Source organism: Poeciliopsis prolifica, unplaced genomic scaffold, assembly GCF_027474105.1.
Source record: "Poeciliopsis prolifica strain line A6 unplaced genomic scaffold, Auburn_PproV2 SCAFFOLD029, whole genome shotgun sequence".
Lineage (NCBI taxonomy): Eukaryota > Metazoa > Chordata > Actinopteri > Cyprinodontiformes > Poeciliidae > Poeciliopsis > Poeciliopsis prolifica.
The window spans coordinates 5,146,193-5,266,036 of NW_026562404.1; the positions used below are offsets into that span (position 1 = coordinate 5,146,193).

The 119,844-nt window shown below is 41.0% G+C and overlaps 5 protein-coding genes across 9 annotated transcripts; 4 read left to right on the forward strand and 1 right to left on the reverse strand.

The window, feature by feature from the left end:
• Positions 1-11,739: 11,739 nt before the first annotated feature.
• Positions 11,740-14,102, forward strand: sp5l (Sp5 transcription factor-like). The gene is made up of 2 exons (XM_055049850.1): positions 11,740-11,905; positions 12,340-14,102. The coding sequence occupies exons 1-2, from the start codon at positions 11,852-11,854 to the stop codon at positions 13,384-13,386; spliced, it is 1,101 nt and encodes a 366-aa protein (XP_054905825.1). The 5' UTR covers positions 11,740-11,851; the 3' UTR covers positions 13,387-14,102.
• A 1,121-nt stretch (positions 14,103-15,223) lies between these two features.
• arhgef25a (Rho guanine nucleotide exchange factor (GEF) 25a) lies at positions 15,224-69,139 on the reverse strand. Of its 4 annotated transcripts, none has more exons than XM_055049826.1 (17): positions 68,991-69,136; positions 67,378-67,516; positions 33,647-33,954; positions 33,029-33,145; positions 26,939-27,063; positions 24,885-24,951; positions 24,406-24,509; positions 24,088-24,157; positions 22,347-22,436; positions 22,011-22,103; positions 21,557-21,607; positions 21,386-21,463; positions 21,080-21,271; positions 20,645-20,825; positions 19,574-19,803; positions 19,221-19,355; positions 15,224-17,649 (listed from the first exon to the last, which is right to left on the reverse strand). In XM_055049826.1, exons 1-17 carry the CDS (start codon positions 69,084-69,086, stop codon positions 17,524-17,526), a joined length of 2,202 nt encoding a protein of 733 aa, XP_054905801.1. In that variant the 5' UTR covers positions 69,087-69,136; the 3' UTR covers positions 15,224-17,523. The 4 variants fall into 4 exon arrangements, with proteins under 4 accessions (XP_054905801.1, XP_054905802.1, XP_054905803.1 ...); XM_055049827.1 differs by having other exon boundaries at positions 15,224-17,646; positions 68,991-69,135; XM_055049828.1 differs by lacking the exons at positions 67,378-67,516; positions 68,991-69,136 and adding an exon at positions 55,899-56,687.
• Positions 69,140-74,079: 4,940 nt separating this feature from the next.
• On the forward strand, positions 74,080-80,280 carry ankrd33aa (ankyrin repeat domain 33Aa). Of its 2 annotated transcripts, none has more exons than XM_055049842.1 (5): positions 74,080-74,356; positions 76,216-76,533; positions 76,620-76,749; positions 76,844-76,984; positions 78,143-80,280. In XM_055049842.1, exons 2-5 carry the CDS (start codon positions 76,276-76,278, stop codon positions 78,964-78,966), a joined length of 1,353 nt encoding a protein of 450 aa, XP_054905817.1. In that variant the 5' UTR covers positions 74,080-74,356; positions 76,216-76,275; the 3' UTR covers positions 78,967-80,280. The 2 variants fall into 2 exon arrangements, with proteins under 2 accessions (XP_054905817.1, XP_054905818.1); XM_055049843.1 differs by having other exon boundaries at positions 76,222-76,533.
• A 3,609-nt stretch (positions 80,281-83,889) lies between these two features.
• acvrl1 (activin A receptor like type 1) lies at positions 83,890-97,305 on the forward strand. Its single transcript, XM_055049841.1, has 10 exons — positions 83,890-84,601; positions 90,299-90,370; positions 91,191-91,469; positions 92,049-92,254; positions 92,345-92,444; positions 92,531-92,677; positions 92,846-93,121; positions 93,225-93,422; positions 94,834-94,964; positions 95,841-97,305. The coding sequence occupies exons 2-10, from the start codon at positions 90,301-90,303 to the stop codon at positions 95,985-95,987; spliced, it is 1,554 nt and encodes a 517-aa protein (XP_054905816.1). The 5' UTR covers positions 83,890-84,601; positions 90,299-90,300; the 3' UTR covers positions 95,988-97,305.
• A 2,860-nt stretch (positions 97,306-100,165) lies between these two features.
• Positions 100,166-119,549, forward strand: acvr1ba (activin A receptor type 1Ba). The gene is made up of 9 exons (XM_055049891.1): positions 100,166-100,393; positions 113,510-113,731; positions 113,832-114,092; positions 114,169-114,399; positions 114,544-114,711; positions 114,811-114,967; positions 115,095-115,219; positions 115,302-115,432; positions 116,247-119,549. The coding sequence occupies exons 1-9, from the start codon at positions 100,330-100,332 to the stop codon at positions 116,370-116,372; spliced, it is 1,485 nt and encodes a 494-aa protein (XP_054905866.1). The 5' UTR covers positions 100,166-100,329; the 3' UTR covers positions 116,373-119,549.
• Positions 119,550-119,844: the final 295 nt, after the last annotated feature.

Genomic DNA, 119,844 nt, shown 5'->3' on the forward strand with positions numbered 1-119,844 from the left:
TCAGTAGCTGTCGCCACTTCCTCAACAGCTCTTTCTTGTTGGATAAAATTTTTATTTTTTCTTAACTAAGTCTGCTCTGCTGTTCCTCATTGTTACATGAAATAAAATTCTGCCATTATTTAGAGCACATTCCGAAATAAGTTAAGTTTCTCTGTAGTGGAAGTAGCTAAGGAAACATATTTCTTTCTTCGTGAAATTAATCAAGTTGATATTTTAAGTACTTTGCATGAATGTTTGCTATTATTATCATATGGACCGAAGCGACACAACATCAACTATAATATTTTGATGGGAATTTTTAATTATTCAAAACAAAAAAACAGGTTCATATTAATATTAAAGAACACAATACTAATGTTTAGAGGAATAACATTGATTTCAGTCACATCAAGACAGAGAGGGGGATTTAGTTTTTTAAGCATGCCTTGGAGAAGTCTTTGTAACATTTTCCTGCAAAGTGAAGAAAAAAAAACCCTGCTCTGAGACATTAAAGTCGAGTAAAACACGCTGGATGAGGAATTTAACACTCCTAAAACAACTGAAGAAACACTCCAACTAAAACTCCTTCATCCTTCTAAGATTTCCCCTACTTTCCCCACGCTTCTTTTCTGAAGATCAAGCCATGGCAAAAAGTTGAAAAATTCTACCTCTTTGATCTGCACACACAAGTGAGAGTTCATTTCCATTTTTGATTTTCTCGCTCTCTCTCTCTTCTCTCTTCCTTTCTGTAAGAGTGCCAGCATCAAGATTTACCTTGGTGTGCAAATGTGCTGGAATAGGTTAAAAGGAAATCTCGCAGCTCTCTCAAAGCACAAGTGCAGATGTTATGAAGTTAATTAAAAATTTAGCAATTCGTTTCTCCCCGTCCCAATTTAGGCTGCATCAAATGGAAGAAAACAGACGGGTGGAAAAAAAAAATACTTATGAGAGGAGTCCGCGCAAGTCTGTAGATTTTACATGTGTGGCATCGTTGACAACAAGGACTAGTTCAGAGATGTAAAATTTCCCTCATCCACCTTTTTTCAGTTCTTCTTGTATCATTAGGGCATATGTAAATAATTTCTGCATTATGCTAAAAGTTATCCGGAACTCTGAATGCAAGCGTGTTAGGTTCGTAGACTCAGCCTGACTTTGCTCAAACGAGCCGATATCGCTCCACACATTTCCCTCCGTCTGCTTCGTTTAGAAGACAACGGAGATAAACATGTTCGTGGGCCTCCCTCTTCCATCAGTCTTCCCAACAGCCAACCCAGCTTTACCCGTGTTTACTCAAATTGCATCAGTATGTTGACACCGGCCCCGTACCTTCTCCCAGCTCTTCCTTCTCCTCCCAGATAATAGTGCCAACCTCAGAAAGGGTGTCAAGTCTCAAGATGCTTGCCCACCCTTCTCCACTCCCCTGTCTTCCTCCCCCCCCCCTCCACCTCCCTGTTGCGGGTGGAGTGGGTGATGCTCTGGGAGCGTGAGCAGAGGGAGGGCTTGCAGAGGGTGGTGTCTTGCAGGTGCTTGCAGTTGCATTCGTCCCTTAATTCCTTTCGGTGCTCTGTGTTATAGCCTCTTTGTGCTGCCCCCTCTCCACCACCACACCCCAGCCCACCCCAATGGGACCCCCAACACCGCCAGCTCCCCCCTCACTCTTCCTCCACTGAGTGATATTACAAGCGGCAGCCGCGCGCCTCTGATCTACATGCGCCGGGCTCCCTCCTGGTCCTGGGTGAATAGCGCTTGACTTGTTCAATTTGTTTAGAAGCCGCGTTGGATGCTTTGAAGCCACACATTTTAGCATAAATCATAACCTGTCTCCTTGCTCACAACAGCTTTGAAATGCAACATCTGCTTTTGAATCTCCGCTTTACAATTAGTCAGGCAACATCAATAGAATGACTCCCTGTAATTCTTCTTTATAATGAACTGCTTTGTGCACATGCAAGGGCATCGGTGGGCCCCATTTTTCAGGCTTTTTTTTTTTTTTTGGGTGCATTTTTCCCAAGGCCAACATCTTGAGACGGGTCAGTCGGTATCAGCAGGTCTGTTTTGTTGGGGGGGAGGGCTGTGAACTCCCTAAACTTTTGAGCGTAATTAGACTCGCGTGTTAAATTGGGTTACCCTCTGCAATAACCTACTTAGGAAGTGTCATGGTTGTGGGGCATGTTACCGGGCCGTGTTGTTTACTCTTTCATCATCACTCTTCAGGATTCCTGTTTGTTGGTTTGTTTTGCAAAGCACCAGCCTTCTGTTCAGCTGTGGGAAAAGTGCGGAATCAAAGTCCCAGAGAGCAGGCTGACGGTGACGTTGATAAGCTTGGCCTGTCACTATCCGTTTGTCTGAATGACACTGACGTTCAGGTTGGATCTCTGGAGGAAGCGGCGCAGCGCAGAGAAACCAGGTGCACAAGCTGCAGCTGTGCTGTGAGGAGGAAAAACTCGGCTTCCTTCAAGTTCGCATGATGAATTTTGTACAAATTTCAAGGCGATGCACGGGATAAACGTACAACACTTTGGCATAAGTTTCTGTTATTTTCTGAACTGTGCCGAAGTTCAATACTCTCCGAAAGGGATCCATCACTGATGGAGGCCCCTCTCACCGGCTGCATTAAGAATTCCTTTTGCAGGTTGAAGGGGAAAATAACAATCCCAAAGATTTTTTTTTTAATTATTATTATTTTCAAAGGCAAGCATTTGATCAGTAGTCATCAATTAAACTTACTGAGGTGCAAATTACACCGCAAGGATTAGATGAAAGAGTCTCGTGTCATTTCCTCCCCTCCTCCTCAAAGCTTGGCTTGATTCGCGGCACACAAACAGCGGGCTGATCCCTGGCATGGCGGTGACAGGGTGACACTTCCCTTCACATTACGCAGGCTGAGCTGACTGAGGGGCTTAACATATAGTGGCATCGCAGGCGCACATTTACAAATAAACCCACCGCTCTAGCTGTGTGGCACTCCCCTGCACATGTAGCCCTTGTATCTGCAATTCTGCTTTGCATTTATGATTTTAGCTGGAGTCCCACCATGAGAACAGGTAACCACCTATATATATATATATAGGCCTATATATATTTATTATTATTATTATTATTATTATTATTGTTTTTTTCCCACATGGTATTTTAAGACTTCTAGACTAAAATTAATATAAGAGTTATTTTAGTTTTATTTCGTTACTTTTTTTTTCTCAGAAACAACAGTGGTGTTTTTCTGTTCTTCTCATCTGAAATGAATTGTGAGGATGGAAGTAATTGGAAACTGTTGCAGCAGTGATTGGCTGATGTTACTCAACCTAAATCAACTCCATATTTGTTTGACAAATATGGAGTTGCTTCCTATTACGCGGCTGTAATCACAAATTATTTTATTTTACATTTAAATCTCACTTGGCGTCAATCAAAAACAGTCACAGTACAGGAAACAGTTTTGAGAAAACCCATCCCCCCCTGTAATTGTTTATCAGTTTTCAGTCGTCTTTGTTATTCTTGAAAACAGCCCAGGCCAGTCATGAGGGCTGAGGCCAAAGGCTCCTTCAAAAGAGAGAGCTGAGAAGCAAGTTGGCTGTCTGAGCTGACTACTGAGAGCCTGAGATCAAGAAAGCAAGAAGCTAATATTTCCAATGAGGTGGGAAAATTCTGTCTTAGTTGATAAAAATTGATGTGGAAGAGAAAACTTCAAACCCTGCTTTCCCTTTCTCTTAGATCAGATAAGGTGTTATCAGCCCGACTGCAGATGTGCAATCTCATCTATTTATTTATACAATCTCATGTATTTGTATTAAAAGAAATCTCAGTTCAAACTGAGCTTACCTTAAAGGTCAGAAAAAGTGATATCACTTTGAACTGAGATCTTTTCATAAAAGGTTTCTTTAGTATCCCTCCTAGCTACATGTACAGTAGATAGAGAACCAATAATTTCACACTTTGATCCTATTCGTACGCCATGGTGATAGCTTTTGAATGAATGGTACGTATAAATAAATTAAACTCCTCGTCTTTTTTCATGGCCTTTTATTGAAAGATGCATTGGTTCGCAAACCAATACATCATCCATTGATTTGTCTCAGTGCAAAATGATTGATTAATTCTGTTCAGTTAAGATGGATCTTTTACTCAAGACATGCTTTATGCATTTTACAATGATTAATATTCCATTTTTGGCAGATGTCGACGATAAATTTCAATTTAAATATTAGAAACGTGTAAATATCTTATCTTTTCTTATCTTATCTTATCTTATCTTATCTTATCTTTTCAGAAACTAATATTTATGATTTCATTATTCAGTCGCTCTCTCCCACATAGAAAATGTCCCTGCAAGCTACAATACCCAGATGAACTTGATGGCTGTAAATTATAATGTCGAGTGTTACAGCTAATTATTTACCGATGTTCCTATAGGCTTCACAGCTGATAAGCCCATTGTCTTCTTTTGTCTCTGCTTTTTTATTATTCATTTCATGTGCCAATTACACCGACAGGCAATTGTAGGGAATTCGTCTTTTTGGGGAATTTACACAGCAAACCCTATGAATAAACAATTCACACTTTCCGGATAAATTAGTTATCATTAATTTTAAATGCTGTGTTGGGGAAATGAATTACCATAAACTTTGCACGCTTGAAGAAAGGGCGCCAGTGTGGATACTTTAGACACCAACAGGAAATTCACAGAGGAAGTCGCTGAACTGGCAGCAGCAGAGACGTCTCAATCCAGTTTTCACTGGTTATGAATGCTGGATGGAGGAAGATCAATCACCTTAGGTTGAAGTTGTGGGATGTAAGAAATTTTAGAACCACTATATTTTTGTTTTTAACTTGGTAAAATAATGATGCATATAACACTCAACTTAAATTTTTATCTGTGCTTGGCCATATTTATTAATTTTTTTGCTTCATTTTCAGCACTAAATATACCAAAAAATATTCACACAGTAATCAGCAGTTCCTGTTCAGAAGAATTTTACATTTTAATTCTAAAATGGCAGATTTTTCTCTTCTCCTTGGTCTTACAGGAATAAATTCAGGTTCTCAGAGTACAACATTGTTTCTCAATCTTCTTCATTTGTATTTACATGAATATTTATCTTATTTTTTCCGTTAATTCCTTTTTCTGCATGTGAATTATTTGTTGATCATCAATGTTTTCTTGATTTTTGTTTCTTTTTAAATCATTTACATATTAGCCCAAATAATCTTTCCCAGTATTGAATCCCTCCCCATTTTGACTTTTGACAGATTTTGCAGTATGTTGTGTGAATACCAAAATCTGCTAATAACTTCTTAAGCTTCAAAACCAGAGCATTTAAAAATCTGCAAGGAAGCATCTCTTCTTTTTTTTTTGCCATCTATGCGCTGCTTTAGTTTTAAAACAGGACCTTTATTTTACTTTACTTTCTTCTGATTTACAATCAACATGACTCAATTTATTTCGGTCTGAAAGTCTGCTCCTATACAATAGACTCCTATTTAAATATTTCTTGAATCAGGTGTTTACTTTTTTGACAATATGACATACAATTTGGCAACATGCCATGATTATGATGAAATGATTATGAAGAGCCATGAAAGTGACACTCGGCAGGTGGACTGAATTCATCCTTAGCCTGAAGATAAAATAGAGTTTCTGAACCATTTTCCTTTGATAAAACATGAAACACTCGCTCTGCTCCAGCTCTAAGCCTGTGACGAGTGTTTTAGTGCTTTAATATGAGTGATATTTTTTGTAACTCCTGTGAGTTTATGTTTTAAAGGTGACTGTGTTTAGTTTGATTTTCTGACAGATTATGATGTATAACGAAACCATCAGCCCCTCTGGCTGTACAGATTGTGGTGCTTTGGATTTTTATCAAACAGGTAATCTCTGTTCGGTTTATATAACATTTCTCCAAAGGTGAGTAAGGCAGAGATTTCTTCAATCCGTTTCTTTTACTGTACTGCTCAAAGCCCGTCAGCCTCTGCTGGATCTCTCTTTGCACTCTCCCCTTTCGTCTTCGTCTCTGGGAGTATGGGTGCATGTCAAGTGATTGTTGAATTGAAATATTGATGTGGAGTATCAAAGCGTGGCGTAGCACTCCTGTGTTTCCAGAACTAACCACGAAGCGCTTTGATCAGATACTCCTGTGATCTGACTTCTGAAGTTGTTAAGAGTGCTGGAAAACAAAATGCAAACAAACTTCAAGTGCTCTTGGTATTGATAAAAGTTTTCTTTGACAAGTGGAGATGCATGCTGTCTGCATGCGTCTGCCCAAGACTAGAGATTTTGGGGGGCAGGAGGGGTTTGTACATGCTAATGGACATGAGATGAGGGAATTATTGTAGTTTTCTGTTTCTCGCACACCTTGCAGTGTAAACTGCAGTGGAGGGCTGGGAACCCGCACAGAATCGAGCAACACTGCAAAAATCGATTCTAATTATATGATTTCTGTGTCATTTAACTGTAATTATGCATCTTCGAACGCAACGTTTTATTTTTGCACCAGATAAAGACCTAATGTAAGAAATCCGAGAGTGGCAACGTCAAAGGATGCAAAATTAAAATCCTTATGGGCCAAAATCTGATTTCTACATTCTTTGGGAGCTATATTTTTTATTCAGTGGTTCTATTGTATAATAATAAATAATGTAAGTGGATGACAAATCAGGTCAAAATGTGAGCCTGAATATTAACAGAGGAAGAGGTTTTAAACGGTGAAAACAGAGGCAAAGACCACTTTGTGCTTTAACTGGCTGAACTGGGAAAAATGTTGCAGTAGAATTTGTACCTCATCCACCATTTGGTACATATTTTATTAGATTTGTTCGTAACACACATATATTTTGAAATCAGGTCAAAATATAGAAGTACATATTGGCTTGTATTTCTAAAATCGGGTACAACATCCATATTTCTATACTTGTATACATATTTTGAATACAGGTGTTTGAAAGCATTTTTTTTCTATTTGGCTCCTTTTACTTTTATTGTCAACCCATTTCCAGAGAAGTAGTCCAGTGGCATGTCCTCCAAGCCCAATTTTACATCTGTTTATCATATTACCATATACTTTTGCAGTCATTGAGTATGTTTGTATTTGTCAAAGGATCAGCTTAATTGTGCAGCTTAATTTTTACAAGACAGAAGTCATTGTTTTGGTCCCAAAATACAAAGACAGAAATCAGCACTTGTCTTGAATTAAAGCTTATGCCAGAAATCTAGAGGCAGTAATGAGCACAGACAGAAACATGAGCCAGAGGTCAATTATTTGGTCTATTTATGTCTTAAAAAAAACTTTGCAATCATTAAAGAGCCTGTGTCAAAACAGCTCACCGGAAATCACAAAGAAAACCCAAGTTCAGCCACTTCTGAACCACTATAGTGGCTTTCCTTTGGTAATAATGATGGCCTTTGGTCATGATATATTTCAAATAATATTACTCTCTACTGCAACCTTTTTTTGTAAAGGCAAAAGATGGTTTATAATTATTCAGTTTGCTATAAAGGAGCCAGAGGACATTATTATGTATTTTCCAGGAACATAGTGGCATTTCATGGCTCAATCAGGTAAGTATGTTACTTTCAGTTATTAAAATACTCAATATATCAAAACTAACCCAAAAACAAAGGTGACTTTGCATCAAAGCTGTGTCTCTGTCTTTTTAAAATCTCCTACTATTTCCGACGCTTCAGCATCGGAAGCATCGGTTTAGCATGCTCTAAAGTGTTATTTTTCTTTGCAAAGGAACAAGAAAATAAAGGCTAACGTACCACCTTGCCAGCATCAGCTTTGAGAACGGTCACTCATTGAGTCCTACAGTTAGCAGAAGGCTTTTACATGCTGTCTGTCTGTCTGATCCATTAGGCCGCATTTGTCACACAAGGGCCATTCAGTTAGCGCAGCGCTGTAAAACCGGCTTTTTGACATGGCCACCAGCACAAAGGCTGCTCTCCACTGAGGCGGCCCGTTTTCAAGTGCAGATGGTCAAGACAGCTGGGACAATTTAGTGATGTGAGGCTTTTAAACTGCCCCCCGGGCATGATAAAAAAAAGAAAAGAAAAAACTGCTTGAGTACCCTCTTGCATATTCTACACCACAAGCTTAAGATTGCATCTGGAACACAAACACCATTTGTTCTCCGTATTTAGAAAAAAAGGAAACCCGCTTCAAGACTCCGGGAACATTAATCGCAGACCGTCTTCCAAAGTTTTAGAATCACTTGTCTTGTTTTCCTGAATGCATTTTGCTGTCTAGAAATAGGTGCACAAGAACATCTGCATCATCTTGTTGGGATTTGGGTTTTTGAAGTTGCTGGTAGCCGCTCAGTCAGAGAGGAACGCGCGGCACATGACGGAGCGGCTCTGATTACCAGCAGTCTAACCAGCTGTTTAATGAACACAGGGACCTCTTTCTCTGGAAATTAGTTTTCCCTTGAATACTGTGGAAGCCTTATCCAGGTCTATTTAAATGAGGTAACATGGGGAAGGTAAGCACCACCACATGAGCATTGTTTTCACAGTTCAAAGTGAGGAGAGAGTACTTTGCACTTCAAAGACACTCTTCTGGGAGGCAGTACAGTGGGGGTGGAGTGGGGTGGTGGGGAGAGGGGACAGGAAATAAGAATCGGGGTAATTAACAACTTCTGCTCAGTAATAAACCGCAGACACGGTACTCTTCTGCCTCCAAAATGCACTCCTTTAACGCTGTTCAATTGCATCAAAGATGTTTCCCCTCAATTTGGAATTACACCGTTCATTTTGAGCTTATTTCGGACTAATAAATCAGAATTCACTTTATTGGCCCAAACAGGGAATTTAACCTCAATTTCAAGTATTAAGGCAACTTGGTAAAAATAAAATGTATTTGTATGGGGAAAAAGGATTTTGCAGCACTTGAATTACAGTAAAACATGTAAAAGTGGGTGCAGCTAAAGTTGGGTGTTGTCTGTTGATACGAGCCTAAAACTGTCAGTCGAAGTGACCTAGGATTAATGGTTTCGAATTCGTTTTAATGCATACGTCTTTTTATAGTTCAAATCCTAACTTCAGGTGGCTTCTCCTTCTCCTGAGGCCGTGTTTATTTAAGGATCACACAGTGGAAAACAGTGAGGAGCAGATCAGGGAGAAGCGGGGTGATGGGAGTTAAGGAGGGAATGGTGGGGGGGATTTACATGAGAACAGGTTCCCAGCCTGGATTTAAACTCTTAACATTGTAATGGTGAGCAGACTTACAGAATGAGATTAAGCCTCCCGATCTGCATTTAATGGAGCAGATCTGAAGTGGCCTCTACTTGAACTCTGAAATGTGAGAATGTCACACGGGGCGGCCTATTTGACATGTCGCCTACTGGTGAGAACTTGGAAAGGCTTTGATTGAGTTTTATCAATTAACTCTGTGAGGGGGGCAAGAGGGGGAGACACTGTGACTTTACTGGGAGTGTTTGAGCCCCATGCCGGCCAATCGTGACCACTGTTTGACTCCTAGAGGCACAAAAATACTTATCTGGATAATCTAATTAGACATAATTCACAACAAAAGTGTCTGCATATATTCGTTTATTTAATTCATGCTGTAACTTGCCTTAACAAGATTAAGTTTCAGTTTTTAAAATATTCCTTTTTGAATAAATGGCTTAAAATGAGAGAAATGTAGCTGCTGTGACCCAATAAGATCATAGTTGGTGATTTTGCAAGCATCACTGATATTTGATGAAAATACTTTTCTTGTATTTCCTATGTTTTTCACATATCCCACCAAGGGCTTGATGTCGTATGCAAATGTTTTGTTCCCAGTGTGAGCAAATTATTTCACTGAGGTGGCTCTAGAAATCTTAGAACTTTTACCAGAGTAAGCATTTTGTTCATCCACAGCACACTATATGTAGACATGAACAAAAATGCAGACATGCAAACTGTTGAGATCACTAGAGATTCTACCCTGATGAAGCAAACTGCTGAAATTTAACCAATAAAATCAGTTTGACAATCAGCATGCATTTTTATTTTCATGAATTAATAAGACTGGAGTAGAAGTCACGAAGCTCGACACAGACCTGTGCAAAAAGATTAGAGAAAAATATCAAATGCATTCCTGTTTACGTTTAGATTCACACATTTACAAGAAGCACGGCTTTGTTTTTAATTTGCTCCACACACATGCAGAAGTGAGATTTAGTGTTTGTGTCTAAGTCACAAGCTTCAAGACTCTTTCAGCAGCTACAAATTTTCATTTATTCACTTTTTGAACCACATTTTGATTTTGAGTTAAAATAAGATATCAAATAATTTAGGCTCATTTATGACCCCGAGGAAGCCCACAAGAGAAAATCCGCCATCATACTAAAAAAGTTGATTTCATTTCTAAAATGACTTCACAAAGAAGTCGCATTTGCAAAAATACTGTGGACGGTGACATTGCATCTCCTTATTCTTTAATATTTTCTGTCATAAAAGTTCATAATGTTTTAAAATTCATCCTTGTGTTGCCATAACAGACTTGTTGAATGTATTCCAGGGCTCAGTAAAATGAGTCTAGCATCTCTGGTAAAAAAAAAAAAAAAAAGATTAAAATATTTACATTTAACGTTGTAAAGAAACTTAACACATTAGGAAAACTGAAACCTGTAAACTAACAGATAGTGACTAATTATGATTATTTTGTCTTCCTATGTTACAAAGATAAAAAAATATATATATTAATAGCAAAGGCATGAGATGTAATATAAATATTAGTGATAAAATGGTCTAAATGTAATGAACATGCTGGCATGTCTGACGTTAGCTTGCTAATAAGTGTGATGTTGACGTTGGTGCTGTGATGAAACCAGTCGAAGTTGGCTATTTTTTAAACATAAAGGAATGAAATGTTAAGAACATTTAGACAAACACAGCTAAGACGTGTCATGCATTACAAATAGCTGCTTGAAAGGTTCAAAAGCTCAATTTACATGCAGATTTAGCTTTAGCATTGTTGCTTAAGCTAGCTAAAACTGGATTAAAAACCTCAAATTCTTTCTCCAAAACAGGAATTTTATCAAGCGTGTCATTTTTTTTTTTTTTTTTTTTTTTTGCTTCACGTTAGAACTAAGGACATCTTTATCTGATTCGTAATACAAATATCAATAAACCTTGCATTACTTTCTAAAATTCATTCAGTGTGTGTGGGGCCTACATGTGTGGGCTACTTCCTCTTTTCTTCTTCTTGAGATGAGAGCAGCCACAACGTGTCCAGTGAAGAAAAACACCGTGGAGGAGAAGATATTCACTAAGATGTTTTTTTTGTTGTTGTTGTTTTTTGTCAAAGTCTTTTTGTCAGAACAATTGGAGGAGGAGTCAGTTCTCGGGGTCAGCATTTGGTTGAAATTGAGTGAAATTATGAGTAGCCCACCCCTTCACCTAACAAGACCCCCCCCCCACGCCTCCCTCCCCTCAGCCCCTCCGCCTCCTGCTTCCTCCGTCTCATCCCCACTCTATTGATGGGCTCGTCCGCATCATACCGGAGACCCCGTTGAGAGGATCTCTTTTCTCTCTATAAAGAGAAGATGCGGCTCGCGCGTCTTTGAGTTGCTCGCACTGGATTTTTGCAGCGCGCGCGCCTCTTTGGGCAACTTCGACTGGTTCAACCGACTGCGAACAGAAAACACTTTTTTTAAAATTATTTTTAATTTTTATTATTTATTTATTTTAACCCGGAACATTTGAATGAAACGGGATTTCCCAGAGTCGGAGTGTTTTTTTTTTTTTTTTTTTTTTTCTTTTTAAATAAATAAATAAAATATATAAAAATCTTGATGCGCGCGTTCTGCCGCATCTCCGGCGACAGTTTCGTATTCTGTGCGTTCTCGGAGCAGTTTGCGCTGCGTGTGGGGAACAGGAGCGCGAGGACAGATGGCTGCGCTCACGATACAGAGGACTGACAACTTTTTACACACCTTCCTGCAGGTTTGCTTCTTTTGTCTTTAACTCTGCATTGTTCCCCTAGCCTTTCCATACATATACACATATATATATACACTGCTCAAAAAATAAAGGGAACACTCAAATAACACATCCTAGATCTGAATGAATGAAATAAATATGAAAATAATTTCCACCTGGTATCTATTCCATTTGCACAACAGCAGGTGATATTGATTGCCAATCAGTGTTGCTTTCTAAGTTTGATTTCACAGAAGTTTGAGTTATATTGTGTTGTTTGAGTGTTCCCTTTATTTTTTGAGCAGTATATATAGTGAAAATGTCGATTTTTACTTTTGAATTGAATTGTTCCAACTTTTTGGAAGTATTTATATAGAAAAAGAAAATGAAAATAAATAAAATAAGGTGAAACAACATAACTTTTCCTAATGGTGATGCGTTTGTGTGTCGCCGCACAGGACCGGACGCCCAGCTCCTCTCCGGAGGGCGCGCCCAACGCCCTCTCCTTCCTGGCCACCACCTGCAGCCAGGCCTGGCAGGTGGGCAGCGCCATGGGCTCGGATGGCTCCCAGTTCCCTTACGAAGGCACGGTCAGCTCCACATCTGGAATGTTTCAGCTATGGAGCAACGACATGCCCCCCAGCACTGCCCTCAGCACGCACCAGATGACTTTCACGGTGCCCAAGGTGCAGTTTCCCGGGCACATGCAGTCCGGCCTGGGTCACCACCACCATCATCACCACCATCATCCTCATCACCACCACCACGAGCTGCCTCTGACCCCACCGGCCGAGCCTGCGTCCTCCTACTCCTTCGAACTGTCCCCTGTTAAGGTGCTGTCTTCGCAGGCGCAGTCCAGCAGCCCCTATTACCCCCAACACAACGGCGTGGGGCAAAACTTCCCCAGCTTTCTGCAGAATTCCTCCGCCAGGCATCACCTTTCGGGCGGCCACGTGGAGGACGGCCAGCAGTGGTGGAGCCTCCCACAGACCAACAGCGCTCCAGCCAGCCACCCCTTCTCCCTGGGCAGGCAGCTGGTTCTGGGTCACCAGCCGCAGATAGCCGCTCTGCTCCAGGGCACCTCCAAGGGTCTGCTGAGCTCCACGCGCCGCTGCCGGCGGTGCAAATGTCCGAACTGCCAGACGAACAGCGGGGGGCTGGAGTTCGGCAAGAAGAGGCTGCACATCTGCCACATCCCGGAGTGCGGCAAAGTGTACAAGAAGACTTCCCACCTGAAGGCGCACCTGCGCTGGCACGCCGGGGAGAGGCCCTTCATCTGCAACTGGCTCTTCTGCGGCAAGAGCTTCACGCGCTCCGACGAGCTGCAGCGGCACCTCCGCACGCACACCGGGGAGAAGAGGTTCGGGTGCCAGCAGTGCGGCAAGAGGTTCATGAGGAGCGACCACCTGTCCAAGCACGTGAAAACCCACCAGAGCAGGAAGGGTCGGTCCGGGCAGCCCCCTCAGGGCACAGACCCAATGCTCGCTAGTATTAAAAGAGAGTGAGCTGCTTCATGCAGATTCAAATAAAGCAAGACAAAAAAATATATATATATATATAAATATATATATAACTGTGGGAATCACATTTACTGCCATAGATTTGCACTACAGGGTAAGCGTTCCCTGAATGTCATTCTTCCTTGTCAGAATCCTGCTTTTAAACCAACCTGGACTCTTGTGCAAAGACTTTGGGTGAAATCCTTATTGTTTTGTTTTTATTTTACCCCAAGATGAAGCTTTTGCAGTGATCTTGTGAAAGTTCAGCGTGAATGATTAAAGAGCCTTTGATATTCATTATGTAAATCTTATTTAAATTTCAACTGGTGTGAAAGTCTATTTTTTCAGACTTTATTGTGTAAATATTTGACTATGTTAAACAGCTGATCATAGGGTTCTACCTTAGTATGTGCTCTGGAGAATTAAGTTGAACATAAATGTATGCCTTAGCTGGAAAACTGCAATGATCTCTGAAATTATTAGGAGTTGTGGGGGGGAAATTGCAAAATCGTAACTCGGTTTTCATTCCGGATTTGCTCAGAAATTGTTTGGAAAGTTCAACTCTTTGATTTGTCTGTTTTTTTAAGAGGCAAAGTGATAAAATACGCTGCTGGTCAATCTGTTTAAACTTCAAATTGTTTGTAAGTTATGTAAAACTATTCTGACCGGTTTTATTTGGGTTTTGGCAGCATGTAAATTTGAATAAACACTGTCATGGGGAAAAAAAAAAACAAGAAAAATAGTTTCTTATTGCATCATTCCTGTGTTTTGTAGAGTTTAACTTTCTCGCCAGTTTGTCCATTCGGAGAGCATTTTGTTCCTATGGTAATTTGATTTCTTTCAGAATACAAATGCTGTCCATTGTGATGCCAGTTGTGAAGGAAGAAGCTCCTAAAAAACATCCAACATGCTGGGGCTGTTCAAAGATTTCCACACCTCAAAGTAAATACCCATGCTATTGATGGGGGGCTGTTTGTGCCGCCTGCTGCAATCAAGTTCACAGTCATGTGGCTTTTTAATGAGTGTTTTTTTTTTCCCAATAGAGGTTTGAGTCAACAGCTGCATCACAGGGGCAGTGAAGAGGAATTCCCTGTGAATGGGACCCCTGTTGCCTGAGATCCCTCTGTGGTGACAGGAACTCCCTTTGATTTTGCACCCTTGTGAAAGTTAATACTCCCCTGCTCCCCCCGTCCCTTCTCCCACCCGAGACCTCCATATATCACTGCCGTGTTATGACGGGCTCTGCTTTTACGGCCTAGAATGAGGCTTTATTCAGATGGCCAGCCAACCAGATGTCTGATCATCCAGGGGTTTCTTCTCTTTGTTTCAACTTCCTCTGGCGGAACGCAAAAATAAGTGAAATATGTCGTCTTTGTTGGGGGTCCCACAGAGGAGGCCGAGTGACTCCACAGCGGCGTTTGTACTTTGTTGCTGCCATCGGGTTATTTTCATCCAATCCAAGAGAGAATCACCTGTGCAGATAAGCTGAAATTTATCCCAGATAAAAAACCATAGCATGTAGTTAAATCAATTCTGTGAGTGCGAAACATTTCTTTTTTTTTAGCTTTAGTCATCCCTCAGGTTAGGCTCCTTGAAAATGTTCTCCTGAAAGAGAAACTGATTTACCTCCCCGGTTGTTTCTCATGTTTGTTTTTTGCCAGAGGATCCAAAGCCAGACCGTTTATGTACATTATGTCCACGGGTTCTGAGCCGCTTCTCCTCCCATAGGGTTGCTGGTAAAATATACCAGCAACCCTGCAACAGCAGAGTCCACAATGTGACTGAGAGCAGAGCGGTCAGACTGGTGCTGCACAGATATCAAAAGTCAAGTACTGTCAATCCAAACTTTGTGGAAATTAGCTTTATTTCTTCTAATAAAAGCAGTAATTTCCAGCAATGGCAACATAACTGATGTCACGGTGACGAGTCGACATGTTAAAAGTTATTTAGAGTCATTCCAGTCACTGGAAGAGAGACTCACAGCCATTGTAGACATTTAGAGTTCTTGCAACATTCAGACTTGTTGCTGATGCAAATCTGACCGTCTGACTTGATTAACATCGTTGAAAGGTAAAACTATGAACAGACGAGTTCAAACATTAAGGTGGAGATAGCAGAACACAGAAAAGCCATTTTAAGGGATAGCATTGATTAGTAAATATCTGTGAATGTTACACAGATATATATATTAAAAAAAGTTTTTTATACACCGATGTGTATGAAAAACACATTTGAGTTTACAAATAAATTTAGAGTTCACAAGTAAACAAACAAGCAAAAAAAAAGTTAACTCGTTGCATGACAAATTTCTTGTATTATTTTTGGAAGAAACTGAAGACACATAAAGCCAGACATTTTGCTGAGTTTCAAAAAGACACTTTTATTTTATACGACGCGACTCTTTCTAGTCGCTCAAATGTGACATCAGCCAGCCTTCTCTTTGAGTTACACCTGTTACTTTTGGTTCTCTGTAGAGGTATTTCTTTGTGTGTTTCATGCAAAACTGATTGATCAGTCATTCCAATGAGAGCTTTGTGAAATAAACTGAAGTTAAAACAAGCCAATGTCCTATCTTCCTGGATTGCTTTGTTTTCAAAGTGAATGATAATGGTAGTTTGTTTTGTAGTTTCTGTGAAGAGATTTCCAAGTGTCTCTCTGAAATGTGAGGCCTTTTGATCTTTGGTGCAGCTGTATGATCTAACTGAACTGGAGGCGAAAGTCTTTAGGGTCCCCTAGTGGCCACAAATAGGTGAGGCCTTCTCCTGTTTTTTTTTTTTTTTTATGCCAACAGTAATTAATATCTTTGATTCCTTTTTTTGAAAGAGGAATGACAAGCCGAACCCTATAGTAAGGACACAAAACATCCTAATTGCTGAGCTGCTGTTTTTGGCACTTTTTAGGTAGAACAATCATGCAAACAACCAGCTGGTTGATGAGAGTTCTTGGCATACCAGGGTCATAGTTCATCCTTCAAGTGGCCGTGTTAAAGTACGCTTTCTTTATGGTATGTACAGTATATAATCCAAGAGGGCAAAGGTTATAGAACGAGGCTCTTGACATGACATGAATTGGCTTATAGTAACTTACAATTTGTTTTTAAATCAATTCTTACTTAAGGATCACAAAAGATGGGTGTAATGTGGCATTGCTCCTGTCAGTGGCCGAGGAGATGTTGCATGCAACACTTTTGCGTTTTCCAACTCTTGAGGAGTTGCCCAAAGAGGGGAAAAAGAAATATGGGGTGACGTCATACCCACAGAGAACCTCCAGAGGGCTCCCTTAAGCATTCTTGTCCAGATCAAAGGGAGGCCGGTCAAACAGAATATCAGAGCGCACAGGGCGCCCCTCAACACTGTTGCAACAAAGAAAGTTCCTCATATTTCAATGAAATTTGAGAAAACAAAGTTCTTGCGATGACCACGTCAAATGTCCCGGCTTCCCCGTTCTTGTCAACATCAACAGCAAACTCGGGTGTCAACAGGGAAATTTCAAAAAACAACAAAAACAAAACATATGAAAATAATTGGGGTTGTCTCCATTGCAGGGTATCCGAATGAAACTTAAAGAAATTTGCCAGAGGAAACAAGAAGAGGCGCTCCTTGCCCGCTCTCATGTACGCCGACGTATCCACAAGTCATTTTCACAAACACACATTCAGGCACACACTTAGCTCCAGTGATTGCCCCAATTAGGAATGGAATCATCCAAGATTTCGCTCCATCCCTTTCAAAGAGAGGAATACAGACTCTTCAAAAGAAAACAAACAAACAACAACAACAAAAAAGAGAAAGTAGAAAGCAGAAATTGTCAAATCACGGAGTGTTTTATAATTCTGAGCCGAGCAGCATCGCGCCGGATGCTCTTGCTGTTCACTGTAGGTGATCAAGGCCACATCACCTCCCTTTTAAGTGGCTCTCTAAAAAGGGAGTCAAGCAGTTTATATATATAGCTATATATAGATATACAGATATCTATATATAGCTATATATATATAGATATATATATATATATAGCCCATGTCTCCTTCATACTTCTTCTTCCTAGGAAGTCCCAAAACAAGCATACACCTCAGGTGTGCGAACAAGTACACAAGTGGTGTCTTCACAGCATTAGTTAGCTGTTGTCCTCCTGACTCAGAAGAGTTCACAGGTCGTCTTCGGCCAGCTGGGCTAGGTTGCTGGGACGTCGTCCGGCTGAGGGGCCTGACAGAGGAGCCTGGGTCACCACATCAGAAGCAGAGCCTCTGCGGAAACTCTCTACTGCTCTCTGCTGGGGGAAAAGGGAACACTGATCAAAGCACTGAGAGACCCCAATGGAGCCAGGATGTAAGACAAATCACTTTTTCTGTCTTTGTAACACATTTTTTGAAATCCTTCCTCATTCGCACCTCTAACGGAAACTCATGTGCATTGAAATCATGTGCATGTGAGAGGCTTAGCATGTAAGGCATTTTGTAAAAGTTTCCATGCCTCTTAAAACTTTTTTAACGTTGTCACGTAACAGCCAGATACTTCAGTAGATCATAACAGGATTTTACCTAGTAGAACAGCAGTGCATAATTTTAATGTGAGCAGGATAATTTTTCTTTAAATAAAACACTTGAGAATTGCAGCATGAGCAATACTTCACCTCTTTTTCACCATGATATCCCACACCAAACTAGTGATAACAGAGCCCACCCACAGATAATTTAATCTCAGCATAAATAAGTTTCTTTAAACTTATTAGAGAACCAACAGCATCACAAAGACCCAGGGATACAACTATAACGTCAGTGAATAGGGCACAGTTACAGTATCACCAGGAAATAACCATTGACAGGCTAGGAATGAAGAGTATAATGGGAAAAGCAGCCAAGAGTCATCTGATGACTCATGCACTCTGCAGCTCCAAAGTCTAATTTATAAATAATTTTAACACAATACTTTAAAATCAATAAATGAACCATAAGTTTGGTCTGCAGGTTGCACTGAACACATATAAGAAGGTGCTCTGGGCAAATGAAATCAGAATTGAGCTCTTTGGCTTACAGACAAATCTCTATCTGTGTGGCAGTGAAGAAATGCGCTGCATCAGCTCTCGGAGTGAGCTTTGCAAAACGAATTGACGGAGAATTCTGTTTCTCAACGTATAAAGCATGAAAGCTAAATTTTCAGATTCACTCTTCATCCTTTTTCTTCGTCTCTACAGTTATTCACATTTTGTTGGCAGTATACATAAGATACAATAAGGTCTGTGATTGTATTGTGACAAAACGTAGAAAAGTTCAAGGATTATGAATACTTTCCAGAGCGCTGTCGATGGATCAGACACCCCATCAGACTGCAATTATGCATATTTGATGGGCTCAGGCCTACCTCCTGTTTGCTTAACATAATTTGTCAGCCCTCTTAGAACAAAAGTCCAATGATGGCAGACGCACATCTTCTTGATGATAACAAAAAACAACTTTGCAGAATGCTGCTGTTAACAGGACTTCTTCAAACTCATTAACTTATTATTTGCATTTTTTTTAATGATCTTCTGGTTTAGTCCATCAGTTTTCTTAATAATCTGCAGCAGATTTGGTCAATGCAATTGTTTTCCAACAGGGGGAGATGTAACTCTTTTTGTCAAACACATGTCTTCACTCAGTCTCTCTGCAGAAGGAGTTGCAGTTACAGTTTAATTAGCGTTAAACAGAAAATTGGATTTGTTGTTAGATGTGCCATCATGGTCAGTAAACAGATCCCCGCAGGCTTGTTTTCTGCGGTGTGTAATTCTGCAGCTTGTTCGGTCATCCTGCTTGTTGCACAGATCAGTGGTCATAAAAACGTCCTAATCAATTGCATATACACTACCTGTGCACCCTCAGCGGCCGGGGTGTACAGCCCATTTGATACGGCTGGACAGTTTGACTGATCAGAGAGACACAGTCGGACGTGTGATGGTGAAGCACTGTGGGAGTCAGCAGGGCACGGCTGGACCGGAGTGGCCTGCAGATGTAGGTAAGGAAAAGGTGAATCACTCACTACCGAAGGTCATGCGCAAAGCAGTTTGCTGTTTTTTTGTTTTATTCTCCTTTCTATATTTCAGATATACAGCCACAAAAGCTTGAAAAGCAGAGTTTCTGGCGCAGCATGCACTGAAACAGTATGCAACGGGTAACGGCAGTGGCGTTTCCCACAGAGCGATACAAGCTTAAGATACCTACACCCCTCGACAAGGACGTCTCACTCGGCCCCGGGTTCTGGCTTTGGCTCGGCATGTAGATCGCTGGCAGAGAGGTGTTGTGAGAGTGGAGGGAGGGAAGCTTGTCGCGGTCGATGGAGGCAGATGAGTGGGGCCTCAGGGGGCTCGCGGCAGACAGAGGGGGCCTCATGCTGCGGCCCAGGCTATTGGACTTGCTCTCTCGTCGCTGATACTCAATTGGTGATTGTAAGGCTGGGAGAAAAATAGAGCGCAGTCAGTTTCTGGCAAATTTCCGCAAGCGTGCTAAAGAGCGTTGCATGAAGCAGACGCGCGCTTTTATTTTGTGAGAGGATAAAAGCCCAATCATGTTAATTATCTGGCATCGTTGTTCTTGCTCTGTTTGATGTTACAGTGTTATGACACACAGTAATCCATTATTTATTGGTCCAGATTCACACACAGAAGCTCATTGATGTTAACATCACCTACAAAATAAACAAATCTAGGGTGTTTATGAGAACTTATTAAATATTTGGTAACCCTGTCCATGAGGTGGCAATGACTAAAAACATGTTCTCAATTCATGTTATCCGCATCCACAAATCACTAAGACTCTAAACATTTGTTTCATTTTGCAAAAATCTGTCAAAAAGTCTTTGATAGCTCACTTCATCAAAACAAAATGCATCTAAAACACTTAATGCAAGATGTTTGTGGGTTCATAAAGCTTTACACCTCCATGGCAATGTGTGAAGAGTGTTTAATGAGTGTTATGTTTGGATAGAATCTGTCCTGTGAAAAGCTTTGCATTAAAATGTGTTATGACTGTGAAGTCGATATTAAACCCCAGGCAGCTCTAAAATTTTCAGTCAGGGAAATGTTTGTCGATGTATTTGCGCCACAGGAAACTCTCCCTTTTTCAAAAATAATCAACGTAAAAAGTCTTTGTGAGTGATCAATGAAGGAACCGCTTGAATCACAACGATCAAATCTATTTATCGACATAATGACATGCTCAGGAATCGATAAATAAATCAATGATTTATCACTTTCAGAGATAAATAACTGTCATTCAAACATAGGCAACTCATACCATTAAGAAAGTTGCGCTGACTTTCCAGGATCTGAACCACGTCGTTGATCCAAGCTTTGCAGATCTCGGCAGAGGAGCCCTGCAGCTGGTACCTCACCGTGCTCCCATCTTGGTTTCGTGAGGTCAGTTCAAAACGCGTATCGTCGCCATCAGCATTGGGCTCCACCCCCAGGCAGCTAACCTGCAAAACAACACATCTGACTAACACTTGGGAGGATAACATCCTGCTGAATCGCTTGTTAAATAACTCGCACGATTCTCTGGAGACTTCATAATGAGGAGTTACACAACATGCTAATTTGGGGGGGAAGAATTAGTGTGATACAAATCTGTTGTGTAACTCACAACCTGGGTGGGTGTTGCAATTTCTTACTTCTAGGTATATATATATATATATATACATCTTGTATGGCTTCATGGAGGACAGAAAAGCACCTTGATGCTGTTTTTAAAGATGTATCCAGGGGTGGAGAAGTCTTTCTTCTTGTCAATGGGCTCGCTGAAGATTACCAGCTGCTCAAACAGGAAGACCCGTCTCTCCTTGGCTCGAGATAGAAAGCCGCTGTCCTGCTCTGTGACAGTGAAAGTTCCCTGCTGAAGCAGCTTGCCCTGGGCTGTGATCTTTCCCTGGTACACAAACATAAAAAGAAACAAACAAAGAAACAAAACAAAAAAAAAACAGATGAAAAATGTTGCTTTTCTTGCACCGTGCGCAGGGAAAAAGCTGCTGTAAAGACAAACCTCAAAGCCTTGTAATCTGCCCACATTCATCATGTCATCGCAACGCTTTGGCACCAAGCACATCACCTCCACCGCTTTCTGTGTGCGAGACAAGAATGAGAGTTGTTGTCTTGGGACACTCGCGTTGGCAAAATATCTCCAAATCATGAATGTTTCCATCAGGACTCTCACCTGTAACTCTTCAGTGTCCTTCCCAGCTTTGGTAGAATACGTCAGAAAGTCCTGCAGAAATAAACACAGCACGGTCACCGGAGCGTTCCGGGTTTACTACCCAGGGAAAAGCGAAGACATCTGGTGGTCTGTTTATGGGTGTTTAATTCATTCACTCATTAGAGTAAAGTTTTAAAGAAGCAAGAGCTTTATACAACTGACCAGAAAAGACATTTACATGTTATTGTTTGAATCATCTGGCAGGGAGGGAGTCTCATTCTGCAATTTGCCTCTTCCTCTGTTAGTGGAAAGCAGCCTGACAGACAATATGCTCAGTGTGTGTCTTGATGCTTTAGGCACACGATGTTTACATAAGCCCCCATGCCATGGCTGTGTGTGTTCCGACAGCTGCTCTGTGCATGTGTTTGGGCTGCTGGTGCGTTGGTCAGCGGCGAAGCAATGACCCGTTTGTCACCTTTAGCAGAAGCTGGTACTTCATTATCCTCTGGACAGGTTTGATGAGCAGGTCGTTGAGCTGCAGTCTATGTCCCAACTGCTGTCGGAGCTCCTAGAGAGAAAAAGCAGCAATTCACACCTCAAAACACGACCTGCGTAATCGACCTCAAACTGATTAAGGTTAGACCAAAAATGAAGTGGCAGCTCTAAAGGGATTCACGCGAACACGTGTCAAACATGGCAGAGACATCGGTGCATGCTAAAATTTAGGATGTGACAGTGAACTGCTGCTGAGACAAAACAAACAGATTAAATTGTTGTTCATTTTTCAGGAGAAAAAGACGATTTTTCTCACCTCAAAGTAGGTCTCAATGTACTCTGAGACAATATGTTCTGACTTGGGCTTGTTCTGGCAGTAGACAACGTACATATGGAGTCGTCGCTCCTGAAAACCAAGACAAAAAAATAAAAGACTCTCAAAATCAATCTTGGTATATGTTGTCTTTCAAAATACAATAAAATTATTGTTTCTCTTATTTTATCACAGCACTTTGAGTATTTCGTGAATCAAGTCGTCATATGCATATGAAATATTGGTATTGCTCATTATGCATCTCTGTTTTGTGGCTTGAACTTATTTATATTTACTTTAATATGTTACTGCCAAAAGAAATGAAGGTCTATGCAATGGTGATGATAAGCAGAGATCAGCTTGTTGGTGTGAAATGTCAACACGTCATTATGAAATGTGGTGAGACTTAGCAAAACGGGAAATTTACTCTAAGCTTTTCTGAATTTTTGTGTTTTTTTTCAGACTAATTCCTTTTATCTTAAGCTTTAGCAATGAATTGTATGTTACCCTTTCAAATATTTTGTAAATGGAAATATTTTTACCACTGCTTTGTTCTCAAAATTAATTAAAAGTCATGTATGTCGTTTTGTTGCTGTGTTTTTGTAATTATCTATTCCTAATATTTGAGTCCCAGTGGGGGAACAGTGCGTCTTTGATAGCAGCACAACCGTATGAAATGCCTCCGAAAGTGAAGAGAAAAGGAAGCCGTTTTTTCAATGTGTGGTTAGTCTGGCTGCTGTTTGGGATGAAAGGCAGGCAGAACAACAATGATTTGTCTGCAAGTGCAGCGCCTTTGAAGCTGACTCTGTCTGGTAGCGCCTACTCTTCTGTAACTAATTGGCCTGGGAGAGCAGATATGGCAGCGCTGAGAGAACTAATGGCTTTACATGTAAATGAGCACCAGGTTATGTATAATTTACCCAAGCCACCCTTCAGTGTAACCAGAGCCATCACAGCCTTTCGCTGTATGACAGCACCTAGCAACCAGCCCGCCCAGATCTGCAGACTATGGGCCGCATGTAAACAGCCGCCGTCCACATATGGACAACTGTTCTGTTTGTCTGGCTTCCAGTACACAGCATAAATCTGTTTTCACACGTGTTGCAGGCTGCTTGTGTGTGAGTGAGTACACATGGCGCATATCGGTGACACGGATCTTGTTAAAAGCGGCTCGAGCTTTCTGCTTTTCATTAGGGCCTTGTTTTCACAGTTTGACACAGTGCTTAGATTTAGTTGGAGCTTTTTTTTTTTTAATCCCCCACCGGCCTTTTAAGTTGATTTTTCGGTGGGCTAAGTCTCTCTGTATTCCAAAAGGAGCTTCAATAAGAGAACGAGTGAACAAAGCGGGAAAGAGGAAGAGATCTTTGACTTAATTATGTTTGAAGCAGAAGCAAAGCCGAGCTGGTTGAATTGGCCGTTCGTGTCTGCCTAGTCTGCATGTGCCACTGCTTAACCAATACACATTAATCTCATTTTACTCCCCGTGTGACCACATTGTGACTGAAGATCATCTCTTCAGCTTCCCAATGGTTCTTGCTGAAAGCCCAACCTGACGGAGAAGTATCAGTGAGAGGGAAGTGGAAGGAGCCAGGCTGGGAGTGGAGCGAGGAAAGGAAAGAGCCATGTCTGTGTTCTTTCCTTTCTTTTCCATCACACCCAACGCAACAGGGAAGCAGACACAGACCCACCTACTCCTCTGATGTGCGTGTATGTATATGCCTACATGATGTTCAAATGTACTCACATGTCTAATAAAGAGCTGAGCCAGCCTTTCTGGCTCCTCCAAGCACTTCTCCAGCTCTTCCAGGAAGAAGCTGCACAAAAAAGAAACACACACATTCAGGCACACACACACACACACACAGACAAACACAATCATCCTCCCAAAACGGAAGTTCGGATTTGCTTCATGAACTTTTGTTCCTTCGTTTTCCACTGAGACACAAACACATTGCGCTCCGCAGATCTCCGTTTTCCTTTCACTTTGTCTGCTTTGAAACACGGAAATTTCAACATTCTTTAAAAGGAAAAAAAAAAAAATCCTTAAATGCTTGCAACTCACTCTTTGTGCCAGTCATATATTTGGTGAATGTTTCCAAAAATAATCTTGTCCTTTCCTTTCATAGCCTCTGGAACACCTTTGGAACTCATTGTATTCATGTAGCCCTGCAAAAGAAAGAACAAGCAAACCAAACAAACAAAAGAAAATAAGCTGATCATACCAGCAGTGCATAGCTAAGTCATTACAGCAAAGAGCAGCAATCCCACACCAGATAATACTAAGCTTTTATTAACTTTCAGTTGGCAAGAATTCCTCTCTAAACCGAAATATCTGCTGCTATTTAAGGCAACGGGAGATGGATTGCACTGCAATATAATACTCCTTAGGCTTATAATTCATAAAATCTGCTTAGGACTGGAGACGGTGGGATGGAAGCAGACCAAAGCGTGGAGTGAAGTGAAGGGATTGCGATGATTAGGATTTGGACCTCTCTTTGATAGACTGGGTGGATGAATGTCAGTGCAGACTGTGAGGTTTACCTCCACTATGAGCCCCAGGTCTGCCACATAGTCCTTCTCTGTCTCTATAAGCTCATTCAGTACATACCTGGAGGAGCAGACAGAGGAGGGCGATTAGTGTTTCTGAAGTTGTTTCACATCTTAAAGCACATGACGGCACTTTAACAATTTAAAGAATTTTCTTTTTGCCTTTCAAAAAAAAAAAAAAAAAAAACACCCAGTTGCCAGCTTTCTGGATGTCGCAAAGAAAAACACAGATGCTTTTCGGCTGGTGCACTTTTACTGGAATGAATCTAATTTAGCAGAACATCCTGCAAAGGTTTTGAAGTCAGCAAACAGGAAATCAGCTGTGCACACACCAAAAAAAACGTGGACACTCGCAGGTTTTTGATCCCTTTTCAGTGTCTCCTAAAGAACAGCGACAAGCCTCAAATGTCACTTGAAAGAGTTCAGCATAAAACATTTAACATATGATAGTAGCTAAAGAGAATTAGTCGGGTTAGAAGCTCAGAGGGATTTCAGGTGTATAGACATAAATGCATTTGCAAGTCAGACGCATTTTATTTTATTTTATTTTATTTTATTTCTTTATTTTTTGCATGCCTGTCAGTTTATGTAAAGTAAACTATGCTTGCATTAAGTGTTTGAAAATGTCAACAGCAGCCGTTCTTTACCAGAAAAGAAACATTACCAGAAGTTATGGGGACTACCATCACCTAATGGCCAGAGAATCCACTGGATACCATGGAGACTGACCCACAGTATTTCCTTAAGTGATGCTTGGGTACCAAAACAAAACAAAATATTACTTCATTGATATTTTCTGGACAAGAGAATTGGACTTTTTTTTTACCTCGTGTTTCCTGAAATGATGCCATTTGCTTGCTGCTTGTGAGGACAATAGCGACTAACACCGAAAAACGTAGACAATAATGTCCTTATTGCATCTTCATGCAATGCGAACAAGCAGCTTAGTCATGCTAAATGTTGTAGTCAGATTGTGTGCAGACAACATGATCTGAATCCACAAGTAGGTGGTGCTCACTTCTCTCCTGAAAACAGCTTGAATTTTGCTATCATCGTCTTTCCAGCTAATCAATATATATTCACTCCTTTAGAACAGTTTATCTCAGATTATTCTTCCTCTGCCACATCCACCCATTAATCATTAATTACCTCATCGGGCCAGGATATTTGTATTTGTGTATTTTTGGTAGCGCCGCAAAAAACGACGTACAAGAAACATCTTGTACGTCGAGGAGTAGTGTCATAGTTTATAAAGACGTAACATGAACGGTAATAGCACCTTGCACCAATCTGGTGGCTGACAAACAGATAAAAAAACAATAAACATCTTTGCTGCTGAGCTCATCTGTCTAGTTGCTCTATAATTTAGCAATTACTTACGAGCAATTAATTACAGACCCTGCAATAAACTTGATTAAAGATATTTAAGAGACCCACCACTAACTGACATAAATTAAAGTTTGCTATTTTAACATCACAAAATGTTAAAGCGTTCAGGGGAAAAAAAAAAAAAAAATCAAATTTACTTGTGTTTTGGTAAAACGGGACTCCAGCTACTATCTCTCCACAGGGGCTAAAACATAATAAAATAAAGTTTATCTGGATTAAGTAATTCTGCAGTGTTGTAATTCCAATAGTTATCTTCTTATTCATGAGAATCACATGTGGGAAAAACCCAGTTAACTGAGTGCAAAATGTGTATTCCATTATTGTAGAATTGAAAGAAGAGCATTTCATGATATTTTCCACCCTACCTATACATTATCCAACATTACTAAGCAAAGGGAAAACTATGGGTTATTGGTTTTGTAGCCTGACTCAGATAATGTGCCTGTCAAGCGCAACTGTCATCATTTGATTATTTCTTGGCGTCTTGTTTTGGTCCCTCATTAATTCCAATAAAAAAAGCCTCCGGGGTTAAATCTTGGCCTAAGTGACGTTCAGCAGCTGTCTGTGCCGGGCCACGTTTAACGTACGACTGCAATATTCCCACAGCAACAGCCGTGCCATGCATAATGCGTGGACATTCATCCTGATAAAACACGTACGTGCTTTTCTCGATGGCACTTCTCCTCTCCTCTTCGGTGTCAGCCACAGCGGACCACTGGCTGGAGGTATCGTCCGTCAAGACGGACTCGCCGTCCTCGGGCGGAAGACCAGCAGACTGAGTGTCCTGAGGAGGCAGAGACAGACAGACAGACGGATTGTTTATCAGCAGCCTTGTGCCAGTAATGCGGATCATGCCAGGAATAAAACAAACAGAGGGAGATAAAGAGCAGAAGAGCAATGGTAATGATGCAGGTTGCCAAGGGGACCGGGGGTGGGAAGGGAGCAGGCGGGTATGAGGAGCAGAGATTGAGAGATAAAGAGATTGGAATCAGATTGCTGCTGTTAATGATCGGCGCCGTGCCACACATTACAGGGGATAAATCAAGAGTCAGAACTCGACGGGTGAAACAGCTGTGGGATCTAATAAAACTGTAAAGACTCTTGATAAAGTTGTTGCTCCAGGGGAAGTGGAATCACAGCCACAGCAGACTGGGCTCAGCGTTTTCCAACATGTGAAAAAGAAACAAACAGAATACGCTAAGAAATATTTCGATGTTTTTTTTGTTTTTTTTTTTAGAGGGGGTCTTTCTTCTCACTTTCTTTGTGTGCCGTCTCTCCGCCTGTATCTATGTCAGCATCTCTAAGTGTGGTCTGTGTGGCTGCAAAGCAAACAGGATAAACACAAGGTTACCTCAACCTAATCAATTGTGCTCATGCGTTGTATACATGACCTCATTTTTTTCTTGTTTTTTCCTGGAATTGATGTCATTTCCTTGCGTGGGGCTCTCATGGAAAAAATATAGACGCCGTACACAAGGTTTCGCCTAAACAAGCTGGAACCTTCTCTAGCTCCGTGAATTCACATTTACCCACTAACTGTTTATTTATTTGGCGCAAAGCCTCTCCTAAAACAAACTGACAGAGCGGATACAATGCCTTGCAAAAATATTCTCACCCGTTGAACCTTTTTCACATTTTTATCACATTACAACCACAAACTCCATGTGTTTCGACGGCACTTTGGGTAATGCATGGAGATGAACGTAATTGTGAAGTGGAAGGAGAAAAGGATAGGTCAAATGTTTTAACATTGAACTTCTACAAATGAAAATTTTATTTTTGATTCTTTTTAAGTTGATGAAAATCCTGAGGTGTGGCTTTCATATAAATTCATTCAGAGAAGCCGTTTGGAGTATCTCTCTGCCATCTTTGCAACGCAGAGAGGTGACATTTGTGTCCATTTGCCAGTAAGTTGGCTGAATGTGCATAATATTGCAATCTTTAAATTTCTATTTCCAAACAATGTCAAAAACATTCTTTAGAATAAAATCATAAAATCACAGTGTGCTACATATGTGCTAATAAAATGACTCACAGTAATATGTTCTGGAAATGAGTTAATTTTAGCCCTTTTTTTCCCTGGAGCCACATGCTTCCTTTTCACTCTCTCCTGACAAAGAGAGCGACCATCCGTCTCCACGTAAAATTCTCAGCGTCTCCTTGGCGTACACAGGCTTTGCTTTCGCACCTTAGACGCACACACCGCAGTCATTTCTCTAAGTGCCCGCGCAGACGGGACCCTCCCAGGGAATGAAACAGATGTGCGGACACTTGCACACAATCCAGCTGAAGGCAGCAGAGCCCATAGTTTGTTCTTTTCATCCCTGGTCTAGTTCGACTTGTTCACCTGTCGTCTCTTTGATGAACTCATTTGCGAAGTGTTGAACTTTCTGTGGTGTCAGCGGGGGGATGAGACAGAGCAAAGTGAAGGAGGGAACGACAGAGAGGCTCTGTTTGGACCCCCCGCTCCCATTGGTTCCCATCTCTCCTGCTTTTTAGAGCCCAGGCCTGGCTGACAGGTCTCCCTGGCTCCCTGATCATTTCCAGATGTGCCGTGGCAAAGACCCACAGGAAAAATTCCCATCTGCCTCTCTTCTAAATTTTGTTTTTAATATTCAGAAAGCACAGAAGTGGGGCTATGGGGGGCTGAACAACAATTTTAGAATAATCAGAATTAATGATTTTATGGAGTATTTTTCTAATAGCTATCCTAACAGGTCAGTTAGTTTGGAGTTGTATGATAAACATTGGGGTCAAAAAAGGTTTACACTGTACATTTATTGCAAAAGTGATCACAGAGCTATACTGGACGTACTTTTGTCTGATTCAAGCTAAGACATTAAAAATAACTCAAATCTCTCTCTCTCTTTTTCTCTATTTAAATTAGATGTACAAAATCTAAACAACACATTGCGCATGGTTTGGTAAAATAACTGATCATCCAACATATCTAATATGCTTAGTTTGGCTTTGAGACCATTCAAATATTTATTTGCAAAAGGTTAACATAAGAACAAAAAAATACGTATATCAAAGCAAAGTTTGATATCACATAACCTAAAGATGTATTAAAAATGTCTCTAGATGTAGAGGAGAGAGCTGAAAAGCAAACGTGAATGCCTGTGAGCTGAGACAGCGCTGCATTAAAACCAGACAGAAGCCTTTTGTGGAAATTACAGCTTGTGCTCGAGACCATTTCCGACGGGTAAAACTATAAACACAGCAGATTCCACCGTGTCATTATTAATTACACAAGTAATTATGAAGAAAAAGTTTGCGCATCCCAAAACACACACACACACGAACACGCACACACACACACTGACATAGCTAAAGAAAATATCTAAAAAGAAAAAAAAAAAGAAGTTTTTGAGTCTTCATATGATTTCACCCCAATCTCCTCAGAGATGATTTTACTTAGTTCAGCAAAAATAATCCAGTATTATTCTGATTAACTAAGCAGCACTCAACTCACTTGTTTTGTTTTTCAGTTAGCGGCTCAATATGACAAAAGTAATATAAATGCATATCAAATGTGTAGGTGGTTTACATCACAGTTTCAGTCATTTTGAAAAAAAAAAAGTATATTCCCCTTCAGTCATAGTATTCTTCATAAGAACATTAAGAGATGAACTAATTTTGCCTTTCCCGAGTGCCACCCTTTTTTTAAAAATCGAACCTTGAATCTAAAAAAAAAAACACAACAAATTCCTGGACTTTCACTATTTGTAAAGTAAAGATGAATCCAGTATTTCGCATCCTGTCTTATGTGTGTCAGTGATTTGGAAAACCACCACCAGTACCTTAAAGTGCCCATAGTTTCTGTTCACCTTTCACAGTTTTTTATAGAGGAATTTCAATCCACACTTTTATGAAAACCTGCTTGACTTCCTTGGATCTGTGGACAGCTTTCAGGTCTTAACGCAACAACTCATGGTGGGACACCAACTAATTTATTTCCAGTCGTTCTGTTGGGTCGTTTTGCTGTCTGATTGCAGTGCAGGAAAGCTCTTGCAGTTCAAGAGATGGCCTCACATTTGACTCCAGAACACAGCTAACCACTGAACATCCAAACATCAACATGTTTGGATGTCTGCAAGAGGTGTTTTCTCCTCTTGCCACAGCAATCACTTATTGATGATCGCAAAAATAAACATTAAGCCTGAAACCATACCATTGCAACAGATTGAATGCTCTGCTCTTTGTGGGGGAAATATTTGATTTTTTTTTTTTAGGGTCGTTGTTGTCAGTTGCTATGGCTACGAGTCTGCGCGGTTTTGAGTTTTACTCCGACGGGTTTTTTCCCCCCCTTTGCTTGTGCAGCACGGCACGAAATTAACAACGCCTACATTCCCCAGGTTTCATTGAGTTAACTAGATTAATCCACGGCTACGCATGGGGGGTGAATGGGGGGGAAAAAAGAAACAAAAAACAAAAACAATCGTCTTTTTTGCCCTCCAGCGTTGTCCGCATGCGCGAAATGTCCTCATGTAAACAGTAACATGCAGGCGGTCGACATTTGTATGTCCGGTCATGATTGAGTCAGAGCCTCACCAGCTTTGCGCCTCACCGCACGTCACTGGCGTAGAGGCCGAGCGGCCGCCCCATTTCAGGAGGATGCGGGTCTTCCGCCTTTCCGGGTTCTACTGACGTCACAGTTCCCAACCAGTGATGTCAGTAGCGCGTTACTTAGTAACTTAGTAAGTGATATTTGCTATTTTATAAATAACTAATGTATTTTTTCCTCAAATTTCTTTTATTTAAGTTAAAGTATACAAAAAATAAATAAATTAAAAAAAATGTTTATGATGGTACAAATAACTTGTAGTTACTGGCAAATTTTTTTATTTTTTAATTTGATTTATAGTCATTGAAAAAATAACACTGGTCAGTGTGTGTGTATGTGTGGAGGGGGGTGGGGGGGGTGTGCATGCTCATTTGGATGATCTCTGTGATCTCTATCTCTACAACCCATCAATTTATTTATTTTTTTCAAAACATGATTTTTAAATACATTGGCATGTTACATCAACCAAGACGCACGGATGTTTCCATTTCTTGATTTTCTCCAAAAACGTGCTTTGCATTATATGGAAATCTTTGAGATAAACCCGTGGGACACAAAATGCACCCAATTCAGAGAATGACCCAACTACCATCATAAGACCGGGTTATTTTACTTTTTTTTTTTTTTTTTTTGTCCTAACCCATTAAATAGACGCGAGAATACTTTTTCCCCCCCAATATTTGACAAATGTCTAGCATTTAGAAATCAGTTTGGTTGATCGCGTGTGTGAGACAACGGCGTTTGATGAATGAACGGTGAGCTACGTAAGTCCATAAAACAAATGTGCAAGAAAGCAAGTTAACATGATTTTACAGCCCGCTCTCTGTCTCTCTTCCCTTGTTTAGTTTTAACTCTGTCTTCAAAGCCCAGCAATAAAAACACCAAAGAACTGACCTCATCCTACTGATGTAATCCCCTTTTGATGTGCTTTGGGGGGCTTTGGGGGTACATTTTGATTCAGGTGTTGATTCCTAAACAGGAGATGCTCCATACCATTCAGACATCCGTGTTGTTGTTTCCTTCTGACACGCCTCGGGCACGGCTGATTAATGCAACGTTTTCGCTTTGCAAGCAGCTTCGCCGTCTGGCAAGCTTTTATTTGCAGCCGAGAGGCAACATATGAACACCCAACCTGGGATGCTCCTTTCCCTCCAGCGGATGACTCCAAGAGCTTAATGGAGAAGCGGAAACTCGTGTGTTTTATGTGCCGTTCTTTCATCTCACGTGTCATGCAGCGCTGTTTCCTGTTTGTCTCCCAGGCTGGTCCTTTTGTAATGTTTTAAACGTGAGTCACGAATCACACAGGTTGCTGTCAGACGCTTCACCTCTAATCCTTCTTACATCATTCTTGCACCCATTTGCACAGTCCTGAGATGTAGACAGCAGTGGCCCACAGCCATGTGCATGTATAGGAATGGGGCTTTCATATTTTTCCATTGCTTGCTCACTGAGCTACTTCAGCAGCAGCAGGATTAGCCATTTCCAGACAGTAATGGAGGACAGTGGATGCACACCAGGGTAGGAAATGATTTCTGCTTGTTCTCAGAGGAGCTATGTGCGTATAGATGTTTCAGTCTGCAGTATAGTTACACAATTTCGATGAGGGTATCAGCTCCTTGGCTCCATCAATAATTGCTAGCCCGGTTGAACATCAATATCTTCTGACTTCCTCTCAACAAGAGTCTTCTTCTTCTTCTTCTTCTTCTTCTTCTTCTTCTTCTTGTGTAGGCTTGTTCAGTGAATGACTAGTTGTTCACCTGTTGACAGTTTTCCCCCACTTCAGGTTTACAGTAAGCGCAACAGTAGTTTTGGTATGTTTATTATTTTCTAGCGATGCTTTGGACAATACCCGGTGAGATTATCTAAGCTTTTTGTACTGCTTTAGACCTCAACTCTGCTTTAAAAGTCTCCAAGTCTTCATCTCTGACCTGTCTACTTTGCCAATTGGTCTTCATAATCCACTTAGTCTTCAATAAATCAGACAAATCAGAAGGTAATGAGCTGATCTGCATAAGTGTCAGCGTAAAGGACTGATTCCATTACAGGAAAGCCACTGTAGTTCATTTTAACTCAACCTTAAAATTGCCCAATTTTAAAAACCAAAAGATGTAGGCCAAGAGTACTTTTGGGAAAATGTGCAAAAGTTCAAGGTCGATGGATTAAAATTGAGTGTTTGACAGACCTGTGTGTTTGGCAGTGCTGTGAAATCCACTGGCAAGGCGGTCATGAAACCAGATGGTTGCAAGGATTGTGGCGACAGGTCCTCAGGGCTGGCCAGGCCATCTTTCCACTCCTTAAACTGAAACACACACACACACACACACATATATATATATATATATATATATACAAATAAATTATGGAAATCACCATGTGGAACTGAAACACAGTCAATCTAATGCAGAAAACAAAAAAGGGGAGCATGAGTCAGAAATTGTTGCATTAAGAAGAGCTGAGTCAGCTGCTGTCCAGTTGAAGACTGAAAATGTCAATCTTTTATCTCTGCTTACATTCTTTAGCTACCTAAAGTCAACAAGAAGCAGCTTACCATGAACATGGCCAGGATTTCTGTTTATTCAAGGGAAAAACTTTGCATATTTACTTCAGAACCAGTTTTAATAGCACCGTTTCATGAGAAGATCTGAGACTAATTTGGATCTCTTGAGTTTACTTATGAGGAGGATCAAACCACCTGCATAAGGTAAAACCCAGACTGCAAACTCAAGACTTGCCTGACTGGCTCATGTGACCACAAATGAAAGAAAACATCCTGGTGGTAAGTGATACTGCTTGTTCTCACTTGTTCCCTGTGGGTGACAGGTAGAATGGTAAACGCTTCATCGGGCCTCACGGGGCTGAAAAGGTCCTGGCTCTGGTTCTGGGATGAAAGAGGCGGAGTTTTTCCCTCAAGTTTCCGGACCTGGCGGTCCACCTTGGCGGTGGATCCTGCGCTGAGTTTACGCACAGGGTTGGTGAGCCACTTCGTCAGGGCGCTAACAGAGCGTCTGGAGCTCGGTGAGCTGGGGGCCGAGCTGCCTGAGGGCTGCGGCGGCAGCGACGCCACGGAGGTGGAAATGCTGCCCTCGCTGCCCGCTGCCGAGTACGAGTCTGCAGAGAGAAATCAATGTGATAACTGCAAGATAAGGAGTAACTGCATCACGCTCTCTGTTAATCGATAAAATTGTCAAAAGTGCAAAGAGATTTTTGTCTAGGAAAGATAACGTTTGATAATTGAACTGCAGATCTGGTGATGAGTGAGGTGAGTGGACACTGTAAAAACTGCTCAGCAAAAAAACAACAGTTTTTTTTAAAGCACACTCTTCTTTGTTTAGCCTTTTTTTTATAATTCACATAATATTTGGCCAGTCTATGTGTATATCATGGTATTCTGCCTGCCTGTAATAAAGTAGCTTTATCACAAAAAAAGAACTCCTACAACTCTGAAGACCTATTTATGTGTTTTGTCAAATAAAGTAAGAGTTAATAAATCTTTTGAGGAATCTCTGTTTTACAGTAGAATAATCAATTCCAAATTATCCTATCAGATGTTGTCCAGATTCCCCGAAGACAGTGGAAATGCAGAAGGCTCCATTCTCACACCTCTTTCATCATCCTTTGTACGCCGTAGTGCATCGTCAGCTTCCGATTTACTGGACATACAAACATCATGAAGTATTCCTGAGGACAGCTGATTGATAAAGTTTATGGTTTCACACCCCGCGCCATTGCTGGCCTTGAACTTGATGATACTCTGGGCAGTGAACCATTTCGCGTTCATCAAAAGACTGCACTCAGGAAAAGGCAACTCATAAAGAAACCCAGAGCTTAGGGCAATTTGTAGAAACCAAAATACCTCATTGTGGGAAGAGTACTTACGGAGAACGTGCAACTTCATTCCAAAAGACTCCAGCTTGGACAAAAAACTAGAATCTTCTTGCTACGAAGCAGCAATAATAACGAATTGTACTTCTGTGCAGCCTGAGCAGCTTTTATATTTGTAATCCGACAAGATTAAAGAGAATCAGTTTTTAAAGAAATAAAGACAACCTCATAAGTTTTATAACTGATACTTATTTCGTAACAGTTTTAATCTTAAGGTCAACTTGTAAATGCTGATCACTATAATTAGCATTTGCTGACTACTTCACAGCGAAGAGACTGAAGTTATCCTACATAAACAGGCACATTTTCTAGTCACTGTAAAGTCAATAACACAACCTGCTAGCATTAGCGTCATGATAGAGCACATATTTGTGGTGAATCTTTGTTATTTTATCTCATCAGGTCTTTGCGTAGGTGAAGATGGGCCATTTGTGAGGAACGATACATATGGCATCTTCTCTACCTCAACAAATTGGATCAGACAATTTTTTTGTTGTTGTTGTTTTTAATCCAGTTTAGATTAGTTAGCACCGCCTCACCTGGCTTGACAACATAATTTGAGTATTTGAGTGAATAACGCAATCCCAGCAGTTTTTAGGGTAAACAGAAGTGGAAAAAATTTAAAAATAAAACTGCTTTGACTTCAAAACCAGCCTCACATAAAAAGGAAACAAAAGGGTACATTTCTCACTTTTGTAAAATGTACAAAAGCGTAAATCAACATCTCCACTCCAAGGCAGGAAAGACAACCGGAGTGAGGACGGCTGACATCTGACATTAAAAAAAAAATGCACTAGAGGATTTACAGAATCTGTGCTGCAAAGCGATGTCAAACGCACATGGGAAGTGAGCAGGAGGTTTAGTTGAGACCGGACATCCACTTTAATCTTTTGTGGAGATGATGGGTTGGTAGGAGGGGGGCTGGGAGTTCTTGCCTGTGTCTGTTTGTTTTTTCTGTATTGTCTTCAGTTCCCATCCTGCCTCATCCTCTTCCCCTCTCATCCTACTGCAAATTCTCTTCGGCAGTCCTCAGTCCCGCGATTGCCTTCTAAAGTGTGTGTTCATTTCCAGTTCAGTCATGTTTGCCATCCATCTTTATGCTTTTAGACCTCTGACCCTCAATCACTCACAGTAGAGGGATTCATTTCTCATGCTGTTAGCTTGCAATCTGCTCTAATACATCATCTCCTTCACCTCAGGTTTCGACCTGCTGTGGCTGCTGAATTAACTTCTTTGTGCTTTTGAGTAAGCACTCTGCAGCAGACGTTTCTACTAGGTTTGTAAATCTGTTGCAGTTTTGTTTATAAGGAGATAACAGTGTTTATTATGAGGGCCTCAAAGTGAGATCTTATCCTGGCCCTGAGCAAAGTGGACCCAGACTGCAAACAAAGTGCAAACCATTCTGAGTAGGACTGCACTTAAAGCTCTCCTCAGTCCTATAAACACTTTTTTTTCTCTCTCTCAAACAAAAACACGCTACTAGCCGGTGTATTACAGATGCAAAATCCTTTATCTTAATGGAGGAAACCAGCTGTAGCTTTGCTAATATTTCATACCTGTCAAAACGCAAAGATTTTGGTTGAAAATGTTCTTTTTCTCCCTGTTATTGTCTGACCTGTTCCAGACACTGGGGCATCATGTGCATGTTGCTGGTATAACTAATTGGCATCTCCCCTTTCAACAAACTCCACCCTGCTTTATTAAGTTGGAGGCAGTAAGGAAATCTGAGCATACCATAACAAGTAGCTGGGCAGACGGAAGAGATAAAAAACATGACATACAGACTTGTGGGATCTGCAAAAAGACAAAACAAAGAATGAATCATCTGTGAGTTTTGCAAGATAGAGAGGTCATAACAATCTGGTTGACTCTTTTCACCCTCCTGTGTCAAGTTCTCTGATCTTCCACAAGGCGCCAAACCATAAAGCTTGCATTTCCCTGCTCGGTGTTTACAGACTGAAATCCACAAAGATGCATGGAGGCAATTTTTGCTTTGATGAGCCACGGTTGCTGGTGCGAGACAGACTGGCCTTACAAACTCCCGATCTAGACACAGCCGTCCAATGGGTTTTCATAAGCAGAAAAATTTCCATGAAACAGCAGATTTGTGGATATTGGTCAGAACAGCATGATCTGAGTGGTTTGAGATGATAAAGAAGTAACAATAACTAGTTCTTACAGCCATTTAATCAACCACATGTCCAGCTCTAAATGCAGATTGGAAATAGAAGAATTGGCCGGGTTTGAGAACAAGAAACTGAGATTACAATTCACATGGCTTATTAAATTGGAGAATAACAGATTGGAAAAATCTGCTATCTGATGAGTCTTGATTTCACATTTGCCATAAGAACAAGAAAACATCTATCCTTCTATCTGTCACTAATTTAATGCTTCTGGTTGCAACCAGCTAACTGGTAACATCACTGCTAACTGGTGGTACATGTGGTTTTCTTACGGCTGGGCAGTGAACCTCTACGATATTGTGGAACGGTAGACTATCAGCACGGATATGCAGTCAACATCTGCAACAACTGTGTCACAATAACACATCAATGTGAACCCAAATCTCCACGACTGCGCCACAAAGAATTTCTGGAGGCAAAGAGAGAGTCCAGTCGAGCAGCAGGAAAAAAAAGTGTGCCTAATAAATTCGCTCTGACGGTGATGCAGTTAAGAGTACAGTTAGGAATCAGAGATCATACATCATCCACAGGGTTTATGACAATCCTTTCGATCTGTGTCCATGGCAATGCTGCACACTGTGCTCCCACTATGGATGAGCTTCCCTGACCCTGCAAAGTTTACTCACAATAGCTTAAGTACCGTCTCAGAAGAAGCTATTAGAGAGATTTTTATAGTGAACTAGCAACAACTGATAAATAGGAAAAATGATGAGCCTTCCCACAGAAAAAGAATGTGTAACACTGATATTGTTCTACACCTACAAAAGAGGAAAAAGGAAAACATTCCTCCCACTTGCTGTGTGCTGATGGAATCTGATGATATTCATCTCCGTAATGGTCCTACTGAGCAAAGATTAGCCGGGCCGATTTTGTTAATGCAACTTGAATGTTGTTTAGCAGCTCGCAAAATTAACAGTCAAAGGCGCAGGGCGACGAGACCGCATTAAGCCGCCCCTTTGCCCCGTGGTGATTTGTTAATGCTGGGCTTTCACCGGTCGCCCACTCATCGTCTGAGAAGCTCTGCTGTGCCTCCTGGGGGGAGCAGGGCAGGCTCATCCAAAAGTGCTGCACTCTGCGACTTCAGATCCAGCACCAGGAGATGTTGTGCAGTACTTCCAGATTTTTCTCTGATGTTTTTTCACCCAACTGATATCTGATCTTCTCATTAGGCAAATAAATGCCTCGTGAGAAATTGTTCTTCGTAAGAACAATTTAAAAATGTATATATGTTACTCCCTTGCTGGCGTGTTCATTTCCATTGAATTCTCAAATTTTCTGCACATACAGATTGCTTGACTTGATGTACTTTACTCAAAATTTGCCCATTAGATTCTCAAATAAACACAAAGTGGTCGATAATTTTTACATTAAAGACTTTCAAATACACCTTTTTACAATCTATAATCTCTGAAATATCTATACCATAAAATCCTCATCAAATACATTAAATTTTGTCTTTTAAATGTGAGTGTGAAAAACGGAAGACTGCGAATACGTTACCATGCTACTTTAAGTAGCAACATTTCCTCTTACACTGAATATGACCTCATTTGTTTCTGTAAACTTTTCCAAGCTTTAAAATCACACTATCTACTCAACAGCTGTTTTTTTTTTGTTTGTTTTTTTTTCATTCAACAGAAGTTTAAGACCAATTAATTCATAAAAACTGAGTCAAGTGATGCATCCTTTCAAACTGAAACAGCATGGAGTCTTGAGTTTTCACCCAGACCGGTTTGAACTTTGAACCACCGGTGTCCATCTTTTCCATCGCGCTTCAGCGTGAGTTTGATCGCAGATGAATGGAGTGATGAATAGGGAAACCTAACGTTGCAGTACTCTCTCACGAAGATTATAAAAATATATTGAGTAGAACCTGAACTTCAAATGAGAATCCCCAACATTATTGAATCACAAAGGCGGGGGGGGGGGAAGTAGACATGTTTCAGACAGTGAAGTTGATTTATGAGCTTTCACTGATGATCCACCGGAAGTCATCTCCTCCAACTTCCCCGCATCGATCGGCTCCTGAGTGAGAGCTGCTGAGCCGGCAAATCAGCCTAAAAGCGTTGGCTGTAATGGAGCAAACTTGTTTCGCAGCCCTTGCGCGGTGGAGCTCTTTGTCGAGCCTGCGCGGTCTCTCGGGACCAAAGGCAATTTAGGCATTGCGGCACTCCTCTGATAAACACAAACACGCAGACGTGCAGATGCCCAGAAACGTGCATGTATTAAAACGAACTGATCAAGGACATTTTTATTGTATTTTAATTTATTTCATTTTTTCCCACAACCCAGCTGCTGCGTGTCTGCAGTGTGGCCACCTGTGAAGTGGAAAACGTGTCAAATGCCCTGCTGAGTATGAGATGGAGCTGCCAGTCGTTGTCAGCACCTCACAGATAATAAGCGCAAGGTATTAGAGCTGTAATTTCACAGCTCTGCCCTCACTGACTCGAGGAACTCTCAAAGCAACGTGAAGCATAGTAACTTTCTCAAGTGAATCCCTCCTTGTAAGAGAAAGAGCTTTCTTCTCCAGCAAAATTACACTTTATCCCCTCAGAGCAAATATCCCGGCAGGCCGAGGCTGCAGACAGACACTGTGTGCACTCAAGCATGCGAGAGTACTGTAAGCATTCACCTCCAGGAGCTCCGTGGCATAAAATTTATAATCTTGCTTTATACTGATCCCCAATACAGAGATTTTTCTCTCATATTTCTGTCCTTAAAAAACATTTATTTTTTCATTATCGCACATCCTGTTGGCCCGAGGCATGCCTTTTTATTTCTTCATGAAACCTTCAATATGCCTCTTTTTTGTACTTCTCACCTCCACCTGTCCCTCTTTTCTGCCCTCTAATCTTCTGTTCTAGGCATTGAAGCATTTTTTTTTTCCAAAATGGAACCGCTTTCTGCTCTTTAGAATCAGGAAGCGCAGCTCTTTGCTCTGATGCAATGTCCTCTGCAGCTGTGAGCCAAAGCTGCTGAGACCAGCATAGCCTCTGACATGCAAAACCATCCGGCAGAGAAAGCAGTGACACAGGAGGAAAGGAAAAAGTGTCTGCAATGTCTCTTAGGCATTACTTTTCCATTTCACTTTAAGACTTTGGATGAGTATGAAGTGTTCATACCTCTTTAGCTTTCTCACATTTTGTGATATCCCAGCCACTAATTGCTGAAACATTTCATTGGGATTTTGTGTGACGAACCAGCACATAGCTGGGAATCAGAAGAAAAATGAGGCGTGGTTTTAACCTTTCCAGATCTGGAAAGTGTGTTTGCATATGAATACGTTTTAAAACCACCTTTCCACTTTAATCTTAAAAAGTGTTATGCAGCCTCAAGCAGGCTTCCTTCAAGAACTACTCTGAATTTAGCTCCATCCATTTTCCCACCAACTGCCTTTGAAGGAAAACATCCTGACGGTGGTGTGTCCAGGTGTTCTAAGGTATTAGTTTTTAACCATGCATTTGTTAATTTGGGTCAAACGGTTCCGCTCTGGTGTCATGTAAACAAGAACGCCTTCTTTTACATGTGTGGAGTCCTTAGCATTGCTTGAGGAATGCTACAAAAATAAAATAAAAATAGCTTTCTTCCATAAAAATTGTGTTTATGGTCTTCTAATTGAATTGGCAGGTTTTCCAACCTGATCTATAGATCTCCCCAGATGATTTAGAGATATCTGAGTGAAGGTCCCTGAAAACACAACGACAACAAAAAAAAGAAACTAAAACCTACCACACTTTTCAAAATTGTTTGAAAACGTAGATTTATTTTTTTTTTTAAACTTCGTCTGGGTATTTTAGGGTAGACAAAGTAAGAGGGTGAATCTTGGGCAAATGGAAAAGGAAGGGATTTTTTTTTATAGCATAATTATGAAATATTACAAAGTAGACAGAGGTCAACACTTGCCAGAAGGACTAAGGAGAAAATTAAAGCGCAAAGAGAGCAAACACTGGGAGAATTGGCATCGTCTTACTGTGTTTAGCAGAAGACAGGAGGAAGGACAGCTCCACGATTGTTGCTGTTCCTGTGTGTGCCATATGTGAGTGTTTTTATGTCCATAAAGTCACACACCGCGCTCAGACAAGGGAGCAGTGGTTTCCTGTCCTCCTGTTGACCTACTTTAAGCAGACACACACACGCGCATGCACTCACTACTGTGATTCCCAGAGCACAGAAGGAAATACGTGGTAGACACATCAAGCGGCGCACAAACAAGTCGCCAGGGTCGGCTTCCTGCTGTCAGCACTCACACTTACATTCTGTGGCAGATTTTTTTTTATTTTTTTATCGGGATCAAAGCCACGCAACAAAAAAAAAAAAAAAAAACTGAGAAATCATGCTTTCGTTAATCCTGTCGTCTTCATAGAGAAGTGAAAAACAATAGATCGAGAGGCTCCTCGTTATGAGCTTTAAACTACTTTAATTATTAGACAGATATCAATTTGCCGAGTGTCACCCAGAACCAGGTCAACAGCAGAATGGTGATGCATCTGAATTTGTGAAGGGTGCGTGTTTACGTCAGAGATGTTGCTCCCTGCTGAAATAATCCTCCTGACATTTCAGATGAGCTTTCGATTGTTCTTTCAGAGCTCACTTTGCATCTGAATTGGATCTTTTCAATAGTGAAAAAAATAAAATAAAATAAAAGACAAGCGAGGCAGAAAGATGCAGGGACAGAGTGACGGAGAAAATCTAACCACAGGCCCTGGTTTTCCTCAGACCAGAGTGGGAGACGGGAATTGTGTTTGTGGCCTGAAAGCTCCACAAACTTTCAGGCTCCAGAAACTCAGCCTTCAGGATGAGTTTCTGGTTATATTGTTTGTTTTTTTTTTGTTTGTTTTGTTTTTATTATAAGCCCTTGAAAAACATATCCACTCATTCACACAGAGTCGGTGCTGATTATTTTCCTCTTGGATCACTTTCACAAAAGCTCAGGTGCTGTGATTTTAACTGAACTCTCTAATGAATCAAAACCTCCCGCTGGAGTATTAAACGTATGCTGGCCGTTCTCTAAAATACCACAAATCCTACTTTTCCCATAATGAATCTAGCATTGTTTTATGCTTTCCTCATTTAAGCTTTATCTTATGTTATGCTATGTTCATCAGAAACACACCAGACAATTCTGATTGGTAATTTTTTCTTTTAAATTTATAATCTGAATATTATGAAGTGAAATGTACACTTCTTACCAAAATAATGCTGGATATGTGTTAAGAACACCGGATGCTCAAAGAAATGTATAAATCTGTCTGGCAGACGTCCTTAGTTTTGGGCATTTTGTACGTTTAAATTCCTTGCAATAAATGCAGAGAAAATAACTATCAGAATGAGATTACAAGTAATTTTATTGTGTGTAGCAGTGTATTTATGTCTCTGTATGTGTGCCCTGGTTATTACAGCAGAGATCTTCTCTGCATCAGCCGCAAGAGTGCTCACAGAGGGTTGATTATCACAGCAACTGAAGACACACACAGAGTAAAAAACTCAGAGCAAGAACGGCAAGAACACACTAATTTCTCGGGGCAAACAGGGCTATCATTAGGGCCTGGGTGCCCGAGAACACACAGCAAATTAAAAGCGATTATAATTTCGCTTGGCAGCTGTGGCAGTGCCAGCAAGGAGGCCTGAAAGGAGAGCCGGGCACAAAAACTACAGTTTCCTGCCGGGGCTGCAAAGACGTGGAGCTTCTCCAACTGGCCCCGACCGGGATCGCACACGTCACACACACACGCTCTCCAGAAGATCACATCTGTCAACTGCAAGATTTAGATATACACACACACACACACACACACACACACACACACACACACACACACACACACCACACACACACACACACACACACACACACCCACACCCACACACACACACACACACACACACACACACACACACACACACAAAGTTGAAGTAGAGGTTTATCCCTCATTCTGCTCTGGTACACAGTTTTGGCCTCCAGACACGGTGGTATAATGATCCTCAGTTAGACTTGATGGTATTTCCAGACACATATTTTCATTCCTTTCCACAGCTCTGCATTTCTCCCCATACTCATTGCCATAGCAACTAAACCCAGTAGGAGAGGGAGAGAGGGACAGCAGCACACGAGATTAACCATCAAAAAAAAAAAGCTCAACCTACACATGTGGGCACGTACAATACATCATGTTATACATAGCTACATACGTGGCGCTCGCACACTCGTTCTCACACATTCACACGAAGTGAGTCATTAGCGTGGACTGGTGCAAACGCTTCTGCAGTAACAGAGCACAACGGAGAACTGTCAGGTTTTAGTGGATATTTGTGAAACAACACGATGCGTGCAGAGAGGATGCATCTGAAGAGCTAATTCCACATTCAGGAAAACCATCTGCACCTGTCAGCCTTTGTGTGCTTCACATCAAATCCTCTCCATATGGCCAGTCTCAGGATGTCTTATGAATAATCAAAATCTATTCAAGTGTTGCAGGGCGAGATTCAACACTCACCCCCACGTTTCTATCCCAGGCCACAGCCAAGCTCTGGATCTGTACTCGAGGCTTTCAGGTTAGTCAGACTCAATCAAAAGCCATTACAGCTTTATTAAGGCTCGATATTTTGATCACCTGGTCCCATTTGATTCTTTGGAGAGGTGGGTGAGAATGTCCCTTACCTCTCAAGTGTGGCAGCTGTGTTTTTGGTCTTGCCAATAACAATTAAGTTGGAGGAAAAAAAGGAAATCTCATTGTTTGAAACCGGCTCAAGTGTGATCATCTGGTCCTGGATCATCTGGCAGCTGTTCGGCCAAACTATTAGCTGCAGTGAGGTTTCTCAAGGCTATATTTAAAGTGAAAGCTCATGTCAATTGTAGTGATCAATAGTACGTATGGATCAGTGACAGTCGCTGCATCACCTGATGACGAACGGGAGACGAGTCAGTGTGCAGCGTTCTGATGATACATTGATCAGGCAGAATACGGAGGAAAATATTTACAGAAAGGTTATTTTGTGGCTAATACTGTAATATCAATGAATCAAGAATCACTAAAAACCAAAAATAGTAAATCAGTAGTATTTGTTTTAAGATTAAGGGCTTTATATGTACGCAATTGTGTATCAACATTTATAAAATCAAGCCAAATGAAAATAACTTAATATCTTGTATGTATTTTTTACCACCTCATCATTTTGCAGTTCATCATGTTCAAGAGTCTTGCTCTGAAAATCTATAAGCTAAAAGAAAATGTGTTAATTTAGAGCTTTGTGCCACGAAATCCCTTCAGATGAAACTGGTGCGTCTAGTTGAGATTGCACCAGAGTTCACTCTCAGTAATGTCTCTTTCCATTGTTTGCTTTGCTTCGTGAACTGTTTTGGAAAGTTTCTCAATTGAGTATTCTCTGGAGAGAGCTGCAGAGGATGCAGAGGAGAGCCACCAGGATCTGAAACCCCCCCTCTGGTCTGTCAGCCACACTGATGTGTTGTCAGACTGCAGTCTCAGAAAAAATGCACTAGTGACGCTGATAAATAAAAAGATACTTTAATAGCTGCAATACTGTAGAGTCTGATTTCAGATCCAGATTAAGTAAAAACATATAAATATGAGTCTCAATTAACCTTTAAATTGGCAGATAATGTTCTTTTATAAGATTTTTTAAAAATCCTTTTAAAACATAAATTCACTGCCATAGATGCATGACAAGTTTGTCTCTTTCTGGTCTTCACAGAAAAGATTGCCCTTATTAAAGATCTTGCCAGCCAATTATTGCTTCAACATGAAAGGGATAAAATGAGCACTTTTACAGAAATGATTCTCATTCCTCACCAGAAAAAAGGTTTCTCACTTGGAAACACATGCCTGCGAGATTATAGATCAATTATAATCATAAAATTAAGAGAAGGAGCCATCAAAGTTGAGGAATGATGACAAAACATGTTTCATGCGACACCACGAAGGCGAGGTGTTGTTGGACTTTTTGATAATGAGTCTATAGAATGCTCTTCCATTCTTCACATGTGTAGCATTTGTTTGAAATGGATTTTTAAGGCCAACCATCATGTTGAGTAAAACTAGCTAAAACAAACTTTAAAAATAAGGTTTTAACAGATTCTTTATTCACTCATGGTATTCTGGTGACCCAGTTGTTTGGACCAACTGCTTCCCACATCAGTAAAAATGTGAAAAGTTGCTGGAACTTATCAAACTATAGTTTTTCTTAAAAAAGGAAAATATGTAGTACGCCGGTTTGCTAGATTTCCATCCACTGCTCTAAGAGAACTGTTTATTTGACTTCCTCCTGGTGATTGAACAAATCCCTATTTAAATCTTTGATATATAAACTGAGAGTCAGGTTTGATCTGGAAATTTTCCCATCACTACTTTGGACTTGGGTGGCCCATTGTGTCACTGTACGCACTGATGCCTGAATTCGGTGCTCTAAAACTAATCGCATTACACTTTGGCTGCCGTGACCTCGCTTTTTCTGCCTCTTTATGCATTTTACATCTTTCTTCATTTCTGACAGGGAAACAGGGACATATTTATGAGCTAAAAAGTTGATTAAAAAGGAAAGACCTGTGAAATGACCCAAAAAAAACCGTACACCTGCTAAAGCCACCACAGCACAGCACTGATTAATAATCAGTATTTTACCAGAATGCAACGAGTAGATAAGACAACGCGACAACTGAGTATAAAAAGAACCATTTTCATACATTTCCCTGATGGCCGCATACATAAAATGAGCCATACGGGCCAAACGAGGGGATAGTGTTGCAGGGGTGAAGTGGTTGCTCTCCCCCTCTGCACTGTTGGAGAATTCTTTCTAAACAAGGTATGGAATGCACTCCTGTGTTTCATAATTTGTTCCCTCATTCTTCTCCTCCGCACGTTTACAAACAGAGTTCTGAGGAAGAAGGAAAAAACAGGGGGAGAAAGATTGTGGGAGACATGTGGAGCCGACATAGATGGAAGCCCTGGAAACATGTCAGGGCAAGGCGATTAAGTCGAGGAAAAGGGAAGGAAGAAGGAAAAGTGAAAATAATGAAGAAAAAAAAGAAGGAAAGGTGGGAGGGTTAAGATATGATTAATAACTGGATGACTGACTGTGTGCTGACCAGAATGAAAGAGAGCGAACAGCGGGGAAAACAAAGAAAAGAGAAAATGAGAGTGGCCCAGGAGGGATCCTAATGTTCAAGTTGGCAGATCGACCCAAAATTCTGACCAGCAAATTTCCTCATGCAGCAGGAGACTGGGAACAATTGGTCCACTCCCCTTCAACACCTCCCTTCTACATTTCACACGCACACGCTCAGACTGCAGTTTTATCCGTCGCTACTTTCCTCTGTGCAAAGAGCAACACTATAAGGACCATCTCAGCTGCCCGATACAGAAGAGGCAGGGGGGCCTGGGGTAGGAGGGGCGAGGTGGAGAGAGGGGTGGGGAGGGGCTCGGAGTGCAAAGTTTAAAAATATCTCAGAAACACAAGGCTAGGGCCACAGCCGGCCAGCATACCTTCAATTTCAGCTATTTTGGATGCTTTTTTCCATACCGTCTGAAAGTCTGCCTTCGAAGCTGATGACAGCAAAGACGATTCCTCCAGCCGAGACATAAAGAGACGGTCACAGAAACTTTTCCCCCAGCATTTGCCAGCAGGTGCTGTTTTCTGTCAAAAGTGGCCCCGGCTTGTTATCAACGCGTATTCATGGGTCTCCGAGGTCGCAGGTTAGAAATCAAAAACTTTGGAGTGGGAGGGGCGGGAGGGGGGACTGAAACTGAAAGCAGACATAGTAATAATGCAAGACACAGAACCTTTCCACCTCTGTGTCTGTAACACATCACCACTAATCTCCAAAGGGCCAAATGGACAAAAAGAATGTAAAAAATGTTCATGTTTTTTTTACCAATGAGTCATGTGTTCTAATCACTGTCTGTGTAGTGCATGCTCCCTGCGTGTTTGGTTGGTTTTTAGGGGATAAGGGGGATCTAATTGTGCCCTCTTATGTGCAGCAGGTTGAGGATGATTTGCCTTGAAGGCAAGTGTGTCATTCTAGATTTGGAGATTTGGCTTTTATAATCAGACCCACACACGCAGGAAAACTGTGTCATAATATAATGAAACGCCAAGCTTGATCAAACATTTGCAGCATTTTTTATTATTATTATTATTATTTAGGAGTGTCTCATAGAAGCCTTTGTTCTCTCTCGCTTCATAATTCAGCAATGTAAATGTGTGTGGTTGCGTGTGTATGCGTGTGTGTCATTGCTGTGGGGGATCCTTGTTCTCGCTGCATGCATGAGTCAACATCAGTCCCCCTTACTCACAAACAAGCTCAGATGGGAAAAGGAACATGTAGAGTGTAGATGCAAGAGGAAGACTTGAAAGAGGCCTTTTAGAGACGAACGAGAGACAATCTTCAGAAAAAATTGAGAAAGATTAAAGCCACAGAGTTCAATTTATAGATTGTAACCTGCCACCCCCCATGTAAAGTCACTTTTCTTCCAGTTGCTCAGTGATCACGGAAGCAGTTTGCTATGTTCATTAGCAGAATGAGTCAAATGTCAAGATTCTTCATCTGAAAGTGTTACTTCCTGGTTTGGGTTCATAGGATGGAGGAAAATAGAGCATTGGAAAATCTTGTTCCTGACTGTCAGTTTTATTAATCCATCCATCCATCCATCCATCCATCCATCCATCCATCCATCCATCCATCCATCCAGCCAGCCATCCAGCCATCCATCCATCCATCCAGCCAGCCATCCAGCCATCCATCCATCCATCCATCCATCCATCCATCCATCCATCCAGCCAGCCATCCATCCATCCAGCCAGCCATCCAGCCAGCCAGCCAGCCAGCCAGCCAGCCAATTATGACTGCAGCTTTTTGGGAATTTTTCCCATGTTTACAGCGCCGAAATCTTTTTGCTACGAAGGGCCTTTTGAGTTTTCTTTTACTTTCACAAAATACTACCATTTTCCTTCATTCTCTCACATAACAAAAGAAGCATTATCCAAATCTGTTTCATTATTAAATCGGCAGCTTGGATTTCCAGCCTCTGGCCCATGAGTCTAATTGACTGTGGGCATCATAAGCACACCATTTTCCAAATGGTTTGTCAACAGTCTTTGCTGGGAAGCAGGTCTCCCTAATGGCCCTCTGGTAGGTAGCCTGCTAATGTGCTGCGCAGAGTTAAAGTGGAGCGTGCTTTTGTCTCTCATTTCACCATCCCTCTACCTGTGTACAGTGTCCTCTTGGCTGTCTCCATCACATTGACTACTCAGTCAATAGTCCTCTCCATGCTGTGTTGTCATTAAGTCACGTAAAGTAGTGTGCAAAATTCTTGAGTCTTTCCCCACACATTTCTGTGTTGGATCTAAGGATTAAATATGAGTTTCACCGGCATGTGAATATTTTTTGATAAATCTCTTGTTTAGAGGCCTTGTTAGGAATTTTAACTCTAAGCGACGTGTAAGAAGACTCTGAAACTCGGGGGACAAGCTCCCGTTTGTGTTTACTCATAACAGACAGCTGGCATGCAAACATCTCTCAAAGACAGTTCACCTTCCTCTTGTATAGCTGAAGCGTTGAAACCGCCAAACATGAATATGATGCATATTTACGTCAAGCTCTTAGCAGAAAACTTGCTGAAAACAATATTAACGTCTTTGTCAACAATCCACTTGTTCACGCCGATGCTGCCACAGGATCAGTGACAAAGTCCATAGAAAACGTTGAAAGACCATCGATCAAAACAACTTCCAACTCCCCAAAACAAATTGTGTGAATAAATCAGCTGTGGTTTAAAACTTTTGCCCAGTGCCTTGTTTAGGGTAAGCATTATTCTTTCTAAATTGTCTCAGTCATGCAAGCCGTCACACACACACCGACACTGCCGTGCTTTCCAAATAAGTACTGCTTGTATTTCATGTCATATTGCTGAAAATGTGGAAACAATTTGTGGCAAGGGTGTCTGTGTATGAAGCCACAGAAAGACTCTGATTAGCCCCACAACCTTCTGAGGAAAAGCGAATGGGTTACACGCAGGAACGACGGCCATCCAGCAAGGCATTTAGTCTCAATGGCAGCAGCTAAAATCGCACAAGTTTCTCCTTTTTGCCTTTTTGTTTTCTCTCTGATAAGTGTGAAAGGAGTTGATTCCTCTCTGCATGCATGCATCAAGAAATACATTCGTGTCATCATTTAGCATATAAAGTAGTTATTTCCATGATAGGTAGGAAATGAATCATCCTGCTCTCTGACTTTTCCTCCAGAGTCTACTGAGAAGCCTCTTCAGAATAGATGACTCACAACATTTTTCATTGACAGATTTGTCCAGGACAACCAAACAAGAGCAAGATGACGATGATGGTCACATCAGAAATCTGGCTGCTCACACTTCTTTGTCACTCCTTTGAAAAGGTATTTTCCCCGTTTTGTATTTTTATCCATTTTCTTCCCCCTTTTTTTCAAAATTAAATGTTTCTGTTTATATAAGAGACAAAGAGAATCTGAGTAAATACAAAAAGCAATTTTCAAGTAAAATGCAATTAAGTTATAAGGCGTCTTTCAACATTTAAGATTAGTAAACGTGAGCAATGTACAAAAAAAATCAAGAGAAATCAATCAAAATAATATTTAAGAAATATGTTTCTACTAAAAAAGCAAGTTCAAAAGCAAAGAGTTTCAGAGTCTCGGGGTCAGTGAACAGAAAGTTCTGTCTCTCTTTGGTCATCTCAGTACCACCAGTACCACCAGTAACACCAGTAGAGCCTGAGCATGGGACTCAAAGGTGAAGAACCCCTCTGAGAAAATCTGGTGCCTCTCTGTGAAGAGCTCTCCAAGTCAGTAAAAGAATTGCAGTCTGAAATAAACTTGAAGCCAGATGATTGGAGTCACATGTGGAAACCTGGAGGATTTTAATAGAAGCCTGGCAGCAGCCTTTTGAACAACAACATAGGAGACCCATGTGTAGCAATAATCTAGTCACGGGGCAGCAAAAACATGAATAATCATGTTTAGGATGAGAGATTAAGATTGGCAATATTTCTCAGATGATAAGAACTGAAAAGACTTGACATGCATCTGAAGTAAAAACCAGAATCAAAGTGGGTTTCTTACAGAGAATTTTGGCAAAAGAACAAAGAGATCCAAAGGTCTCATTTGTCCCAAACAAATTTTCCTGGTGTAAAGATAATCATTTCAGTTTTATTTTCATTTAATTGAAGAAATAAGTTTGCCATCTACTCTTTACTAAAGTAATTTATCAAACAGTAGAGTTCAGACATTTGATCTGGGTAAACCAAATGAATATCTTCTGCATAACCGTGTAGTTACAGGTTGACAGGCACAAGGGAGACCAAATAATAGAAAAACACAACAGGTCCAAAAACCTAAGGTTCACCAAATAGAATTGAATAAATGGAAGATCTGTATTTACATTATTGTAGCTCTGCAATCCCACTCTAAAACAGCTCAGAACAAAAACAGAGTAAATATCTTTAGAACGGTCTAATCAAAGTTTGAACTTGCAACTAAGATGTCCCGGCTGTAAGCATTCCCATGCAACCCTGCAATGTTGTTCAAAATAAGGAGTGAGTCAAAATGTATCCACAATACAAAAAGACTCTTTGTCAGTAGTTCATAGTATAATTAGTTGCATGCATTTTGTGTTGACTCAGATTATGACTGCCTCATTTGAAGACTAGTGTTGTGACCTGAAACATTTAAGCGTCCAAAAACCAAAGAAAACTGCGCGTGGGTTTTTTTTACTGGGATTGTTTGTCGTTCAACCTCAACTATTCCAGTTAAGATTTCCAGACAGTGTTACAGCTAATGTTTGTTAGAGGCACTCTTCCAAAGACAAAAAGAGACATTATGTGCTCCAGTGACATGCCTGACCTATGAGAACAATGGTGAGGGCTGAGGAACTACAAGTCCAGCCTGTATTGTTCAGTGTTTCCTATATAAACAACACAACAGCGCCCAAAAGTTATTGCAGAGGTCACCGTTTCGTTCACGTTGTGTGTGCGCATTGTGTTGTATTAAGAGTTCTGACCAACGTCAGCGATAAAAAAGTTATTCCCTTTCCTCACCTCTTGGCCTTGGTTCATTGGTTACTGGTAGGCTGTATTCACGTAACCCAGCTGACAGACAAGCAGTCGGGCAAAAGAAAAGAGGCTGAAAACAGCAGAACATCCAGAACTAACCTGGGAGACGAAACAGTGAGGTCCTCTGTGTTGTGCTACCAGAGGGCATGTTCCAGTAAACAAGTTTACATTTATTATGCAATGTCAGAAGAAACAAAGCAAGTAATGAGATTTTAATGGTGGTGATTAAAAACTGTTGTAGAGCACTACCCCTGCTAATATTTTCCCTCTGAAATGATGAAATGATAAGATGTTGCAGACAATTCCTCCACGTAATAAGAAAATGTGCAAGGGAGTAGTACAATAGGACATAAGTGATTGTTATAGTTGACTTCATGTGGGAGACTAACAGAATTAAAAGATTTTCAAAATAAAATATGTTTTGTTTTTCTTCCAGCTTTGCAAATCAAAAGACTGAAATAGCTTCTCTAAAACATCTCAAAGTGACTCACATTGGACAAAGAGCATCTAATGTTCAGGTCTTGACACTGGTTATGACTTGGAGGTAGGTCTGGACTTTGACTAGGCCACTGTAGCATATAAAGTCACTCTGATCAAAGCTCTGGCTGAATGTTTAAGGTGGTTGTCCTGCTGGGAGGTGAAACTTCCCCCCCAAAATTTGTTCATCCACCTTACCATCGATGCTGATCTTTTTCCCCTGTTGTTGATGGAGAGAAGCATCCAACAGCATGATGCTGCCACCTTCGTGTTTCAGTGTGGATGTGGTGTTTTTAACAATGTGATGTGTTATATTCCACATACATAGCTTTGAATGTCCGCCAAAAAGTTCTGGAAGCACTGACCGGAGAACATTCTTCCAGGTGATCGTCCCCAAAATGAATTGTAGCAACTTATAGATTTCTTTAAACAACAGCGTTCGTCTCACCACCATAGAAACACATTTTCAGAGCTGTTAGCACAGTTATGCTCTTTGTCGCATTGTTTTATCAAATGAAATCACAAAAAAAAATGTAATTAAAGCTTGTGGAAAACTGTGTGTGAATTTAAAGTCAGCACTTGGTAAGTCCTGCCTCGCTGTTCTGGAGCCGGCGTTGACTGTGTTTAGACTGAAGTGGTTAAGCTTGGTGCTTACTGTTAAAAACTGGAAGCACGCAAATATTTTCCAACTGCCTGATTGCTGTTTTATTTTTCAGACAGACTGTCAGCACAGATAATCACCTGATCCAAGTGCTTTAAAAAAATGCAACATGTCAAGAGAGAAGCTAAGTATTTATTAATGTCAGTTCTCTAAAGCTGGAGGCGATTTGGAGTCAGACTCCAGCAGCTAATAGAGGTTTGGGTTTTGTATTCCAGCATTGTCATCATGTTCGTCTTTTAATGATAATGTAGTCCTGAAACTTCACATTTTATAGTATGAAAGAAAATCTTTCTTGAGCTGTTAATGGGCATTGATGATATTCAGCTTACCAAGGGGAGTTGTGCATGGCTGATGGTCAAAAAAGATGTGCTTGTTTGCAGAGACTGAAGTGCTTCCAAGTAATAGACCGGAGCTCAGGCCATGAACTCCAGCTCTCGTTCTGAAGGAGCACAAACTGTTCAACCGCTGTTGATATTTTTGCTCCAAACAAATAATTTTTGCGGCCAATCCCGCTGACAGCTCCCAAGGCTGAAACGTGTCAACCGGCAACACACTGTTGTCTTTGGCAGATGCCTGAGCACCTTGAGTGCCCATTGTTTTGCTTAACGTGGCTCATTGAGAGACAACAGAGTACTTAGCTCTGTTCAGAATGAGAGCAGGCTGCTGATCCTTAACATGTTGTACCTGACTGCCAATGCAGTCCTGAAACACTTTGAGTTGTTTAAAATTGGGAAATCTGTGTTTATTAAGGCGCCTTTTAATAGTCTGAAATGTTTCACACCTCCAATCCCCCACATGTTTACATATTACGCGTCAAGCGTGTGTGTATTTGCCGTAACTCATGTAGAAGGTGTAATAGGGGAGCAGCAGACGATGGAAAAGGAGAATATCCATTACATAAGAGATTAAAAACCAAAGGAATGTTAGGTATGTGACCAAAAACCCTGGCCAATAATGTGAAAGTCAACTCCAGGAAGCCCCCCCCCTGAGTACGGAGACTTGGTGGGTAGCTCTACTGTACGTGCCTTTGATGTAAAAGGGAACAAACACACAGCAGGGCACCAAGGCATAAACTCATATCATGCAATTAGACACCACTGTTGTTTTAACTTTGCTTTGGGCCACAGCAGCAGAGGTCAGACTCTGTGAGAGTGCAAAGCAACAGCCAGGGCAGTGAGGCGACTGGCACACAGTTAGCGACAACCTAGCAGAACTTTCAGTTCTGCAGCAGTCCATGCTGCTTTTCTTCACGACGAGAAAGCACGATTCGGAGACAAAGAAGGTAAGGAGGCTGAGTTGGACAAAGATAGCTCCGAGTCATTGCTTTGCAAGCTGCCGGTGAAGGTCCAGTCTTTCCACTCAACTGGAGTGAATAATCAAATCAAATCCCAAAGAAAGAAATGCTGACGTTAAAACACGGTGACAAAACCAGGAACAAGCTCCCAGAGCAGGAACAGGGGGGAAAGGCTAAAATCATAAGTTTTGAAAAAAAATGTCATTTTAGTTATTTTATTTTATTTATTTATTTGCTAAATATACTGGAGAAGTTATGAACAAACCAGGGCCTGTTTTAAATAGCAGTTTCCGAAAGTTTAAAATAGTAAATTTTGTGTTTTAATGATTGGCTATTCACACACTTTTGTCATTGGTTCCAAAATTCTGCACATTTGAAAGGATCATATGACTACTTGCCGCTACCACAACAAGATCTGTAACTTTGACGGTGAACTCGACAAGAGAAGAAAAGGGAAATAACTCTCCACTTGGCACACTGATGCTGGATTCTATAGCAGCCGAAAGAAAGTGGAAGGACATGAGAATAATTCGAAGTCAACAGTAGTAGTCCTGGCTTTGGATGTGACAACATCCTCTAAATCAGTGACAAGAAAACATGCCAGGACATAAGTATTATAGTCTGTCTTTGGTTTACCTAAAGCAGATGAAGACCTGTATCTTTTGGGGGTTTTAACTCCACTTTCTTTTCCAGTTAAGTCTTTGTCCTGACTCTCGAAGCTTCTTGTTGCTCCTGTGTTGAGTTCTGGAGTTCTTCCCTTGGTTATTACTGTAAAAATTTGAGATAACTTCCACTCCTCAACACATTTGCATAAAACACTTAAAAATGTGTCTTTTCTCCTTTTCAACACAAACACACAGAGAGTGATGCAGGGCAGCAACGTGCTCACCCTGCAGCACCCTGCGGTCTTTCGGGTGGCTGAGAGCTTAAATGTCTGAAGCGAAGTCAGTCAGTTGGCCTCAGGCAAAACAACCCCATGTTGTCTGGATCGGTGGGTGTATCTGTGGCTTCACATCAGTCTGATCCTAGCATGTGGTCAGCAGAGGCTCTGATTTAAAATTTGAAATAAGTTTGCCCAATCCCTGATGGCACTTTGCACCGTTTTAGGGCGCTTTTCCAAATCTGTAACTTGAATAATTAATAAAGAAAACCATTGACACAAAACAAAACATAAGCATTATCTGCTTTAATAAAAATGGCTGTGATGACAGGCGAACAATATTAGATTGTATAGCAGGCTAGTTATATACAGTTTTGTAATTTTATAAGAAATTATTAAATCACCTTCTGCAAGCTTTGTATAAACCTTGGATGCACTGCACAGCTGCATGATATAGCTCATATTCATCCAAGGGTTAGCAATAAATTTGAGCCAACAACACAAATACATTGCGTTTGCTGTGTATGCTAGTGGAGGTGATGCTTTGTGTTTAGTGCATCACAAAATGTATTAAGATGTCCATGCTGCATTGAGGTGTCAGTGAGTCACTAACAGAATAGTGTCTGCACAAAACCACGCTGTTGGAATGGCATTATTGTATTTACTTTTCTCCAGTGTCTGGTACTCGCCATCTGGGGTTTGTGTTTAACATGACCATAACATGAAAGCTATTATGTTTTCCTGCTATCCTGCAGCAACTAATGTACTGCTTGGGTTTCAGATGAGGTTTTGCGGATGGAGACTGAACTCCAAATGCAGCAATTAGTAGAAATTGTTCAGGTTCAGTGAAGGGGTCGCGTAATATACAACTTGATTGGATGCGGAGATTGTGTAAGATGGCCGCAAATTCATAAAGTTGAGTGAGGGTAATGCTTTGTGTAAACACTTTTTCACAATGTCATATTTTCTAATCAAAAAGTTCCAAGTGACATCATGAGTCATTCAGGCTGAAACCATTAACTTCCAAGTCTGCTGTGATGTATCAAATTCAATCCAGTCATAACATGTCTGCATTGAGTCTGATTCGAGTCCACATCTTCTAATGTCAGTGAGAATAGAAAAACCAGTTGTTTCATACCGGTTCTGCCTTTCACGTGCAACACATCATCTATTGGCACACACTCATCACAATGACGAGGTCCGCTTTCCAAATCCTACTCACAAACAAACTTGTGTTCCCGTCTCTTTCTTAAAGGGGGAGAGTGTGTGATGCACACCGTGCTTCCTGTTTCCCACTGTGCAGTCTACTGGGGGGAAGGACAGGCTTTGCCTGCTTGGATCTGGACGTGTATCACACACACTCAAGCACATGTGCACACACACACACACACACATCTATTGCTTTAGATAGAGCTGCAAACTGAAGTCCACACTTTCAAACTCTGCATATATTTGGAAAAGCGACTCGGAAAACAGCCTATCTAAACATGCAGGAGACTGCTTTAAGTTTGGTGATTGACAACAACTCAAGGAAGATTTGTTTTTTGTTTTTTTATGTGTTGGTATGAGCATAATACTGACCTCTGACTCTGGCATAGCAGCAGCCACACTTAACTAGGATTTTTCGGAACAAGTGCTGGCAGCCACAGCCTCTGTGGTGGCGATGGTGATGGTGGTGGCCCCCTTTCATGCTGTTGAACCATGAGCAGAGGTGGGCATGGGGCCCAGCAGTCAGTCTCTATCCCCCCCCACCTCTTTTCTTCAGCTTTACTCCAGGAAAAGTGTAAATCTCCAAAAAAGGTGTCAGCTGATCCTCTTCTTCTTCTTCTTCCTCCTCCTCCTTCTCCCCTTTTTTCTCCTCAGTTGACTATTAACAGTGCTGGAGCCCACATCCAAGACACTGGCAGTCCTCAAAAGAAGCAGGCAAGAGGAAATCCACACCAACAGGGGATTTGTTTTTTTTTTTTCCTTTTTAAAAGGCGGTGAAATGTTCCTGTGAGCTCATCATTACACTGAACATGTACTCTCCTCTCTCTCTGTCTCTCCGGGGTTTTTTCTCCTGCCTCTGCTTTCTCTCTGGTGCTGAGCTCTCGCCTCTGTGAACTGCCTGGTCAAATGACAGACGGGGAGACTGTTTCAGAGAGAGAGAGAGGGAGACGGAGATAGCAGGGGAGAGATAGAAAGAGAGAGAGAGTAAGGGGAGGGGTGAGAAGGGTGGAGTCTACGGATCTTGTTGTCAGCTGTTCCAGTATAAGGTTCTCACTCCCTTGCCTTTTCTTTTTTTTCTCCTGTCCTCCGTGCCTTTCTCCCACTCCCCTACTTGATTTTTCTAGCTGCCTCTGTTCCATTTCCTCTCTTTTCGGCGACCCCCACTGCCATATCTGTTATCCTCTTTCCTATATGCTTGAGTCTCATGGTGGCAATCCTGACATGGGGAGCCTTAGACAGGACTAGATTAAATGTGTTCTCCTATGTCTGCTCACCTCTGACTCTGTAAATAGTAACATCCGGGTCTGCAGTGACACCGATTGCTATTTAAAGGCCATATGCAGATTTATGTGGGGTGTCACTTATTTTTCGATAAATTAGACAGGGGTTCAGTTTCTTTAAGACATGCTTTCAGGTTCTGGGTCACACCTCTTCATAGAGAGACGTGTTCATTTATGATCCTTAAGGTAGCCATTTTATTTCTCTGTGTCTCCATGGAGAAAATAAGCAGTATCATGTTTCATAATGTTGCTACTCCGGCATAGTGTGTGTGTGTGTGTGTGTGTGTGTGTGTGTGTGTGTGTGTGTGTGTGTGTGTGTGTGTGTGTGTGGGTGTGTGTGTGTGTGTGTGTGTGTGTGTGTGTGGGTGTGGGTGTGGGTGTGTGTGTGTGTGTGTGTGGGGGGGGGGGGGGGGGGGGGGGGGCGGGGGTGTGTGTGTGTGTGTGTGTGTGTGTGTGTAACTCTCGACATGCAAACTTCTAACTCTTTGTCTGACATGGAGTAACGTACTTACATAAAAACATAAGCAGAGGAGTAGCACAAAGAGTCCAGGGAAGTACCCTGTGAGTCTGTGGTTAAATATTAATTGTTTTTAATGATGAATCATTTATGGAACAGATAAGGGCTTCCTAATACACAGAGTTGCCCATCTGTACATTAATTGCACTACTGATGTTCTAGATCCATCACAACTTCTGCGTTCAAGTGTTATTTCGAAACTCCTTCATTCATATCAGAAAAGACAAAGAGGTCAATGAATTTAGAATATGTGGCATGAAATGTTATATTGTGGTTTTTCCTTCTATAATGTATGCAAACTATTTTCCGCTAATGAATGTCTATAGTATTGATTGTTTAAAAAAGTTAGCATGAATTAATGCACATACATAATTATACTCTTAATCATTACCAGTTAATTGTTATCTATTCACCAAGCTTGGCCATTGGCTTCATACACAATTGTGCTCAATTCTCATCTCCGTGCAGTGCTACGTTTCTCCCATTGAATTTGATTTCACTTACAGAGCCACTCAGCATACAGAAGAAGTGCTGAACAATGATGTTGATTTTCTGCACTGTTTTACAATTGTGTTCTGCCTATAATTTTAGCTATCGCAGCAGAGGAAGTGAGCAAAGTCACTCAATTCCAAATATTGAATTAACATTAACAGGTATCTTATTTGGCAATGTACTTTTGTCTTCGTAGGGTACTAGAAGGGTGGTTTGATTATAGTGCAATTTCTGGTAAGCTTCATAATGTCGAACTGGTACATCACATATGTCATGGCCAAACATTAGCAATTCAGTAAAATAATAGCTTAGGGTCCTGTCCCTCTGTAAGAAGCAAAGCGTAGAAGCGTGTGAAGGTTACTGTAATGGTTCTTAACGGTAGAGCCCGATTCTCAGAATATTTCAATATTCTGAGAAAATAACATGTAACATCATGAATAGTAACCAGTAATATCCAGTCCTGCACTGTCCCACTGTAAATTCCAGGACAATATCCTGAACGTCTTTAGAGTATAACCTCTTCTGGAAAAGCAAAGGTCTGAGAACGTGACCTCTATTTTCAAGAAGACTTACCTCCTGTTAGATTTAACCAAAGTTCTGAGAAAACAACACATAAGTTCAAAAATGGTAAGCTGCATAGTCCTGAGAGATAGCTCATAAATTCCAGAACAGCAACATATAAGTTTGTTAAGTATAACGTCTTCTGGAAACTTTGGAAATGTGGTAAGGCAATCTCTATGTTTTGGCAAAAAATAAAAAATAAAAAAATCACAGAGTTCCATGGAAACTTGTAAGTCATGGAGAATGCAGCTTGTAAGTTCCAGTTAAGTAATCACCAAAGTTCGGGAAAACAATGTGTCAGAGCTATAAAAAGCAACCTCTAAGTTTTAAGACTGCAACATGTTGGATTTAACCAAACAGAGTTGGTTTCCATAGGTTTGGGCCCAGTAACCTGTCAGTACATGGACTGTAATATCTTAGCTCTGGGATACTAATCTCTACTTTCTGGGAGACTAACATGTTTCCAGTATTATACAATGTTTTTAATGCATTGTTCACTTCAACAGTTTTCAATGTTTCTGCCAAAGCATCACTATGTACATAAGGGATTAAGCTATGTATTTGACCGCTTTAATAAATGTGTTGACAATCGCTTCTCTAAAAACAGACCCACAAATAATCATAATAATAAATATGATCTATTTTACTTCTAATAATTCAATGCCTATCAGAGTTACTGACCGGTTTGCATGGTTAGTACAAATTTACCAGGCACAGCAATGCTGAACAACTGAAGTAAATGTTTTGAACCAAAATACTCATGAATGTTGATCAACCTTATTGGTGAACCTGCTGAAATTTGTTTATGAGTGCAGAATTTTTGCTCCACTCATCTGCATCTTTACTTTTCCCCAACTCTTAGAAATGTTCAGGGTTCGATTTGCGATTGTGCACTGGACCTTCTGGAGCCAGAAACATGTGCACACCTAGCAGAGGAGTACTACATCTCAAAAAAAGAAAACAGTTTCCAACACTGTGGAACAAACAAAGCAAACCATATTTAGATGTGAACATCAAAACACCAGAAGCACAGTTTACATTTTTAGCCTTTCTTACAGATGAAATCAGAGCGGTAAAGTAAAACACGTTCTCTTGAGTAAATAACTCCAGACACAGCCGGCGCAGGAAGAAAAATGAAAAAAGGTTTTATAAAATGCTATGACATTCTGGCCTGGAAACAGCAATCTCAGTCTCGAAGCTGCTCAGATCGTGATCACATCATTTCGCTGCCCTTCTCTTCCGTCAAAAGCTGCAACCATCACCAGCTAATTCCTGGAATAGTATCAAGACAGGTGAGGATCAGCAGCAATCCAGCCACCACACACGCTCCAAAGCAACACCATCGAGTGCCTCCATCTCGTCACGGCGACAGGGTGGGGGCAGGATGGTGTCACATCATCTCTGTCATCTATAGGTGACAAAGCAAACAGAGAGGCCTCACCCATCAGCCTCGCAACCAGGATACACACGCGCATCCATTACACGGCTCGCTGACTTGCACAACAGCCTCACCGTGTCTTCCTTTACAAACACAGAGAGCCCGACGCAGCTGCAACCCACACGCCGAAAAGAAAGAGAAGGAAAGTTCTGCAGAGGAGAAGCCCCACAGTGAAAAATAAGTCATCTATTCTCAGACTCAGTTGGTTTCTCACACTCTGCACTTTCCCTCTGCTCAGACTCAAAAGGCTCGCGCTCCTTCTGTCCGTGCTGCTGCATCTCTTTGCTGAGAAGAGATTCTTTAAACAGCTGTGACTGAGGTGGTGATACTCCTCAGGGTTATTGAGGAGAGTTCTTGAACAGCATGGCTTCTCACCGACGTGGATCTTAAATGATGTCAAGTTGCAGGAGATTCAAAGAAGCCATGCGAAGCAACAGATTTGGCAGAAATGCTAAAAAATATAGAGAGTGAAAAGGTACATAAGAAAATGCTTTCAATGTAGATTCTATTAAAAGTATATTTAAGTTAGAGTAACCCTTATTATAAAATTTCTGCTCTGATACATTTTCATTCTGTGCTACTTTTACACCCACTTATTTTGCTCTCAGAGGAAAACATGTGTATTAGTCAGGCTTAATGACTTGTGGAATAACTCTTTAAAATCTTTTAATTTACTTAAAAAACATAAGCAATTTGGACTATTACAGACCTACAATGAATCTTTCGTTCCAAATTTAAAAATTGCTGCTAATTCAAGCTTTGTGAGACTGGATTAGATGTCACTAAGTCACAGAAACAGCACTGGGGATAATTACCAATCATCTCTTCCTAGTCCTCCACAATAGACTCGCAGCTATGCTTGTCCTGCCAGAGCTTCGCTTGATACCATCTGTTACAAAATGACATTCAAATATTCAATTAAAGAGGATTTAAAGTGGTATTTTGATGAAAGGAAAAGAAGAATCAGACTGATTTAAGCTTCAAACCTCTCGTAGAGTCCAATTAGTTTTTAATCCCAGAATCTTCCTTCAACAGAATGCTCAATGTTTTGGTTCATGTTGACTCTGTAAATGGTGATTTTGAGAAATACAAGAAATCTACGCCCAACGTGCTCATTTTTTGCTTTTTGGGCTTGAAGACAAAAACAGCAGTACAAATCTTTTGTTGTTGACAGGTAGCCAGTTTGAAGGAATTGTAAACCAAATCAAAGAAAACATGTCACAACATTTTGGGGACAATTTTTAATATTTGCTACCTGAAGAAGATCACAGTTATTGCCATCTACTGGCACACCCAGGGTACTTCAGCCTTTTTGTTAGAAATTCTCCTTCCAGGGTCTTTACAAAAAACAAAAAGAACAAAAAAAAAAAAAAAAAAAACAGATTAGACTCCAAGCACAGGCCAACAACCAAAAGAGCAGGATCACTTTATTAATGTGCTTTAAATGGAGGCATTTGTCTTAGAGCCTGCGCTCCAAAGACAGAAACGGCAAGGTGTTTTTAAAAATAACATGTCCTTTTTGTCATTTAGAAATGAAATTTGTATCAACTCCTTCCATTTAAATCATCACAAATAAATAAGTAAAGAGTCAAGACAAGAAATGGCCACACCTGTGATGTAGCTCTGTGTTCTGCATCAAACATTTCGTGACTCGGATCGTTGTTTCCGTGCTGACATTTAGCACCAATCCAGTATCTCTTCTGCCATGCGGAGCGGAGTCTTTTAATAAATAAACACTAAAATTAGACCCTGCAGACATGACAGTGTTCTGAGAAATATGGAAAAAATGTTCCGCCGCTAGCTTTCAGGGAGGAGCGGGGGATGTGAGGCGATACTTGCATTAGCACACATTCATCTTGCTTCTTTTTATCTCTCCTTTGCTCCTTCTTTCTGCATCCAACCCAGAAACACCCTCTCAAATGCGTTTAACGTGATTCGCCTGTAGCCGAGTGCAGACGCAGACAACTGAAGAAAAGCTTTAAATATGCATTTGGTGTGGACTTCTCTTAAACGCTTATCTACGGGTCAGAAATATAATCCATTCAATAGTTTCGATAATTTTCTACCTAAATGCCAAGCAGCTGAGCATGGATTTATAGGTTGCGTTCTGATAGGAAGTGATTCATGATTTTAGTCCACTCCTGCAACCCAATATGTTCTCCTAATCTTGATTTGATGTGACACTCCTGCATTTGAAAAGTTATTCTTAACCTGCAATTATGAAGTTCAGACTTCAAGGTTTGGATGTCAGGATACCGATTCTCACTTCAGCAGAGTTTGCAGTTACATATGTCGTGTGTTCACCAACCCCCTATTGACATTAGCCTCTCCTCACCCCATCAACCAGCTGAAACCCAGCCAAAGTACACTCACTTACACTTCACTCTCCAAGCTGCTTCTCCATTGCTTTTCCTCTTTAGTTCCTTTCCCTCCCTTTTCCTTTCGCCCTCCCCCCCTATTTCTAAACTGAGCTCCAATTAAGGCAAACTGGCATTCTGAACAAGCTGTTTTTAGGAAGATCATATCTCTCTCTCTCTCTCTCTCTCTCTCTCTCTCTGTCTCTCTTCCTCTCTCAATGTTTTTTGGCTCTGGTTCCATTATAGAACAGAAGACGTTAGGGTAAATATCCAGTTCTTATTTGCACTGTGCTGCAGAAGAGATGTGAGGGTTTTTTTGTTTTGTTTTGTTTATCCATGAGGCCACAGTTACAGTGTAAGCACAAACCATGGAGACAGGCAGGTGTGTCGATGGTGTACGTCATGTGTGCGCAGGCGAGCGTGAGAGCGTCTCGTCATGAGTGCTTCTCAGAAGCTCCCTCATCAAGCGGTGCTTCTCTGACAGTGTGAGCTCTGCACTACACAGAGGGGATGTGCAGCCACCGTGCCGACTTGTTTCTTATAACGTAAACAGCTCTCATATGACACTGCTTGCATTGAAGCATACACGCTGAGAGCTGCTCTTGAAGAAATATGCTCTCTTTTTAAAAAGATCAAATAAAATAAAAAAGTCTGAAAATGACTTGAGCTGTAGTTATAAAAATACTCTTCCTGAAACCCCCCACCTTCACCTCTGCACACATAAGAAATGTGTCTTCATGTAGATGTTGCTCTGGTAGCAAAATGAGAGTGTGGAACTGCAGCTGGCTCTGTCCAGAGGCTTGGTTTAATGTTTCAAAAAAATTACTTCATTAAACACACTGAAAAGCCCAGGACTGAAGCATTTGTTCTATATTACAGAAATGCCATGTCATAACATGAGTCTGATTCATTTTTCAAATTTTAGTATTACTACAAAGGTTAATATTTGTGCAATTACAATTCACACGAATGTCACAATCATATATTTTAGAGCAAACTTTTTTTTTTTTTTTTCCAGGGTGTAATGATTTTACACCAAACAACTCAAATGAAGTTTGAATATATTTTGGAATCTCTGCTGTCCCCACAGGGTCAGGTTAATACACACAACCTCAAATGTATACATACAGCACCACCAATATTCACACCGGCTTGCACAGAAACCAGTTATTAATAAGGCTCTGGAATAATGGCTGCATATTTGAGAATAGTTCTTGTCAAAAATGATCGAAATGATTGTATTGATCGACTTTTTGACACCGATAAAACTTTTAGCGACAGTCCATCAGTGACCTGTACTGAAAAGGTCGTCTCGTGCCTCTTTCTACATCTTACAGCTTATTTTGTGGTAGGAAAAATGTTCACGATAATTAACTATGGAGACAGTACTGTTGAAGAAATATGATCAATTGGAACGTGCAAGTGATTTTTTTATTTTTTTGTAATGCGCCTCAAGGTGACATTGGTTGTGAATCGGAGGATTATAAATAAACTGAACTGAAAAGCACAGTGACCTGCAAGGTTTCTGTGTGCTCAGACTAACTCAGTTAACTCAACCCAGTCCCACTGGATAAAGTACTTTTAGTTGTTATTGGTTTTACATTCAAGAATCTTTTTTGTGATCTTTTGTGTCAAAAAGCCACATGTTGTTGATCATGATTCAATTTGTAAATGCAACAAAAAGGGTAAAACGTGCAAAGGCATGAATGTTTTTGGAGGCGCTGTATTTTTCTGGAGGTGGAAAACGGCTGAGTTGACTGAGTTCTTCAGTAATTCACCTTCCAGGTCATTTTACTACTCAGTTCCATTCAGTTCTTCCTGACTGAGTTATAAAAGCATAAAAAGGGTAAAACACCCAGGGGGTTGAATACTTTTGGTAGACACAAGTTCAAAAAAAAAAAAAACTCACTGACTTACTTTGTTATACAACTAAAAAGAAAGCTAACACAAGCATTTGCTGTGGAATAACTTATTTATTTGAAGCAGGAATAAAAAGTATCTTTTTTTTTTTTGGGTGAGCTGCGAGTAACTGTAACTGTCTGTACTTTGCTGTTCTGGTCCACTTCCATCCCTCATGTAGAGTAATTTTTAGCCACAGCAGGAGGCGGCTTGTTCTGAAAAAACAGCAATCCGCCTGTAATGCTGTCTGTTCTGGAGAACAAAAACATACTTTCAATGATCTGCTGCCCAGCAGCTAAAAGGCATTGGATTTCCTACTAGAGTGAAAAAAAAGAAAAAGAGAGAGAGAAAAGAAACTATGAAGCAGAACTGAGTGTGTAAAGTGTTATGTAAAAGCAGTTAAAAACAAGCATTTTTATTAATATTATTTGTAATCTATGTAAAAAAAAAAGTTTATCAGTAGTTCTAGTCACAGAAACAGCTCTCGAAAATCTATGCCTGTGAAACAATACATTTAGAAACCTAATCAACATCACCCGTTTAAAGGGATTTAAATGTATGTAATTAGAGGGTAATGGCCACAGGGAGCTCCTTAAAAACAAACTGATTAATGTCAAAGAAGCAGGTAATTCAATAGAGATAATTAGAGTCTTTTTTCCAACTAACTGTTAATATCAATCAGCTTAATTCAAACAGGAAAAACAACTCCTGCATTTGTCACGTTAAGGATTGATTGGAATCAGATCGTCCTGTTGCAAGCCATAACTTAAAAAGCATTTATTTTATATACAGTACACCAGTCACTCCTATCAATATTGTCTCATATTAATTAATATATTTAATGCTTAATCAAAGGCAAAAATCTTTTAGAATTAGATTACATACCAAGACTTATGAAGATTGCAAACTTTTTTTCTGGCCTCTGTGCAAGGCAGGACAGCGCCGCACACACATAATCGAGTCAGTCACCTGAGTGAGGCAAACGCTATCTAATCTCAGGCTCTGGTAACCCGATGTGATGCAGCTTCAGGTTGATCTTTGTCCTTTTAAGGTCACGCACAGTCAGGCAGTGTAGTCCCACAGTCCTCTGTATCTCCTTCTCTCCCTGGAGGACACACGCTCCCAGAAAACCTGATATGGACAAAGCCCGGGACTTCCTCCGTAGCTCACGTCGTCATTGCTTACACTCGCACTCTTTAGAGTAGAAAACTAAACGGTTACATTTGAAACAAGGATGAAGTGGACGTCAAACTTTGCTCCTAAAAGGACAAGTTTGTCTGTTATTTCCAAGCATATTGAGAGCAGTAGGTGTCTTGCCATCGCTGCCGGCTAGTACAAACAGAGTTTTGCTGCTGTTCTGTTCTTGACGGTGATGTCCCGGTAGTAAAAGAGAAGACGGAAAACAAGACATGACCAGAGGACAGCAAGTAAAACAAATATACAACATCTGCTGATTGAATAAAAGAATGTTGCCAGTGTTAAAAAAAAGTTAGCTATTAGCATTGTCTTTCTGCTTCGATAAATGAAAAGACGCATGTGAATGTGGAAGGAGCAGGACAAGATGAGAGAAACTGTGACTCAGTGATCTGAAAGTCAGAGGAAAGCAAACCAGAACAGGATTGGAAATTTGTCGAAACAAAGGAGATTATCAGAGTCGGGAGATTTGACACTGTCAACATGCAGGTTGTCTTATTTCTAAGGTCTTCCATCTTCTCATTTGTCATGTAAACCATCCATCCATCCGTTTTCTGATCACCCTTCTCCCTAACTGTGTCGGGAGGTGCTGGTGCCTATGTCCAGCTGCGTCCCGGGCGAGAGGCGGGGTTCACCCTGGACAGGTCGCCAGTCTGTCGCAGGGAACAAACAGGACAAACAACCATGCACACACACACACACTCACACCTAGGGAGAATTTGGAAAGACCAATTAACCTGACAGTCATGTTTCTGGACTGTGGGAGGAAGCCGGAGAACCCGGAGAGAACCCACGCATGCACAAGGGAGAACATGCAAACTCCGTGCAGAAAGACCCCGGGCTGGGAATTGAACCCAGGACCTTCATGCTGCAAGGCAACAGTGCTACCGACTGCACCACTGTGCAGCCCTATTCTTAAAATATTAAAGAATATTTGTCACGTTAAGGATTGATTGGAATCAATCCATGTCTTAAATCCAGTACTCATACAAAATAGTAGGTTATGTTGTTTTTATTTTCTAGATGTTGAACATTTTTCACCAACTTTTCATTTGTTTTCCCAGAGGAAAACTGGCAATCACAAAGCCCAATGCTAAATAAAATAAACTATTTCCATTAACCTTATCATCCCATTAGCCAGCCCTCAGTGAAACCTACAACAACTTTATTTTATTCTTCTTTAGGACTGGAAACTGTGACCAAAAACAATATTTTGGCTGCATTAGCAACCTAGTGAGACTATTACAGATAAGCATCACTAACAGCTTCCTCTGTCCTCACTCGCACTCTTTTGTGCACCTTATACTGCTCTGTACAACAGTTAGTGGACCACTCACATCACCCATGCATACATACACACAGACACACACACACGCACTCCATCTAACCCAAACCCAGATCCAGCTACAAAGCTCCTTTTGTTCCATTTCACTCCAGGAAAAGTCACAACACACGCAAGCCCGCTGCAGCAAAATGAAAAGACGTTGCACCACCACTGATAGGGCAGAAAGGGGAAGGGAGGCAGCTGAGTGTGTTTTCTTGCCCCATCTGGAAAGAATTGCTCGTGTGTGTGTACACACACGAGAACTCTCTCTCCCTCTATAGCTCACACATACTTATGGATTGTAAATTATACCTAAGCAATTTACTGCCATTTCACGACTAGACCGAGAGGGGAGAGCTTAATAAAAGTGAACTCCTAACTCTCAGGTGTGTCCAATCTGATACTTTCCCCTGAAGTTATTATCATCTAATGACCTCCATCAGATATGGCAGATGGGATTTGGGTCTGTTTCGACTCTCACGTATAGGCAGAAAGTCTGGCTGCTACGTCACGTTGCACAACCACACTGGCATGTTTATCACCCCAACTCCTGTTGGAAACACATCAGTGTTGTATGTTTGATTGCTTCTGTGTAAATCATTGACACTGCCCCCATTTTTTATTTATTTTTTTTTTGACATTGCTGCAGAGAAATCAAAGATGTTTTCAACAGTGAATCAAAGTTGAATCTTGAAGTTTGCGTTTCGGGACATGGCTTAGCTCTGACTGGTTTGGTGAGGGGTGATGTTTAAACAGCGTTGACAAAAGTGCAACTGCTTCAGGTCTTACCTGTTCGTTCCCTCCCGTTTGGGTTTTGTGTGGCCGTGGCCTGTTGCTCCCACCCCGGCCCATCCCGGTCCCACTGGCTCTGCACAGGTCCCTTCTCCTCCTCGCTTGATGGGAGGTCCGCCTCGCCTCCCTCAGGGAGCTGCACACAGAGATGCCATTGTCAGCATGGGAGCTCTGCTCTCAAGGAGGAAGCAATTGTAAGATTGCACCGGGCGCTTATGGCCACATAACCGCAGAACAATATACCAGTGGCTGATTTTTTTATTTTTTTCCCCCCACAATTCCCTGCATCTTTTTCATCCAGTTCTCCATTACACACAGAGCAGGAATGCAATGGAAATGAGGCCCTGCTTTTGCCACAGAGAAAGCAGTTCCACTCTGTATTTAAAGCCCAGCAGCACCAAAGTGCAGCTTAGCGAAGGAGGGCTGAGTTATCTCCATTTTTCAGACAGGCAAACAGATCGGATTCCCTCTCGTGGTTTTTAGGACTGTCTGTCAGGAGGGGGAGAAATGATTTATGATGATAAACAGTTTTCAAAGAGACCTTCAAAGAGAAATGCACTGGATGTTCTGGTACACTGTGACCTCTGAATGTCTGACTTCTGCGGCCAGATGTGGTTGAATGTACAGGCTTTACTTTCAGTCCTGCAGCCTCTCCTTCTTAACATATAATCTGCATCAAGAAGACAAGAGGTTCCTATCTAGTCACTCTACAGATACAAATCTGAACTAACAAAAATCTCCATGGCTCAAACTTTTATTCAATGTCTAGGTCCACTCGCCCCCAAGAAAACTCAAATTACTAGAATTACGTCTCTCACCATAATACCACGGTATTGACAACTTCATATCTCTTGCATGCATTGAGCAAGTTCATACATCAGTATTAATAAGAATTAAACATTATTATTTTTGCTTTATTGACGGTTTTACATGAAGATAAATTATTTCATAAATATTTTTTATCCATCTTAAGATGTTCAAATGAGGATTTCCTTTTTCATAATGCTTACGTTTTTCTTTTTTATGTATTTCCAATTTTTTTATCTCACTTTCTTTTCTTCTAGTTCTTTTATTTTATCATAAAACAACTTAAATTAGCTTGTGTGTTAACAGTGCCACACACATAACCCTCAGGCAAGGATCCATTTTCATGATTGCCGTCACAAATATTATAGAGGAACCAATAAGTTCCGATCTCTTATTAGTCTCATACGAAGGTGAAGATCAGAGAAAGTGAAGTTGAAGTAGAAAAGCTACGTGAGAGTTTGAGAGGGAAACTAACGCAGCATGACTTTTGTTTATGGTCACGTGTTTTGTTCGTCTCCACTCTGCTTCCTCTTCCACAGAAACATCCAAAATTCCTCCGAAGCACTGAAGAGGGACAAGGCATCTCCCTACTTGTCTGCTTTGACCATTTTAGGCGGAAAAAAAAAACAACTTATGGAAAATAAATTAAAATAACCCCGAGATGAAATGGAGTGAGCCAAAGATAAGATGCAATGCCGTCCTCTCTGAGCCCAGAAAAGCACCTCCATATGTGTTGGCTTCCTCTGTGAATTTGTGCTAAACACAAATCCCAAACACACAAAGTGATCAGAGTTGTAACTCACCCACTGCTGATTGGGCATTGCCACGGAAGTCAGCACATCAGCCATGGCTCCCAACATCTGGTCGGTGCGTCCCTGACTCTTCTGCAGAGACTTCATCTTTTTCCTCAGCTCCCCTAACAACCTTCACTCCTCTCAGGCTGTGCCACAGTGTGGGGCTGAGCCCACCTCGTCCTACACTGGAGCCCACAGCATAAGAGCAGCTTATCCAGGAAGAGGAGGGGTGCTTACGTTTGTCCGGACCTGGGAGTGCACACTTCCACAGAAGCCTTCAGAAGTTGTCCCTTTCTCATTCCAGAGAGGTGAGTCTGTTTCTGCCGGAGTTCAGTGAACGTCTGCCTCGTCCTGTCAGTGGAAGCTTTTACCGGCGAGACCGGTAGATTCGAAAGGGCCCCCTTGTGTGAATCCGGAGTCCTCTTTGTCAGCTCTCTTTAAGAGGACACTTTTCATTATTGAGTAATTATGTCTGGGAGGCTACCCTTTATTTTGACTTCACTGAAGTCGGAAAATGAAAATGGTGACTTTTCACATCTCTCTCCTTGAAATCCTTCTTACTTATCCTCCATTGGTCAAAGAAGATCACCTCCCTCCCAAAAACCTCACCTCCTGCCATCATTCTCCCTCTCCTTTCCTCTCACCCCCCATCCCTCTTGTCTTTACTTCCTGAACTCTGCCCTCAATCAAAGAAAATCAATCTCTTTTATTTATCTCTCTGTTCTGGGTTTCAATTTAACTATATCACGCTGAGGTGCACTGTCAACAAATCTGCCCAGGCCTCACACAGCAACACGTCGACTGTGTGAACTCTTCATCTGTAAGGCCAAACCCCAACTAAGGCCTGAGGGAATTTGCACGCGCATGAAACTTACTGAACTGAATGTAAGCTACTACACCCATATTACATCAAAACAGCTCTTAATTCTAGCATGATAAACTGAAGACCGTTCTTGCCACGGAATTAAAAAGTCATGATTTCTGTCGAGGAATAAATTATTTGCCATACATTATTAATCACACTCAAGACACACTGGAGCATATGATTAGAGCTTTATTACTCAGCATTTTGAAGGCGGCTTGGCCTGTTTAAACCTCAGACGTTGGAGAACTAAAGCTGTCCGGAGACAGAAGGACATCCTGGGTCAGCAGTCGTATTTCCCAAATATCATCAAAGACCACAGGAGGCATGTGCACCAACTTGAAGTGCTGATCTGATTTTAAAGTTTCAATAAATATTTTTTGTCGTCTGTAAGAGGTGAGCAGTGAAAGATTCAACGAGAGAATATGTTAATTTACATCATAGGCAAACTAACTTTGTTCATGTTGAGCTTCTGAGCCACAGCAATGTGAGTTTTATGGATTTGGAGATTTCAAAAATAAGCACCTTTTTGAGTCATTTTACTCTCAGATAAATATTAATGTCACCAGATCATTGCTTACAAAAAAGACTTTATTTTAGCTTTGAGAAGAGTCCAAAAAAAAAAAACAATCAATGTTTGCATATTTGCATAGGCCATGTTATTGACAGCAAATTGAGGTTATCAGTTTGTTGTTGTTGTTTTTTAATTAAATCAAATCAAATTATTTGAAGTGAAAGAGTCTACATTGACAATAGGGTGAGAAATCTGAGAAGTACAATGTGCACAAATTTATACATCAGCAATAGTTTTACATTAAAAGATAAAGGTGACCACACAGTGCTCATGAAATAACTTTCTTCTGAAAAAATACTGAAAACCAAAGTTTCTGAGTATTTAGCTTATTTCTGAAGTTTCTGTGGGCATTGAGAAGATGCAGAAAATACTCCTGTCAGCAGAGAGTTTCATAATAACACGTTTTAAATTTAGGGGTAAGAAGCGAGCAGTTTCAACTTCTTAGAAATCTGTGTTTGCAGCAAAATTAGACATTCTCAGGTTCAACCTTTAAAATGTCTTAGATTATTTTCAGCAAGACGCAAACGCAACATTTTGTATGAACAGTGGCACCATTTAGCTTTTTTTTTCTCTTTTTTTTTGTTTACCAGACACCCTGCAGGTATAACACAAAACTACTTCTCTAAAACATGTTCTAAATGTATTTTTATCTTGCCAGTGAAAGTCTTCAGTATCGTGTGAGTCTGAGCAGGAAGTCGAGTACTAACCGGATTGGCTGCTGTGTCAGTCAAAGGCAATCAGGTACACACACCAACAAACACACACACCCACAGATAGTATGTCTTTCTATCGTCACAAGGACTTTTGCATTAGTCCAGGACAAACCAGCCACTTGTCATGCGCTTTGCTTTTACAGAGGGTCTATATTGTATTGTATTAACTTTGCATTTCCTTCAATTCATTTTTTATTCAGTTCAGTTCACCTGACCTTTACCCTAAGCCATTCTTAGTACATGCCTAACCCCAGAGCGAACCTAAGCTTAATTCACACCTTAGTCTTAAACCTAACCTGTAATCCCAAAATATCCTTTATTTTTATGGGACTTGTTGAGTTCAGCTAGTAATATGGAATATGCTCTCTATAATAATAAATACTGAAACTCTGATGTTGAATAGTATCGTTGTGCTTGATTTTGAAAGACAAATTTTAGTCTTGACTGGTTTAGCTCAATCAGTCATTTGAAATCTACTTTTTCTGCAGTAAATACTGAAACATTCATTTTGAGGAATATATTTAGACCAAAATAAAGCTTTTTTTCATTAATATAGTTAGTAATATGGGATCTTCTTTTGCAGTATTATGCTCTTGGTACATTTTCAAACTTGCTGCAAACTTTCCGGACAGCCTGAACAAAGCACAAGCCAGCAACATCAATTTCTCCTTATTAAACCCTCCCACACATCAGCCCAGACCTCCTTGTCCTACATGAGCGACTTCAGCTCTGCTTCCTTCCTGCTTCCTTTCATTCACCTGATTCCTTTTGGATGGTTTCAGAAAACACAGCATGAAGAGGGTCTGTCGTCAGTCACATGGACGGAAATGATATAGCCCCCAGAGTCTGAGCGATCTACTGCTAAGACCAGCCCCGGAGAGACTGCCAGCGGCCTAATATTAGCCGAGCACATGTGTGTCCGTACAATCAGTCACTAAGCTGGCTAAACTTAGTTCACTTTGTCTCCAGCCTCTTTTAAAGTTCTTTTGCTCCGCATCTGACTTCAGCTGGGTACCGGGGTGTCTGGGGAGAAGAAAAGCAGCCTTTTAAAGTGATGAGTGAAAGTCTCTGAGAAGAATTTAAAGGATAAAGAAAACAAAGCTCAAGACCCTAAAAAGGAAATCTGATTACTTTCATTAGGTGTATCCCGGAATAAAATGTCGTCTAATAGATACAAATGTTCTGTGATTATTTTCTTGGTTTAAAAAAAAAAAAGCAGCTAAAGCTTTTGTGCTCTGGGGTCAACAAACACAGTGTGTGCAGAATGAGCAATGCTGCCCTCATCTGGTTGGGTCAGCTTGCCTATTCTGGCATGTCTAAAAGGTTCTCCACGAAGGAAAAATATCCCAAAACCCCGCCCTGCTATGCCAAACAGACTCCCCTGATATTTCCTGTCAATTTTATTTCTGCTTTGGTCCCTCGCGATGTAATCTATGCCCCCCCTAGGCGTCCCCGCTTTTCACTCTTCCTGAGTTTCATATCAGCAAGGACACAGCAGAGGCTCTTGCGTCTAAACATAGATCATCACCTTTTGAGTAATGGATCGGTTGGTATGATGATGTAGAGGCAGCCAATAGGGTAGCGTTCTGGGTGATTAAAAAACATAATAATTGCATGCAGCTTTCCAAGCTTAGAGAACTTAGTCTGTGTAAACATTGGATGGATGTGATCAAATATACTCATAAAGACTCAAACAACTACCATATGAGGCGATGTGTTATTTTGTAGCTGGATACATTGCAAAGATGGCTTTACATTTATGAGTTTATTTGTTCATCAGAGGTGATACAGAACAGTTAAAATTCAGCAAACAAGCAAGGCATCTGAATTATTTTGACGTGTCAACTTATGTCAATGGATGCTTGTCCACTAAGTATCCATTTCCTGTTGCACCACATTCTAAAGATCTGCATTAGCATTTAGAGTGACTCAAACCAGGTGATGTATTTCTAAATTGTTGCTGCCTAGTATTTAGAGACCCACCTTCAAATGTAGCTTCAGTTTCCTTTTTTGCAGCCATTGTCGTCTTTTAAAGCGGCAGCTCATCTGCTTCGAGGTTAGATACAGTGTTGTAGCTACGAGTTGATGTTGCTTTTCGATCATCTTTCGACCTCTCTCTTTTTCCCCAACAAGCAATTGAAAAGGAGCACCTAATAAATTGGCCCTTGAGCGTATTTGTAAAAACTGGGCTCATGCACAAGCATTGCATTCTCTAGTTTGATCAGGAGGGGGCAGTCACATTCCCTCAAACAGAGACGAGGTATTGGATAACAGACTATGACATACACAAGCAGCCTAGTTTGGCCTTGTTCCCTTTCAATATACGGGTTAATCTTTCTACATGAAAGAGTCATCGATGCTATGAATAAACTTGTTAGTACAACATTTCTCTCCGCATGGCTTCAGTCCACATAACACTAATCCTTTCAAAAGCACAAAAGGAAAGATTAAGTTAAATAATTGTTTTAAAAGGTATAAATATCACAGAAAGCTGCAAAGGTTTAACTAAAGCTTTTACCTTCATGTAAGGATCTGGACTCTACAGACTTATCATTCCTGTTATGGGAGCATTTACCTCTGAGGCCCTCTGGCTGACTAACGTTTGTTGCCCCAGCAAATTAATTTTCATCAGAAAATTTTTTTTTTCCTCCTATTTCTCTGAATAAACCTGTATTTTTCTGGTTGGTGGGGCTATTCGGTAATTTTTTTTACAGACCCGTAGCTTTAATGATTCAGTCAGAACAGTTTTTTTTTTTTTTTTTTTTTGGACACCAAGCAAGGTTTTCTGTCACACAACAGACGGGCAGCTCAGAGCTGTGGACAGGCAGAGTCTGTGAGAGAGTCAAGAAGATGAGAGAAAGAGCAGAATAACTCAACAAACTGATAGCAGGGGGAGCAAGGTTGGCTTCTGTCTGTTTCTTTCTCTTAATCCGCAAATCTTCTGTAATCAGGATGAGAGGGAGAGAGCACGTTGCCTGACTTAGGACAGCGGAGTCTATGTTAGGACCGGGCTGATGAGGCAACCTAAGTGGCCGGCAGGAGAAATGGAGGGAGGGAGGAGGCAGAAGTTGAGTTCTGGTTGGGGAACGTAACCTTAACCAGTCACTGCTGTGCACAAACAACAAGAGTGGGCAGAAGATGGTTTGACACCCGAGGAAAAAGATAAAAATCTACGACAAAAGAAGAAGAAGAAGAAGAGCACTGAACCATGGCTGGAATCCTTTAGGTGAGATCTTAATTTTTTGTCTTATAAAGTTTTAATTCCTGTTTGGCTTATGCAGTATTTTGCATTTTGAAAGCGACTGATTATTAAGGTGTTTATTAAGATGCAGGGGCACAGGTTTGGTCCGATTGTGTTGCTCAGCAGGAAGTTGAGTCAGAGTTAAAGTACAACAATAATTTTCAGGAACTTACGCTGAATGCTGAAAACTGGATGCTGAGAAGCTCTATTCAGGCAGAGTCAAGGTCAGGAATGGTCTTTATAAGCCAGCAGGGAAAATGCAAGTTTTTTCATCAATGAACCATTGACTTTTGGGGACTTTTCTTGTTTTGTCTTTCCTTCAGAATACCCCCAATTGGAATTGATCACACATACAAGCAAAAGCAAGAATAGCAATGTCTTGTCCTGCAGAGCTGTGTGACTCTGTTAAGAGACAATGACACATGCTGTTACTAAACTGGCCTCCCATTGCTTCCAGCTCCATATGGCCTTTTTCATCCCAGTTCCCTCCTCCCACTATGCCTTCATTCACATTAGTTTGACAGGCAAAATGTCCTCAGGTCTACATCATTCTTTCCATTTATGCTTCAGTTAATGTTTAAGTACAGACATCAATGATTTATTTATTTTTTGTCCTTGCTGTATAGAAAACAATCAAATATGCATTTCATACTATGCTTGGTATAAATCAGAGACTTGCAGATCAGCCGCTGTGACAGGAGGGCTAAGGTGAGGTAAAGCTCCTCATCCTCTTTAGCCATCATATCTTCAGGTCAACAGATCTATTTAACATAGTAGGTGTGAGTCTTACAGTGTGAGATGTCTATTCTTAGTACGAAACATCAACATCAAACACCAGGCAAGAGGAAATCGAATGATTACTATTATTAGATGACATCAGCACCACTTGAGATGTCCAGAAATTGTTTTTTCTTCATGTTAGTTCTCATGTAAGAACTACCAGTTCTTTTTTTTTTTCTTATTGGTCATTATTATTTAGTAGGACAATTTTATTTACACTCCAGAACTTCCTTGCCATATCTGTGGGTGCATTTCCATATTTTTTTCTGCAAACCAAATCCAGATAAAAGTCTATCCTGAAAACAACTTTTCTAGGCAAACGTGACTTTTAGCATTTCTTAATAGTTGAATTCCCTCAGCATTTAGTTTGTTTTTATCTGAGTTTATTTGGTTCTGCCGGTCATGCTTTTCCGATCAACCTTAAAACTAAGTCATTTTTGTATTTTTTTATTCCAAAAATAACATTTTAACCCAGCCATCCATGATTCCCTGCCAATGCAGGAAATGAGAGGGAAGCATATGAACTCCTACATTTGTCAATATCTAGTCTGAAAGACAGTTAAAAAGTTACAACTGGTTGAAAAAAATTAAAACAAATGAAACTGTGTCATGGAAATAAGTTCCCTTTAGAGGGATTATATATTGTTTTGCTGCTTCTCCAAAAGAAAAACACAATTTAAGACTTTTCAAACATCTTTGTCTTTTCTCCTGGGTTGGGAATTCTGTACAAAAAAACAATGGCAGCTCTTATTGATATTCTTTTCCTTTCTCTGTGGCATTATCTGAACTGAAATGAAAATGAAAAAAGATGTGACCAAAACAAAACAAAAACATACTAAAATAACAAAATAATATTATGTACTTCCTTTTGGTGTCAAGCTGTTTGATAAAAAATGTCTTATATCAGTGTTGTAATTGTATATGCCGTACATTTGTGTATTTAGTTTTTGTTATGGGGATGAAGTCATACTGTAGCTAACTCATGTCTTTCTTGTAGCATGTGGTTGTGGTGAATAAAAAAACAAAAAAAAAAAACATCGAGCTCATATATAATTTTCTTTAAGGGATAGCTGATGTGCAGCGGGCTTCACCCCCAGGCGTAATCCCTGACAGAAGGGGCCAAGATGGCAGCTGCAGCCGATGACCCACACCTGGGTTCTGGCCCATCGAATGACGAAGAGAGCCTCCTGGATGACTCTGACTCAGGCAGCATTCTCTCTGACGACTCAGTGCTTCCCGACTACGAACAGGGCACGGTCTATAGGGAGCCACCAAAAACGCTATATGAGGCCTGCGCCAGGAACGACCCCGCATCCCTGACCAGCATCCTGGAGAGAGGAGTCACCAAGGAGGAGGCCATGGAGCTAGACATCAATGGCAGAGTGAGTAAGCAAGCGACAAAGAAATTATGTATTACTTTAGCGTGCAATAAGATAAATATTTTTGACTTATGTTTTCTCTGCAACAGAATGGACTGATGCTGGCTGTGTCCAAGGGTTTTGTGGACATCGTCACCCTCCTGCACAAATGCTCATTCATAGACATCAACCACCAAGACAATGATGGCAACACTGCTCTCATGATAGCTGCACAGGCCGGTACATGTGAAAATCCCAGTCACACACGATTAATTCGAGGCCTTTAACCCTTTTGAGAATACAAACAAAATCATCCTTTTGTCTCTCACCTTAGGATTCATCACCATCCTTAACTACATCCTGAACTACTATCCTGGTGTGGAGACTGAGCTCAGAGACCCTCGTGGCTTCACGGCCCTCATCAAGGCAGGCCTGCAGGGGCGAGAGGACTGTGTGACCGCCCTGCTGATGCACGGCAAGTTTAGCAATGCAATACCTGATTTAGAGTCTGACGACGAGTGCGGCCTTACCCATATGCGCCGAGAGGACACAGAAAGTCAAAATGAACTCTAAATGGATTGTATGAAAACAAAACAAAAAAAATGATAGGAGGAGGCTTAAAATGTGCACTCTGCGATAAAAGACAGCTAATATTAAAATGCTGTGTTTCATTGGATACACAGGTCAAACCAGTTTACCTGATCTGGGAACTAATCTGTACTGTTTGCAGGCTGCAGGGATTAGATTAGTCTGACCTGCATGGACACATTTAGAATAGGACAGTAACACATTTCTATTTGCATTCTATTTAAGATAACACTGACTGAAAAGTTGAGAAAGAAAATATTATTCCACAGAACTTGCTGTATGAAAAATGCAAAACAAACAACCTCTTCATTTGTTTTTCATGTGACGGGCCAATTCAACAAAACACAATGGAAGGAAGATTGTTTTAGTATATTTTATAACGGAAAATCTGAAATTCGTGGTGTGCCATTTACTCTGAGCCCATCAGCAAAATCTAGTGCAACAATTTTCTAGAAGTGATGCAACTGATAAATAGAGTGGCCCTGGAGGAAACCCTATAAACATAATACCAGAGCAATACTGGAATGCTTTTGGATCTTTGTTAGCATTCACAGATTCTCTCAGTTCAATCCAACTGAACTTGAACCGTTTGAGAATAAAAAAAGACAACAAGTCAGACGATGGATGGGTAAATCTGGTAGAGAAATAATCCATGATTTGCATCATTGATGGAACCACAGTGCTGCTCTACAAAGTATTGACTCGAGGACGACTGAATACAAATGGACACTGCATCTTTTAACGTTTTAAAAAAGTAAAATTTTTACTTCATCATTTTTGAGATATAAAGTGAGAAATTACGACAAAGTTTAAGAGCCTGTGACTCATTTTTCAACTCCATGTATACCAACTTCCCCCATACAGTGAAGTTACCTGACTTGTTCCAAGTGAAGTTATGCCACACAGCAATTTGCACGACTAGAACAACCACATGGTGGCGTTGTTCTACTGATGAAAGCTGTTTAGTTTCAATACATTCTGTAGAGCCGTATTCATGTTGCTTTTACAGCTTTTCGTTTTTTTTTCCATCCTTTTTGTTGCACAGGTGCAGACATGCATGCTGTGGACCTGGTCCAAGGCAGAGGGCTTAAGGACTGGGTCCTTCGGACAGGACGGTTTGAGACATTGAACAGGATACGGCGCCTGCAGGCTCACCCTGTTGCCGGGCAGTTCTGTGAAAGCTACAAGCCTGAGTGGCCTGAACTGAAACAGCTGGTGGAAAAGACCACTGCCCCAAAATCAACCAGTCAGAAGTTGAGACAGCGCTTAAAAGAAAGCCTTTCTTTCAGCTTCCCGCATGACCCCCACGACAACGGGGTTATGGATCATATGGTTCGGATAACTACGAGCATTCACAGCCCCCTGGTAGTGACTGGTTCCCGGCCGCTTTGCCCCACCAGTCCCCCTGAAATTGGCAAGAGACGGTACGCCGTACCAGAACTGCTTGAAAAGCACAGCAGCAAGGAGCTGGAGGAGAGCACTGTGTCCCACAGCAACGGATCCATCACTTCAGCGTCTCCAACAGCTTTGTCCGCCACCTCTGTCTCTCTGACATCCTGCTGCCAGGAGGCAGAGCGCAGGGAGAGCATGCCATCAGGCGGCATGAGAAGTTTCATCCCCCGCAGCATGGCACACAGGAACAGCATATTCCCCTCGGGTTGCATTCCTAAGATCGAAGTGACAAAGTCTGGGGAGCCCACACCAAAAAAGGAGAAAAAGAAGAAGAGGCAGAAGGGCTACCTGGAGCCGCCCGTCTGGAAGTACAAGGAGGCCAAGGAGGAGAAAAAGAGAGAGAAGAAAAGACAAGAACAGGAGAAAGAAGACGAGAAAAAATCTAAGGGGTCCAAAAAATCCTCCAGCAAACGCTGAGTCAGCCAGATAAAATTTCACTGTGATATGGCCACGCACAAAATAAATAAAACAGTGAGATAACGGTGACTCTGATTTCTGTAACATGAGAGAAAGTCGGTGCTAAACAACTTTGGGAGCGAGCATCTGACAAATATCATGAATGGATTTGAACTTTGGCTCCAACAGAAACTGTGATCCACTGGAAGGTGGATAATATATCCACCTTCATAATATTCATAATATTTCTAAACAATTTTTGACAACTTGGGCACACAAATATGTTATTCCTGATGATATTTGGATTGAGACATCATTAGACTTTTTACATCTCAAGCTCGGTGAATCTTTTGCTTTTGCACCACTGTGTCTGCTTGAGCTGCAGTTTTAAAGACACTTCTTTTTTTTCTTGGACACTTGGTGAAAAGCTTTATAGTAACTGAATATAAAATAAAGAGCCAATAGCCTGTACTGTAAATGAGACATGTATGAGCAAATAATTTAATTTAACTTAAATTAAAATAAGTTATTATATCCAAAGGACCAAAAAGAGACAAAACAAGGTGCCAACAATAGTCATGTGACTCCAGAGGAATTAAAGGAAGATGACGCCCCGCTCTGATGAATCACCTTTTAATTTCTGTCATGTGGATTATGTGTGGTGGTTTGGAGAATGATCTGGTGGGGAAGATTTTGTCCTGCCATCCAACCATTCATCCATCCACTTAATAAGATGAGGTGTTGACTTCAAATTGTCCATGGAGGCTTCACCTTACAACGTGTACTGTAACACTGTGGTACCACAACACACCTTCAGGGGCCCATGTGTCAATGAAGCATAAAAGAACCAACACACACGTTAGGCTGGCGTTCATATTGTTATTCCTGACTGATGTTTGTTTTCTAATTGCCCACCCAGATCCCACCTCTCCTGCAACATGTAGCATCTACTGGATTTTTGATAAAAGAAGAACCCAAGGAACCTCTGAGAGGAACTGCCTGTACCAAATGTTTCTCAGGGTTATTAAATTATGGACTTTTCACGATCAGATTGTTTTTTTGGAAACTAGAAAAAAAGTGTTATCATATTTTTGTATTGAGTTTGCTAACTAAAATAACACAATTATTAATCCAAAACATATCCACTTGTAACAGATTATATCTATATGTTATCTACGACATCGATCTAATTAGGCAATCTCTTCTTTGATAGAGTTTGAAGATTACTTTAAAAACAAAAATACTTTGAGCACTCAGGTTTTTTGTGGCGTATTTAAGGTGTTGAATCAATGACGAGTGTTTAATGCAAGTTTGTAATAAATTTTCTTGACCTGAGCAACAGAGTGAGTTCTTTTGACGCATCATGTTTGATGTGGCATAGTCATATTAAACTACATTAAGTTATAGTCATCTTCAGAAATCAGCCAGCCTCCTAACTCATCAAAAAAATTAATCTGAATGATGATCAGTCTTATTATTATGTGGGTTTACACAATCAGGTAAAGAATAAGGATATTCCAGTAATTTTCTCAGGATTATGATTTATTTAGCTACCAACGATTAATCGAGCAAAGAACCAAACAAATGTAAAAATAGCATATGATACAAAAACAAACGAAAAGCACATCAGAAACATCATTGTATATCTGTCCTATTGGCCAAACTTGGTTGATGGGATCCAGGGTTTGTTTGTTTTTTATTTATTTGCCAGAGCACAGCAATCGAGCAGCATACACTTTCTGAAGAGGAGATGCCATGAGGGACTGGTCAGACAATTAGAAGTTGAGTTTGGCTAACATCAGCGCTAAATGCCCTTAGATTGCCAAAGAAAAGCAGATCCAACTATTCTTTTCTAAAACTAATTCTATGGACTGAGTGAGACCTCTTTGACTTCCAAAATGTTAACAAGCTATCAATTTAGACTTAAAATTTTATGAATCAGACCGTTTCCACCTACAAGCATTTCAAACGTAACAATTTCATCAACTTAAAGGCAGATTCACAATCAGGTTTTGACACCATCAGGATCAATACTGCTAAAAATATTTTGCTTAACAAGGTCACATACGGTTCTCGATTTTTGAAATGCTCAGCTGCTGTGCTTCCACTGGGACTTTTTGAAAGGACTTGTAGGTCAAAGGGTAAACTGAGTAATGCTATTATTCAGTGGTAATAACATGAAAAACATTAGAAAGATTTTTAACTGCTGTAAAAGTCTTGCATTTATGCCTATATTCAGGTACGTGGAAAAACTAGAAATAAGATATTTTCTACTGCAGAATACATGTGACTGATTAGTCTTGTAACCTTATTTACTCTTTTAAAATCAGGATACTTTGAGCTACTTAAGACTCTGTGGTGGCATGGGGTGGCTTTTGAACTCTGGTTGCCAGTAATCTTTTAATCCACACAAGATTATCATTACACAACAATTACATTTTATTAGTGATAAAATGTGATCAAAGGCAACCTCTTATGTTTTAGCACATATTGAAGTTGTTATGACTTAAATGAAGCCATATTTCGCAATAAAGCTTCTTGTGGGAGAAAAGCTTCACAGCGGCAGTTGGAAAAGGAGAAGCAAAACGTGTGGTATAAAACAATGTCTTATTTTATTCTCAGAGTCGCAGCTCACTTCCTTTCATAAGAGGGGAACTTGATGACCTTAGGTCAATCCTAAAATAAGCCCCTCGCTAGAGTTAAGAAGGAAGCACATCTTAGTTGAACAATTTTTCAAATTAAGATTCTAATTTGTCCATGCAGTTAAAATTGACCAAAACATCTTGAAATTTCCACCTTCGTGAATAAGACATGTCAGCATTCAAATGAACTGCTTATTGCTGAAATACAGTTGTTTTTGTTTTTGTTTTATTTGCTTTGACAGGACTGAAATGTTATTTCATTTACTCCAAGGAGCGATGTGCTACAAATGGAAACTATCAAGATTACATGGCTCTTCAAATTACAGAGATTAATGGTTTAAGAAAAATAAGTCCCAAAAGTGCAAAGAACAATTTGCTCATTTTGCAACTTGACAAGTGATGTGAAAGCTTCCAGCTGGTGTCTGCAGCCGTGAGCCAAACGTGAGAGAAAGCAGAGCCTGTGAACAGGGAGGGAAATTTGTATTACATGGAGACATCTGCAGAAGGCTGTTTTAAGTGAAATGTCCCACACCGAACTCCCTTTGGTATTCGTCTTCATGATGGGTATCAGCTGCCACAATCGCCAAACACACACAATAAAGTAACTATATTTAGCATCATCATGCCTTCCCACCGTTGCTAAGCGTGCACATTTTTTCTTATGTTTTGGTAGACTTTTATGTTTCATTAAATGTAATAATGCATTTAATGTAATATGTGTACCGTAATTTATTTTATATGTGTATTTGAAAATTGTACATGTTTTTTTATACAGAAAAACTGTAGAAAACAAGAACTGGGATCAACCAAAGGAGTACCAGTTGTTATTTTTGTACTTACTGAAGTAGTTTTATGTGGCATATCCAAGGTGATGAGTTTTTGTGTACATCAATAAAGAAAAAACTGCTTTCTTCTTTCATAAATGTCAGGTTTGCTCAGGTAGAGATCTACCTGAGCGATAGATCTCTGCAGCTCCTTCAGAGTTATCATGGGCCTCTTGACTGCTTCTCTGATTTATGCTCTCCTTTTGCATCCTGTCAGTTTAGGTTGACAGCCATATCTCGAAAGATTTACAGTTGTGACAAGGACTTTTTATCTTCAGATGATGGGCTGAAAAGTACTCTGAGATGTTCAAACCCTCGGATCTTCTCACACAGGCGAACTGCTTTAAATTTCTCCCCAGCTTTATCCCTGGACTGCTTGTGTTTTTCTGTTGCTTTTATTCACGTCTTCCTGTTGCTGTTTGTTAATTGATGTTCTCCAATAAACAACGAAGATGCTCACAAAAACAGAAGCTCCACCCTGAAGCGGTAGCCCACGTAAAACACCCAATACGGAGCGCCGTAGATTGTCAACTTTCTGCAGAGTCAGTATAGCTACAGACCTTGTGGTTTTCAGATTAGCTCAGGAACAGTGCATACATATTCACAGAGAAAATAACTATGCAACTAAATGGTAAGTGGCCTGTACTATCAAAGCCTCACATCATGAGGAAAGAAGTTCTTAATGTTTTTGGCCCACCAAGAAATTTTGGACAATCTCATTCTCCCAATTTTGTGGGAACAGTTCTTAGGCAATGGTCCCTTCCTGTTTCAACATGATGTCGCAAGAGCTATAACAACACAAGAATGAGTGAGTTTTATGTCGTACAATTTGAAAAGTCCTAACACTTTTTCTGATGAAAAAAAAAACTGCCAGCCAGGCTTCCCATCCAACATCACTGTCAGATCTAAAAAAATAAATAAATAAATATGGACCTACAATAACATCAAAAATCCTATAAAACCAATCTCAATCCTTTTGGAAATGTTTCCAGGACACTTTGAGCTGTTTGTCATACTAAACCGTACGGATTAAGAAGAGGTGTCACTCGTGCAAATACGCACTTGTGAAGGTGCACAAGTGATAACTTTTGGCAATATGTGTGCCTGAAATCATTTAGTTTGTGGAATCTGCACTGATCGCACATTGAAAAATGGTACAACTTCTGGGCGCAGCAATAAATTCCAGTCAGAAACCTGCAAGGACTACTCCACTTTGTTTTCCTCAAATGGAAAACAGAGTGCTTCCAGATCCTGTTTTGCATCCATTAAATATGTCCTTGTTCTTCAGGTTGTGATTCACGCGCAATAAACTCTATACTTTGACCAATTCATACACGGAGGGTGGAAATCTGGCCCTAGACCGTCTCTCTCCTTCTTGGTTTAGTTTGGTGCAATTCTTTGACGCACATTCCTGTCAGTGCAGCAGAAAAAAAAAGAAAAAAAACACAAGTCCACAGAGGGAAAAGGAAAATGAGAGGTTTAGCAAGCAACAGGAAAACCGCTAAGAGAACACATTCCAGGCGCGCGGAGTCTGGACGGAACAATAAGGGGTGGGACGACAACTCTTATGCCTACAACTATTTAAAAAGTCTCTAATCTCGCCTTTTAATCGGGAACACGGTCGAACTCTTACTTCATGGGAGCCGAGCGCCCTCCGCCGTCTCTCGTGAAGCCAGTCGGAGGCGGAAGGAGTCTGGTCCGAAACCCCGCGACGATGTTCCTGCTGCGGGTTTTATCAGCGCAGATCGGGACCCAGATGAGATAGGTTCTCATTCAGCTCGATGTGGACTCGGTGGACCCCGCTCCGAGCTCCTCTTCTTGCTTGTTTTTCTTCTTCTTCTTCTTCTTTTTTGAAACACTACTTTCATCTTTGAAGTGTTAAAGTTTTAAACCGCTCTCCGGTTCACCAGAACCGGTTTTTGGGGTTTTATTTTTTTCTGTTTCCACGAAGCTCCGGCCGGGTTTTTTTTTTTTTTTTTTTTTTGTTTTTTTTTGTTTTTTGTCGTAGAGGCAGCGGAGAGGATGTGAGTTCTTCCGACTTTGAACAGGTTTAGTTCACTGTCTCACGATGAGGCCAGGTTTCCCCCCGGCGCTGCTTTAAACTCTCATTCGACCTGTTTGTGATGTGGGCGACGCGTGGCGGCTCCGTCTGACCAGTTAAACCAAACAACAACAACAAACAACAAACAGGTAATGAACACGTCCTTGACCTTCTATTAATAACCCAATTAGCGCTGCTAGGCAAAGACACAAAGCGATTTGCCTTTTCCCAGCGGGACACACGTGTGTCCAGATGTGAGCAGGTGTCACATGCGCAGAGAGAAAACTGCTGGTTTTCCACCTATGAGCACCTATTGATCCAAAGTCCAGCTGTTGATCACAGAAACTCAACTTTTCACATAAACATTGATTTTGTCACCCGATGCAATATATATATATTTTTTTTTTGCTCACCTGGAAAGAAGTAAGTGACTAATCAAGAGGTCTGCGTTATTTCTTTGCTGGAATTCTAGGTGAATATTCATTTATTTTAATATTCACAAGAGCAACTGATTTATATTGAATTCCCAAGTTTAAACGAATAATAATAATGATTTTTTTTTTTTTAAATAGCTTCAGCCTGAAAAAGAGGAAGCATATTTAATTGATTTCCATGTATTTGTTTTTAAAAAGAGTAAAGGCTAAAGGTGCTTCCATTTTGCTGTAAGCACAAACTTTACAAACACAAGGTAGTGTATCGTTCTAAAAAGAAGATAACAGATAACGTCTCATAAAGTACGAGAAGTGTTGTGTGTATTTGTATTCAGTTTTACTGAATCAGTGCTTAGTGAAGCTACTTTCCTGCAGTTACAGCAACAAGACAATAATAAACATCTTCCAGCTCTGCACATCTTATAGCTAAATGAAGATACTATAACTTAACTATGAGCTCGAGTTCAGTCAAGCATTGACTGAGCCTGAGCCAATGCAAAATGGCTCAAGTTCAGTCAGATTGGATGGAGATCATCTGTGATCAGTGTATAGGTGTGGAGTTTGACTGGGCCATTTTATTGTACTTCCAGCTATATGTTTAGAGTCACTAATGTGTTTTAGCAAGGAGGTGGTTTGTTCAGGATGATGTGCAGTCTCAATTTTTCTTCACATACAGCGTTTTGAATGTAGGTCGAAAAGTCAAATAATAAACTGCAAATCAGACTTTCTGTAGCTTTGTCTCTCCACTGGACGTCTTCTTGCTATTTGACCAAAATCAGGCTGCCTTCAAAATGTTCACTGAACCTGGTTGAATTCATGCTGAGATTAAATTATATGCTGATTGAATCTATTTATTAATTAGGAGGCTTTGGAAGGGAAACGTTTGACATTGATTTCAAATTTCAAATACAGATTTCAAATGTGGATTTGTAAAAACCAAACAACAACAACAAAAAAAAAAACTGTACAACGAGTGGATGATTTTCCTTCAGTTTTATGATTGAAGGAAATCCGTGCTGATTTGTTTGTTGCTACGTTTAGGCATATATTTTGGGTAATTCATAGATGAGAAAGTCTGCACCAAAGACCTTGTGGTTGTGTTTACGTTTAAGTTCTCTTTTTAGCCCACTGAACTTACACCAACGCAAACATGCCAGAGCTTTTTGACCTTCCAGACTTTAGGTCATCTTTCCATGTGACCTGTGGTGTTCGCTCATCAGGTGTATGCTGTTCACACTAATATCTTTGTGTTTGCTATTTTCTTTTCATGCATTTCCCTTCATTGTTTTCCGTCTTCTGTTTGGGAAGCAGCGTTTGTGTGCGCAGCTGAGTTTGAAGAATTTGCCATTTCCTCTCTCAGACAAACGTTCATTTCAGGTTTGATTTAAGGGGGGGAAGCGTTGTATGCTTTTGTGCTTTAGGCATCACGATAGATGCTGCTGTCATACAGCAACAACAATTTAATCCAAAGAAGAGGAAAGCTTGTGTGTGATGAGGTGCCTGACACATCCAACCACTGTAACCGCACAGTCATTCAGATGGAATGAGAGATCTGCCTCCCTGAGTTAGAGCCATGCAGATGAGAGGAAGAGATGACAGTGGATGTTTTCCCCTGGGTCACGTGGGTGTAGCTTTGGGCAGAATGGAGACAAACAGGAGCTAAGTATAAAGTCTGTATGCCTGCGGTTGGAGATTTCCCTTCACTGAGATCTCTGAAACATTTCAGCGATAGCTCGCTCTTCAAGTGGACTGTTTAAGTCAAGAATTGGTACAGTTTGCATGTGGCATTTGTGTTTAGGCCAACCATAAGATTTACTTTCTTGGTTGAGGTTACATTTTCAAAAAGCAGCATCATTCAGGAAGCACTTTGTGGCGGGTGATAAGACATGGCAGTCGTGGTTTTAACATGTTCTGTACTTCGAGTTCAACCCTGACAGGAGCGGCGTCTCAAGCTAGAGGTTGCTATACACCGCTGTCAGATTGCTCTGGATTTAGAAGAGATGCAACACACCAGTTCACCCTTTGCTTCTCAGAAGAAACTTCTTTTGTGGTCTGCTTTCGTCAGGAAGTTCAGATCAACTTGCAGGAACTGTGCAATTTAAGAGAGAGAATAGAAAACAATTAGAAATTTCAGAGCATCAAAAAAGTGTCAGTGAAACTTATTTTCTGGTTTCCGTTTTGTCACATCTCACACTGCCTTTGAAATGCAACGACATGTCTTCCTGTAGTCTGCACTTGGATTTTTAAGTTTTTTTTTTAAAGAAGATGCATGTAAACTGAAGGAGGATGTCAAAAGCCTTGGGCCGCAGTTCACTGGCTCCACTGCCAGATGTATGCAGTTTTGTTATTTGACAACAAAATTCGCGAATTATAAGGCTATGCTTTGAAGCAGGAAAAGCAGAAAAGATTCCTAAACTGTTTGTCCAAATAAAAATCTAAAAGATGTGGCATGCATTTACAACCAGCCTCTCTTGAGACAATTCTTTGAACAAACACATTTTGCTGTACGGGGGGTATTTCTCAGCACATCTAGAGTCTAGCATTGTTGAACCGTATATAAAGAGCCATTTTCAAATCCTTGCACAGATTCTCAGTTGGGTTGATGTCCCACTGAGACATCAATGACTGCATCATCTTAACACGAGTGTGATTCAAGCCATAACACTGTAGCATTTGTCTTGTTAATCTGTAAGGTAATCCTCCTTCCCAATTTCAAGTATTTTTTGCTGAATTTAACATGATTTTTTTTTTCCAGGATAGACTTCCAGTGTGTGGTGCTTCTTTAGTTTTCCAACACATGAATGCTACAAAGATCAGTTTTGGTGTCATCTGGCCAGAGTGTTTCCAAATCTCCTGTTTGCAAACTTGGATCTCTGCAGCTCCTCCAGCGTTACCAAAAGGCCTCCTGGATGACCCTCTGATTAGTGCGACTAAAATTCACAATATGACACGTGACAGAAAATGTACTAAAAACATCAGTTAACTGGGACAAGACTTGAACTCATTCGCTGAAGTTGCCTAGTTTTCACATCTGAGAAGAATATGAATAAAACAAAAACATGATGGTTCTGTTACATTTACGCGCGTAGCTCCACTGCTCCTCTTTCTGTTCTCACGTAATGCCGTTAAAGGTCAGCTAAATGCTGCCACTTATATGCCAGTAGTCAACGGGCCGGTGGCAGGAAACACAGACACAAACAATCATCCACACACACATCAAAGGACACTTTTTTAAATTTAGCAATAAAACTAACAGCTAACGTCTGGAAACACAAGGAAATCCATGAAAGCACATGGAAATCACGCAAACTGGAGACAGAAAGGAACTGACGCCACATCTTGTTAGCATAACCACCGTAAAGGCAGGTTTGTATATCTTGGCGGGAGTTAAAATGCTTCTCAGTATGTTAGCCTTTATAAACTTGGGCTTGAGATTTAAAAAGGTCACGCATAAACCCATTATTCCTAAATAAATGCTGACTGAAGCAGAGGCGCCAGAGAACCAGTGGACCATTTATACTAATTTCTTCAATCAAAACCTTCCTCCTTTAGGAGGTATTAGTGACTCTCTGTTTGCTACATGTACATTTAGTGTAAAAAACATGCTTTAAATCTTCATTAAAGCATGAAGAACCACTTGAGAACTTGCTGATTTCAGCACAAGATAACCAGTAAGGAGAGCAGAATTGTGGAGGTGAACAAGCCTTTTTTTATTAATTTATCAATTCTATAAACTAGATAACGAACACCTGTTTCCACTATCTAGTGGTGGCGGTCTGCATCCATTTTGTCTTCGAATTCACTATCAACTAGCATTTTTGTTCAGGAAAAATCTCTGGTGCACTCAAATGTGTTTTTATTTTTTATTCTTTTATTAAAAAGTAACCCAAATACTGGTGTTGTTGCTGAGAATAAAACAAATCACAAATCAGTTGAGCTCAGATTAATTAAAGATTAATCTCATTGAGTTGTGGTCTCTACACCTCTTCCAGAAATCTACAAACCATACTTCTTATGGCTTATTGGCTTTTCGTGAAGACAGCTGATATTTGTGGATTCCCAGCTTCTCAGGAGTAGATATCTCACCTAAAATATTTTGAAAATTAGTATCCTTACTCTTCCACTTTACTGTAGTAAAGTATACTATATGGACTACTTTGTGACGGTGTATATCATCAAATTTGTCACGTTTGTAGGTCAGTAAAGGCTCAAGCAGAGGAGCTGACTGTGGCAAAACCAGGGTATATAATAAGAAACAACAGAAAACCTTATAATGTGAAAAGTAAGGTAAAGTAAGGCAGCCAGAGTAATTTGAGAATCCATTAAGGAACAAATAAAAATCAAAAACTTAAATACTGAGGCATGGGTGGAACATGACAAAGGAAACAGTTCGGTTAGTTAGGAGAGACAAATCAAAACAATGGAAACTGATTGAGGACTCAAGAGAATCAACAAACCAAAAGGGAAAAGGCCTGAAACTAATATAAGAGAATAAATCAAAATGCATAGATGAAAGTAGGAAAGAAATATTAATCATAAAATAAGAAACGATTTAAGCTATATGGTAAAAACTAACAATAACGAGCAAATTAATTTGGCGAGACATTTTCTAGCCTAAGGTCTAAAAAAAAAAAACACACAAAAGAAAAGTCACAAACATCTGTGGATCATTTTGTAGAAAACATATATGCAATACAAATATTGTTGCAACACTTTGTTTTATGATTGTTATATTTAAAAAAAAATAGTTGGAATCGAGCTAAAGTTATTTAGTTGATGTAAATGAAAATAGCTAAAAACAAAATAAAAGTTGACCGATGTCCCCTGATGCTGTTGAAAGATGTTGCTTCACTTTTTAATAAAAGCTTCATTCCGAGCTCCCTTAAGTTACGAGTGTGTGTATCGCAGTCCTCTGACTTTGCGTGACTGCCAGCACCATGGTCCTAAACAATGAGCAGACCCGAGTCTCGCCGGCCAGCCGGGTGGGGCCACTCAATGGCAGGAAGCATAGCCATCAATATTTACTCTGCGAGCAGGCTAGCTGTGGAGTCGTCAGGCCTGAAGCCCGTGTAGCACAGCGCCACAAGCAGTCCAAGAACACACAAACACAAACACACTCAAGGGCCTTTTCAGCCCGCTTCCCCTTAAGCCCCCTTTTTTTTCCCACCCAGTGCAATTAAACACAGTCAGACAGGCTGGATCCTCTGGTTGTTGTTTTTGACCTCATAGCTTCCTTTAGGGTCTTGACTTCAGCCGCCGCTCTGCTCCTCATGGACACAACTATTAAGTTACAATATGTAAACTGAAATCAAGCCCCGGCTGAGATCTCTTGCTTCTCTGGGTCACTTTTTCCTTTCTAAGTAAAAAAAAAAAAAAAAAACTCCTGCTAACACAGTTTGTCTTTTATTTCCTCAGTGATGGGAAGATCTGTTCTGCTCAGGGTTCTGTTGGCAGGAGTTTTTCTCTTGACTTCCACCATTCATGCAGGTGAGTTAAATGTGAAGTTTTTGCTGTTTTTGCTTTTCTCATGAAGCGTCCGTGTCCAACCAACAAGCTTAAACAGGATCAATGTTTACTGGCCTCGTGACATGACGAGCTGTCGAAGAAAATGAGAGGCAGAAGATTTTCTCCACCCACCTCAAGAGGAAAGTGTCTTAGATGCTCGACTGCTTTCCTTTTAGTTTTAAATTGCCTCTAGCAGTTTGAACAAAGTAGCATTCCTGCAGAGCTTTGCAACTCATAAGGGGATATTTCTGTCACTCTGTGCACAATATGAGTTTATTTTAATGTATTGCAATATCATAAAGAAGTTAAAACATTTTATTAGTTTATTTCAAAACATAAAACTCAAATAAAATATTAACTAAACACTGAAGAATATATCTTAAGTTTACCTAATGTACCTGTGGAGAACTTCAGCTTTTACGTTTGTAACACTATATCCCATGAGTTCAGATCATCATCAGGTATTAAATGGAATCTTTAAAGGCCTGATAGCAAACTGAGGCTTACATTTTGGGTTGTGTTGTCTCATTTTTGACAATATTGTCATTTGAAACCAAAATGGCCCCTCCCGATGAAAGACCACAATCTGGCTGTTGACGTGCCATCTTGTGGCAGCACAGGAAATTGGGCTAACTTATAATTTGTGTTCCCCTAAAAGGAAATCCTTTCTGACCTCCTGCCTATTATTTCAGAAAAATAACTTTTTTTCTCTCCAGGTAAGCCATTTTCCTTACCTCACCGTTATGGGACGAGATTTAGATTTAAACTCATTTCTATTTTATATTTTGTTCTTGTGCCGCAGAGAACCAGGATGGCGGTGAAGAAGCGAAGCTGCTGTGCAAATGTGAGAACCCCAAGAATCCAGGCATTTGCAGCAACGAGACGTGCAGAGGAGACTACTGTTTCTATTCCTGGGTGCTAACCAGGGACGCAGAAGCAGAAAACCCTGTCACTGAGACATGGGGATGTTTCCCACAACAACACTTCAGAGAGCAGTGCTTTGGTTCCTTCCCCGGCTTTTTTGTCCAGTGCTGCCAAACGGACAAGTGCAACACTCTGATCACACCGCCTCCAAATATTAGTCAGTACCTATAGTCATACTTTTGCAATTTTTATATATTGTAGAAATATATTACTGAACTTAATGGATCTGAGTGATTAGCTTGCATGAGATAACTTTGTTCAACTTGCAATCCTGGTCAAGGAAAGCCTTCCTTCATTTTCTCTAGAGGTTGTAATTGCTTCCCCCTGGTGGCCAGTTATTGCAAATTAGTATGTAGTTGTATCTCAGCACATTAGAACTTCATTGACAAGTTAATTTAATTCATTTTCTAAAATGAAACTGTGCATTTGCAAAGTAATTTTGCTAATACGTAAAGAATAAAAAATAAATTAATTTCACGTATTATTGAGAATTTGCAGCCATTGCTGTGATGTTTCTATTACTTGAATAGACTCCGCCTGTGGTAAACTGCTGATTGAATTGGATTTGGAAAGGCATGCATCTTTCTATATTATCTGTAATGATCAACAGGAACAAAAATAAAAGCTTGAAATATCACTCTGTTATTAATCAATGTATTATGAAATAGTTTTTTAGCTAAATTACTGAAACGTATTTTTCAGAGGTTTGGTGATCAAATCATTTATGTCTGTCCAGATGGAGAGCCGACGACAGTTCCTCCCCCAGAGTTGCCACATCCCAAGCTGTGGATCGCTGTGACTCTGCTGCTGCTGCTCACGTCTGTAAGCGTGTGTGGTTTCCTGTTGTTTCTGCGATTTCGACGTGCACCAAGCAAACTGAAAGATCCCGAAGATCACGGCCTTACTGTCAAAGTCCCCACCGGAAATGACCCCACATATGGCGTAAGCAACACCTCATACCTTCCAATGAGTCGGAGTAAAATGACTATTTTATCTCTTAAATATATTTGCGTCTCTTGTTTTTTTTTTTAGGAAATTTTTGATGAGTTTTGTACTTCAGGGAGTGGGACAGGCCTTCCTTATCTGGTCCAAAGAACTATGGCGAGACAAATCTCTCTTGTTGAATGTGTTGGTCAGTTTTACTTCATTTCAGTTTATTTTTTGTTCTCTTTCTGTCTTTTGCTGAAACCCTGATTAACTCTGTCTTTTCCCATCCAGGTAAAGGCAGATATGGTGAAGTGTGGAGGGGCACATGGATGGGAGAGAGTGTGGCTGTCAAGATTTTCTCCTCCAGGGACGAGCAGTCCTGGTTCAGAGAGACAGAGATCTACAATACAGTGCAGCTGCGCCATGAGAATATTTTGGGTACGGCAGCTAAAGCTGTGAGAAATAACCTTTCTACATCAAGAAGGACTTATTTTTACGCTACAATATGTGCCTTCCACCTAAAACTTTGGTACCAATCAAATTATATGTGAGACTAAAAGAAAACCCCAAAGTCAGTTTCCTAACATCTCTCGTCTTGTCTTTCAGGTTTCATTGCCTCGGACATGACCTCCAAAAACTCCAGCACCCAGTTGTGGCTCGTCACTCACTTCCATGAGCTGGGTTCGCTCTATGACTTCCTGCAGTACAGCAGCCTGGAGCCAGAGAGCTGCTTGAGGATGTGCCTCTCGGTGGCCTGTGGCCTGGTGCACCTCCACACTGAGATAGTCAGCTCCCAGGAGAAGCCGGCAATCGCCCACCGAGACCTCAAGAGCAGAAACATCCTGGTGAAGAGGAACGGACAGTGCTGCATCGCCGATCTAGGTAAAGTGTGCATGTCGCATCTACTTTCAAATTTGTGCTGATTTCACTCATTCATCCAAAGTGACAGATGAAATCATTTCACCTGTATTTTACGCCTCCTCAGGCTTGGCTGTGATGCACTCTCAGTCTCATGACTACTTGGACGTGGGCAACAATCCTCGTGTAGGGACGAAGCGCTACATGGCCCCTGAAGTGCTGGATGAGACGATTCGTGTCGATGTCTTTGAATCTTACAAGCAAACTGACATCTGGGCCCTTGGCTTGGTCTTCTGGGAAATAACACGCAGGACTGTCGTCAATGGTAAGTTGGCAGTAAGACCCTGAACCTAGCAACAGTATCCATTTTTTGTCATGTTTCAACAAATTGTATTATTTGATTGGAATTTTGGGCTGGACTCTAAAAAGGCTGTATGAATCTGTGGGTTTTATGGATTTTAAGTAGCTTTAAATGATCAATCTGTAGCCAAAAACTGGCCCTTTAGGGGACCACTGTTCTCATTAAATGACAAACATGTAATGTTAGATGCTGGAAAAGATGTGAGTCCACATTCAAGCTGGAAAATAGACCTAAACATAGAGCCAGAGATACAATCAAATGGGCTAGATGAAAGCATCTCAACTGGTTTGAACGGCATAGTCAAAATTCAGAGCTAAATCAAATTAAAAAGTAGGCACAAAACTTGATCAACTCTGACTGGTCTTTAGCTATGCTGCAGAGGGGAATTAGAAAAGATGTCAGTCTCTAGATCTGCAAAGTGGGTGGAGAATGATATACCTCAAGGTAGTGAAAGATGGGAGTGGAGACAGGGTGGTGTGAAAAAGAAATACATGTACCACTTTGGGTTTCTATTTCTAAACATTTCATATGTTGCATTGGTTTCCTGCCACCTTACTTTGTCCATGTATAACATAAAATCCCATTAATATCCACAGAGGTATGTGATTTTCTCTTACTGATGTAAAAATAGTCCAGGGATGTGAGCACACTTGTCAGGCATTGCAGTAGATCTGTTGTTTTAAAATCTGAGCCAAATAAAATAAAAAGAAATGATTAGTTTCCCCCTATTTATCGGAAAACCAAAAATGTGTCTTTTCGTACCATGTTGTTGTCCTGGAAGTATACACACACACAAAAGACTGCATCTCATCAGTTGAGCATTTTTGTTTTTTATTTCCTCCTCTGTGTCTGTCTCTCCTCTCCCCTTCCCATGATTAGCACCGCAGTAATTATAAACAGTCTTATCTGTTGTCAGCACTCACTGTTACACGGCCCAGATGCCCATGCACGCAAGTTGTCATTGCAAACACACTCCCTTGTGCAACCGGTTACACACTGCTGCTGCACACACGGACACAATGTGCAGATGAATTCGTATGTGGGGGAAGGTCTTCATGCAGTCACCAGGGAACTGGTATCTCTCCCGCTGTCCTGTTTAGCCAAACATACTTTACAAAAACTCCCACTGTAGCTTATCTCCAGCAAGCTTATCTTGCTGTTTCAAGCCTTTTATGAGAGGAAAAATTTATGCTCTGTAAATTTATGTGGGGATAAATAAATAAGAAGCTGATAGTCATTTGAGGAGATACGACATGTGATCTTTTAGTTTGGCAGGGAGTATATTTACGTTCATAAACTGCATTTTCTCTGTCATGTTTGTTATTTTTAATCGGTGTGACTAAGTTTGTGTTGTTTATTCCTGTCCCACTTTTAGGGATTGTTGAGGAGTATCGACCGCCCTTCTTTGACTTGGTGCCCTCCGATCCAAGCTTTGAGGAGATGAAGAAGGTGGTGTGTGTGGACCAGCAGAAGCCCAGCCTGCACAACAGGCTCCACTCCCACCCAGTAAGTGCTCCCAGTGCACACACACAACCAAACATGCAGCTATATTAAAGAATCAATTTGCTGGCACAAGAAGTTCCAGATAAAATTTGGACTGTCATGGTAATCTTTCCAAAAATGCAAATATTTCATTTTAATTTCGTAGTAAACAGAACCAAAGTCATTCAGCAAGTTCTACTCAAAAGCAGATTTGGAGTCACCCATTCACTGATGCTGGGAATCATATTCTTTTTATTTTTTTTAATGAGGCAAACGTACAAGACTCTTGTATTTTATTTCTATAAGTATTTCCCTTTTTGGACAAAAATCTAACTTTTTCTGTCAATCAAACGTCTACATTTTAGCTGATTGTTGAGCAGGTGAAAAAACAAAAACAAAAAAAAAACGTTTTTGTGTTTTCAGCTTTAAAAACATCTTTTTTTGTAGAGTAATTTTATGCTGTCCCTTGTGAATAAGATTAGCGCACCACTGACCCACACTTCCAGCTGGTGGGAGAACCCGTCTCAAGTCTCTGCAGCCTCCAACAGATTTTCTTTTAGGATTACTCTGAATTCACTTTCCGTTTTTTTCTGAAAATCGTTTCTTACTGAAGAAAAAAAAAAATCCCCATTGCATAACCGATGGTGTTTTGCATGGAAGCAAACAAAAAAAGAATTTCTAATGCATTTTTTTCATGTACTTTCTCGGCACTCTGCTATGAAGGCCAGATATTTGGACTGCACAGCTTGTTGTCTTGCTACTTTTCTCCTGTTGGATCCTTTTGTGGTTAATCTTCTCCATACACATCATGTCATAATAGGCGGACAGTACTATGAAGTTTACTCAAATGAGGACATATTGCCAGTGGGTATCACTTTAATTCCATCTTTTTGTTTACAGATCCTGTCAACCATTGTCAAGATTATGAAAGAGTGTTGGTACCAGAACCCAACGGCTCGCCTCACAGCCTTGAGGGTGAAGAAAACTCTTTCCAAGCTGGACTCCGAAAGCGACTTCAGCATAGAGAAACTCAAACGTGACATCTAAGCGAAAACACCAAGAAATGTCACGGAAAACTACAAAAAAACCAACAAGAGGATTGTTGAACATCATCAGCATAGTCATCAACTCTTCCCAAAACCGTATGTGTTTGACCATTTTGCAATTGCCCATTTATAGCAGTTCTCCAAGTTAGGGGTGATAACGGGAAGCTTTTTTTTTTACTCACCATTACAAGACGGGAAATCATTGCCTTATTACTCACACTTTTCTAAAGTGGGTTGTTCACAAAAACTTAGTCATAGTCAGCACAAAAGCTTGGCTTGATTCACTATGATTTACAGGGCATGTAAAAAGACAGAAGCTCTTCACCAAAGCAGTATTGACCATAATGTAAAAATGTTCAACTTAAGTTAAAGGAGCATTTATCACAGGTAGCAAAGACAGACTGAAATACTTAGTTGTACATATTCTACAAGCATTGAACCTTGTAAGGGTTCAGTGGTTATTTACAATCTTGATATTAGTGTAAATATATTTCAAGAGATGTTATTTTCTATTTTAAAGCACATTTTATACACTTTTTTTTAATCCCATTTTTTAATTTGTTTGTTTATTTAGACCTAAAATGTACCACCATAATCACTATGGTCAAGGAAGTAAATCACAGAATGATATGAATTATTGGAGATCTTTAATAAAGGTTTTGTATTTTGCAAATAAACCAGTTCTTGTCGTTTTCTTTTCGACCAGCAGAGGGCATCAGAGGGTCAACATACAAGCATTTCTTCTGACTATGGAAATATGGAAACATTTTACATTTAATTGTTTTGATAAATGTGTTTAATTTTCACTACATTACCCCAGTTGTTGCACAGAAAAGAGCCTCTTCTTGAATACAAATATCAAAGTAATCATTGCAACATCAAATGTGGAACTGTTACATATTTTTAAACCTTTGGGATTTAACACCAAATCCTCAAATTACCAATAAATTGAGGATTTAAACATGAAGGATGAATTGGAATGTTTAAGCATAGGCGAACTGAAAGGTTTTCTTTGATCTTACTTGGAAGGGAAACTTAAAAAGTAAACACTCAATCTCTTCTCAGACTGAACAAAGATTTTCAGTGAGATTCTTTAAGGCAGTCTTTACAGGAAGTCTACATCTGATTATGTCTTTGGTTTATCTTATTTGTCTTATTTATTTATTTTTTCATCGGTGCATAAACAAAAATAATGGCCTCTGATGATAAATAGAGCACAAAATAAATTACAGAAGTAACAGATCGCAGTTGACGAAGAATCAGACCTGCTGCAAAACCTAAAGGATGTTGGAACTGATGTAATAAAGATACTGATATCAGCTGTGTAGCATCTGCAAGATTTCTTTCTGCCCCAGTCAAATGTTCTCCATTTCTCCTTTATCTGTGGCTTTGTGTGTGTGTGTGTGTGTGTGTGTCTATGTTGTCTGGTCCATGTTAAACAAACCTCAGTGAGATAATACTCCCACTCTGTCTGCTCAGTCGGATGAGGGTTATTTTTAACACTGCAGGAGGGGAGCAGTTAGATATCTGGGGGTCCAAACTTGCCTTGCTAATTTACATGGACTACCCCTCTCCCCCCTGACGTCTAAGCCCTGTTTTTAAAATTGGATTTACTTTTCACATTGGAGTCATTGTCGGTGACTCAGTAGAGACACCAACAGTGGTGAATATCGTTTTTACTTAACAAGTGTGGAGATAAGAAAATAAAGGACTTGAAAGGACTGATAAATGGAGTGGACTGAAACTATCAATCAGTCAATCAAGTTTATTTGTATAGGACATTTCAGCAACAAAGCAGTTCGAAGAGCTTTACGTCGTAAAAAACACAAAGTCATAAAAGGCACCATGCAGTCAACAACTGATGAAACCAGTAATAAACATTAGCTACATTTTAATAAAGGTCATCATCGAAATATTAAGTACACATCATGTGTGTTCATGATGTCGATGATGAATACACAGCATCAAATTATGATAACGTGTTCAGTACTAAACATACTAAGTATTTAGTATGCTTAGTACTATGTTTAGTATTTAGTGCTAAAAATACAACACATGGCTAGTATGAAACATATTTAGCATGTTCAATACTCACCGTATTTAGTATGTTTAGTAAATGTTTCGTTTATTATGGTTCAAAAGAATCTCTAAACAGGTGGGCTTAGAGTCAGAACCGGACTATGGGAATCAGTGAGCGGCAAAACGATTTGCATGCCTTCAGCTTTTCCGATTTTGGTGTGTTACAACTAAAATTTTACTTTATCAGAATTTCAGATGATAGACTAAAAGAAAGCAGTGCATAGTTGTAACAGTGTCAGAGATTTCTTTCACAGCTGTGCATCTATCACAGCAGTTGTTTGTCATACTGAAAGTCACATTAAATGTTACAGTTTCAGTTCTTCCTCTGCTGCCCTTTAAACTTCATCCTACATTGGGAAAATGTTTCACTTTCAAGCCCACTCTCAGCATTTCCATTTGCATCAGACAACTTTGTCATGACTCACTTTTTTAGCCACTGTGGTCTTATAAATGCTCCTGAAGTCACACAAGTTTCACTTTTTTAAGTTATTGGTTTATTTTCACAAAAAGGTCACAATAGTCAGTTAAAATTAACATATAACTCAAATTTACAGACAATTTTTTTCCCAGTTTAAAAAGATGCAGCATAGTAGCAACATGTAATAATATACAGCCATTTTAATTTTTCGTTCCTAAATTATTTACATATACAAATAGTTTACTTTTTTTTTGTATTTCATGTATTTTTCAGACTCTTCTGTTTTCTGGTTTTCTATTTTTTCATTTAATGGGGCAATGCATCCCTGGACAGACAGAGCTTTTTTGTATTCATTAGAAATAGGTCATATCCCAGAAAAGGGAATAAAGTGTCCTAAAACTGTCATAAAATTACAAAAGAATATATACTCAGAAAAACAAAACAACACAGGCATGAAACTGATACGTGCTGGAAAAAACCCAGGACTTTTTTTTTTTTTTTTTTTACAAATAACCATCTGAAGATTAACGGGATTTCACTCGAGATTAATGGGGATAAATCCAATTTGAATCTCCACATGTGATATTCGAATTTCAAAACGTGGCAAGTATAAAACAACATATATGCAAGTTCTGTTTTTCTGTGGCACATAGAGGAAGATGACATCAGACTGAATCGTTTTACCAGAGAATCAGACTATGACTGAGGGGGCGGCTAGATGAGGGTCACTGCTGATCTTGGGATGAAACAACAAATCCAGCTTCTTAAGAAGACAATTGTGGATTTCTCATGTCAAACTGCAGTCAGCCGTGGCAGAGAGCCTCTCAGTCTGAGCCTTGCACTGCTGGAGGTCTCTCCTTGTTGAAAGGAAGTTGTTTCTGTTCCCTGTCGCCAATAGGTACTCAGGGTGAGGAACTGCTGCATAGTCAACGACTCTAACAATGAGCTCGGCTTCATTATGTAACTTTTTACCAATGTGCATCATACCCAGAATCTGACCGCACCGCATCACAACTAGGATCAAACTCATGCGTCTAATGGATTTGAATCTGTCTATACCTCTGAAAAGATTTGGTGACTATAATTATGTTTGGATATGAATTGGGGCTGTTTGCCCTATGAAATCCATTGAGGTGACATTTATTGCAGTGAAATAAATAAACTGAAACGAATTAATGCCACACCACAAAACATAAAGAAATTTAAAGAAATAAATCGAACAGCTACAAATTGATCTAAGAATGTCTGCAAAAGTCATAAGAAATATTTAAATTTTGTGACAATGTCTATTGATTTAGATATTAGCCATTATAAAATTAGAACAAAACGAGGCCAATATAATAATAATAATAATAATAATAATAATAATAATAATAATAATAATAATAATAATAATAATAATAATAATAATAATAATAATATACCCTGTGAAAATATCTTAGTATTTATATGAAAAGGAAAAAGATGTTTCCTCTGACATCTGCCTGAGGCTGAATCCTGACCCAGACAGGAGAGCCAAGCACCACGCTGAACTTGTTTCGTTTTGTATATTTATAAGAAAAGCTGCGAAAAATCTCACTCTCGCTAGATGATGTGAGGCTGGAGGTCTGCAATTCGTTGTGTTTACCTCCCCCAACACACACGCAGGCGTGACCTCGGAGGCAGAGTGAAGGAGGCAGGGGGAGCCCTCCCCCTCTGAACACGTCACGGGCGGGCTGGCTGGCTGGCTGGTATCTGGTGGAGTGGTGTGTGCGGTCGGACTGTGGTTGTGTTTCAGCTCTGACCGTGTTGATAACGAGACACTTCGGGCGCTTTTCCTCGCAGTGGACATGGGAATTCAGAAGACATGGCTCTAAGACACACGGCCCTCCCGCTGCTGGCCCTGCTCGGGCTGGCGGCCGTCGGTGACGGTGAGTGGGGCTCTCCGGCTTTTTTTTTTTTTTTGTCTCGGTGTGTTTTTCCCGGACTGGGCACTGCCTGTTGTCGCTGATGATCATCATGGCGCTCCGTGTGTGTCGGGGGATTTAAGCTAGCGCGGTAGCCGCGTCTGGCTAGCGCCGACCTCTAAATCAGCGCTCGCTGCTCCTCCGCGGCGCCGCTTGTTTTTGTTCGCTTCGCTGTTTTGCTGGGATTCACAGCGACGAATGAAAGGAAATTAGTCGGCGACGGAAACACGCAGCGGCTGGATAAACCACCACAACAACATGGTGGAGCTGTGTGTCTTCGAGGCGCCAGCTAGCATTCGCTAGCCCCAGTGTCTGAAGTTGACTAATGTTAATAAAAATGCTCCTCTGGACAAATGCGTTACTAATGCAAGGATTTAGCTCGTATTTTTGGGGATATGAGGCGTTAATAAAGATAATCAGACTAGTTTGTGCTAAAAGCCCGAGTTAATCCCTGCTCCTCTGATATGCGAAGTTATTTACTAAACACCTTCTTGTTGGTGGCCTATTATACCTGCTTATCAGTGTGTTGCTCGGTACACTGGGTGCACGACGGCGTGTTGGTTAAATATAGGCGATATGGCCAAGTGCTGCTTTGCACGCTCGAAAGTTCACATGAGACGACCCACGCTGCATAAAACAGCGTGAATCTGTTTTATGCGGTAAGTGGCTGCAGTTGGAGGGTCCTGAAAGAGTGAAAAGGCTCAGACAGAAAGTCGGGACTTGAGGTCTGGGTCCATTGTGATGGAAATGTGGAGTCTGGGGGTCTTTTCAGGCGCTGGTCTGGTTCAGGATCCACAGCTGCTCCAGTGGATGCTGGAGCAGCTGATTCCTACCAGCAGAACAGGCTGGTGGATTTTGAATGTGAATTTTTTTGCGATTCAGCCGAAACGCATGAAATCTTCTGCAGATACTTTGCAAGTTGCCTTCTTTGTGGAGCCACGTTGCAACTTTACCCATGAGCTGAAAAGAGTGGGTTAAAATAATATTCACACACAGAACAAACAAGGCATTGTAACATGATCTAATGCTGCTGCTGAAACGGTTTAACATGTTGACTTCTACTTTTGCATGCAAGTAAGTTGACAATTTGCTTAATCATTTTTGATCATTTTTCTGTCAGAATTATTTGTAATATTCAGGATTTGTCAAAAAAAATGGCAGAGGTTTTATTTTATTTTATTTATTTATTTATTTTATTATTTTAGCAATGCCAAAACCACATATGTGGGAAAACCACTAAAGCATTCATCATGAAATCCTGAATTAATAAATTAATGCATAGTAATCTTGCACAGTGGGAAAAAAAATAAAAAATCCCCCCAAAATTATTATTTGTTTTCCAAACCAATTTTGCCTTGAAACATTTACAAAGAAAGCTCTTGGGTTGATATTCTGCTTGTGGTTGAAACAAAGCGTTATTTTATCTTCAAGAATTCTGTCATTCAGCCAAAATGTTGCTACTCATAAATAAAATTTTGGGTTTTTAAAAGCCCCAACACAAAATATTCTGCTTATAATGACAGAAATGTTCACCTTTTTTGTATTATTATTATTATTGTTATTATTATTATTAGCGTGGTTTAAATTGTTTAATTTTCAAGAAAGATCAACTATCTTGTTGTATAGAAACTGGTTCTTGCAGGAGCTAATTCAGCATCTGGTCACTCGTTAACTCTGTTGCTATCTAAAACATTAACTACCAGCATATCAGTTTGAGTCTTAAAATATCTACCAATGTTGAGGTAAATGAAAAAATGTTTTATTCTAACAAAAACTCAAAAAATTGTCAGAAATTCTCAAAGCGTCATCTTGTAACAAATGAAGCGTGTCCACGAGGAGACGATCAACTAATTGCTGCACAAATGGTTTCAAAACCCGCAGAATCATTGCGTGCATATATGCATGCTGATCTTAGCTGATAAGTTAGTCATCTTCTTCTCTAATAGCCAACCTGTAGTAGGATTTCTAATTTCAGAGCGGTGTGACCTTTATGAGATAATAGATGGTGCTCTTTACGTTTAAACTGCTACAGTGCTATTTCAGGCAGCTGAATTTGTCTTCCTTGCAAGAATTGGGGAAAGTATAGAAAGCTTCTTTCGGGTAGCTGACCTGCAGTGTGCAGCAACTGGCAGAAAATGTGGGAGAATGTAATAGCCTTACTTTACTCAGCGGTCCAGTCATACTAGCACTTTCTCTGCCGTTTTATTAAATGGATGTCACATTGTTGAAACAACCTGTTCTGACCGTGGTCTGAACAGGCTCTGGCAACCGGCTCTTGCTTGGTTGTGACTTGCCACTGTACAGAGTGATTTGGGGGAAAAATAAAAAATAAAAATAACCGTCAGGAAAGCTATGTTGTCATCTTTCAAAGCATATGTTAGTTGAGTCATCCTAACAAGAATTAGAAAACTATTCCTCCCCCGCTCAGATAGATAAGGGTGCAGCACAGCAAGGTTTGACTTGAAGGAAATGATCACACCTACGTGGCCGGTTTGCCTGCCTGCTCCAAACCTTTCACTGCGTTGGGTGAGGGTAATGGTGTTTGGGTGGGGGGGTGGTGGGATACTTTTAGAGGGAAATTCAGGCAGGGCCATGATGGCCAAGTTCCTTTTAAAAGGCTCGCAGAGCGTCGTCTCACACCTCATAATGGATTGTTTCGTGCGAAGGCCCCAAACCAGCCCAACCTGAAAGTTGCGGCAGTGAGAGCAGGTATTTCAGTCCCCCTGAAAGGGACTTTAGGAAGCACACTTTTTTTTTCTTTCTCTCCCCTCACTCCGCTCAGGTTTGGTGAATTTTGTCACGTGTTGTTGACTTTATACAGATTACCAACCTCTGGTGTTATGGGCATTACACGGCTGCATGACACAGTCAGTGTGTGTGTGAACCGAGCCCAGCAGCAATGTGATATGTGCTGTGAGTGGCTCTGAGGCAGGGTGCGTCCCTCCCTTTCCCTTCTCTTCTGTTTTTTTTTTTTTTTTTGTCTAAAAAAAAGAAAGAAAGAAAGAAGGCCTTGTGCTTTGTTGGGTTTTAATCTGTACTTTAACTGTTGTCCAACTTCTGTTTTCATCTACCGGCTCCCTCCAGTGTGCCAAATAACAACTGGGCTGCTTTCTCTGAACCCACAACGGGGAAGGCGTGTTAATTTTCTGCTATCTCTTGAACTTTGTCTCACAGTTAGCCCCACTGTGCCAGGGTTTTATCATTTATGTGTGTGCTTCTGTGTAAATCAAGCTGCGAACAGGTGCTATTTAATGCTGCACATGATGTGCAGGAGTTCATGTGGTGGAATCATAGTCAAATAAAACATGTGCTCACCTGCCCATGAGGTCAGAGCCAAGAGAATGTGCAACGAAAGAGGGAGACTTATTGGTTCCAAAGGTTTGCATTGGAAAAGAAAAATAAACTTTAGATGGGAAGGGTAAGAGGGAATTTATATTGACTCTTGGCTTAAGATTTAAAAAAAAGATGCCGTTTGGTATTTTCCCCGCGCCCCTCTCAAAGATCCTTCGACCTGTGGCTGGCTGTTAATCAAATGAATTTTTGCAGCTTGTGTAAAGTTTTCCTTTGTTTGCCTCAGACATGTTCTCAATTGCAATTGACTGTTGTTCACCAACAGTCTCCTATAGTGTGGCGTGGAGCCGGTTGGCGTCCGTTCGGGTCCGGGGTGGTCTAGTTTTCTTTTGATAATCACCAGTATTGTCGATGACCTCCACTGGCCTGGAGGCACAGAGCCCTAATTGCTAAAACAGACAGCGCAGCCTCTTTCTGACCCGGCTCTGCCATTATTGACGTTTGACCACAAGGGATTTACTACCAAGTCCGAACACGCCGACTTCAGTGTTTTACTTTGTTTTTAGCGGTTGCGCACACAAGTTGCAAGAGAAAGATATTACATCTACGCAAGGAAATGATGTGCCGCCGATGGATGGATTTGGTAGCCGTTTATGTTGGCGACCTAATGCCAAACCTGAAACCTGTTTTGTGTAACGTGTCTTTGGGTTTGATATGTTTTTGTTTTTTCAAGCTGCTGTTAGCATAAAGATTAGACGCTCCTTTGCTGTGTAATTTACTCCTGGAATGTGAGCAGTCTGCTTCTCAAGGTTGTTTCCAGCTGTTTTCTGTGAAGGATTTGCTTTGATTGGTGACAGTCAGGCCAGACCTGTTGATAAAATTATGGGATTTGGCTATTTGACACACATTTCATACACCTAATGGCTATTAAGAGTTTTCAATCTGTAGAACAGAAAGTAACTTAAATGCAAAATTGCATTGATTTGTGTGTTGTTGTTTTTTTTTTTGTGGGAATCCTAAATCCATTTGAGTAAATAGAAGACTTATGCAAGTTGTAATTAAGCACTGAGTTAAATTATTATCATTATTCTATTCATTGCAGCAGAAATCTGATATTTGTGGTTTTTAAGCCCATCAACCTCACTTCCTTTTCTGAGTTTAATTTAAAAACAATAAAGATTTTTAGAGTTTTTTTGTTGTTGTTTGGTTCAAAACCATTGTTTTGTTTTTTTGTTTTTGTGTTCTGCTCCTTAGGAAAAAAATCTGAATATCCAGGGCAGATCAAACAGACCACTTGAAATTAATATCAGCCACAAAAAACCTGGTCAATGCATCCCACTTTGTCTATTTATTTAGTTTTTATTCGTAGTTTAGAATTTAAAAAGTTTCTAAGTTTCATTTAAATTAGAGATGAACTGATCAATTTTCTGTTGGTCGGACTCAACCAATATTTCATTAATCATTATGGTGGGGGATCTTTGACCCAGATTTTTTTAAATAACCGTTTCTTTTACTTTTTTTTTTCAAAAATCATTAGATACGTTGCATTTCAACCATGTAGTTTTTATTCAGAGGTGTAAACGGAGAGTAGATTATTCTGTGATTCATGAATGGTGATGAAGCTTAATTTTCTCTCTTGATTCTTGTGCCAGAGAACCTGGAACTTGGGCTTTCTCTTGTGTATTACAGTCCTAAGAAAGAAAAAAAAATCGGTAATCAACAAGTCTGATCTCAAAGCAAAACGAAACTCGGTGTCAACCAGGAAGAAGCTTGATTTATTCGCTAACGTTGAGATACATTACATAAATGATCTCTTACTGTGTTCATTCAAATGTAACCAAATCACTTTTTAAACAATCCTCTCTTTTAGACGCGTGTAGCAAAGCAGTGTTAAGGTCTGATCTGTCTTTTCAAGTTTTGTGGAAGAAACATTGATTTATTGTGCTTGGGTTTTCGTGGAGGAAACTTTGATCAATGTGAGTGCCTGCGGCCGATCCAGAGCGAGCGTTTGATCCCGTCCAGGAGGACCGGCAGACAGGATGGGACGCAGCCTGCGGGGTGTGGGTTGGTAGGGATGGTAGATGCAGCCTCAGCCCCAGAGACTTCACTTTAGAATCAGATCGGTAATCTGACCCCGAGATGCAGACAAAGGTAATGACTTTCCGCCTTCCCCTAGCATTGATTAGGGCACAGTTGCGGTGTGTGTGTGCCCGTGTGCTCCGCTGTGTGTGTGTGTTGCACTCACACTGTCTGGTGGCGTCTGCATGTCTTGATCAGCTCTCAGTCTGGTATCTGTATGGATCTAATTTCAGCCAGTGCATTTTGGTAATGGCGCTCTCCTCCCTGTACACAAGTGCATGCTTTCTGTCTCCCGACTCGGGGCCCCCAGAAAAAAACACATTGCGTGTGTGTAACCTTCCGCCAGTCGCCCAGGGTAGTTCTGTGCATCCTCACCAGATTCTCTGATGTTCTCTGTCTCTAAAACTTCATCTGTTATGACAGGATTGTTCTGCATGAGTAACCCTGGACAACAGAGGAACACCATCGCTGAGGTCAATGGGTGAACGTGCTTGGAGTGCGACTCTACTGCGCTTTTTGTTTCCCTTCTTTCTTTCCCATTTTTTTTTCTTTCTTTTTCTGTCGGGACCAAGAATTATGTTTATGTCAGTGATGTTTTATTAATCCCTTCCTCGCCATGTCTGCCATTTCCTGCCTCAACACGAACGGAATGATAGGAACTCCTCTCTCTAGCAGCTCAGAGGAATGGCTGTTGTGCTCCTGATCTCCTTGTTTTCCTCCACCGTTCCCTGTTCCTGCTCCCTCCCGTAAGTCAAAGTCTAGACTGGGTTTTAATGACAGTCGCAGCTGGTCACTTGGGCAGACCTCAATAGCAGCTGGGGGGCTGCGAGTCCTCCAAACTGTTCCCCCCTTTTCTCCCTCCTACTCTATATTATCCAGTCCAAATGGGCACCATCTCCCCACTCCCCCCTGTCTCGCTCAGACTGGCCCCACCAAAACATTGGGGTTTGTTGCCGGTGACCCCAGTCTGTCCCCAGCGCTCCACCCCCTCCGCCCTCCTGCTGGAGTGCAATCCCCCTCCCGCCCTCCCTACTCTGGGCTTTGTTCCTGTAGGGCCAGTCCAATCCCTCTTCATGTCGCCTTAATCTCCACACAAAGGACCAGTGTGAAAGACCACCAGTTATGTGGATACGAGAGCCGGGCTCACTGAAACCACACAGACCAAACGTCGGCTCAGATCTGTGTGTTTTTGGTCCTAAAATGGGGCTTTCAATCGCAGCTTTGTAACACTTCTGCTCACAATCCAGTGAGATATGCAGAGCACTGTGCAAACAGCGTGGCTCAGGAAGGGACGCTTGTGGCTCAGGGTCTCTTGTTTGATTCTGTTGTCATCCGCAGTCGTAACCTTTTGAACAGAAATGCTCTGATAAGACTGATCTCTCAGTATCGTTAAGTTCTTTCCTCCTGGTTGGGATTTTTCTTTATGAACTATACATAAGAGTAAAATACTTGTTTTTTGTCTACCTTTTGAATATATTTATAATCGTGCCAATAATATGTCTATATTAAAATAATAATAAAAAAACAGACCAGAATTATATAGCTCTATCTGTATTACTCAAAATCTACAAATAGTCAAAAGTATTCCAGTTCCAGGTTACGGCACAGATTTATTGACAAATAAAAAAATCATCCCGCTTTGAAAAAAAAAATGTTTTCAATTCCTAAACTCTGAAAGTCATATAACAAGATATCCCCTTTTTTCTTCAAAATTGTCCAAAACAAAACGGTTTCCTAATTAATATTTGACAAATAAAGCTGTCATTTATTGCTGTTTGCTTAATTGTTAAATTATTAATTAGTATTTTATATATAGTAGCACCTTTCTAGAAGTCTTTTAATCATTTATTTTTTGTTAGGATCAGGGTCAGTGGCACATCATGTGAATTCTGCAATAAATATAATTTCACCATTGTTTAAAAAACTTATACAGGGTTGACATCATTTATTAAATAAATCAAAGTATTTTTGTAACTGAATTTGAATCAGGTTAGTGATGAACATGCTCAGGACACTTTATGTGGTTGTGCCCATTTACTGTAAATGTCTGTACATAATCTCTATAGTCAACCATCCCACAAAATCAAATCCAAATATTTTTGAAGTAAATCCTCATACATAAATTTAATAAGCCCGTATTATTTATGCATCTGGAAATAAAACTTCTTAATTATTCAGAACGACCAATCTGATGAAACTGAATTAAAAGAAAATAAAGGCCTCTGTTCAAATGAGTTCAAGCCCACATCAGTCAGAATATGCTTCTTTTACGTAAACCTTGATCTAAAACTACAATAATCAAAACTTTAACATAAAAATAAGTCAGATTTATTTATTTATCTATTTTTAATTATATCTTGAGATTAACAATTGCATGTAATTAAAAAGAGAAAAGTTAAACACTTGAGGGCTTCTGAACAGTTTTCAGATTATCACAGGCAGGCACAAAGCCAAGCAGTTAAATGTTCACCTGCTTTACATTTGAGGGGAAAACGCAGCAGAAAGAAAACTTTCCTAATTTCAATTTCATTTTCTATGGCGTTTATTATTTTTTTTCTGCCTCCTGAGCAGCCGTGTCTGTCCATTTAGCTGCTCACAAACAATACAGTGTTGATTGTCTAAGTTGTCTATTCGCCGTGTTTGGTTTTTAAACTGTAGCTCTGATGGAGCGTCAGCTGGCATACAGAATCGCGTTAACATTAATCGTAGACGTCTGTGCTTCTTTGCTTATTTTCTAAAACAAAATGTTACAACACCCATACCCATCCGTGGGGACATCTATTGCAATAATCAATGCATTTCAAGCATACCACACAGAGAAAATGGTTGCCTACGTTCAGCAGAGCGTAGGCAACCGTCACTACAACTCGCTGCTTGTATTGCTGTCACAAGGCGTCGCAATCAGGTGATTGACTTTATCAATTCAAGACTGCATCCGTTGTCAAAGTGGACAGGCCACACTAATAAAATTAACACTTGCAACAATAAGAGCCTTATTGTTGCATCTTTAGTTCTTCCTTGCACATTTTTTTCCCCCAAGACCTCACTGATGGAGAAGACAACAGCTTCCACACTGAAGAGTGTGTTATGTCACCCTGGTCTGAAAACGGTAAAAAAGATCAGATTTTTAGTTTCAGACTAACCAGATAGTGGAGGAATAAAATCCCACTTCTCCTTGCGTCTGCGGTCTTGGTCAGTAGAAAACGAGCTTCAGGAATTCAGCGCTCCAAATTTAAACTTTCCACTTGACTAGATTTGTCAGAAACTAAACCATATTTACCAGTTGAAGGAGTGGAGTTCAGTTAGGTTCCCACAGAGAGGCAAACGACAGGGCTGTTGGTGTGCTTTAGTTTGGGAGCAGACTCCACATGTTGTAATCACACAGTAGGTCATAGAGGGAAGGAGAGAGGAGGAAGTGAAAAATGTTTTCCACAAACCAAAATTTTGGTAGACCACAAACCATCCATGGCCTGTTCAGGAAGTGAATGTGGATGTGTGAGCCGTGTTCGGTTTGCTTTCTGAGCTTCTGTCTTTGTATGTGGGAAGCATCCGTCTCGCCGCAACGCCGCTCCATGTTCGACGCGCGGGCTGGTCGGGTTTAGATCGTGGCGCTCCTCCGAGGTGATTTATTGCCCTGCATGGGCGCCATATGTATCGCAGTGAAACTGACAGCAGTTGGCTTTACAGAGTCTTTTGAAGAGAAGCATTTCCTCATAAAGCGACGTTTCTTTTTTTAAAATATTGCTCTGGGAGATTGATTGATCAAATGCATCTTGTGTGAACGCAGTAGTAAATTGAAAAGCAGTAAACAAGAGAGGAACAAAGGCTGCCAAACCCTCTGTATTAAACCCGCTGCTGGTATTGCTGTCATAGGTTTTATCTAGCTAAACTGCTTTGCTCCATTAATGCTGGAAATCAGTGACGCAACTTTTTTTTTTTTGCTTTCACCCCCCCTCATTTTATTCTGCAGGAAATTCCATCTACATGCAAACTTCAGCCAGTCTGGTCACACTTGGGCTGGAGTTTCTGCATCTCTCTCACTTATCAGGATTCATTCTCATAAACGCACACACACACACACACACACACACACACACACACACACACACACACACACACACACACACACACACACACACACACACACACACGGACACACCAATGTCGAGCGATGAGAAATATTACGAAATCTTCCAACGTGCCACATTTCCAGTCACTATCGTTGAACAAGCATGAACACATCAGCAAAAGACTGCATCAACAAAATAAAAAAGATCCAATTCAGTTTTCCCCTTGAAGACGTTTCTAAAGAGACAATTATTCCTTCTTCTGCAAAAGTAATACATGTTACATTTTAATTGTAAAGTTTAGAGCAGGGGTGGGCAACTCCAGGCCTCGAGGGCCGGTCTCCTGCAACTTTTTCATGTGTTTCTACTTCAACACACCTGAGTCAAATAAGGAGGTCATTAGCAGAACTCTGGAGAACTTGACTGCATTTAGGAGGTGATTCAGCTATTTGATTCAGCAATGCTGGACCAGGGAGACCTCTAACAGTTGCAGGACACCGGCCCTCGAGGACCAGGCTTGCCCACCCCTGGTTTAAAGCCTTCTTTGGTTGAGAATATATCTCCCCTTATAGAGCGAGACGTGTAAATTAAGCTGTAACAGTCTGATTAATTAGTCAGGCTATGTGCTCCGGTGGAGCTTGCAGTCAGCTGCTTAGATGAAACAGGGTATCTTAAGAGCGACTGGGAAACTTTGGACGTAGTTCAGGTAGTACAAAAAACAGTCAGACAGGTGACCTGCGTTTGGAGCAACATGTGGGGGAGGGGCAGTGATGCGTCACTCTCGGCTCTCTTCAGGATCTCATTTAAAGAAGTTTAAACTGCAGGATTAGGGATTACAAAATTCCAGGATGTTTCTAAAGCTGGAAAAGTGTGAGAATATGAAGCTTTGTCTTTAACAGACATTTTAAACATGATTTGGGATATTTTATTATTTTATTAACAGTTGAAGGGCATTTAAAACACACCTCCAAACTCAGAGATGGTTTCCAGCAACCTGGGCTATTAAAGCCACGTCTGAGAAAATGGGCTACACAAAGGGAAACAAGCTTCATTTATATCATTGGGAAAATATTCATGTTTAACCAAAAAATACTAGGCTTTCTTCAATGAAACATTTGTATTTGGCTGTGCATTTTGAGCAGTTTGTTTACTCAATTTTCATTAAATCTGAATAATGTGCATGAAAAGTTTCTAATTTGGAACATTTCCTCAAATTTCCAGGCTCAACTTTCTGGGAACTTTCCACAAAACTTCTTTTGAACCTTAAATTGTTTAAAAGAAAAACTGGAGTATACTTTTACACCAAAGACCAGTCCATGCTTGCATAATAATGATGGTGATGTTACAGAAGAGTGATTAAGATCTACCAACACTTTTTTTTTTCTGCATACAGACATTAAAGTTGGTTTCAAAGGGATCATCAATGAGCTCATGGAGTCAAAGCAGCTCTCAGTAGAAAACATGCAGGATTACTGGAGTCTTGCCACCTTAAACCCATTTCCCCCCCCCCACCCCCCCCCCTGTGGGCCAGACTCTGTCAGCCATCCAACCAATACGGAGTCCTGTTTTTGTTGGAGAACAAGGATTGAAATGTCTCTCCTCTTTGTGGATTGTCCTGTGTTGTTTTTAGGATAGTTTTTTTTTTTTTTTCTTTTAGTCTGGAGGGATTAAACTTGAGCCTTTATTTCTACCGGGGATCATTTCTGGGGCTATCATTTGTCTGATACAAGCAAGCAGGTTGTTCTGTGCATGGAGAGAGCAGAATAACTTGGAAGAGGCCCTTTGTGCTGACCTTAGCTAAATGAGAAGCATGTGTGCCATGACTCAAAATCACATTTATCTGAAAATCTAATCAGGTTCGTTGCTGTTGGTTGGTTGGGAAACTCAGAAAGCCATGTTTTTTTTTGTTTTTGCAGACTTCCTGGCATTGAACTAATTTAACTGTTTGTGTGTATATGTTTATTGGACCACCTTGGTTTTACTGCAATAGCGCGTCTATCGGGTTCCTGATAATGAGGTCTCTCTGCAGGAGTGTGTTGCATTTAACAGAAGTCTTGTCTTATTAGCCCGAACAGAGTCCACTTTTAAGTGTCACGATGAGAAAGGCCTTCTGCTGCATCGGGGATTTGGCAGAGGCCCTTTTCCCTTGTTGGATTTCACTTTGTGTGTCCCTCTGGGCGGGTCTGTCTCCACTCTGCGTGTTTGGGTTCATCTGCAGTGAGAGATCTGATTTCAGGGCCGCCGGGGCCGTCTGGCTGCTGCTGCTGCTGCTCCTGCAGCCGATGGTGATGATGATGATGATCTACACATCATAAACTACCCACAATTGAACGGGACCCACTCAGTAATTTGTGTTCAGATTCTGGGGTGAGGTCTTCCCCTGCTGGATAAAATATGTACTGTATCTCAGGAAAAGTGTTACACATCTTACCTTTCTTCACTTTGTCAAGTTTTAATGTATCATTCTGTGACAGAGTAGAGCATAGGTCACCTGCCATGATCCTGAAGCTTATTAGCACTTGATTGGAGGTAATACACTACTCTTAGTTGTCAGATTCCTTTTTTTTTAAAGCTAAAATTTGGCTCAAGGGTGCCACCTGTTGGTGAAAATAAAATAGACTTGAAGTATCAGGATGGTTGTTGGTGTGGCTGCTTCACGCTGACGTTCGGGTTTGATGAATTTCCTCAGGTTGTTTCTCCGGTGCTGTTACCACTTGTTTTCTGTTGTGACATAGTGCGTGTAGCGCAGACTATTGCAGGTTAATTGCTGTGGTAATCGTATGCAGGTTCTATGCTGGCTTGTCTCTGTTCTGACTCACTTCCTGTTTATTATTAGCATTTTAACCACAAATGCCTTGTTAAATGTCTCTAGATTGTTCTAAGCTTCTGCTCACTGTTAGCTGAGTCACTAGCCGTTCGGTCTCTAAACCCAACAAATAAATTGTAGTATTTAAAAATAGTTTATTTGAATGTTGCAATTGGTCAATTCTTCATCATTATTGTTACTTAAACTGGAGATCTTACATTAATTTATGTTGTTGTTTCCCTCCCTGTGCTGCTGGGACAAAACCACCACAAAATAGATAAACAAGCCAACTTATTAGTGCCGTCTCGATTATGACCTTCGATAAAGAAGACAAAACTATTAAAAGCTTCAATTTTGTAGCAGCCATCCTACTGTACTAATTTCAGTTCCTCCATTACTGTTCTCATGTGCGTTGGGTCTTTAAAACAACGTATCCCCTCTACTCTCAGCCTCCTAAATAAAACTGTTCAAAACTGTTTTGAGCGTTAATCAGAGAATCAACCTAAAGGCTCACAGTGGCTCTGGAGGAGCTGTAGAAAACCACAGCTCAAGCAGAAGAATCTGTGGATCTCCTTTAATCGAGGGGAACGATCCAAAGCCGGCGGAGACGTTCACCAAGAGCCTGGTGATTTTAATTGCAGCTTAAAATCCTACAGAGTCTCGACTCAGAAAGACTGAATACCAGTGAGCACCAACAGGTCTTAGTTTTTTATCTGTAAAAAGTTTGAAAATTGTCTGTCGAATTCCCCCCGGGCTTAGTTTGCGGGAAAGTCCACGGTGTGTTGCGATCCTTGCGAGGCTGTGTGTAGTGATGCACGTCTGTGTCTCTTTCTGCAGCTTTACACTGCAACTGCACGAACTGTAACGGGGGCGAGTGCAAGACAGAGGGAGCCTGCCTCGTTTCAACGTACAAGTCCGATGGGAAAGACGTGCTCTTGCGTTACTGCATCGACCCCGAGAAGATGACCCCACCCATCTACTGCAAGAGCTCCGAAGGCCACTTGAACGTCCACTGCTGCTTTGTAGATTACTGCAACAGTATCGACTTGAAAGTCCCAGGTAAAAACTGTCGTCATTGCACTTCTAACAGCTTTCGAGCTGAAAGTTCTTAATCCAAGTGCTTTTGTTTCTGCCTCCTCTTCTTGTTTTTTGCGTGAAGACCCGACGACCCCTGAGGAGTGGGTGACCTCAGGGAGCTCCTGGGGGCCAGTGGAGCTGGTTGCGGTCATAGCAGGGCCAGTGTTCCTGCTCTGTGTGCTGCTGATGGTGGGAGTGTTCCTCTTCCAGTATCACCAGAGAGCCTACAGCCACAGGCAGCGGCTGGAGGTGGAGGACCCCTCCTGCGACCACCTGTACCTGGCCAAGGACAAAACCCTGCAGGATCTCATCTATGACATGTCCACCTCGGGATCCGGCTCTGGTCAGTACGCGCTGCCCGTCGGTAGAACGTCGCGTCGATCCTTCCGTGCGTGTCTCACACGGCCTGCTCCTTGTAGGGCTGCCGCTGTTTGTGCAGCGGACGGTGGCCAGGACGATCGTGCTGCAGGAGATAATAGGGAAGGGGCGTTTCGGAGAGGTGTGGCGAGGAAAGTGGCGAGGCGGAGACGTTGCCGTCAAGATCTTCTCATCCAGAGAGGAGCGCTCCTGGTTCAGAGAGGCCGAGATCTACCAGACAATCATGCTTCGGCACGAAAACATCCTGGGATTTATCGCAGCAGACAATAAAGGTGGTTATAATAATCAGATTTCTAACCCATATTTCAGCTCCATGTAAGGGTTGACACAACCAAATGGAAAGAAGTTAAAAGTTGAAGATAAGGCTGAGTGAAATGACCCATTAATCGGTTTTGTCCTATCCCGGTTTCCTTTAGACAACGGCACATGGACGCAGCTGTGGCTGGTGTCGGACTACCACGAGCACGGCTCTCTGTTTGACTACTTGAACCGCTACTCCGTCACCATCGAGGGCATGATCAAGCTGGCGCTCTCGGCTGCAAGCGGCCTGGCACACCTCCACATGGAGATCCTCGGCACTCAGGGTGAGAGATTTAACGCAGTCTGTAACTCGCTTCGCTTGTCCAAACGTCGCGCCCTCCTCCATCTTCGCCTCGTTTCATGACGCTTCCTTCTCCTCGCAGGTAAGCCCGGCATTGCTCACCGGGACCTCAAGTCTAAAAATATCCTGGTTAAGAAGAACGGCACTTGTGCTATAGCTGACCTGGGCCTGGCCGTCCGCCACGAGTCCATCACAGACACAATCGATATAGCACCGAACCAGCGCGTGGGCACTAAGAGGTAACTGCTTCCACTTTTAGCGGCTCATTGTTGATCCCAAAGGTCTTCTCTCAGTCTTTATATGAACTGATGTTTGTCAGGGTTCTCTGTAGTTTAAACCGCCTTTGTTCTCTCTGAACCCATCCAGGTATATGGCTCCAGAAGTCTTAGATGAAACCATCAACATGAAACATTTTGATTCCTTTAAGTGCGCTGACATTTACGCCTTGGGCCTGGTGTACTGGGAGATCGCGCGCCGCTGCAACACCGGAGGTAAGACTTGCAGCCGCAGTTCAAGGAACCTGGACAGGAGCATTCAATAAGAAACTGTCCACCTCTTCACTCTGTCCCACAGGCATACATGAGGAGTACCAGCTGCCCTACTATGACCTGGTGCCCTCTGATCCGTCTATAGAGGAGATGAGGAAGGTGGTTTGTGACCAGAAGCTGAGGCCCAACGTTCCCAACTGGTGGCAGAGCTACGAGGTATTTCACTTTGAGGTTGCCTAAAAATAGTCGCAGGCCACATGGGATGACAGTTTGGTGAACCAGCAGACTTGTATGAAAAGGCTTGTCTTTACGAGGATTTGTTTGTTGACCCAAAAGCTACAAGAGGTTCTCAGAAGAAAACGCAAGCTAAGAAAATGTTTGCTAAAATAAAATCCTGCAGGATTAGTTTATTAGTGATATTCAAAAAGAAAAAAAAAGTAAGGAAGCCATGTTTTTATTCATTTTTGTGGCCACCATCTTCTTTAAACGTAATTATTTTGCCAAAAGATTGGGACACCACCGGTGTAAAGCATTGCGATGGAGTGGCCCAGTCAAAGTCCAGACCTACCTCAGAAGATTTGCTGTTTTAATTTCAGCAAGAAGGACGACGGTATAAAATATTAACCTCAAGGGGGTGGAAAACCAGGGTGCCTCCCACACTTTTGAGATTTCAGTTATTTTCCTTCCACTTAACCACCATTTTATTTTTGGTTTAATGTATAAAATCACTGCAACATTCATTTTTAGTTGCGTTCGGACATTTTGTGAGACCATGTAGCTGCAGACTGGTTTGTTTTAGCTCAAGAAGTTCAATCGCAGGAGTTCAAATCAACAAAGGCCAGATTTATTATTTTTTTAATAATCTTAAAGTAGGTCAAGTTTGAAGGAGTGTGTATCCTCTAAAATAATTACTCTCATGGATTCCCTACATTTAGGCGCAAAAAGTAACTTGTACGTTTTAAGTGTTTTAAGAATTCGAATACTTGGATTAAGGAGGCTCAAACTGACCGGTGTGTGTTTCGCCTCGCAGTCGCTGCGTGTGATGGGGAAGATCATGCGGGAGTGCTGGTACGCCAACGGCGCGGCGCGACTGACGGCTCTGCGCATCAAGAAGACTCTGTCTCAGCTCAGCGTGGAGGAGGACGTGAAGATGTGAGCGGCCAAGCGAGGCGCGCCAGAGACGCACAACCCGACCACACTCCCATAGGAAACAAACACTAAAGACAGACTGCGAATGGAGAAAAACGACAACAACAAAAAAGAAAAAAAAAAACCCAACAACCCTGCCAGTTTTAAAGCCACACTCCAAGTTGTGACAAGGCCTACCTCACCTTTTTAGCCAAAACTACTGAAAGTCACCCATCCCTCTCTTTCCTCCTTCCTCCTCCTCCTCCTAACCCACAGGCCACACTACAACACTACCACTGTTAATAGCATACACTCAACCTCCTTTCATCTTCCAGGGCAGGAATTACTGTACAGTAATGTTTTTTTTTTTTCGTTTTCTTTTTACCCGTCAGGTTCAAGTGATGGATCTAAAAGTTTGCCAGAGGAGCTGCTTTTGTGGGTTTTAACTTTTCAGAAATAACTCTCCGGCTGTTTTTTGGCAATATCTCACCGCCGCCGCCGTCGTGTGTGTGTGAGAGAGAGAGAGTGTGTGTGTGAGTGAGTGAGAGTGTGAAGGAGAGGACAGGGGCTGAAGTACTGTTTCTATTTATGCGTTTGTGTGTAAAAAGGTGGCTGGACGTCGAGCATGTTTCCAAGTCGGCGCCTTCTTCAAAGCGGGCCGTAGTTCATCGGACAATTCATTCATTCAGAAAGAAATCTGTCATTTGAAGTGAAGCGTGAACAGCCAGATTGTTTTCTAATCTACCCCACCGGAAAATGATGCAAAAAGAAACCGCAGGTGAAACCAGATGTTTGCATTCGCCGTAGGAAAACGCAACAGTTTTTTTTTTTTTTTTGTCAGACACGCTAAACTCATTTTCATTTGCAAAATCCTAGAATATTCCGAGTTTCTTCAGATTTAAGAAACCCGGACGATGAAGACGACGCCGCGGCTTTGAACGGCGTCGACACGCGGCTGTGCTTTAAGACCACACTTTAAACGCGATGCTTCCTCGTGTGGCTTCTTTGGAAATCCAAACAAAATCAGTAAAGATCCCAGGAAGAGAAACTGTGGACCTCCGCATCTCCATCTGTTTAAACAGTTCACAGGCAGGGAAGCGCAATGCGAATATGTCCAGTTACATCGTCATCAGAGATGACTGTTTTGGCCCCGGCTGTGCAAATTGACCTCAGAACAAAGGTAAAGTACCTTGTGAAGAAGCGTCTTTTTTCCAATGGGAAACAATTCGGTTACCCAGATCTGAGAGGGAGGAGCCGTCGTGTCAAGATGAGCTGGCTTACAGTTTGTCATTTCTCTCAGGTACTAAGTCTCTCCTGCGGGAGGGACTGGTGCACTTCACAAAAAAAAAAGAAAAAAAAAAGATGCCGTCTTCCAAATGGACAGTGATCCTACCATACCTCCAAATTAGCCACAAAGTGGCAGCAGGCAATGTTTTGGAGTGTTCATCGTCAAACCCTGATTTAAGCGTCCGGAGCTGAAAATGTGTCGAACTTTCAGCGGCTTCGTCGGTTCCAAGAGGAGGAAAGAGCCGGACTTCCAGCGGACCGCTGTGGGAAGCCTGAGGAGAGACGCGCCGAACGTTTGGGAGCTCTGGGATTATTCTGGCGTTTAGCGGTCGCCGCTTTTGGTAATCCCGATTTTAAAACCAAGACAAAAACAGTTGCACGTCTTCCTACAGTCCACGTAAATGTCTGGTTTAACCCGTGGTTGCACGCCGCCGTCGCTTCCCGGCGCCTGCAGGAATCACATTTATTGGATGCGGTCCAGCCCTGAATTCAGTTTGGAGGGGGGAGGAAAAAAAATAGTGGCAGGGATTATGTCTGGTGGGATGGTTTTACCGTTTTATTTATTTGTTTATAGCTGTTTTTTTTTTTTTCTTCTTCTTCTTTTTAAAATTCATGTTGATGAACACTGTGAGATGAGACGCGACAAACCAGAGTGTAGACGGCGAGGTTGAAGGGGTCATTTCATCATTTGGAGTGACGCTCAGTGTGAGTGTGAATGTAGCCGTTGACCCTGCATGGCGGTGGCTTCGTGCGCTCTGAGAGGCCTGATGAAATGGCAATGAACATTTTGAATTATGTTTTCGTGTAAAGAGGTCATAATGGCTCTTCTTCTTTTGACATTAGACACTACTGATTATGGGTACATGTGATTTATTTGTATATAAAACGTGCATTTTTCTTTTCTCCTCTATATGCCACAGCTCCAGTGTGACATAATGATGCTGATTTTTTTTTTTTTTTTTTTGATTGGACGGTACTTTGACAGATCTCTTGTTTTCAACCTGTCTGCATGGAGGTCCAACTGTGCTAGCAAATATTAGCAAATTGCTGGAGTTTATGGTTGTTGTTGTTTTTTTGGTTTTTTTCCCGCTTGTTCCTTTCACGGCAGTCTGGTGGTACTACTGATCCTTTGCTCCTCGCGCATACCCGTTTCTACCCGGGGCGACGCCTCCATCTCCTGCTCATTTTGACACTGGAATACTAAAGGACTTGGTGTTTATCTTAAATACTGCCACTGGCTCTTTTTTTTGTGTTTTTAAACCGGGAAAACGGACAAACTCGGCGGATCACGTCAAACACAGCAGGGAGGACGCGGGGGAACCTTCGAGGGCTGACGTGCCGCAAGCGGGGAGCTGCATGTTTTTCATTCTACTTCTGCAGACAAGACTGTGAAAGTATTACACTGATATCCGTCACCTATGGGCTCTGCACTGTTATGTCCACACGGCCGTTAGTTAATGTCTGTCGAAGCCATCACCTGAACCATGTGTCCTGTCTCACGTCTGTTTTGCATGCCGTTTCAAACACTGGGCCCTCTGCACTGAGGTCGATTATCCCCCTCTTCCTCCTACAGGTTGATTTTCTTTATTTATTGATTTTATTATTTTTTTTCTCCCTTGGGTCATTGGCTGTGCACCCCAGAAATGTTGCTGCTACTGTTTAACATGGGTAGAAGTGTAGCGGAAAAAGAGAGAGAGAGAGAGATAGGAAGTGGGATGATGATGATGATGATGATGATGTCAAGTTGAACCAAAATTGTCAAAACACTCCTGTCCATGTCTGGTGTGTTGCCATGGGTATTTGATCATCATGTTCATTGGTGAAAACTTCAAAATTCAGTGATGATGTTGTGCTGATCTTTTCTGATTTAGTTCAAAATGTACATAGACAATATACAATAAAATCCTCCTTTTTCTTACACGCGTTCAGTATTTTTATTTTACCCTGCCCCCTGTGTCGTTTTTTTTTTTTTTTTTTAAGTAGCATCTGTTTCAATTAGTTGTGCATTGGGGAAAAGATCGAGACGACGACTCGGGCTTCAGGGTGCTGGCAGTCCTTGTAAGATAAAGATTGCTCCAGTTTGGAAGCAGGACCAGACGATGCTCAGTCTCCTCGGGTCGTGAGAAACAGAAAGCAGCTTCACATTGTGCGACTGACTGGCTTCTTCACCAAAGTTTTGGAGGTTCTGTTTTTAGTTCCTGTTTTCTTGTCGC

Coding starts and splice junctions, on each gene's coding strand:
- sp5l (XM_055049850.1), top strand. CDS start 11,852: ATGGCTGCGCTCACGATACAGAGGACTGACAACTTTTTACACACCTTC. Junction 11,906..12,339: donor TTTTACACACCTTCCTGCAG/GTTTGCTTCTTT, acceptor GTCGCCGCACAG/GACCGGACGCCCAGCTCCTC.
- arhgef25a (XM_055049826.1), bottom strand. CDS start 69,086: ATGAAGTCTCTGCAGAAGAGTCAGGGACGCACCGACCAGATGTTGGGA. Junction 33,146..33,646: donor CTGTCACCCACAGGGAACAA/GTGAGAACAAGC, acceptor TGTGTGTTTCAG/TTTAAGGAGTGGAAAGATGG. Junction 21,464..21,556: donor AGGACACTGAAGAGTTACAG/GTGAGAGTCCTG, acceptor TCTCGCACACAG/AAAGCGGTGGAGGTGATGTG.
- ankrd33aa (XM_055049842.1), top strand. CDS start 76,276: ATGGCAGCTGCAGCCGATGACCCACACCTGGGTTCTGGCCCATCGAAT. Junction 76,534..76,619: donor AGCTAGACATCAATGGCAGA/GTGAGTAAGCAA, acceptor TCTCTGCAACAG/AATGGACTGATGCTGGCTGT. Junction 76,750..76,843: donor CATGATAGCTGCACAGGCCG/GTACATGTGAAA, acceptor CTCTCACCTTAG/GATTCATCACCATCCTTAAC.
- acvrl1 (XM_055049841.1), top strand. CDS start 90,301: ATGGGAAGATCTGTTCTGCTCAGGGTTCTGTTGGCAGGAGTTTTTCTC. Junction 92,678..92,845: donor GCGCCATGAGAATATTTTGG/GTACGGCAGCTA, acceptor CTTGTCTTTCAG/GTTTCATTGCCTCGGACATG. Junction 93,423..94,833: donor ACGCAGGACTGTCGTCAATG/GTAAGTTGGCAG, acceptor TCCCACTTTTAG/GGATTGTTGAGGAGTATCGA.
- acvr1ba (XM_055049891.1), top strand. CDS start 100,330: ATGGCTCTAAGACACACGGCCCTCCCGCTGCTGGCCCTGCTCGGGCTG. Junction 113,732..113,831: donor TATCGACTTGAAAGTCCCAG/GTAAAAACTGTC, acceptor TTTTGCGTGAAG/ACCCGACGACCCCTGAGGAG. Junction 114,093..114,168: donor CACCTCGGGATCCGGCTCTG/GTCAGTACGCGC, acceptor TGCTCCTTGTAG/GGCTGCCGCTGTTTGTGCAG.